General features: G+C 40.1%; 2 protein-coding genes, 1 long non-coding RNA gene and 1 other non-coding gene across 5 annotated transcripts; 2 read left to right on the plus strand and 2 right to left on the minus strand.

Moving 5' to 3' along the window:
* Positions 1-17,255: 17,255 nt before the first annotated feature.
* On the minus strand, positions 17,256-18,798 carry LOC141408163 (uncharacterized). The gene is made up of 2 exons (XM_074008788.1): positions 17,950-18,798; positions 17,256-17,373 (listed from the first exon to the last, which is right to left on the minus strand). The coding sequence occupies exon 1, from the start codon at positions 18,592-18,594 to the stop codon at positions 17,962-17,964; it is 633 nt and encodes a 210-aa protein (XP_073864889.1). The 5' UTR covers positions 18,595-18,798; the 3' UTR covers positions 17,256-17,373; positions 17,950-17,961.
* MAP3K2 (mitogen-activated protein kinase kinase kinase 2) lies at positions 18,260-105,505 on the plus strand. 2 transcript variants are annotated; one of them, XM_005572879.4, is made up of 17 exons: positions 18,260-18,784; positions 63,906-63,967; positions 67,455-67,573; positions 68,738-68,778; positions 70,535-70,634; positions 76,027-76,140; positions 76,522-76,609; positions 79,620-79,750; positions 80,658-80,737; positions 82,209-82,276; positions 82,455-82,547; positions 84,390-84,596; positions 88,305-88,453; positions 88,855-88,986; positions 91,740-91,869; positions 95,465-95,642; positions 96,426-105,505. In XM_005572879.4, exons 2-17 carry the CDS (start codon positions 63,961-63,963, stop codon positions 96,649-96,651), a joined length of 1,863 nt encoding a protein of 620 aa, XP_005572936.2. In that variant the 5' UTR covers positions 18,260-18,784; positions 63,906-63,960; the 3' UTR covers positions 96,652-105,505. The 2 variants fall into 2 exon arrangements, with proteins under 2 accessions (XP_005572936.2, XP_065381420.1); XM_065525348.2 differs by lacking the exons at positions 95,465-95,642; positions 96,426-105,505 and adding an exon at positions 92,991-93,171 and having other exon boundaries at positions 18,735-18,784.
* On the plus strand, positions 67,849-68,652 carry LOC135966506 (uncharacterized). The gene is made up of 2 exons (XR_010579831.2): positions 67,849-67,956; positions 68,467-68,652. It is a non-coding gene; the product is annotated as an uncharacterized lncRNA (long non-coding RNA).
* Positions 89,627-89,732, minus strand: LOC123568095 (U6 spliceosomal RNA). Its single transcript, XR_006691324.2, has one exon. It is a non-coding gene; the product is annotated as a U6 spliceosomal RNA (small nuclear RNA).
* Positions 105,506-108,660: the final 3,155 nt, after the last annotated feature.

Raw genomic sequence — 108,660 nt, forward strand, 5'->3', positions numbered from 1 at the left:
AAGAGTAATTAAGATGGGACTTGGACTCTGGCCTGGAGAAGATTCTAATGTAGTTGGAGAACAATACGAAGCAGCACAAATCAGCTTACTTACGTGTTGGGTGTAGGTGGTTAATGAAGTCGGCCTTTGGGACTATTTGGGCTTGGAAGGCCCTGGAGGAACCTCCTCTAGGACATGGGACCTGAAAAATCTCCTAGCTGGTGGTTGCCACTGTGAATCCCCCTCTCCAGGACAGAGAAACCTGACATTGCCTGAGCCCCCACATTTGGTCTGGCTTGTTCTAAATCAACTCTTGAGAGCCTGCTGTATAAAGGAGAAAGTGCCCTTTGGCTCACTGGGAGTAAGAAATACAGCCATCGGGAAAACCAGAAAGTCCGTGCCTGCTGCAGGCACACTCCTGGCTCCGCAGGAAACTCCATCAGGGAAGGCAATTATTACAGGAGAGAACACTGCTTGGAGTTGTGGACGCTGTTGCCCGCCCAGCTTCCATTCTCCCCTTCCTTCCTAACAGCACCCCAGTTTTGTTCAGGTATCTGCCTGTCCACACATGCTTCAGGGAAAGCCGGCCCTTGCTCAGCCCCTTGCCCGCAGCTCCTGAGTGGGGGCTGTGGACGCTGATTTTTCAGAGAGTGATCTCATTGTATTTGCCAACCTGCGCATAGCATTTCCTGGCCCAAGATTTACTTCAGGAATGGGCTCGTAATCAAATTCAGCCCAGTGGAATATGAAGGTAAGTTTGGAGACTTCTGGGGAAGAAACGTGCTCCTGTTCTTTAAGGAGAGAACTACCACAGGAGCCCCCAGTCTCCTCCAGAGTGGCAAGCAGGCATGGGATCTGAAACTTCTAGAACCATTTGGCCATCAGGAAGAAGGCAGCCTGATAACAAAGACAGCCCCAGAAGATGGTGTAGTTAAAGAAATCAGAGAGAAACAGAGCCAGGTTGCTGGATCATTCTGATCCTGAAGCCTCCATTGCATCTAATCACATACTGCTGTGGTTGGCAGAGGGGTGCATCTTGGATTGCCGCTGGGGATGAAAGCAGATTCCCGAAAGCAGATGTCCCAGCTGGGTCCTGCATCTCTCCCTGCCATTGCCCCTGGGTTCCACTGGTGTCGTTTCCAGTCCAGGATCTCATTCAGAATCCAACATGGCACTTGTCTCCTCCCATTTGGGGCAGTTCCCTCATCTTTCCTTGTCGCTGTGACACTGGCCAGCTATTTTACAGGACGTTTCTCGCTTTGGATTTGTCTGATGTTTTCTCAGTATTAGATTGAAGATATGCATTTTTTTGGCACAAATGCCATTGAAGTGATGCTGTGCGCCTCTCAGGACCCTCTGTCAGGGGAGGGGTGATGATACATCTCATGACTGGTCATGGTAGCTCTGATCACTTGGTTAAAGTGGCATCTCTCTGAAGTTTCTCCACTGGAAAGTTGCTATTTTCCCTTTGTAATTAATAAATATCCTGTGGGGGAGATGCTTTATGAGTATGTAAATATCCTGTTTCTCATCATATTTTTGCCTACTAATTTTAGCATCGGTTGATGATTGCTGGCTGCCACAGTTATTACCACAGTTTTTAGCAAATGGTGATTTTCTTTGTACATCGCTCTTTCTATATTTATTAATTGGAATTCTACTGTAAAAAACTCTTTCCCCCATGTGTATTTATTCCATTATTTTTGTATCTGTATGAACTCTTGGATATTTCTCTTATTCTATGGGTTATAATTCATTGCAATTATTTTTACTCAAATTGTACCAGATCTGGGATCTGTACCTGATATTGGGATCTCCTTAGTTGACTCCTATGTGCTCCTATGTCCTTGGACACGCCCCATCAGTCCTTGATCCCTTCCTTACATTCTGGCACAAGGTGCTCCAGGCTCATCTGGTACTCTCCCTGTCCCAGCCATGGAATCAACTGTTTCTCTAAGAGCCCTGACTTGTTTTGCTGGAGGATGGTATTGAGAAAGTGAGATCTGGGCACTAGTCAGATTTAACTTGATCAAATGAAAATGCAGAACTGTGCTGACAGGCGGGACAGTGTGGGAAGGAGCGGTCGGACTGCAGGGCCCAGGCGAGGGGCAGAGGGACAGACAGACTCTGAGAGGGAGGGCAGCTTGGCCGCTCAGTCCTTGGCTGGGAGCCCCTGTGGGGAGCACAGCCTGTGGATTCAGCACTGGCAGAGCTTGCCTCTAGGGTGTACACCTGGAGGCTGCAGTTGGGAGGGAGAGGAAAAATTTTTACTTTTAAAAAATCATGGGCATCTATTATTAATACTTTAAAAATTATAATAATAAAAGCAGAAAAGGTCTACTTTTCTATTTTTTTGACCATGTGTACAATTTTTGTTTCCTTTTCTCAAACTGAAGAACAGTGGAACAGATGCAGATGGACTGTCAAATAACATGGGCTCTCACTGCGCCACACTCACTGGTGTGGTGGGCCTGTGTGCAGGGATCCAGCTGCACTCCAAATCCCAATCATGACATCCTTAAGGCTCAGAGCCGGGGGGGGGGGGGGGGGAGGCTGCAGAGACCATCTTATGCTGGGGCTTTCAAACTCTCCTGATTGCCACCCGCAGCAAAGAAAAAGTCTATTTTATACCATGACCTACCATACAGACATACATTCAAAATTTTATGGCACAGTATTCACTCTTGTTATGTGCGACACATTCAATTGTCTATTTTATGCAGGTTACTTCCTGCTAGTTTGCCATACTCTTATTATGCAAATGGAAAAGTGAGGCCCTAAAAAGGGGAGTGAGTGCTCAAAGGCTGCAGCTTTTCAGGGTGCGTTTACTAAGGGCCTGCCAAACAGCGCCACATTTTTATAGCTATGGAGAGAAATGGGTCTGAATAAGAAGGGTAGACTTTCTATTTAAGTGTCAAGAGCTGGATGAAATTAGCCTACGGGTCTTAAACCAGAGATTTCCTGCCTTTATTCAAAAGCCCCAAATTCCTTATTATGGAGGCCTTAAGCTCTTTAAAATAAATGTTTTGTCCATAATCTGTTCATTCATCCACTTACTCAGCAAATGTCCTTAGATAGTAGTAGGTGGAGAGCAGGCATGCAAGGCGAAGGGGCATCAGTCTCCCAGAGAGAGAGACATACAAACAGCCACCGCCTGGGCAGGACCTGGCAGTAATGGAGATGTGCACAGGGTGGGCAGGGGAGGTGCTGAGGCAAGCGGGAACGTGACCTTTGGAAGGTTACCTTCCTGAGCTTCAGTTTCCTTCCCCATAAAATGGGGGTGGGACCTGCCTCCCCGAGTTGTAATAAGCTCTCAGAACCTGCTGGCACAGTGCTGTGCCACTGTTGGAGAAGGAAGGCTTATGCCAGCCTGGTAAGGCCAGGAGGGTCTTAGGAGAGCTTGGTATGGAGGCCTGCAGGATGGGAGGGTCCAAGGAGCTCCTGAGAATTTGGGGGCTGGAGAAGAGTGGCTGATGACAATGACAAGGAGGGCTGGAGATGCAGAGGCCATGATGGAGGCCCTTGTGTGCTTGCCACATACTGGAGTTTAAATTTAGCCCTGTGAGCAAGGGGGGCCATTGAAATGCTGTGAGTGGAGGAGTGACATGGCCAGATCTGGATCCACCACACTGACTCAAACAAGGGATTTCTGTAGCCATAAGAAAGCTGGTAGTCAAAATCGGACACTGTGCAGTGCTTGGAAGACACCCTATTAGGTGACTCAGGTATATAACGGGGTTAGCGTCTCAAGTGAATGGCTGAGGGCAAGGGGAGGCAGGCTGAGGTGGGCAGACAGCTGTACCTCATTCCTGAGACCATCCAGGGCAGGGCTTTTCTGACGAGACACACGACCCTGACACCAGACAGAATACTGTACTCCCCCATCCTTGGAGGGGCTGACTCTAGAGAATCCACTGGGTGAGCCCAGGAACCTACAAGTTCTGCACCCCTTGGATGGGTAGGCATTTTGTGGGCATGAGGTAGGCGTTACAGTGATAAGATACACAGGGCTCTAAACCACAGAGGCCCTGGTTCAAATCCTGCCTCCTCCGAATACAAATTAGTTGACTTTGGGAAATCAGTCAACTTTGCCCTGGGCTGCAGTTTCCTCACTGTCAAATGCATGGGAGAGGGTGTGTGAAGAGTTAAAATGCATTTAGATTTCACTGTACAGTCTCCTCCAACATGATCTCACACTCTCCTTTTACAGTATAAGCAGGCTGATGTCAGAGGCTGTGACTCGTCCAGGGCTACACAGTGTACAGGTGGCAGAGCCAGGAGCCAAGAGGTGGTCCACCTGCCTCTATGAACCCACACTCCTCCCGCTACCCCTTCTGGGGCCAGGTGAGAAGCAGGGAGCTGGCACTGCCCCAACCCAGATTCCTCAGCAGGGAGGGGCCCAGCGTGAAACCCGGGAGTCTGTTAACCTAGGCCCGGAGGCCAGAGTGCGCGGCGGATGAGTCACGCCAAGCCGCTGCACCAGGAGACCCCCTCCTCCCTGCCCACGCCCGGGCCGAGAGCTGGTTGCCGAGCAGTAAGACATAACATATATAAATAGATGCGACTCCTGCTGTAACAGGGAGGCCTGATTCTTGGGCTGCTGTCTTTTCCTTGCCTTTTCTCTGCGCCCCTCGGCCTTCCTCCCAGCGTCTCCTGGTGCAGTCAGCTCGATCCTCAGCTAAGGGCTCCCAGCCCTGCGTGCCAGGGCACTGCCTTCACGAGGACGGTCTTGGATGGACGGACGCGGGCTGGGCGTAGCTGCGCTGGGCAGGCCAGGGGTGTGGAAGGAAGCAGGGGCACGCTGCTGGACTGGACGTTTACCACCCGCGGGGGCTAGGCGAGGGCGGTGGAGCGGGCATGACGGCCGGACACTGGATCAGAAGGGGTGGGCGGACCCAGCTCCTGCGACTGGCGGGAGTGCGCCCGGTTCCCAGCAGCAGACGGGGCCTGCTGCCCTGCTCCCCATTCCCCTCATAAGTGACTCCTCCAAAGGGCACTTTTCTTATTCCACCTTGCGTCACCTGGTACTCACCTTAGCTGCAGAACGCCTTGCCAGCTTGCTCCCTGGCTGGGCCTGCTGTCTGCACAGTTGTCCTGCCCAGGTCACGATGTTCATGACACAGAGTATTCCCATCAACCCAGGAAGTTCTTGCCTCTTTGCAGACCATCCTCCACTCTTGGCCCCTGGCTATATGTTTTGCCTTTATTAGAATTTCGTATAAATGAAATTTATGTAAGATGTTAATTTTTGTCTGGCTTCTTTCACTGAGCACAATACTTCTGAAATTCGTTCATGTCATCAGTGGTTTGTTCCTTTCTTTGCTAACCAGTTGATGAATATTTAGGTTGTTTATGACTATCATGAATAAAGCATGTAGAAATATACATGTACAATTATTTGTGTGGACATGTTTTCATTTCTCCTGAGGAAATACCTAACACTGGAATTGCTGTTTCATTAATTAAGATATTGTTATCATTCCCATTTTATAGATAAAAGACTGAAGCTCAGAGAGGTGAAGCAGCTTGCCTGAGCTCACACAGCATGGCAAAAATTCAAAGCCATGTCTGAGCTGTACACCAGGTGGTCACTTGTACAAAAGAGGTAATTTTTGGAGTCAAAAGTCCTTGACTGGTAGATAAATTACCACATATGGGCTGAATTCCACTGCATTCAGGTTTGTAGCTTGCAGAAACAGACTGACACTGAGCCCAAGTTGTGAGCACCGCACGCTGAGAGGTCACTCTTTGAAGGCATTTCAGCAGCTGACTTCTGGGAACTTAAGCTGCAGGTCTGCAAGGATTTTGTTAGTTTTGTGAAGGTGGTGTTGGCCAGGTTTCTCCACTGGAAAGTCACGATTACTCCACTATAATTACTAAACTGAAAGGAGGGACATTGAGACTAAGAATCTGATTCATCAAGCTTTCACCCGCTAGTCTGAATACCCACCATGAATTCCTAACTCCATTCCTTTCCCATTTGCTAGTTGTATTATTCTGTTAGGGAGAGCTTTTCCTTCTTCCTCAGTTACGTTTACATCACTATATCCTCAAGGATTTTATTCTACGGAATCTAATCCATTACCATCATTGTTTTAATGTTTGATGTGTTCCAACTTTGGCCAAAAGCAGTCTCATTAAACTGACTTCTATGTCCTTTTAACATGCTCCTGTGATTCTCTGAGCACTTCCTTACTCTCATGTATAAGATATTCCAAGCTCCTGCTCTTCTCCTGTACCAGCCTTGGTACCTTTTAGTAGAGAATGACATTTAGAAACCAAGATCAGGGTGTGAGATGAACTTCTGGGTACTGGGATGTCACAGCTTCTAGGCCACCTCAGTCTGCAGGTTTTTAAGGCAGCAAGTGAGGTGAAAGGCGGGGCCATGAGATTGAACTTGTAAGCTACGGACTCAGCAAAATCAGGCTGCTGGTGGTAGGATGTCTATAACAAGCGCAGCGAACTCACTCATGGGCCCACAGGGTGGTGGAACTGGGCAGTCAGTCCAACCAGGCAGTGGTTTCTCTACTCAGAAACACCTTTGTAGGCTGGGCAGGGTGACTCATGCCTGTAATCCCAGCACTCTGGGAGGCCGAGGCAGGCAGATCACCTGAGGTCAGGAGTTCGAGACCAGCCTGGCCAACATGGCAAAACTCTGTCGCTACTAAAAATACAAAAATTAGCCGGGTGTGGTGGCAGGCACCTGTAATCCCAGCTACTTGGGAGACTGAGGCAGGAGAATCGCTTGAACCCGGGAGGTGGAGGTTGCAGTGAGCCAAAATTGTGCCACTGCACTCCACCTGGGCATCAGAGTGATACTCTGCCTCAAAAAAAAAAAAAAAAAAAAAGAAAGAAAGACTTTTGTAAATTTTACACATTTATAAATCTTTCAGCTCTTTTTGCCTTGCTGTGAGTTACTTCCATGACAGAGGACCTGGGAGGCTGGTTTTCCAGGATGGTGGGAACATCAGGGACAGTGTGGGGACACATGGAGAAGGGTGGCCTCAGGGCCTCCACAAGGTGGACTGCCACAGTGATGGGAAACTTCACAGATCTCTCCTGGCAGACACTCTGCTGTCCTGAAGGCTGATCAGCTGGCTGGCTTGGGAGACAGCCAATGCCTGGAGGGGACTTCAGGAATCAGAGGTGGTGACTCATAGTGGGAGGCCACAGTCTCAGAGTCCGGTTCTCTGAAAAGAACCACGCCTTCCAATGGTGTCTGGCGCCCTGCATTCTGAAGAGCCTGCTGGCTCTGGGGTCCACCGGGGCTGAGGCAGTCTTGGGCCTGTTGTGGGCAATGGGTGGGAACAAGTGCCGTATATCTCCAGTGGCTTTCGTGTGTGTCACCCTGCAAGCCTCCACCATAATCTTGGGAGCAGGATGCCTTTTTCTGTCTTCCAGACACTCAGGCTGAGAAACGCAGGCACAGGTCTCTGCCGACCCTCGCGTTCTTCACGGTGCAGCCCGGCCAGAGCTGCCTGGCCCAGCCGGCAGCCGGCATGTGAGGCCACAGGGAGCCTGCTTTCTCAAACTGAGCAGCCTTGGCAGTCTGGAGGGCCCGGGGACAGCGGCATTGCTGCTTCTCAGGACAGACTCTGCGCAGCTGAGCTTCGGCCAGGCTAGCCCATGGTGAAGAACCAAAGCCAACCTTTGTGACTTGACTTGCAGGAAGCAGTTGGGGAAGAACCTACATTGCACTGTCGAGGCGTATGCTGAGCTGTGAGGATGACGATAACTACCTCCTCACTCATTTCTGCAATGTGGACCCCCTGGATGGTGCACTGAGAGGGTTTAGCATCCTCCAAACCGCCCAGAGAGGGGCTCGGAGGGCTTGGATGAAGGCAGCCTGTGGTGTCAAGGATGGCAAGGCGGATCTTGGAGGCAGAGGCCCAGATGCTGGGAGGGGCAGCTGAAGTTGGCAAGACAGGGAGTGGTGCCCTGGTGCATTAGGCAATGGGGAGGGGCTCTGGGATGGGCATTTGGGAGGTACCATGGAACGGAGTGAGGGAGAGCCTGTCAGGTGGCTCTGAGGTCCTCTCTGGCTGCTCCATTTAGTGTCCTTGGGGTCTGGTGACAGCCACCTGACCTTTCTCTGCCGCTTTTTCCTTATATGTGAATTGAAAATTACAGGAAAACAATAAGATAATTAAACAGGAGGAGGGGAAGAAACAGACAATTCTCCTCTTGCTGTCAAGACAAAGACACTGGAAGTAAGGAGTAGACCATCAGACCGTCAGGGGGATGCTGCAGTGCTGAAGAACATAAGTAGGCTCCCAGCAAATAGCCAACTTCTGAAAAATGGGTTATCCTTGTTAGCAATGTGGTATATTTTTTAAACAAATTTATCAATAAATAGTAATTTTTTTTATTTTGAGAGTCTCACTTTGGCGCCCAGACTGGAGTACAGTGGCACAATCACAGCTCACTGCAACCTCTGCCTCCCAGGCCCAAGCTTTTTTTTTTTTTTTGTAGAGACAGGGTTTTACCATGTTGCCCAGGCTGGTCTCCAACTCTATAGCTTAAGCAATCCGCCCGCCTTGGCCTCCCAAAGTGCTGGAATTACAGGCACGAGCCACTGTGCCCAGAGGATACATAATAATTGTATATATTTATCAGGTACATGTGATATTTTGATACATGCATACAATGTGCAATGACTAAATCAGGGTATTTAGGATATCTACCGCTTTGAACATTTATCGTTTCTTTATGTTAGAAACTTTTCAAATCTTTTATTCTAACCATTCCAAAATATATATTATTGTTAATTATAGTCACCCTACTGTGCTATCAAACACCAGGACTTATTCCTTCTATTTAATTGTATGTTTGTACCCATTAACCAACCTCTCTTTCTTTCCTCCTCCTCCTCACCGCTCACCCTTCCCAGCCTCTGGTAACTATCATTCTACTCTCTACCTCCACGTGATCAAATGTTTTAGCTCCACATATGAGAACATATAATATTTTTCCTTCTGTGCCTCGAGTATTTCATGTAACATAATGATCATCTACGTTGCTACAAATAACAAGATTTCATTCTTTTCAGTGGCTTCATAGTATTGCATTGTGTATATATACCACATTTTCTTTACTCATTCAACTGTTGATGAACACTTGGGTGATCCCATATCTTGGCTATTGTGAATAGTGCTGCAATAAACATGGGAATGCAGCTATCCCTTTGATATACTGATTTCCTTTATTTTGGATAAATACCCAGTAGTGAGATTATAGTAGTGAGATTGCTGGATCATATGGTAGTCCTATTTTGAGTCTTTTGAGAAATCTCCATACTGTTTTCCATAGTGGCTGTACTAATTTACATTCCTACCAACAGTGTATAAGAGTTTCCTTTTCCGGCCGGACGCGGTGGCTCATGCCTGTAATCCCAGCACTTTGGGAGGCTGAGGTGGGTGGATCACGAGGTCAGGAGATTGAGACCATCCTGGCCAACATGGTGAAACCCCGTCTCTACTAAAATTACAAAAATTAGCTGGGCGTGGGATTACAGTGTGCCTGTAATCCCAGCTACTCGGGAGGCTGAGGCAGGAGAATCGCTTGAACTAGGGAGACAGAGGTTGCAGTGAGCCGAGATTGCCCCACTGCACTCCAGCCTGGCAACAGAGCGAGACTCCATCTGAAAAAAAAAAAAAAAGAAAAGAAATAAAGAGTTTCCTTTTCCCCACATCCTGGCCAGCATGTTATTTTTTGACTTTTAAACAAGAGACATGATAATAGGTAAGATGATATTTCACTGTATTTAAACATTTTTTTAAATGGACCTGTTTTGATACAGAACTTACTGTGGTTTTGATGCATTTTTCCGGATGATTAGTGATGCTGAGCATTTTTTTTCTATACCATTGGCCATTTATTTATATGTCTTCTTATGAGAAATGTCTATTTACGTTTCTTGCCCACTTTTTAATGGGATTATTCATTTTTTTGCTATTGAATTGTTCAAGTTCCTTGTATATTCTGGATATTAGCCCCTTGTTGGATGAATAGTTTGCAAATATTTTTTCCCATTCAACAGGTTGTCTGTTCATCCTGTTGTTTCCTTTGCTGTGCAAAAGCTTTTTAGTTTTACTAAGTTCCATTTGTCTATTTTTGTTTTTGTTGCCTGAGAAATCTGATGTTTTAAAAGCCTATCTTCTACTATAATCACTCAGAATGCACTAACTCAGATAGCTCACGTGATTGAAGGACCGTTGGGTCCTTTTCTTACATAGAAGCTCTCCCCCAACAGCAATCCATAACATTCCTTTGCATTGTATTGGTAAAGTGAGCAAAATTAGGTTCCAGCTGTGACAAGTGCTAAAGGAATAAGAAAGGGACAGCCATTCCGTGGCAAGTGTGTGAGTTTCACGTCTCAGAGTTGAAGTTAGCACAGGTACTCCGGTGGGCTCGCTCACTCTACCTCAAGCACTAAGGGCAAAAACCACTCTCTCGCCATTGCGTTTTCCAGCAGCCAAGAAGTTATCAAGAGCACTATGTCCATAGTTGCATGAACATCTTTCATTAAAAAAACTAGAATAAAGTTAAATTTTTAAATATACTTCCAGATACTGAAAATTATGTTTGTAAGTATAAGAGAAAATAAGTGAAACTACTTATGTTAGCTGGGTGCGGTGGCCCACGCCTGTAATCCCAGCACTCTGGGAGGCTGAGGTGGGTGGATCACTTGAGGTCAGGAGTTTGAGACCAGCCTGGCCAACATGGTGAAACCCCGTCTCTACTAAAATACAAAAAAAATCAGTCGGGTGTGCTGGCATGCACCTGTATCCCAGCTACTCAGGAGGCCGAGGCAGGAAAATTGCTTGAACCTGGGAGGTGGAGGTTGCAGTGAGCTGAGATCACACCATTGCACTCCAGCCTAGGTGACAGAGCGAGATTCCATCTCAAACAACAACAACAAAACCCACAAAAATTAGCCAGGCATGGTGGCACACACCTGTAATCCCAGCTACCTGGGAGGCTAAGGTGACAGAATCATTTGAACCTGTGAGGTGAAGGTTGCAGTGAGCTGAGATGATGCTATTGTACTCCAGGCTGGGTGACAAAGTGACACCCTGTCTCAAAAAAAAAAAAAAAAAAAAAAAAGAAGAAAGAAACTACTTATGCCATGTTAAGTGAAAAGAGTAAGATACAAAATTGCATGTATAGGACAGATCACAACTATTCATACCTAAGAACTATTTAAAAATGTATCTAAAAATAAAAAAATACCAGCACAAGAAAGATTTATGACTAGAGAAAAACTGAATAGAAAGAGAACTATAGAAGGAATGAGTTTTTTCTTTTTCTTGTGTTTTCCATATTTTCTATTATAAATATATATACCAATGGAAAATATATAACAAACATAATGTTAAAGTAAGAAGTTAATGTACTAGCAACTGATGGATAAAAGAATTAGAGCTGATCAAGATTACAGAGAATTCAAGACAACTGTCTGTTAGAAACCTTGTCACATTGCCTCTTTCCACACTTAGAAAATTTTGTGGGCATTCCATACGCAGAAATCCCAGAAATAACTTTTGTTTGGCTGTGGCAGCACTGTGAACTTTTAAAAATCAGATTTACTAATGTTCTGCTTCTTGTAACAGTGAAGTGGCCCTGGGGATAATCATAACAGATTTTTGGAAGATCATTTACATATGGGGTAGGCCCTACAATCCACTCTGGTCCCCCAAGTCTTGCCTCTCCACGAGCTTCTCAGGGCCAACACAGTTGGCTGCTAGGCAACAACCATCCATCTCTCAGCTCCCTTGTAACCTAACCCGGCTTCTGCTTAGATATAGCCAGGCAGTGTGCCCAGCCCCAGGTGGACCTCGGGTGGGCTGAACCCATCATGGTGATCCTGACTTCTATGTCATAGCCATGTGACCCAATTCTCAGCCAACAAAATACTATTAGCAGTCGGCTCAGCTACTGGGACAGTCATTTACACCTCCCATGAGAAAGTACACAGCCCTGTGGTCCAGATTAGGGAGGGGATTCTGCTCCCAGAGCCACCATTCCTGTGTATGGCCCCATGTCCTGACTCTCCAAGATGGCCTGCAAGTACTCCAGTGTGGGAGGAAGGGACAAGGAAAGACGTAAAAGCAGTAGTCTCTTAAGAAAGGGACTCTCAATGAAGGTCTCTGGATGGACACACTTCAGTTGACTTCCCTTTTGCCAGTACTTAGTCACCTGGTCACATTTAGTTGCAAGGGAGCTAGGGAATGAACTCTTTATTATAGGAGTCCTATATGCTCAGATAAAATTTGATTACAATGGGAAGAGGAGAATAAACTTGGGGGCACAGTTAGCAGACATTGCTGCAAAAACAAAATGAGTAGTCTGCTGGGAGGCTGATGGGAAATACTATCCATAATGAAAAGAGAATCCTTTGCACACCCAGCACCAGATATTGGTCTCTAACACCATTCTGCAACAAAAGAAACCAAGGTCCTTTGGAAAAATGGCTGATTTTAGACTGGGACAGGAAATATTCAAGATGATCTTGGAGTGCTGGCAGTGCCAGAAAGCAAAGAAGTGCTGAAAAGTAAAAAAACAAATGAACAAACAAACAAAAACACACACACAAAAAAAACATAATGAGGTGTATCAAAGGGACACAGGAGACAAATCAAAGTGCTCCCAATGGCCAAACCCAGAATAATTAGAGCAACAAAATAAGTAATGTTAGTATTAGATTATAACCCAGAGCATAAAATATATACCCACAAGTCTATATTAATATAAATAAAAGATTACATAATAAGTAAACAGGGGAGAAGAGACAAATCTCACATGCAGAAGAATTTCTAGTAATTTGTGCAGATACTTTGAACTCAAGGAGGTGGAGCATAGCTCCCCACTCCTTAGGTGTGGGCTGGGCATAGTGACTTCCTTGCAAAGAGTATAGTATGGAAAGAGGTGAATAGAGAGTAGCTTTACGGGGAAGAAACCTGACAAACACTATGTCAGGCAGGTGATCAAGCTCAACACCAAGTCATAAATCATACTGACAGTACATACCTGCTATGGTTTGAATATGTCCCCCAAAGGTCATGTTTTGGAAAGTTGATCCCCAATGCAACAGTGTTAGGAGGTGGGACCTTTAAGAGGTATTGAAGTTATGATTAAGTTACGAGGGCAGAGCCCTCATGAATGGATTAATGTCATTATCTAGGGAATGGGTACCTTATAACAGGATGAGTTTGACTCTTCTTCCTCTTTCTCTCATCTTTTCTTTGCCCTTCCCCCCCAGGATGACACAGCAAGAAGGTTCTTGCCAGACGTCAGTCCCTCGATCTTGGACTTCCCAGGCTTCAGAACTGTGAGAAATAAATTTCTGTTCATTACACATTACCCAGTCTGTGGTATTTTGTTATAGTGGCACAAAATGGACTAAGACAATGGACTCCCTTTGATAGGATGTGATAAAGATGGCACTTTACTTCAGTGGTCTCCTTCCCCAGAACTCATAACCTCAGTGTCATCATAAGAAAAACATTAGATGATTCACAATTGAAGACTATTCTACCAAACACCTAACCAGTACTCCTCAGCACTGTTAAGGCCATCAAAAACAAGGGGAACTCACAGCCAAGAGAAGCCTAAGAAGACATGATGACTAAGCATAGTGTGGTCTCCTGGATGAGATCCTGGAACAGAAAAAGGGCATTAGGAGAAAACTGAGGACATCTAAATAAAGTATGGACTTCAGTTAATGATAATGCATCAATATTGGTTCACTCGTTATGACAAATGTACTATACTAATACAAGTTCACAATAAGCGGTGTATTAGTCTGTTCTCACACTGCTATGAAGAACTACCTGAGACTGCATAATTTATGAAGAAAAGAGGTTTAATTGACTCACAGTTACACAGGCTGTACAGAAAGCAAGGCTGGGAGGCCTCAGGAAACTTAAATCATGGTAGAAAGTAAAGGGGAAGCAGGCACATCTTACCGTGGCAGAGTAGGAGAGAGAAACATCAAAGGGGGAAGGGCTACACACTTTTAAACAACCAGATCTTGTGAGAATTCACTTGCTATCACAAGAAGAGCAAGGGGGAAATCCACCCCATGAGGCAATCACCTCCACCAAGGCCCCTCCTCCAACACTGGGAATTACAATTTGACATGAGATTTGGGTGATGGTACAAAACCAAACCATATCAATAGGAGAATATGAACGCTGAATGTGGGTATAGAAGTCTCTGTACTATCGTCTCACTTTTTCTTTAAATCTAAAACTGTTCTTGTAAACAAAAAATAAAATTCTAAGGCCCCCCAACCACCTGAATAGATCCTTCCTCTTGGCCAAGGGCACTCCAATGTTAACCTGAAAAAACTACTTCAGGCTGTGATGGAAAGGGGTAGCCGGACATGCCTCATTCTACCCTCTTCCCTTTTGGAATTCCTGATAGAACAGACTCTTTAAGTCCGATAAGAAACACATACGATCTATTCTTTCTGAAGCCTGCTATCGGGAGGCTTCATCCACATGACAAAACCTCAGTCTCCACAACCCCTTACCATAACCCAGACATTATCTTCTATTGATAGTAACTCTTTCAACCAATTGCCAATCAGAAAATCTTTGAATCCCTCTATGACTTGGAAGTCCCCACTTCCAGTTGTCCTGACTTTCTGAACCAATGTACACCTTACATGTATTGCTTGGTGCTTTATATCTCCCTAAAATGTATAAAACCAAGCTGTAATCTGGCTATCTTGGGCACATGTTCTCAGGATCTCCTGAGGGCTGTATCACAGGCCATGGTCACTCATACTTGGCTCAGAACAAATCTCTTCAATTACAGAGTTTGACTCTTTCGTCAACATTCTAAAACAAAAAATTTATTTTAAAAAAGAGTGAGGGAAAGAAACAGAGGGACGGTTCCCCCTTCTTTTCTGTGTAGGAAGTCATGATGTTTGGAGCTGAGATGGCCATCTTTTGATTCTCAATATGCCTGTTCACAGCCCTAAGCAACCTTGGACCCCTCTACTGGATTTTTGTTATGTGATAAAATTAATCTCACGGTTTCAGCTGTTTTGGGCCAGGTGTCTTGTTCATTGCAGTTGAATGAATCCCAACGAACAGTACTCATATCATTTTCATGGCCACAGCTGTGGTTCAGACCTTTAGACCTTTATCTCTCTTCCTAGCAGTTTGGCCCGCTCCACTATCCTTCCTTCCCAATCTCCTGGCAGCTCTCTTCCTTCTCTAGCTTCACCCCTGCCTGCATTTCTCCCAAAACCCAGTGGCCAGCAACTCTTGCCATTCCTAGGCAGGGCATGTTCCCTCATAATTCCAAGCTTGGACACACAGGATTCCCTCTGCCTGGAATGCAGACTCCTCCATCCTTATTTCTTCCAGCAATTAACTACCCCCATTCAAGTTTCAGTTGCCAGCCATGGCACGATATGTGGCCAGCAAGATTCTAAGATGTCCCTGCAGATCCGTGACGGCTGGTGTACATAGCCTGCATAACCCTCAGTACTGTGAATATAACGAATTATACACCTATGATCAGGCTATGTTATGTGACAATGTTGATGTTAAGAACAGATTGTCAGTGTGCCTGATCTAATCACATGCACTCTTTCAAAGCTGGGCGTGGTGGCTCACGCCTGTAATCCCAGCACTTTGGGAGGCCAAGGTGGGTGGATCACGAGGTCAGGGGTTCGAGACCAGCCTGACCGACATGGTGAAAACTCATCTCTACTAAAAATACAAAACTTAGCCGGCGTGGTGGCGCACGCCTGTAATCCCAGCTACTCAGGAGGCTGAGGCAGGAGAATTTCTTGAACCTGGGAGATGGAGATTGCAGTGAGCCGAGATTGCACCACTGCACTCCAGCCTGGGCGACAGAGTGAGACCCTATCTCAAAAAAATAAAATAAATAAAATAAAATAAAAATAAAAGCAGAGAGTTTTCTCTGGCTGGGAGCAAAAGAGGAAGTTAGACAGAGATCTGATGTAGGAGGATGTTTGGCACGCAAGAAGGTCTCTGTCGCTGGCTTTCAGGATGGAAGGGGTCATGTGGAAGGATGGAAGGAATGCAGGTGACCTCCGGAACTGTAGGCAGGCTCAGGAAATGGGGATGTCAATCCTACAACCACAGAAAACTGAATTGTGCCTAAAAGAAGAACGAGCTTGGAAGATCTTTGCAAGAAGTCAGCCCAGCTGATACTTTGATTTCAGCCTTGCAATATACCCTGAGTAGAGAACTCAACCTTGCCCCTGTGCAAACTTCTGATCCATATAACTGGGAGCTAATAAACTGACACTGTTTTAAGTCACTAAGTCTGTGGCGGTTTGTTGTTATGCAGCAACAGGAAAGGAACACGCCACATCTCCTCTCTGAAGTCATCTCTCACTTCCCCAGGCACACCTGTGACATCTTCCTCTTGCCGCTGTGGCACCTGATACACATGCCTCCCATGATGCAGGTCACAGTGTGTTATCATTTTCCATTTACCTGTCTGCCTTCCTCACAGGATTCTGAGTTCCTGGGCAGTGGGGACTATATAATTTCATCACTGTAATCTCAGGTACAGAGTAGGAAGGTGAAAAAATATTCATTGAATGATGGTTTCATCAAGAAAAAAATCCCAAGATCACTAATTTGTAATCATATATACTAAAACAACCAAAGATGTCAGAGATTTAACATCTAAGCAAGAGGAAAAGTCACCAATATAAAAGAGAATGGCAAAAAAGAAAGAATAGCTATTATAACTATACGCATGGGATGTTTCTGAGGAACCCAGAGGTGAATGAAGTCCCCAGGGGTGGTAAATGAGGGAAGGAAGTGGAGAAATGAGCAGAACTATGAGGGGAAAAAATTTATCTCTGGATTACTTAGTAAACAAACACGTTTTTATTGAATGCTTGGTTTGTGGTGACCCTATAACTGTGGCGAACAATATCGATGTTTCAGATTTAAATACTATCCTCAGGCATTCTGAGACCCTCCTTTCTGTGGCATACAGATCTTTGAATGTTAGATTCAAGAAGGTCTTAGATTTATGCATAAAAGTCCTCCATTTTTTAAACAAATAGAAGCAAACTGATTTTCCACTGAGCTCTGTGTTTCTGAGGTGCACATCCTTGTTCCTGTGCCTTTGACACCTCTGTTAATGAATCTGTAATAAAGATTCCTGGAGGAAACCCAGAGATAGTTTGACACTGCACAACAGTTTCTCCCTCAGTCTCTGCCGCACAAGTGCCAGGTCCCTTGACCATCAACCCAAGTTGGGATAGCTCCTTACCTCTGGGTCGGTGAGTCCCATTCCCATCTCTCTCATCTCAAATGCTGCAGTGGAAACATGGTCTGGAATAGGCATGAAAGGGGTGGATCCAGCATGTACCAAGAAACCAAGTAGAAGCTAAACAGGGAGGAACGGTACAGGAAGTTGTAAGGGGTATTTAAGGAAGGGAGAAGAGAGGGGGCGGAAAGATGCTTTCTGGATCAAAGTAGGGTGAAAACCTCGGGATGCCGGTTAGGCACACCACGGAGGGCCTCACCGCTAGTCTGATTAATTTGCATTTTATCCTGTGGGCGATGAGGAGCGAAGGAAAGGGTTTTAGACTCTAGCTTTGGGGGTGGAGTGTCAACTCATGTCTCTGGGCTGAAGTTTCCACATCTGTTAAGCTGGAGAAGTAATACTTGCTGGGCCAACCAATGTACACAACCATTGTTACAACCAAGTATCGATGGTGATAAAAAACTAAACAGAAAACACAAATAACACTTAGCCGGTCTCCAAGGGGGTGGTTTAAGGTTAGGTGGCAAGCCTGAAGTAATTTCTAAAGTCCCTTGGGAATAAAATTCTGAAACTTGAGCCATAAATTAAGAGGCAGATGGCTTTTCTCTTTGCAAACGACCTGCCACAGACTCAGTCCGTCACTGCCTCTGCTAGCTCTGCTACCCTTGGGCCCCGTCCGCAACCCACGTGGGAGACCTTTCACGGGATCTACTCGGAGGTCTGGGATCGAGACAACCCAGGTGCGTAAGCGCCGCACACACGGAACAGCGCAGGCTGCCCGAGGCCATGGGGCGGGGCCGAGGCCGGGGCGGAGCCAGGACTGGGAATCCCCGCGCCGTCAGGCCGGTGGGGGCCGGGCGTGTGTGTGGGCGTGGCGGGCCTCTGCGCAGGCGCCGACCCACTCCCCAGAGCCGGGCGCGCGCCCGCGACGGGTTCCGCTACCGGCGGGCGGAGGGGTGCGCGCGCACGAGCGAGCGGCCGTGACGTGCGCCGCGCTACGCCCGACGTCACGAGTCCGTGTGTAGTGGCGGCCGGGCTGCCTGCCCTCAGCGGCGGCGCCTGACGAGGGTGCCGCGGCGGGTGGGCGCAGCGTTCGGGGATTGCACGGCCCGCGGCGGCGACGAAGACTACGACCAGGAAGCTCGGCTCCCCTGTCCGCGGAGTCGCCACTCCCGCCTCTTCTCCGGTCTCTGGCGACGCGGGCCCGCGGCTTCCCCCTTTCCTGCCCGACTCCCCGCGGGCCTCGGGGTTGCAGCGGCCAGAAGCACCGAGGAGCGCCAGGAGAACCCGGCCGGCCGCGAGGATTGACGCGCCCGCCACCCCGCCCGGCCCAGGCTTCATGTGAAAGAGGGACGGGCCTGGCCCCGAGGCCCGCGCCCGACTCCTCGCGCGCCCCTCCGGCCCCCGGGGGCCCCGCGGCCGCCCCCGACCGGGGGCCGCGGTGACAGGCCGCGCTGGGGCGGAGGGGCGGGCTCGGCGGGGGCGGCCCCTCCTTGGGCCTGCGGCTCTCTACGTCCCTGCGGAGCTGCCGGTACGTGCGTGTGTGCGTGCGTGCGCGTGTGCGCTTGTGTGTGTGTGTGTTTGTGTGTGTGTGTGTGCGCGCGCGCGCGCGTGTGTGGGGGGCCGCGGGCTGGGCGCCGGGAGGGGGCTGGCGGCGGCCTAAGCGCCGCTCCAGGGGCGGAGATTTCGCTGGGTGATTGCCTAACTGAGGGAGGGCGGACCTTGGGCCCCCTACATCCCGTCCTGAAGCCCAGGTCAGCGCGAAATAGGCTGCTGGGCTGTTAGCTGTCAGACACGTACCCTGCAGAGATTTTAGAAGGAAGGTTGCAGCTGGTCTTGCGATGAAGCAGAAATGGTACATGCAGTGAACGAAAAAGTGCTTGTCTTTGCACTGTCACAGTGTGGTAATCTTTTGATGTAATGTTGTTTCCCCCTTTTCACGGAATATTTAGGTAGCACTTACGGTGCCCTTAGTCTGCGCCCGGCAGTTGTTATGTCTTATTTCTCTTCATCTTCCCAGCCCAGTGAAGTGGGTATATCGCCCCATTTTACAGATGAAAACTTGAGGCCCAGAGAGATTAAGGCATTTGTCCAAGGTCATGAAGCTAGTAATCCAGGAAGGCTTGGTTCGAAGACAGTATTTCTTGCAAAAATAAATACGTTGAGAAAATGAGACTAACTGGGCAGTTTCTTTAATGGGACAAATTCTAAACACATAGACGCAGTTTAGTTTTCCTTAAGTAAGATCTTCGATGTCTTTTGCCAAACCATTTTCTTGGCTTAAAAAAAAAAATTTAAAGGATGGCTTCAGATACCTTTACTTTTTGCGTACTAGTACTGGACAGAAAAAATTACTCTCTTACAAAAAAGAAATACATTTGGTAAAACAGCATAGATCTTGAAAAGTTACAAATTTACTTTTGTAGTTTGACCTTGATGCCCAAAGGGAACTCACAGTTGGGTTATTTGCTTGAGATTTCCTTGTTGCAAAATTTGTTGCTGGATTATGTGGCAATTTAGTGATTTGTTAGTTGTCTTATGCAATGTTTTTTAGTTTGATGTCAAATTTTAATATCGTAGAAAGTTTGATGGTGTGATTCTTTTTTCATTTGTATGGAGTGCTACTAATCAGTGTTTATAAGCTAACTGAAAATTCTCATTTTAGCATGAGTTTTGTATTTTTTTAAACTATGGTGAGAGGAAAAAATACGGAGCCAGAGCTCTGTACTGAAAAAAAGTCGATACATTTCCTTGAGTAATTGAAGCTTTGTGCATAATTGCAAATGTTTAACAAATCTATTGATGCCCAATTATACTAGGCCGTAATTTTCCTAGTATATTATCAAGTTGAAGAAAATTTGTGATCTTGCAATCTCTGTGGAGAAAAGGTGAAATTACAAAGTTAACGTGGATGGTTTACAGATTGATTTGTTGTTTGGTTAAAATATAAACATGTTGAATCTTATTGAATTATGTTGTATCTGGTATCATTATAGAATGGTTATCCATGTGCCTGTTTTGAGAAACTAGCTGTTAAAGACTTATCTTAAATAATTGGATTGCATTAGAGATTGAATCTTTTAAGCAATGTTTTAGGTGGAGCTTTTGTTTCTCATTTACTTTATTGGTACCAAAGGGGTAAACTAATAGGTGCTGTATTAAAATAAAGTCATGTTTGATACTCTGCATTTCTTACAGCGTTGGTTTCAGGTTGATTTTCTCTTTCCCTATAGAATTGGAGCTGTTTCCCCCCACCTCCCACTTTTTATTATCAGACAATTTCGAGTATGCAGAAAATCTGGTAGTAGTAAACCACTTGTATCATGATCCTGTAGATAAAACGTTTGTTGGTATCTTGCCATATTTGCTTTATCTATAAATACATGTACAGACATACCTTAGAGATTGTGGCTTTGGTTCTAGACCACTACAATAAAGCGAAATAAGTGAGTCACATAAATTTTTTAGTTTCACAGTGCATATAAAGTTATGTTTGCAATATATTGTAGTCTATTGTGTGCAATGGCATTATGTCTAAAAATGTATATACCTTAATTTAAAAATTATTTATTGCTAAAAATTGCTAAAGAACATTTGAGCCTTTAGAGAGTTGTAATCTTTTTGCTGGTGGAGGGTCTTGCCTCCATGTTGATGGCTGCTGACGAGTAAGGGTGGTTGATAAGGGTTGGTTGGTGAAGTTTGGGATGGCTGAGGCAATTTCTTAAAATAAGACATTAGTGAAGTTTGCCGCATCGATGGACTCTTCCTTTCATGAAAGATTTCACTTTAGCATGTGATACTATTTGATAACATTTTGCTCACCATAGTACATTTTTCAAAATTGGAGTCAGTTGTTTCAAACCCTTTATCAACTAATTGCTTATCAACTATTATCTAAGTTGCTTATCATTGCTTTATCAACTAAGTTTTTGTAATATTCTGAGTCCTTTGTTGCCACTTCAATAATATTCACGTCATCTTCACTAGGAGTAGATTCCGTCTCAAGAAGCCACTTTCTGTCCAGGTGTAACGGGATCACGCTTATAATCCCAGCAGTTTGGGAGGCTGAAGCAGGAGGATTGCTTGCACCAAGGAATTCAAGAACAGCGTCGGCAACATGGCAAAATCTCATTAAAAAAAAATATAAAGGTTGGCCGGGCGTGGTGATTTGGGAAGCTGAAGCAGGAGGATTGCTGGAGTCGGGGAGGTCAGGGCTGCAGTGAGCTGTGACACTGCACACCAGCCTGTGCAACAGAGCAAGACCCTGTCTCAAAAAAAAAAAAAAAAAAAAAAAAAAAAAAAAAGCCACTTCGTTTCCTCATCCATAAGAAGCAGCTTTTCATCCATTCAAGTTTTAGCTCCACTTCTAATTGTAGTTCTCTTGCTGTTTCTATCACATCTGCAGTTAGTTCCTCCACTGAAGTCTTGAACCCCTCAAAATCATCCATGAGGGCTGGAATCAGCTTCTTCCACATTCCTGTTAATGTTGGTATTTTGACGTCCTCCCATGAATCATCAGTTTTCTTAATGGCATCTAGAATGATGCATCCTTTCCAGAAGGTTTTCAATTTACTTTGCTCAGATCTATCAGAAGAATCTGATCACTGTCTATGGTAGTTACAGCCTTACAAAATGTATTTCTTTTGTTTTTCTTTTTTTAGTTTCACAGTGCATATAGTTATGTTTACAATATACTGTAGTCGTTAAGTGTGCAATGACATTGTAAAAAAGCAATGTATACACCTTAATTAAAAATTATTCGTTGCCAAGAAATGCTGAAAGAACATCTGAGCCTGGCTCAGGCTAGCCTAATTTTTTATTTTTATTTTTAGAGTTAGCATCTCACTGTATTGCTCAGGCTGGTTGCAAAGTCTTGGCCTCAGATGGTCCTCCCACCTGGGCCTCCCAAAATGTTGAGATTACAGGCATGAGCCATTGTGCCTGGCTGTATTTCTTAAATTAATGAGACTTGATGGAAGCATCCAAATTGGAAAAGTCAAAATACCCTATTCCCTGATGACATGATCTCTCTTATTTTTAGAAAAACCTAAAGATGCCACCAAAAACCTCTTAAATTTGACAAATAATCCAGTAAAGTGTCAATACAAAATCAATGTACAAAAATGAGGAGCATTTCCATACACCAATAATGATCCAACTGAAAACCAAATCAAGAAAGCTATCTTCAAAAAAAGAAAAAATCCACCTAGAAATGTATTTAACCAAGGAGGTGACAGATCTCTATAAGAACTACAAAGCCCTGATGTGAGAAATTGTAGATGACACAGACAAATGGAAAAACATCCCATGCTCATTGATTGGAAGAATCGGTTTTGTCAAAATGACCATACAACCTGATATGGGTTGTTTGTCTCCTCCAAATCTCATATTGAAATGCAATCGCCAGTGTTGGAAGTGGGGCCTGGTGGGAGGGGACTGGATCATGGGGGTGGGTCCCTCCTGAATGGCTTAGCACCATCCCCTTGATGATGAGCAAGTTCATGTGAGATCTGGTTGTTTAAAAATGTGTGACATCTCTCCACTCTCTCTCTTGCTCCTGCTCTTGCCAAGTGATGTCCTTGCTCCTGCTTTGCCTTACGTCATGAGGCCTCGCCAGAGGCCAAGCAGGTGCCAGCATCATGCTTCCTGTACAGCCTGCAGAACTGTGAGCCAATTAAACCTCTGTTCTTTGTAAATTACCCAGCCTGAGGTATTTCTTTAGAGCAGTGCAAGAATAGCCTAATACACTACCCAAAGCAATCTACAGATTGAAGGCAATCCCTGTCAAAATACCAATGTCAGTTGGGTGGAGTGGCTCATGCCTGTAATGCCAGCACTTTGGGAGGCAAAGGCAGGTGGATCACCTGAGGTCAGGAGTTCGAGACCAGCCTGGCCAACATGGTGAAACCCTGTCTGTACTAAAAATACAAAAATTAGTGGGATGTGGTGGCAGTAGTCCCAGCTACTTGGGAGGCTGAGGCAGGAGAATCGCTTGAACCCAAGAGATGGAGGCTGCAGTAAGCCAAAGTCGTGCTGCTGCACTTCATCCTGGGCAATGGAGTGAGTCTCTGTCTCAAAAACAAAACAAAACAAAACAAACATTCTTCACAGAACTAGCAAAAACAATTCTAAAATTCATGTGAAACCAAAAAGCCCGAATACCCAAAGCAATCCTAAGCAAAAGGAACAAAGCTGTAGGCACCACATTACCTGACATCAACTTATACTGCAAGCCTGTAATAACCAAAACAGCATGGTACTGATAGAAAAACAGCCACATCCATCGGTGCAACGGAATGGAGAACCTAGAAATAAAGCCACATATTTACAGTTAACTGATCTTTGACAAAGTTGACAAGAACACAGACTGGGGAAAGGATGCCTTCCTTCAATTATGGTGCTGGGAAAATCGATCGCCACATGTAGAATAATGAAACAGAACCCTTTCGTCTCAAAAATCAACTCCAGATGGATTCAGGACTTAAATGTAAGATGTGAAGTTATCAAACTACTGAAAGAAAGCCTAGGGAAAACTTCTGGCCATTGGTCTAGGCAAAAAATTTGTGACTAAAACCTCAAAAGCACAGGCAACAAAAACAAAAATAGACAAACGGGACTTAGTTGAACTAAAAAGCTTCTGCACAGTGAAAGAAAGAACAGAGTAAGTAGACAGCCTGCAGAGTGGGAGAAAATATTTGCAGACTATACATCCAATGGGAACTAACGTCCAGAATTTACAAGGAACTCAGACAATTAAAAAAATAATGGTAAATAATCCCATTAAAACATGAGCAAAGGACATGAATAGACGTTTTTCAAAAGAAATACAAATGGCCAATAGGCACTTGAAAAAATGCTCAACATTATTAATCAGAGAAATGTGACTTAAAAATCACACGGAGATATCATCTTACTCCAATTGGAATGACTACTATTAAAAAGACAAAAAAAAAAAAAAAAAAAACCAAAACAGATGTTGGCAAGGATGCAGAGAAAAAGGAACTATAATACACTGGTGGTGGGAATGTAAATTAGTTTAGCCTCTAGGGAAAACAGTGTGGTGAGTTCTCAAAGAACTGAAGATAAAACTACCATTCCATCCAGCAATCCTAGTACTAGGTATCTGCTCAAAGCCAAAGAAATCATTATATCGAAAAGATACCTGCAGTTCTGTGTTTCTCACAGCACTATTCACAGTAGCAAAGATATGGAATCAACCTAATTGTCTATTGGCAGATGACTGGATAAAGTAAATGTGGTATATATACACAATGGAATACTATTCAGCCATGAAAAAGAATACAGTCATGTCTTTTGTACCAACACAGATGGAACTGGAGGACATTATCTTATGTGAAACAAATCAGACACAGGAAAATAAATACCTCATATTCTCACTTCTAAGTGGGAGCTAAATGATGTGTATGCATGGACATAGAGTGTGGAATGATAGATAATTGGGACTCAGAAAAGTTGTGGGGTGGGAGTGGGTGGATGATGAGAAATTACTTAATGGGTGTAATGTACTTTATTTGGCTGACGGATACCCTAAAAGCCCTAACTTCACCACTACACAATCTATGCATGTAACAAAATTATACTTGCACTCAATAAATGTATACAAATACAAATGGAAATAATTTTTCTTTTTTTCTTTTTTGAGACGAAGTTTCACTCTGTCACCCAGGCTGGAGTGCAATTGCACAATCTCAGCCCATTGCAACCTCCGCCTCCTGGGTTCTCCTCAGCCTCATGAGTAGCTGGAATTACAGGCATGCGCCACCACGCCCAGCTAATTTTGTATTTTTAGTAGAGATGGGGGTTTCACCATGTTGGTCAGGCTGGTCTTGAACTCCTGACCTCAGATGATCTGCCCACCTCGGCCTCCCAAAGTGCTGGGATTACAGGTGTGAGATACTGTACGCAGCCAGATATAATTTTTTAACAGAACAGTGGGTGTGCTGGGGTGGCTGTTGGAATGTCACTGTTCTTAGGACTTTAAGATACATGTTTGTACACAAAGACTTGAAAGTTGAAGTGACTCCTTCATCCATGGACTGCAGTATGAATGTTGTGTTAGAAGGCGTGGAGACAACATTAGTCTTGTACATCATCAGAGCTCTTGGGTGACTAGATGCACTGTCAGTAAGCAAAAGGAATCCTTATTTCTGAGCAGTAGGTCTCAACAGTGGGCTTAAAATATTCATTAAAGCATGCTATAAACAGATATACTGTCAGTCATCCAGGTTTTGTTTGATTGCCACAGTACAGGCAGAGTAGATTTGGCATAGTTTTTAAAGACCCTAAGACTTTCAGATTGGTAAATGAGCACTGAGTTCAGCTTAAAGTCATCAGCTGCATTACCCTTAAGACAATCAGGCCATCTTTTGAAGCTTTGAAGCCAGGCGTTGATTTCTCTCCTCTAGCTGTGAAAGTCCCACATGCCATCTTCTTCCAATAGAAGGCTGTTTCGTTGCCACTGAAAACCTGATGTTGAGTGTAGACACCTTCATCAGCTAGATCTTCTGGATAACTTGCTGCACCTTCCACATTAGCACTTGCTGCTTCACCATGCACTTTTATGTTATGGAGGTGGCTTTCTTTAACTTCCTGAGCTGTCCTCTGCTAGCATCCGACTTTTCTTCTGCAGTTTGCTCACTTCCCTCAGCTTTCATAGAATTGGAGAGAGTTAAGGCCTTGCTCTAGATTGGACTTTGGTATAAGGAAATGTGGTTAGTTTGATCTATCCAGACTAGTAAAACTGTGTGTGTCAGCTAATAAGGCTGTTTTGCTTTCCTGTCATTTGACGTGCCTTCCCTACTAATCTTAATCATTTCTCGCTTTTGATTTAAAGTGGGAGTTGTGTGAGTCTTCCTTTCACTTGAACACTTAGAGGCCACTGTAAGGTTATTAATTGGCCTAATTTCATTTAATAATGATTGTGTTTCAGGAAATACGGAGACCCAAGGAGAGGGAAAGAGAGGGGGATGAGGACTGGATGGTGGAGCAGTCAGAACACACCCAACATTTATTCAGTTCATTGTCTTACATTGACATGATTTGTGGCGCCCCAAAGCAATTACAATAGTAACATCACAAATCACTGATCACAGATCACTGTAGCAGATATAATAACAATGAAAAAGGCTGAAATATTGCAAGACTTACCAAAGTATGGTACAGATACACAAAGTGAGCACAGAGTGCTGTTTGAAAAATGGTACCAATAGACTTGGATGATGCAGGGTGTCACAGACTTTCAATTTGCAAGAAAGCACATTATTATCTGTGAAGCACAATGAAAAGTGAAATAAAACAAGGTATGCTTCTACTGAAAGAAAAAAACTATCAAACTAGAATTCTAGACCCTGGAACTATATATTTAAAAAATAAAGGAGAAATAAACATTTCCAGATATTTAAAAAAATAACTATGAAGCAGAATAAAATGAAGCTCAATAAAATGAGATATATTTGTATATTATTTCCAACTGAACTGTTTGAAACTAAGCTATGGACATTATGACATTTTACCCCTCAATATGTCACATGCCTCCCTTAAAGTTAAGGACATTTTTTTACATAGCCAAAATACCATTATTGTTACTTTTCTTAGGTGTTTAGGTGTGATAATTCTTTAATATACTCTAATATATATCCATATTTACATCTCATTCGTACTGAATTGTAATTTGTGGTTTGTGCACCCATCCCCACCAAATCAGGAGTCCATCAAAGTTTATTCATTGCATTTGTTGTTAAGTCTTTTTGATCTCTTCTAATCTAGAGTAGTCTCACCTCTTACCCCCTTTAAAAATGACAGTTTTTTTAAGAGATCAAGACAGTTGTCTTATAAAGTGACTCATATTCTCGATTTGTCAGATTTTTCCCCCCTTATAGCATTGTTTAGCTTGTTCCTGTATTCTCTCTATACTAGTTGTTAAGTGTAAACTAGGTTTAAAGGGTCAATTAGTTTTAATTTAAACATTTTGGGCAAGAATACCTAATAAGTGATTTAATATATTTTATATGCCTCCCATTAGGAGATGTACACTGTGCAGTCCCATTATTTGTGATACTAAGTTTGATTGCTTGGTTGAGAGGAGTAAGGTGAGGTATCACTGCAGTCAGCAAGTAATCTGTGGCATGATAAATTAGCACTGTATTGCTAGCCTGTTCTCTAGTTGTGGTATCTTTTGCAGATCCTTGTCAGGCTAACTTTTAAATTTCAGTGTTAATAAATGTTTGTTGGTCTATAGATGGAAACAAATCACAGGAACTAAAAAATATCCAGCTAGGTTAATCAGAATCTGATTTTGTGGATTTTAAAGATTTTAACAAAGAATTCAAAGTATCCTTTGTTACGAATTTTATAAGAAACCCGTCTTGAAAAAAATGGGAATAACTCAATGCTGGTCTTCCATACTCTTAAGAAGTGCATTTAAATTTTTCTTAGACAACATGTACTGCACAAGAATAGCCAGAAATACAATATAAAGGAAGGGTCGATCTACTAAAATATGTTTTGAGAAATTGTCTCTTTTCTGATGTAATGGGAGGAGCACTGGATTGAGAATCAGATTATTCTTACCATTATATGAAGTTCAAGAATTATAAATTTTTGAGCTGGGCTGTGTGGTGCATGCCTCAGCTACTCAGGAGGTTGAGGCAGGAGAATCCCTTGAGCCCAGGAGTTGGAGGGCATCCTGGGCAACATAGCAAGACCCTGTATCAAAAATCAGGAAAAAAAGAATGATAAATTTTTAAACTTTACTGCATGTTCTTATTTCATAGTGATTGCTTTAGTAATACAACTTTTGTTGTATGCACTTTAGTAAACATTTATAAGTAGACAATTTCTGTTAATGAGGTATGTTTGTTACATTTAGAAGTGAACCTCATTTTTATGAAGCCAGTTATAAGTAAATCAAATATATTGTAATACAAAATTGAACTTAAAAAATCCTTTCCTCTTATTCTCAAAGTGTTGTGTGAGATGTGTATATATATATATATCTATATCTACACACACTTAACAAATTTGAAATGTTAATTTTGTCTTTGTCTTGGATATTCCTGGGATTTATTTGGAACATTGGTTGACTATATTTCTCTTGGTAGTTAATCACATAGTTGCTTTGTAGTATCTTTTGTATTGCTGCCTTTATTATTACGTAACTCTTAGGTTAAAGAGTTAAGATTAGGTCCTAACTCTTAATTTGTTGTTGTTGTTTATGCCTTGCCTTCCCAACTGATAGGAGGATAGGGATAGCATCTTTAGATTCCCCCTGTCACTAGCATACTGCTTTTCTTACAAGTGCTCAACAGTTATTTGTTTGAGATTCCTAGTACCATAAACTTAAAAAGCACTATGAGGTTTATAAACTTTGGAATTTTTTCCATTTGTGTGGTTAGTGATTTAGTGCAGACTTTAATAGTTAATAATGACAAAAGAATAGTTGAATGTATTTTATCAGTATTCTTTGTATCATTCTCAAATTAGGTCCCTTTATTGTCACTGAGAATGTTCCTAGAGCACTCCGTGCACACTTGCCTCTACCATTGTACTTGCCACACTGCACTATAATAATCGCTGTGTCCTTCAGTAGTAAGTTAGTTCATCAAGAACAGAGGCAGCGTTTTATTGGTTGGTACTCTGGTGCCTAGCACAGTGCAGACAGCAGGGATCTCCTTTTGCAGTGCTGTAATATTACTTAAAAGGTGATGCCTCCCCAAATCGTTGATGATTTACAGAAGTTTTGTTTTGAATTTACTGGTTGAGTTTCCTTTGTTTCTTTTTTTCTCCCACATGATACTGGTTTTACTTTAGTTAAATGTAATTTTCTATGTTCTAGGCACTGATTTCAGTATACTTGTAAGATTTTAATTCATTTAATCCCTACAACAACCCAGTGAATTAGTTACTGTTATTATATCCGTAGTGCAGATGAGGAAACTGAAGCACAGGGACAATAAGCAACTTGCTTAGGTTCCCACATCTTGTCTGTGGTGGAGCTAGGACTTGAACTCAGGCAGCATGGCTCTAGAATATGTGCTGCTAACATGCTGCTTTTCTTGCTTTATCAGGGCAATGAGAAAATTGGATTTGTAATATATCTTTCATCAATCAGTATGAAAACATTCTTTGACATTTATATTATGCTATTTAATTCATTGAGTACCCGCTATGTACCAGAGTGAGGATGGTATTTCCAGAAGGCCTTGAAGAGTCGTCAACAGTTGAACTAAGTTAACAAACCTTATACGTTAACCGACTGTGCTTATAATGTGTATTGAAAAAACTTAAAAGTATAGAAAAGATAAAATAAAGGTAGTGAATAGCTGAGACTATGAGCTTGGGATTTAGACCTGAGTGTGAGTCTCAGTTCCACTCTCTCAGCCTCACTTCTCTGTAAAATTGGGAAATAGTGTCTAATTCATAGGGTTTTAAAATGAGGTTTAAATGAGGTAATATGTTTAGGACAATGCCTAGCATATAATAAGTGTTCCAAATACATTATCAGTTATTGTAAAAATCTCTCATAATCCACATGTATTATGTCTATTTTGGTGTACAAAGAAGCTCTCTTATTTAATGTGATTGGGAGGTAGTATTTATTAAATTTTAAAAAGTTATTAATGTAAGGGGAATAAAAATGATACATCCTACCTTAAATATTTATTTTGTTTTAAGAAAACATAGAGGCCAGGCACCATGGCTCATGCCTGTATTCCCAACCCTTTGGGAGGCCAAGGTGGGTGGGTCACTTGAGCCCAGGAGTTTGAGACCAGCCTAGGCAACATGAGGAAACCCTGTCTCTCCAAACAAACAAACAAACAAACAAAAAATTAGGCAGACATGATAGCAAACACACTGGTAGTTCCAGCTACTCAAAAGGCTGAGGTGGGAGGATTGCTTGAGCCCGGGAGGTCGAGGCTACAGTGAGAAGTGATCATGCCACTGCTTTCCAGTCTGGGTAACAGAGTGAGACCCCATCTCAAAAACAGAAAAACCCAGAAAACAAACAAACAAACAAACAAAACCATATAGATGTAAAGCAGTCTGAGTATATGATCCATCTAGAGACGTGTGATTTTTCCTCCTTTTACAGTTGATTCACCTATACCTGATTTAACAGTTTTTTTGTAATTAGCTGTTGAGTCTTTCTAAAATTCAGCTTCATTTTTAAAGAATCAACTCTTCATATTTACAATTTTACTGATTTATGTAGTATTTAAACTTAATGTTATTTTATCACGAACTATGTGTTATAAACTGTAAATTATGATAACAAATATAACTAATTCTTGGTAAGTTGATGGGAACATAAATGTACTGGTCTGATAAAAAGTAAGCTTAACTAGTGGTGAATGTTCAGTAATTTATTGGAGAGAATGGAGAGTGTTGGTTAATTTGCCAAATTAGTTTGTTAAGGATGTTGGATAAGAGAAAATATTGTTGCCTTGCCTTCTAGTATCTCTGAGTAATTGAGAAAGTATAATACAGATATTTTAAAAAGGATTCAGCACTACATAATAATAATATGTCAGTTTTGTTTCAGCTCTTTCAAGTTTTTAAAATTTGTGCCTTTGGTTTTTCTTTGTATTCTGGTACCTTGAGGATGTGTAGTTTTTTAAGATCTCCATTTTCCATGTTTGTCATCTTCTGTCAGTATCTTTGCATTCTAGTAAAGCTTCTTAGGTTTGACCTCTGTAGCCACATCAGTAGTTCTTTTCTTTATACCCTCCAGTATCTATTAAAAATATTTTTTGTCTCACAGTTTTTATGGTGGTTGTTTGTTTGTTTTGAGACAAGGTCTGTCTCTGTTGTCCAGGCTGGAAGGCAGTGGTGTGTTCTCAGCTCACTGCAGCCTCTGCCAGTTGAATCTGTATTATCTTGGCAGTCCTAGATCTCATCCGTTTCCTTTTTCATGTTGTCTTTGTTTTGCATCTCAGCCTAGTCTCCTGTTTGGCTTTCTCTTCCTGTTTTATAAAGACAAGTCTTCTGGCATTGAAGCTATCATACAATTTTCTACAAATTTCAAACTGTATCTTAGGAAGCAGAGGTAATATTTGATTGTCTACTACGTGCCAGAAAATTTACATTACATTTTTAAACTTCTTAATAATTATGGTATATTACATTTTCCTGATTTTACAGGTAAGACTCAGAGTCACATAGTGAGTGCAGTTGGGATTTTGTGTGGCTCTTCCAGTTACAGCAAAGATTCCTGATATTCCTGCTGCTTCCACATTGCTCATATTCTCATTATATTCATCATTCTCTATGGTAAATATATGCCCTGGAATATATATATTCTCTGTGATGAATGTGTGCACTGGAATCTTCTGGGGATAGAGCCAATGTAGTTTAAAAAAAAAAAAAACCACTCAAATTTAGATGCTATTCTAAATAGCTTTTATAATTGCCTACGTCTTTTATAATTGCTAAGTCAGAGTTCTGGTAAATTTTTGGGTAAACTGGAATTATTTCTTTATTTGTATTACATATGCTTTTCAGTGGGATGACAATAAACTCATCTATTTTAAATACATTTTATGGGAAGTAGGTTCATTTTTCTGATCTCTAGGAAAAGTAATATGGGAGAGTTTAATGTCCATAGTTAAAGGATTTATTTTAATTTCTTGAAATGAATAGAGTGAACATTGGGTATTTTCATACCATATTTCCATGGTATGTTTTGATTTCTTTCTTTCTTTTTTTTTTTTGAGACAGGATCTTGCTGTATCATTCAGGCTGGAGTGCAGTGTCAGGATCACTGCTCACTGCAGCCTCGACCTCCCAGGCTCAAGCAATCCTCGCACCTCAGCTTCCTGAATAGCTGGGACTACAGGCACACGATTATACCTGACTAATTTTTAAAGTTTTGTAGAGGCAGGATCTCTGTATTGCTCAGGCTGGTCTTGAACTCCTGGGCTCATGCAATCCTCCTGTCTGAGACTCCCAAAGTACTGGGATTATAGGCGGAAGCCACCGTGCACAGCATCAGCATGATTTTTAACTAGTTGTAGACTATTATTCTGAGTAGGCTATGAACAAAACCCCCAATATCTCAGTGGCTTAAAACAACAAAAGGTGTTTGTTTTGCTCATATCATGTATTCATTGAGGGTCAGCTGGCAGCTCAGCTCAACATTTTTGTCATGCTTACTTTGGGTCCCACTTTAGGACCTCACGTGGGAGCAGCCACTGTACGGAACTGCCGGGTCCAGCCTGCAGACCCTGGCTGAATGACAGATGCACAAATGCACTCAGACACAGGAATCCCGTGAAAGCGTGGGCTAGGGGACTGGGCGCCCGCAGACACCCAGGAGGGTGCTGTAAAGAGTCAGCAGCTGCGGCCCTGATAAGCCGGCCCTGCAGGCATTTATTCAGTATAGATTTAATGACAAAGGCCTTGAGTCAGCACACTTGTGGGCAGGTCACATGGTCACGCCCCACCCCCTCCCGCCCCAGCAGTCCTGCGCGCGGAGGACTAAAGGCCAGGTTCCAAGGTCTGAGTAAACTTATCCAGATCAGTTTCTTTACATTCCCTTGTTACCTAACCTAAACTTTCAGGCACCAGATAAGAGAATCTGGCTGCCTTCAGCCAAATCTTTTTCCAAAGCTTTTGTAAAACCTTCTGGCCTTCCAAGAAGGTTTTCATCTTTCTATAATTTTTCCCACCACCCTGACCAATCTCCTACATCTCTACCTTTTCTGTTTTTAGCATCAGATTTTGTTGATAGGAGAGTACAGATGTGTGCAGCAGGTTTGTCAGGCATGGTGGTAACTGCTCATATTCCGGCTTTGCATCCTAGAATTAGTAAATCACATAAAACAAACGAGTATAATTAGCAACATTTTTTTTTTTCCAATCAAGGAATGACCTGTAGTGTTACTTGGCGCTTAAGTTCATTGTGTGCTGTTACTAAGGAACCCCACTGGTGGTATGTTAATCTCTCTCAGCCAAGCAGGCCAGTTGTTAGAAGCTGGGAAGGGGGTGTGTTTGTCTACGTAAAAGGGCAGAAGAAAGGTGGATTTAGAAGATGAGCTCAATAGAGTATAGCAGGTACTGGTTGCAGTCAGAATGAGAAAATTAATCCCAGCACTTTGGGAGGCTGAGGTGGGTGGATCACAAGGTCAAGAGTTTGAGACCATCCTGGCTAACATGGTGAAACCCCGTCTCTACTAAAAGTACAAAAATTAGCTGGGTATGGTGGCACACGCCTGTGGTCCCAGCTACTTGGAAGGCTGAGGCAGGAGAATCACTTGAACCTGGGAGGCAGAGGTTGCAGTGAGCTGAGCCCAGATTGCACCACTGCACTCCAGCTTGGTGACAGAGTGAGACTCTGTCTCAAAAAAAAAAAAAAAAAAAAATTAATAAAGCATAGCAAGGAACAGATTATCCGGAGTGAATGGTGTCTGTGTCCAGAGTAGGATTCACTCAGTCTTCTGCCTTGTCTTCTTCAGCATCCTGTCTGGGGCCTGTGTTGTCCGAGGAAGCCTCATTGTCTGGGGCTATGGGTCCTGTAGGGTTGTTTTCTTTATTTCTGGTACCGTGTTGGGTCCTAGCCACGCCATGGTATGGTTTGATGCGTTGTGCTGGAATCCAAAGAGGACCTGAGGGGGTGTGAACACAAGCATATCCCCTCCCTGACGTTAACAATTCATTTGGAACACAGCATACATTACTGTTTATGTCTTTTCATAAAACCGCAGGTTTTATTTCTTGAGAGGTTTTAGCAAAGTGCTTTTAAACAGCTGATTGAAATTTATTTAAGTTTAAAAAATTAAGGGTAAATATGGCTTGTGCTAGTAGTGTTGCAGGGTCCTTACTCATATTCCCCCTTTTCTGTTTTCTGAGCATATTTTTAAGGGTGGATTGGGTACGTTCTACTATGGCCTATCCTTGGGGGTTATATGGCATGCCTGTGGACTGTTGGATGTTCCATGTGTGACAAAATTGTTGAAATGTGAGCTGGCATAAGCCAGACCGTTACCAGTTTTAATTTTTGTGGGCCGTCCCATAAATGCAAAAGTTAAAAGAAGATGTTTCATGACATATCAGGTGGACTCTCCAGGAAGAGCATGAGTGCTAATTAAATGAGAATTGGTATCAATGGATACATGTACATGTCTAAGTTTTCCAAATTCAGGGACGTGTGTAACATCTGTTTATCATAACTGATGAGGTTCTAGTCCTCTAGGGTTAACACCTGTTGAAGGAGGGGATGTGCCTGTGAACTGGCACTATGGGCATTGTAGGATAATTTGTTTAGCTAGTCTCTGGGTAAGTTGAAATTGTTTAGATTGGTGGAAAAATTGATTCAATTGGATGGCTTGGTCAAGCAGTGATGTCATAACCTGTAGGTCTGCTTGATCATTGCCATAAGCCAGCGGGCCAGGCAGTGAGCTGTGGACCCAAATGTGTGTAATAAAAATAAGATGTATACGTTGATCTATCAATTGCTGAAGTTGTAGAAAAAGTGCACACAGGGTGGGCTCCAGAGTGGACTTAATGAGGGCTGTCTCAAGGTTCCACAAAAAACAGTAAGCAGAGTCACTAACAATATCGATGGGCTGAGCGAAAAACGTTTCTAAGGCTAATATTAAAGCTCCAACCTCAGCTCTCTGAGTGCTAGTAAATCCAGAATGAGTGAAGGAATTACGTGGTCTCCTCCAGACAGCCCGTTTCCATGTTTACCAGAGCCATCAGTAAACAGTGTTAAAGCATTAGGTATGGGGGATTGAACTTTTTAGTAGGCAAAACCACAGAAGTAGGAGATAAGAACTGAAGGAGTTTGTCAGCAGGAAGGGTATGCCCTATATGGCCTGTGTAATCAGAGAGTGCTATTTGCAGGTCCATAGATAAGGGCAGTACTGCTTCAAATTGTGTTTTACTTAAAGGAGTCCTGATGATATCAGGGTCATAACCTAGCAACTGATTGCATCATCTGAGGCCTGAATAGATGACTTTACTGACTAACTGGATATAGGGAGAGAGTGTTTTTGTCCTGGTATGTGAGCAAAAAACCCATTCTATAAAGTATAGCTTTGGGCCCATCTGTCCTGTTAACCCTGTAGGGGAGTGTTTAGTGGGAAAAACAAACAGCTGAAGTGAATATCGTGGATCTATGCGATCTAACTGCCTTTGAGAGAGAGCTTGCGCTACTTCTTCAATTTCCCTTTGTGCTATAGGAATTAAATACCTAGGAGAGTCTAGGGCAGCATTGCCTTTTAAGATAGAAAATAAGTTTTGTAACTTATCAGTAGTTATGCCTAAGGTGGGGCAAAGCCAGTTAATATCACCTAGTGATTTCTGATAATCATTTAAGATGTGTAAGTTGGTAGTATCTAATTTAAGCTTTTGAGGTCTTACCGAGAAGTTAATGTGTATCCAAGGTATTTCCAAGAAGACATCTGTGCTTTTTCAGGTGCTATAATTAAACCTCTTAACTGTGTATTCTTTACTACAGAGGTATATAACCTTAAAAGCACTGGCTCTGTTGGGGCTGCTAGTAAAGTATCATCCATAAAATGAGTAATGTTGCAATTAGGAAATTCTTTTCTACTGGGGAGAAATCCTGATTTAGGTGATACTGACACATGGTAGGACTCTTCAGCAGTCTTTGGGGAAGCACTTTCCATTGAAATCAGTGAGCTGGCCTTTCATTATTGATTGCTAGTATTGTAAATGCAAATTTTCCACTGTCCTATTCTGCTAGGGGAATAATATAAAAGCAGTCTTTTAAGTAAGTACCGATTACAGGCCAATCTCGAATAGCCGTGGGGGAGGGGAGCCCCTGCTGAAGGGGCCCCATAGGTTGCAAATTAGCATTTATAGCACATAAGTCATGCAGAAGTCTCCATTTACCAGACCTTTTGGGAGTGAAGAAAATGGGCGAATTCCGAGGGCTGTTTGACGGTTCTATATGGCTGGTTTTTAATTGCTCCTCAAGTAATTCATGGGCTCTTTGTAATTTCTCTCCCTTTAAAAGTCACTGTTCTACATAAATAGGATTTTGAGAGAGCCACTTCAAGGGTAGGGGAGGAATAACTGTGGCCATTATTAGAAAGAGGTCTGCAGAGTGACACCCCCCATTGGGCTAATAGATCCTGTCCCCAAAGATTAACAGGGATGGGCATGAGTAAAGGTTGTATAACTGCCTTTCTTCCCTCTGAATCGCAACAGGTTCGGGGCACGTGCTCTGCTTGGCTGTGTGCGCTTCCCTGATGCCAACAATTTTTTGTTTCTGAGTGACTCAAGGCCAAGTTTCTGGCTAGTTTTGATCACTAATGATTGAAATATCCACCCCTGTGTCCAGTACAGTTCTTATTTCCAATTTTTAAGGTGATCATGGGTTTCTGGTTAGTGATTAATTGATGCTAGTATAAAACGTCCCTATCCCCCTTTCTTTCTGTGGGCATTGGGGACCCAGTATGGTAAAAGCAGTAACAGAGCTGTCTTTGATCCAGGGGGGAAGAATATGCAGACCTTTATATTCCATCGTAACTGATATCTCACCTTGATAATCACTATCAGTTACCCTGGTGAGCACATTAATTCCTTTACTGGATAGGCTGGATTGCCCTAGAACTAATCCCACAGTTCCCAGAGGCAGTGGGCCCCAGATCCCGGTTGCAAACCTTTTAGGGCCTTTTCCTTCTTTTAGCACTAATTCATCGGGGCAGAGTAAGTCCAGTCCCACTCCACCACTGACTGCTCCCAGTGGTGGCTGCTCTGAGAGAGAGGACTGTGGGCTTTCTCTCTGACCGAGGAAAGCCGCCGGCATTGCCCCAGTTTGCAGCGGGGCCTGGGGTCAGCCCCTTAGGAAGTTTCCCTCCTGGTTACTTACGGGTTGTCGTTTTCATCAAATTTGGACCTGCATTGATTCGCCCAGTGTTTCCCCTTTTTACATCAGGGGCATATAGAAAGAGGTTCTTTTCCTGAGTTACCCTGGTCTCTATTATTGGGGCATTCCCTCTTCATATGACCTGGCTCTCCGCATAGAAAACAATTTGGGTTTCCCTCCCTTTTCACTTCAGGAGGCCTTAATGCCATAGCCAATATTTTGGCTTTGTGTGTTTCAGTCCCCACCAGTTGACATGCTCATGTAAGTTCCCTGACTGTGGCTGCCTTTCCTGATTGCCTGCATTGCTTGTTGGCGATCCACATTAGTGTTTTCATAAGCCAGTTGTAACAATAAGTTATCAGAGGCCTGGGCGTGACTGATTTGTCTCTTAATTTGCCTGGGTTAAATGATTGATACAGTCAGTAAATGGCTCCTGAGGCCCTTGTCAAATATTTATAAAAGATCCCTGTTGAACTCTGCTTTTGGGAATTCTGTCCCAAGCCCCAAGAGCACACAAAGACATTTGTGCATAGGCTTGGGGATCAAAAGTTAGTTGTTGTTTGTACATTGACATGGGGATCCCTCCCCTGGAGCAGAGCAGCTATTATGTCTTGCCCGGCCACCTGATTCTGGTTGGCTTGTTGTTCACACAACTCATTGTATTCTGCCCTCCAGAGGAGGTACTGGCTGGGGTCCAAAATTGTTTTAGCTAACACTGACCAGTCCCGTGCGGCCATACGGAAGTTGTCTGCCAAGGCTTCAATCATTCCTTTTGTAAGGAAATGGGCTAGTGGCTCTGTTTTCTTTAATGCTTTTTCTTAGCTTTTTATAAGTGTTAAAAGAAATGGGTTCATGTACCTGATTGCCTTGTCGTTCTTGTATTACCGGGAAGGCTAAGAGCTCCCCTTCTAATGCTGCTTGCTTAAGACAGGGTCCCCTAGCTGTAGCATATCCCTTGTGTTTTTTTCCAGTTTATCGGAGGAGGGGGCTCAGGAAAACCTCCGTTTCCTCTTTGTTATTTTGGCCCGGTGGTAGCGGGGCTGAGGGATAAGGAGACAGTAAAGTAGGTGATGGTTCTTCCTCCCTCCCCTTTTTAGGCTCGTCTGTATATAACGGGGCCAGAGCTGCCCTAACTAAAGCCCATAGTGTTACTGGGACCTGTTGTCCTTGTGCATGATGTTCAGAAATTTCTCCCCACTTGTTCCTAGAACTCTACGGCTATCATACCTTCTTCCAGGAACCATGGGTTATGGGACACAACAGTTTGCATTAGGTCCCTTAATTGAGCCTGTGAAACCCAGGCTCCACTAGCCTTAAGCAGCTGTTTCACTACTTTTATATACTGTTTCTGTTGAGCTGGTAACTGTGGTCCCTTGATGAAACCCTAGCCTGAACAATTCCCTCGAACTTGGAAATTCCGAGCAGGCGACAATGACTTACTGACTGTGTAGTTTTTTCACCTCCCTTTACAAGGGTTCTGTTGTGATCTGTTGCAGCATTCCTCACACAGGGCGCCACCTGCCGGGTCCGACCCGCAGACCCTCGCTGAATGATGGATGAACAAATGCACTCAGACACAGGAATCCAGTGAAAGAGCGGGCTAAGGGACTGGGCCACCCACAGACACTGAGGAGGTGCTATAAAGAGTCAGCGACTGAGGCCCTGACAAGCCGGTGCTGTGGGCATTTATTCAGTGTAGATGTAATGACAAAGGTCTTGTGTCAACACACTTGTGGGGAATTCACATGGTCGGGCTGCCCCCCCACCCCTCCAGTAGTCTGCATGCAGATGATTAAAGGCCAGGTTCCTCAGTCTAAGTAAACTAACTTATCTAGATCGGTTTCTTTACATCCCCTTGTTATCTAACCTAAACTTTCAGGTAAGAGAATCTGGCTGCCTTCAGGCGAATCTTTTTGGAAGGTGCCTTCTAAGAAGGGTTGCATCTTTCTACAATTTTTCCCACCACCCTGACTGATCTCCTATACCGAACGTTACTGGTATTAAATTAGTTCCGAGGGCAAAGAGACCATATCAGACTACACTCTGGCTTTTAAAGCTTTTACCTAGAAACATTCACCACCTCCACCCACCAGCTCTGGCCAAAGGAAGACTCTTGACTGTACTTGGGATATAAACAGGATGGGGAAATTCAATCTTTCCATATGCCCAGAAGGATAAAAACAAGTATTTTTGAACAGCCCTCCCACGGAGACAGTGTTTTTTGTGGAAAAGTTTTTTGTTTTTTGTTTTTTTTTTTTTTGAGACAGTCTTGATCTGTCGCCCAGGCTGGAGTGCAGTGGCACGATCTTGGCTCACTGCAAGCACCGCCTCCCGGGTTCTCGCCATTCTCCTGCCTCAGCCTCCCGAGTAGCTGGGACTACAGGCGCCCACCACCACGCCCGGCTAATTTTTTGTATTTTTTTAGTAAAGACGGGGTTTCACCATGTTAGCCAGGATGGTCTCGATCTCCTGACCTCGTGATTCGCCCGCCTCGGCCTCCCAGAGTGCTGGGATTACAGGCGTGAGCCACCGCGCCTGGCTGAAAAAGTTTTTGAAAATTTATTTTGAAAATCATTAAGTGGAAGCCAGTGGGAAAAATGTGAGTCAGTACTATCTCTTGTTAGTTTTTCGGAAGAGATCTCCAATCTAAGATGAAGTCAGTTTTTACTTGTTTCTTTGCTATTTTGTAATAATACAGTCAGTCCTCTGTATCTGCAAGTGCTGCATGTGTGGATTCAACCAACCACAGATAGAAAATATTTGAGAATGGCTGGGTGTGGTGGCTCACACCTGTAGTCCCAGCACTTTGGGAGGCCAAGGTGGGTGGATCACAAGGTCAGGAGTTCAAGACCAGCCTGGCCAAGATGGTGAAACCCCGTCTCTACTAAAAATACAAAAAAATCAGCTGAGTGTGGTGGTGTGTGCCTGTAATCCCAGTTGCTCGGGAGGCTGAGGCAGGAGAATCGCATGAACCAGGGAGTTGGAGGTTGCAGTGAGCCGAGATCCCACCACTGCACTCCAACCTGGGTGACAGAGCGAGACTCTGTCCCCAAAAAATAAAAAAAAAAAATAAATAAAATATTTGAGAATAATAATACTAGTCATAATTCAACAAACCAGGTGCAGTGGCAAACGCCTGTAGTGCCAGCTACTTTGGAGGCTGCGGTGGGAGGTTTGTTTAAGCCCAGGAGGTCGAGGCCAACCTGGGCAACATCGCAAGACCCCGTCTCAAAAATTAAAAAAAAAAAAAAAAAATTTAAAAAATACCTTATAACAACTATTTACGTAGCAGTTATATTGTATTAGGTATTAAAAATAATCTAGAGATGATTTAAAGTATATGAGAGGATGTGCATAGTTTATATGTAAATACTTTGCCTTTTTATTTATATTTATTTATTCATTTATTTTTCTTTTTGAGATGGAGTCTCACTCTGTCGCCAGGCTGGAGTGTAGTGGTGCGATCTGGGCTCGCTGCAACCTCTGCCTCCTTGGTTCAAGTGATTCTCCTGCCTCAGCCTCCTGAGTATCTGGGGCTTACAGGCGCCCACCACTATGTCCAGCTAATTTTTTGTATTTTTACTAGAGACGGGGTTTCACCATGTTGGCCAGGATGCTCTCAAACTCCAGACCTCGTGATCCACCCGCTTCAGCCTCCCAAAGTGCTGGGATTACAGACGTGAGCCACCACGCCCGGCTGCCTTTTTATTTTTATTTTTTTGAGACAGGGTCTTGTTCTGTCACCCAGGCTGGAGTGCAGTGGTGTGATCTTGGCTCACTGCAGCCTCTGCCTCCTGGGTTCAAGTGATTCTTGTGCCTCAGCCTCCCAAGTACCTGGGACTACAGGTACACACTATCACACCAGGTTAATTTTCCTATTTGTAGTAGAGACAGGGCTTCACCATGTTGGCCAGGCTGGCCTCAAACTCCTGACCTCAAGGGATCCACTGGCCTTGGCCTCCCAAAGTGCTGGGATTACAGGCGTGAACCATCATGCCTGGCCAGTACTTGCCATTTTATATGAGGGACTTGAGCATTTGCAGATTTTGATATCTGTGGGGTCCTGGGACAAGTCCCCTGTGGATACTGAGGGATGACTGTAGTTGGATGCTCCTAAGTCATATTTTATTTTAGATTTGTGACTTAGACGTGTTTAGACGTGTTTCATTATCATTATTTGAGAGTTTCTAATCACTGTAAGTTTGACTGGCTTTGTTACATTTTAATGGTATCATGGAAGTTTTGTATTGTTTTGGGACAGAGTCTCACTCTGTCACCCAGCTGGAGTGCAGTGGTGTGATCTTGGCTCACCACAACCTCTGCCTCCTGTGTTCAAGCCATTCTCGTGCCTCAACCTCCCAAGTAGCTGGGATTACAGGCATGTGCCACCACGCCTGGCTAATTTTTGCATTTTTAGTGGAGATGGGGTTTCACCGTGTTGGCCAGGCTGGTCTCAAACTCCTGACCTCAGGTAATATGCCTGCTTCAGCCTCCCAGAGTGCTGGGATTATGGGTGTGAGCCCCAGTACTCCGCCTGGAGTTTTAATCCAAAGTATTTTGTTTTTCTTTTTTAATGTGATAAGGAAATGAGACCGAATGTTTCCTGATTCAGTTTAAGGAGAGATAGATCAATATTATGTTTCATATGATGGTTTTAATGTATATTCTGATTAGTTTAGGCATTTTAAAGTAACCTGTTAACTCCTTTGTAAAGTTAGTAATATCTTAAAAGTGATGCTACCCTCGGATTTGTTGCCTCTTAAGGACCTGTCTAGCCTGTGATTCTGTGAGGTTCACAACTTACCAGAAAATGGTAAAGAGGCAGAAGAGACTTAAACGTTTTCTTGCTTAGAAGGTTGTTAACATGGCAGTCTGGAGAACATTTGTTACAGGACAGCATTTGGAAGGAAGTTAATTAAGTAGCTCTGTTCAATGTGATTAGTTGATCCGAATGAGATCTCTTACTTAAAGGTATTTTATAGCCAGATGGTTTGCACTGACCTGTGCTTGATTTATAGTAGGCTCTCAGTAAATACTTGTTGAAAGAGTGAATAAGATAGAAATCAGAATCACCTGTGGGACAGTTTCGTCATGAACTCCAGAACAGTAAGCATTGAGCCCTAGAAAATAACAGAGAACAGAATTACTCTCATGTTACGAATGGAGAACCAAGACTAAGAAAATACATTTTTGGAAATACTTTAGCTACAAAGGTAGGGAGTGGGGTGAAGATCTTTTTGGAGAAGAAAAAGAAGTATTGGAAAAATTGTACGTACGGTCTTCCTTTATGCCCAGTAGCAACTGAAAAATAATTCAAGGAGACATTTGGATAAGCCCAAAATGATTACATAAAAAAGTGCAGCTTCCTTACTTCCAATGGGGGGAAAACACATTTGGGACGAACTATATTTTTCATCAGCAAATGTTTTTCTTCTCAGAATTTTTTATTTCTTTTTCCTCCTTTCTCCATCTTCACATCTCTAACTAAGGCATACACATATCCTGAGTATTCTTTTTGTTTTGTTTTGTTGGTTTTTTTTTCAGAGATGGGGTCTTTTTATGTTGCCCAGGCTGGACTCAAACTCCAGGGCTCAAGGGATCCTCCCACCTCAGCCTCCTGAGTAGCTGGGGCTGCAGGCATACACGACCACACCTGGCTAACCCTGGAGTGTTTTTAGCTAATCTTGTTCTTAGTTAAAAATTGGTATTGACGTTTGTTAATCTGATACCCACTCTAGTATTCTCTCCATTAAATCGCGCTCTTTCCAAATGTGAGGATCAAGTAGTGAGATACAGCTTTTTTGGAATGAGGGTTACTTGTTCCTTGGAAGCAAAGAAGAAGAGTGCAGAACTGATAAAAATAAGGTTTGTTTGGAAGCAATCAAATTGGAGACCAAGTGATGTAGATTTTGTTATGTATGCAGGAAGATCTCAGAGGGAAAGTTGCAGAGATTTCTTGGTCAGTAGATTGGGAGGAAGCTTGATTACTTGCATCATTTAAGGACTCAATCAAGAAAGCAGAGCTACTATGATATTATGGAATAAGGGATTTAGGAAAGGAATAGGACTTCATACAGCTGTGGGAGAAACTCCAGAAGTCAGAGTCTGTAGGGAAGGTCAGAGAATAGCTACTATTCAGCCTCTCTCAAGCAGTTGTGCAGTGGTCAACTCAGCGTTTACAGGTGACTCTGAGAAGCCAGGTATGCCCCGCTGCTGGAGTGGGACCACACAGTGGAGCTGGTGAAAAATCTGTGGAGAGTTGTCACCTCTGCATAGCTGCCTCTTTTGTGGTCCTCAGTCAAGCTTCTGGTGGTGAACCTGGGGGTTGCTGTTTGGTCAGCAGGGTTGGCACTCAAGAAGAGGAGCTGTATACAGAGCAGAGGATAGCTGAGACATGGCACAGTCAGCTGGCAACTGCAGCTCTAACCATACTCTTCAGAAAGTCTTTTGCTGTTTGGGCCACCTACCCTATGGAAAGAGGATTCTGGGAAACGTAGTTGGACGTAACCAGGTTGACACAGTATAAACTGTCACAGCAGTTAAGGATGAAAAAACCACAGGGGGGATGTTAAAGTTGTGAAAGTCCACAGTGATGTTTTATAGATCAAGGCTCATAGAAATGCGAGAGAGCAAGTTGCTTAAGCTCCCTAAGCCCGCTTCCTCCTCTGTGAAACAGGGAAATCATAGCTACCTTATGGGATTGTTGTAAGGATTAAATGAAATGTTTGTAAAACACTTAAAGTGTCTGCTCAGTGCAAGTCATTATAAATAGTAGCTTTTTTTTTTTTTTTTTTTTGAGGTGGAGTCTCACTCTGTCATCCAGGCTGGAGTGCAATGGCACGATCTCGGCTCACTGCAACCTCTGCCTCCTGGGCTCAAGCCTCAGCCTCCCAAGTAGCAGCGATTACAGACACGTGCCACCAAGCCTGGCTAATTTTTTTTATATTTTTAGTAGAGACAGGGTTTCGCCATGTTGGCCAGGCTGGTCTCAAACTCCTGACGTCAGGTGATCCACCCGCCTTGGCCTCCCAAAGTGCTGGGATTACAGGCCTGAGCCACTGTGCCTGGTCAATAGTAGCTTTTATTAGTAGTCATTGCAGTGGTAATGAGAAGAGATTGAGAAATATGAAGGGTATATTTTTAAAGATGAGGGAAAGATGGAGGGAAAAGAGAAGAGGAGAGCAGAATAAAGTAGAAGACATAGTTCCTGTATTTGAGGTTATTGTAGTCTAGTGGCAGAGAGCACATGTAAAAGTATGGAATAGTTAGGAAACTCTTCTGTGAGGTAATATCCTTTCAGAAAGGTGACTGTGTGATGAGTGGAGAGATGGCAAGTGCTGTCATTCCAGTGTAGCCAGGTGGTAATGTATATGAAATGCCTAGCACATCGACAGACGGTCCACGGATGATAATTCTTTTCCATTGTCATTTATACATGGAAAGATGACCAGGTGAAGAGGACAGGGAGGGCTTAAGCTGGGCCCTTAAAAGATGGTTTGGACAAGTAGAAAAGAAGGAAGCATTTCAGACAGCCCAGAGACAAAAAGTAGCTATCAATAAGGCCCATGGAACACTTCCTAGTATAGCTCAGAACCTATTGACTCCTACTCTTTGCTTTTTTTGATTGTCTATTTGCTGCTTTTGGTTATCCGAATGGTTTCCTGGGTAAATTGTTTTGAGATGCAAATTAGTAGTAAGATTTACTAAAGAGGAGGGGGAGATAGGTATTCAAGGGATGAGCAGAAATCGAGGACCAGGAAGGGGGTCTATTAATAGCAAGTCGTTTGAGAAAAGCAGGTAGGTTAGATTGACTGAAACATATGTGTGCTATGTTATGTTATGGTTGTAAGGATAGTCAAATTTGCGATTTATTTAAGATGTTTGGTAATAGGCTAGCTATGTGCAAAGTACTGTTAGGTGCTGTGGGAGATAGAAAGATACCTAAATAATGTTTCCGACTGGGCTCGGTGGCTCATGCATATAATCCCAGTACCTTGGAGACTGAGGCAGGAGGATCACTTGAGGCCAGGGGCTCAAGACCAGCCTGGGAAACAGCCAGACCCCATCTCTACTAAAAATTGAAAAATTAGCCAGGCATGGTGGCATGTGCCTGTGGTCCTAGCTACTCAGGAGGCTGAGGTAGGAGGATTGCTTGAGCCAGGTTAGGTGACAGAGTGAGACTCTGTCTCTAAAATAAGTAAGTAAATACATTTTTAAAAGGTAATGTTTCCTGTCCTTAAGGATCATCCTGTATAAGGAGACAGCCAGCTACACAAGTAATGTTTTTACAAAGCATAGAATGAAGGGGATTACAGGAATTGATTTGAAGAGAATTGGCTAGTCTTGGGTTTTTGTGTTGGAGTTTGAGGTTCGGGCAACATGTGCTGACTTCAGAATTCTGACTGAGGAGTACTATGTTTGATATCATTGGGGAATTTTGCAATAGAAAGTGTTAAACTCCCATCAGCAAAATATGAATATTTTGTTCAATATGAACTGATTTTGACTGAAGCCTTGGTCATGGTTTTATTATATTAATACAATATTAAGGTGCAAATTCTGCTTGCTTTGGAAGGGTTTCTAATTTTTAGAGGATGTTATTAGCATTTTGTCATTTTTAGAATCAAGATTGGTGAGGAGAGCATATTGGCACACAGTAAGCATGTGTTAAATGTTGATTGAAAAAAATAAACAAACAATGAGAGGCAGTGTAATACAGTTGTCCCTTGGTATCTGTGGGGGATTGGTTCCAGAACCTCGACTCCCACAGATACCAGAATCCCCAGATGCTCAACATCTCTCATATAAAATGGAGTAGTATTTGAATTCAGTCTACACACATCCTTCTGTATATTTTAAATTGTCTCTTGATTACTTGTAATACGTAACACAGTGTAAGTGCTGTGTAAATGATTGTTACACTGCACTTTTTGTTTTTTTATTGTTGCATTATTTTAAATTAAATTTGTTTTCGATCTCCAGTTGGTTGAATCCACACATGCGGAATGTACAGATACGAAGGGCCAACTATAGTGTGTAGAAGTGGATTCTGCCCAGAATTGGGCTTAACTCGTGAACTTAATGAATGTTAGCTGTTTTTTAAATGTTCACCCTGCTCTGGTATTGTTCTAATTGCTTTACAAATAATATTCAATGTTTGTAACAATCAGATAAAGTAGATACAGTTGTCTCAGTTTTTACAGCGGAAATGTGGTACTGAGAGCCTTATTGCTAATTACCGTCCATAAACAGTTGAGTGATGTTTTGGTAAACCAATTATGGGTTGTTGCTTTTTTTCTAGTGCCTGATAACAGTATCAGGGACAACAGTTAGGGTACAGATTTGAGAATTTTTTTTAAGTCTGAATTTGTTCTAAGAGCTACCTTCTTTCCTCTTTAAAATAATCTAATATAGAAAACATTAAGATGTGTGAACATTTGTAAGCATTTAAAACAAATTCCCCTGCATTCTCAGTATTGGGAACTAAGTGGGGTGGCGGAGACCCCTAAGTGTGTATCAACTCAATTTTGTTTAACAAACATTTGCATAATTACTACTATATGCCGGCCTCTTTCTAAGCACTTTACATTAACTTAAACGTTTAACTTCCATAGCAATCTTGAGATGCTATTATGCCATAAATCTCCGTATTACAAGTAAGGAAATCAAGGCAAAGAAAGATTAAGTCATTTGCCTGAGGTCACACACCTGGTAAGTGGCAAATGCTGATTTCAGTCCCAAGCAGTTTGGTTCCAACGTCTGAGCTCTCCTTGCTGTCTTTATTTTTGTAGGTAACGTGACCCACTGAGAGAGAAAGTATGGATGAGTAAGAAGGGATCTGTTAAAAATTACAAATATGTTGTCTGTGTAATACCTTAAAAAGGAGAAAAATCAGTCTGCTGCTTAGAGTTGAATATTGCCTTTAACACCGACTGTTTGGAGGAAGAGAAGAAAGCTGACATCTGTTAAATAAGATGTCAGGTGTTTGTGTTAGGTGTTAGATATTATCTTATTCAGCACTTAAAGCAAACCTGTCAGATAGTCTCTTCTATCTTCATTTCACAAACAAGGACATGGGTTTGTAATAGCTGAGAGTCACCTGTAACTACCACTCAGTTTTGAACCCAGGTCCCTGTGTGACTCTAAAACATTCTGCAACAATACTTTGTGTCCTAAGGAAATATTAAAAACTCAAATTTATTTGCCAGATAAACTACACAGTCTTTTGAAATATGCAAGAAATGATAAAACATTTTATCAACTAAAAAACCTTTTAAAACTTGATAAGAGAAAGGAAGCAAATACATCCCAAATGTGATAATTACTAGGACCACAGGGACCACTAGATGAAAATTAGATTTTTCTCTGCCTTTCTGAGGATGTGCAGGCCTGTTTACAAATGACTGCCACTTTATGTGGAGTGTGATCATTCAACCAATTTGAGATTACATATGTGGTATGGCTATTAAGTTATTAAAACTTAACCAAATTTATTGCATCTATGGAAGTATTATTTCCTTTATTCATTCTAGGAGGCTCTATATTGTGGCTCTTATATTACTTTAAAATGTTGGGAGAACACTTTTAAAATTCCCTTTAAATTTGATTTTTGGGTTTTTTTTGAGACGGAGTCTCGCTCTGTCTGTCGCCCAGGCTGGAGTGCAGTGGTGCAATCTCCACGCACTGTAACCTCTGCCTCCCGGGTTCAAGAGATTCTCCTGCCTCAGCCTCCTGAGTAGCTGGGACTACAGGTGCCTGCCACCTTGCCCAGCTAATTTTTTGTATTTTTAGTAGAGATGGGGTTTTACCATGTTAGCCAGGATGGTCTCGATCTCCTGACCTTGTGATCCGCCCACCTTGGCCTCCCAGAGTGCTGGGATTACAGGCTTGAGCCACTGCGCCCGGCCTAGATTTGAATTTTATAAGGTTTTGAGTAAATAATAAGGTACAAAGTTCAAAATGTTTGAAAAGATACACAGTGAAAGGTCTCAGAACCCTCTCCTCTCTTCCTTTTACCTGCAGCCACCCAGTGTTTCTCAGAGGTGACCAGTGTTATGTGGGAAATACTTCTTTGAAATTATCTTCAGAACTTTTGAATACTTGCAATTAGGATATATGTAACCAATGATGACAGATTTGACTTCATTTTTTTAAAAGTCAGTTCATTTACAGTCTGGAAAATAAAGGAATCACCAGTTTAAGTAATACTGTTTTTAAAAATCAAAAGCAAAGATGTCTGCAGGGTAATGAGATTTGTGGTATGATTCATAAATTGGCCTAAAATCAATGATCAGAGTTGCAGAGGTAGTAGCGTTAAAGAATCATTTTAAAAAATAACTTGATTGAGATAATGAACATACAATAAACTGCACATCTGAAGTATATAATTATAGTAAATTTTGACATGTGTATATAACTGTCAAACTGTCACCTCTAGTTTTGGTAGTTAAGATAGTGAACATATTCGTCATCTCTGAAAGTTTGTTCAGTCTGTTTTGTAATTAATCACTATGTTGCCTCTATCCATTGTTCCTAGATAACCAATGATCTATTGTTTTTTTTTTTTTTACATCAGTGGTCTGCTTTCTGTCACCATAAATTAGTTTGTCTTTTCTAGAATTGTATATAAATGGGGTCATGCAGTGTATATGTGTACTGTTTTTGAAGTGGGGAAGAGTCTGGCTTCTTTCAGCATAATTATTTTTGAGATTCATCCATATTATTGCGTGTATCAATAGTTTATTTCTGTTTATTACTGAATATTATTTATTCCACTGTATGGCTGTACCACAATTTCTTTAACCATTTACCTGGTGATGGACATTTGGCTTTCCACTTTTGTGCTATTACAAATAAATCTGCTAAGAATATTTGTGTACTAGTATATTCATGTGGACGTACGCTTTCATTTTTCTTGAGTAAATACCTAGGCATTAAATGGGTGAGTCATATGGTAGGTGTATCAGTCCATTTTCACACTGCTGTAAAGAAATACCTGCGACTGGATAATTTGTAAAGAAAAGAGGTTTAATTGGCTCACAGTTTCTGCAGGCTTTATAGGAAGCATGATTTTGGCATCTGCTCAGCTTCTGAGGAGGCCTCAGGAAACCAAAATCATGGTGGAAGGTGAAGGGGGAGCCAGCACGTCACATGGCCAGAGCGGGAGGAAGAGAGAGACGAGGTGGTGCCCCTTACTTACCCAGATCTCAAGAACACTCTCAGGAGAACAGCACTAGAAGGGATGGTGCTAAACCATTAGAAACCACCTCTCACCAGGCTGCAGCATATTGGGGCTTACATTTCAACATGAGATTTCGGTGGAGACACAGATTTAAACCATGTCAGTAGGTGTATGTTTACCTTTGTAAAAAAATTGCCAAACATTTCTAAAGTGATTGTACCACTTGACACTCACCAAGCAGTGTATGATGTTTTAGTTGTACAACATCCTTGCCAACACTTCAGATGACCAGTCTTTTCAAGTCTAGTTTTGTTTCTTTCTCTTTTTGAAAGTGAAAAGAAGGGAAGTTTATTTTTTTGAGCAGTTTTAGGTTTATAGAAAAATTGAGTGGAAAGTAGGGAGTTCCCATATATACTGTCATCCTTGTAACTCCCCTCCTAGTTTCCCCTGTTATTAACATCTTGCATGAGTGTCATACATTTGTTAATTGGTGATGAGCCAATAATGAGGCATTATTGTAAACTAAAGTCCATAGCTTACATTATAATTAACTCTGTTGTACCTTCTGTGGGTTTTGACAGATGAAGTATAATGATGTATATCTGCTATTACAGTATCATACAAAAGGATTTCACTGCCCTAAAAAATCCTCTGTGGTCCACCTGTTCATCCCTGCTCCCCTCCTCCTGAATGCCTGGCAGCCACTGATCTTTTTACTGTCTCCATAGTTTTGCCTTTTCTGAAGTGTTATATAGTTGGAATCAATGGTACGTAGACTTTGTTTTTTTTCTTTTTTTTTTTTTTTAAAGACAGGCTGGAGTGCAGTGGTGGAATCTTGGCTCACTGCAACCTCTGCTTCCCAGGTTCAGGTGATTCTCCTGCCTCAGCCACCCAAGTAGCTGGAACTACAAGCATGCACCACCATGCCCAACTAATTTTTGTATTTTTAGTAAAGACAGGTTTTGCCGTATTGGCCAGGCTGGTGATCTGCCTGCCTTGGCCTCCCAAAATGCTGGGATTACAGGTGTAAGCTACTGTGCCCAGCCTCAGATTGGATTCTTTCACTTAGTAATAAGCATTAAAGATTCCTTTATGTCTTTTCTGTGACTTGATAGTTCTTAATATTCTGTCATATGGATATACCACACTTTATCTGCTCACTTTCTTAAGGACATCTTGTTTCCAAGTTTTGGCAATTATGAATAAAGGTGCTAATAAAACTCATGCACAGGTTTTTGTGTACATACAAGTTTTTTACTCATTTTGGTAAATATCAAGCATGATTACTAGTTCATATGGTAAGAGTACGTTTAGTTTTGTAAGAAACTGCCAAACTGTTTTCCAAAGTGGTTGTACCATTTGACATTCTCAACAGTAGTGCCTGAGCATTTTAGTTGCACGGTATCCCTGCCAACACTTTGGATGGCTAGTCTTTTGTAATCTTGTGGTTTTGATTTGCATTTTCATGATGACTTATGATATTGAGCATCTTATCTTACTGAGCATGGCTTAATTTGCCATCCTTATGTCTTTTTGGTGAAGTGTGTGTCCTACTGTTATGTTTGTTTGTTTGTCTTTTTTTGTTGGGTTGTAAGAGTACTTTACACATTCTAGATACAAATATTTTGTCAGGTGTGTGTTTAGTACATATTTTCTCCTAGTCTGTGGCTTGTGTTTTTATTTTTTTAATGGTATTTTTTGAAGGGTAAACATTCTTAATTTTTGAAGTTCAATGCATTTTATTCTTTTAAGATAAGTACTGTACTTTTTGCTCTTCGAAAGACACCATTAAGGCCGGGCGCGGTGGCTCAAGCCTGTAATCCCAGCACTTTGGGAGGCCGAGACGGGCGGATCACGAGGTCAGGAGATCGAGAGACCATCCCGGCTAACACGGTGAAACCCCGTCTCTACTAAAAAAAAAATACAAAAAAACTAGCCGGGCGAGGTGGCGGGCGCCTGTAGTCCCAGCTACTTGGGAGGCTGAGGCAGGAGAATGGCGTAAACCTGGGAGGCGGAGCTTGCAGTGAGCTGAGATCCGGCCACTGCACTCCAGCCTGGGTGACAGAGCAAGACTCCGTCTCAAAAAAAAAAAAAAAAAAAAAAAGAAAGACACCATTAAAAAATGCAAAGAAATCTTTGCCAAAGTCAAGGTCATCATATTTTTTTCTACAAGTTTTATAGTTTTAGCCCTTATATGTAGGTTCATGATCTATTCTGAGTTAGTTTTTGTATGTGATGAGGTAAGAGCTGAGTTATTGAGCTGTTGTACCACAATGTATAGAAAAGATCCTTTCCGGCCGGGCGCGGTGGCTCACGCCTGTAATCCCAGCACTTTGGGAGGCCGAGACGGGCGGATCACGAGGTCAGGAGATCGAGACCATCCTGGCTAACACGGTGAAACCCCGTCTCTACTAAAAAGAAGTACATAAAACTAGCCGGGCGAGGTGGCGGGCGCCTGTAGTCCCAGCTACTCGGGAGGCTGAGGCGGGAGAATGGCGTAAACCCGGGAGGCGGAGCTTGCAGTGAGCGGAGATCCGGCCACTGCACTCCAGTCTGGGCGACAGAGCGAGACTCCGTCTCAAAAAAAAAAAAAAAAAAAGAAAAGAAAAGATCCTTTCCCCATTGAATAGCCTTAGTCCTTTAAAAAAATTAACTGGCCATGTATATATGGGTCTGTTTCTAGATAATCTGTTTCATTAACCATTTATCTACCTGTATGCCAATAACACACTGTCTTGATTATTATAGCTTTATAACAAGTCTTGAAGTTACATAATTTAAGTTATCTTTCTTCTTTTTCAAACTTGTTTTAGAATTTCTAGGTCCTTCACATTTCTTATTCTGTCCTGTTCTATTCTTCTATATTCAAGAGGGTCTCCCTCCCTCACCCACCCTGGAGTGCAGTGGCGCGATCTTTGCTCACTGCAGCCTCGAACTCCTGGGCTCAGGGATCCTCCTGCTTCAGCTTCCTGAGTAGTTGGGACTACAGGAACATGCCACTATGTTGTCATGTACAAAATATTGATTTCAATATCAGTATATTTTTTAATTTTAATTTTTTTGTCGATAGGGGTTCTTGCTATGTTGCCCAGACTGTCAATGTAAATTTTACAATCAGCTTTTCAGTTTTCACAGTATTGCCTGCCAGGATTATTTGAGATTTCATTGAATCTGTTTATCAATATGGAGTGAATTACCATTGTAACAACACTGAGTCTTCTGATCCATGAACATGGCATTTTGTTCAATTTATAGGTCTTTGATTTCTCTTAGCATTCTTTTCTAGTCTTTTAGTTAAAGATCTTGCCGTTCTTTTGTCAGACTTCTTTTGAAAAATGTCTGTTCATGTCCTTTGCCCATGTTTTAATGGGATTATTATTTGTGTGTGTGTGAAGTTTTCTGAATTCCTTGTGGATTCTGGATATTAGTCCCCATTGGATGTGTAGTTTGCAAATATTTTTCCCCACTCTGTACATTGTCTATTTACTATGTCGATTATTTCTTTTTTTTTTTTTTTTTTTTTTTTGAGACGGAGTCTGGCTCTGCCGCCCAGGCTGGAGTGCAGTGGCCGGATCTCAGCTCACTGCAAGCTCCGCCTCCCGGGTTTACGCCATTCTCCTGCCTCAGCCTCCCGAGTAGCTGGGACTACAGGCGCCCGCCACCTCGCCCGGCTAGTTTTTTGTATTTTTTAGTAGAGACGGGGTTTCACCGTGTTAGCCAGGATGGTCTCGATCTCCTGACCTCGTGATCCGCCCGTCTCGGCCTCCCAAAGTGCTGGGATTACAGGCTTGAGCCACTGCGCCCGGCCTATGTCGATTATTTCTTTTGTGTAGAAGCTTTTTAGTTCAACTGAGTCCCATTCGTCTATTTTTGTTTTTGTTGCCTGTGCTTTTGAGGTTTTAGTCACAAATTATTTGCCTAGACCAATGTCCAAAAGAATTTTCCCTAGGTTTTCTTTTAGTAATTTGATAATTTCACATCTTACATTTAGGTTCTTTTTTTTTTTCCCCCCCCCCGAGATGGAGTCTCGCTCTGTCGCCCAGGCTGGAGTGCGGTGGCGCGATCTCAGCTTACTGCAAGCTCCGCTGCCTCCCGTGTTCACGCCATTCTCCTGCCTCAGGCTCCTGAGAAACTGGGACTACAGGCGCCCGCCAGCATGCCCGGCAAATTTTTTTTGTATTTTTAGTAGAGACGGGGGTTTCACCGTGTTCACCAGGATGGTCTCGATCTCCTGACCTCATGATCCACCCGCCTCGGCCTCCCAGAGTGCTGGGATTACAGGCGTGAGCCACCGTGCCCGGCCACATTTAGGTTCTTAATCCATCTGGAGTTAAGTTTTGTATACGGTGAGACATAATGACTCAGTTTCATTCTTCTGCATGTGATAGTCCAATTTTCCCAACACCATGATTGAAAAATGACACGCCTGTAATCCCAACACTTTGAGAGGCCAAAGTGGGAGGATCACCTGAGGCCAAGAGTTTGCAACCAGCCTGAGCAACAGTGATATGCTGTCTTTAAAACTAAAAATAAAAAGTTAGACTAATAAAAAATTAGCCTCAGCCAGGCTCACATGTTCTGTAGCATTTTTTTTTAGCAATAAATAATTTTAAAATTAAGGTTTATACATTTTTTAGACATAATGCCATTGCACACTTAATAGACTACAGTATATTGTAAACATAACTTTATATGCACTGCGAAACTAAAAAAAGAAAAAGAAATGCATTTTGTAAGGCTATAGCCGCCCTAGACAGTGATCAGATTCTTCTGATCTATCGGGAAAAAGTAAACTGAAAACCTATCAGGAGAACCCGATCCCAATGGTTCTGTGGGTTCTTTCTATTTGCTAAGTGTCTCGGCTGGTTTGAGAAATAAAGGGAAAGAGCACAAGACAGAGAAATTTAAAGCTGGGTGTCGGGGGAGACATCACATGTCGGCAGGATCCGTGATGTTCCTCGAGCCGTAAAACCAGCAAGTTTTTATTAGCGATTTTCAAAAGGGTGTTGATCACAGAGATCACATACTTCACAAATCAATAAAATATCACAAACCAAATAAATGGAGGCAGGGTGAGATCACAGGACCACTGGATGAGGCGAAATTAAAATTGCTAATGAAGTTTCGGGCATGCATTGTTGTTGATAACATCTTATCAGGAAACAGGGTTTGAGAGCAGATAACCTGTCTGACCAAAATTTATTAGGTGGGAATTTCCTCATCCTAATAACGCCCTGGAGCCTACAGGAGACCAGGGCTTATTTCATACCTTTGGCTTGGACCATAAAAGATGCATGCTTCTAAAGGGGCCGTTTATAGGCCTACCCTCAGGGCTGATTTTCTTTCTCAGGGATGTTTCTTGCAGAGAAAAAGAATTCAGCGATATTTCTCCTATTTGCTTTTGAAAGAGGAGAAATATGGCTCTGTTCCGTCCGGCTCACCGGTGGCCAGAAGTCTTATCTCTGGTGTTCCCTGAACATTGCTGTTATCCTGTTTTTTCAAGATGTCCAGATTTCATATTGTTCAAACACACATGCTCTACAAATGATTTGTGCAGTTGACACAATCATCACAGGGTCCTGAGGCGACATATATCCTCCTCAGCTTACGAAGAAGATGACGGGGTTAAGAGATTAAAGTAAAGACAGGCATAGGAAATCACAAGGGTATTGATTGGGGAAGTGATAAGTGTCCATGAAATCTTCACAATTTATGTTCAGAGATTACGGTAAAGACAGGCGTAAGAAATTATATAAGTATTAATTTGGAGAACTAATAAATGTCCATGAAATCTTCACAATTTATGTTCTTCTGCCGCGACTTCAGCCGGTCCCTCTGTTCAGGACCGACTTCCTGCAACAGAAACCTTCTGGAAAGGATTCATCATTCTAGGTGCCATTAAGAACATTGGTGATTCATGGGAGGAGGTCAAAAAATTATCATTAACAGGAGTTTGAAAGAAGCTCATTTCAGCCCTCATGGACAACTTTGAAGGGGTTCAAGACCTCAGTGGAGGGAGGAGCTACAGATTTGGCAGAAACAGAAAAAGAGCTAGAGTTACAAGTGGAGCCTGAAGATGTGACTGAATTGCTGCAATCTCATAAAACTGGGGTGCATGCGAAGTTGCTACTTATGGGTAAGCAAACAAAGTGACTTCTTGAGGTGGAATCTACTCCTGGTGAAGATGCTGTGAACATTGTTGAAATGACAACAAAAGATTTAGAATGTTACATAAACTTAGTTGGTAAAGCAGCAATAAGCAACTCAGTTGATAAAGGGTTTGGGAGGATTGATTCCAATTTTGAAAAAAGTTCTGTGGTGGGTAAAATGTTGTCAAACAGCATCGAATGCTAGAACAAAATCTTTCATGAAAAGAAGAGTCAATTAACACAGCAAACTTCACTGTTGTCTTATTTTAAGAAATTGCCTTAGTCACCCCAACCTTCAGCAACCACCACTACCCTTATCAGTCAGGAGCCATCAACATGGAGGCCCTCCAGTGGCAGAAAGATTACAACTCTGAAGGCTCAGATGTTCTTTAGCATTCTTTTAGCAATAAGTAATTTTTAATTAAGGTATGTACATTGGTTTTTTTAGACATAATGCCATTGCACACTTAATAGACTGCACATTATTGTAAACATAACTTTTATACGCATTGGGAAACAAAAAAATTCACTTTATCATGATGTTTGCTTATTGCCATCATCTGTAACTGAACCTGCAGTATCTCTGAGGTATACCTTTACTGATGATGTTTTCTGTCTTCTGGCTTGCATTACTCCTGATGAGAAAGTCTGCTGTCATCCTGTTGCTATTGTCTTTTCAGCAGTTTGTGATGCACCTTGGTAAAGTGTTTTTCAAGTTTTTTGTGCCTTGGGTTCATAGAGAGTTTTGGATCTTTGGGTTTATAGTTTCTGTCAAATTTCAAACAGTTATGGCATTTCTTCAAGTATATATTCTATCTTACCCTGCTGTCATTTGGGGACTTCAGCTGATTGTATATTGGGCTCCTTTCAGCTTGTCTTAATGCCCACTTAGGCTCTGTTCATTTTTTTGTAGTTGTTTATTTGTTTGATTTTTTGTCATTTTTATTATTGTGTTTACTAATCTTTGTTCTCCAATATCTGATTTACTGTTGTTTATTTCATTCAGTGTAATTTTCATCTTAGGCATTGTATTTTTTTATCTGTAAAAATTTCATTTAAAAAACATCTTTCATGCCTGTACTTAACATCTTCTGTCTATCTGCCTGAACATATGGAATATAGCTGTGACAGTTGTACTGATTCTCTCATTTGTGTCTTATCTGGGTCTGTTATTATTAGTTGACTGGCTCACATTTTCCTGCCTCTCTTCATATGTGGTACTTTTTGATTCAATACCATGTATTATGAATTCTACCTTGTTGGGCACTGAACATTTTTGCATTCTTACATGTTTTGGGAGGCAGCTGAATTACTTGGAAACAGATCCTTTGCATCTTGCTCTTAAGTTTCATTAGGTAGAACCAGAGCAGCATTTAGTTTAGCATAAATTTTTTCTACTTTTGAGACCACACCTTTGTGAGTACACTACCCAGTGTCCTGTGAATTTTGAGGTTTTCCAGTCTGACAGTCTGACAATCATAATGAAATTTGTATGTGAAAGAGACAAAATCAGAGAGTCCTTGCCAGATCCTTACCTCAATTATCTCACTAAATCAGGAAGTATATTTGGCTATGTGTAATAAATCCAAGGGGTTACCAAATGAGGGATTTGCTTTTATCTTATAATCATTCTGAAGACTTGAGGTAGTCATCATGTACTCTATTTTAACTTACTGCTTTGCCATCCTAAGCATGTGGCCAAGGATTAAAATATCTAACAAATAGTTTTATGTAATTGGGAATTTGAAGCTTAACTCTGTCTAGATTGGAGATACAGATTTGAGGGTTAGTTTATAGGTGATGTTTCTTCAACAGACTCAATAGAATGAAAAGAGCAGTAGTGCAAGAATGAAACTTCAAATGGCCCAAGCATTTACTAGCCAGGCAAGGAAAAAGAGATTCTGAAGCCCACTCAGGTGAGATGTGGGAAGTGGGGTGGAGAATGGAGAATCGTGAGAGTGCATTGCCATGGAAGCTGTAATGGATATTTATGTTTTTAGCCTACCAGTATTTAAACAGCCGTCTTTTTTGCTGTTTTTGCAGTGGTGGGGATGGCATCATCCATTGTGTTAGTCTTGGTGGAAGCAGCAGTGTTCTGTAGTATAACCTTTACTGTAGTAGAATATAACATCAAGAAGTAGGGAAGTTGGCTGGGCATGGTGGCTCACGCCTGTAATCCCAGCAGTTTAGGAGGCCAAGGCAGGTGGATTGCTTGAGCCCAAAAGTTCAAGACCAGCCTGGGCAACATAGCAAAACCCTGTCTCTACAGAAAATACAAAAATGAGCTGTCTATGGTGGTGGGTAACTATAGTACCAGCACTTGGGAGGCTGAGGTGGGAGTATCACTTGAGCCCAGGAGGTCAAGGCTGCAGTGAGCCGTGATTGTGCCACTGCATTCCAGCCTGGGTGACAAAGCAAGACCCTGTCTCAAAAAAGAAAATAAAAAAACAAGAAGTAGGGAAGTCAAGATTATATGAAGTAAGCCATGGCAGCGACTTTGGAATTTATTCAAAGTGTTACAAGAAACTACCAGTACTTTCTGACACAGAGCATTAACATTCTCTTACTTTTTAAAAGGATAATCCTTATTGCTGTATGGAAAATGAGTTATATTAGAGTTTGGAGTAAAATCAAGTTGATCAGATATGAAACTATTTCAGTAATCCATGCAAGAGATGATTATGGCTTGGAGTAGTGATACATATTTTAAGGAAAAGCTAATGGGATTTGCTGGTGGATTGGAATATAAGGTGAGAGCATGGGAGGAATCCAAGCTATCCCAAAATTTTTGTTTTGAGCAATTGGAAAAATAGAGATGCTTCTTGATAGAGAAGACTAGAGAAGAATAGAATTTTTAAAAATATATTGTTTTTTAAATTTTTTTCTTCTGAAATAATTTTAAGTTCCAGAAGTTGCAAAACAAGTATAAAGAAATTTGTTTTGATTATTTCAGAGTAACTTGCTAACATGAGACTCCATCACCCCTGAACATTTTAGTTTGTAATTGCTATCAATAAGGACATTTTCCTACATATCCAGAATCCAACTGTCAAAATCAGGAGGTTAACCCTGATAGAATTGTATCATCTAATCCACAGAAACCATTCAAGTTTTGCCAGTAGTCCCAATAATGCTCATTTTAGGAAAATAATTCAATCAGGATTATAATTTGCATTTAGTTGTTGTGTCTTTTTGATGCATTTCAATCCAGAACAGCCGTAACGTTTCCTTGACGTTCATGATCTCGACAGTTTTGAGGTTTACAGAGCAGTTAATTCTTAGACTGTTCCTCAATTGGTATTTGTCTAATGCTTCCCTATGAATCAATTCAGGTTATCAGTTTTTGGCAGCAATATCACAGAGGTGATGTGGTATTCTCAGTGTATCTTACCAGGTGGCACTTTTTTTTAATTTTTAAAAATTGAGGAAGTCAGGCCAGTTAGGTACATGATTTTAATTTGCCTGTTACTGATGATCTTAACGTGGATCACTTGACTAAGCTTTTTTTTTTTCTTTTTTTGTCTGCTGGGTTTCTACACTAAAAAAGGTACTCTTTTTTTTTCCTTTGAAAAATGTGTGGAAATGATTATTTTTTGGAGGTATGTTAAAACTAAGTAACTCATTTCTCATCACACTTTTCATCCACTAGTTTTAGCATTCGTTGATTTTTCTTGGTTGAATTACTTGATTATTTCTATTGATGATTGCTGAATGGTGGTCTTTCTAATTTTATTACATTCATTAGTTGACATTCTACCATAAGAAAAAGCTTTCTCTTCCTCCCATTGTTGATTTATTTGTTTATCTTTGTTTTTATGGACTCACGGTTTTCTTTTTTTTTTTTTTTTTTTTGGTTGTTTCAGGAGATGGGATCTTGCTATGTTGTCCTGGTGGGCTACAAACTCCAGGGCTGAAGTGATCCTCTTGCCTCAGTCTCCTGAGTAGCTGAGATTACAGCTATTGTGCCCAACTTCACTGTTTCATTTTTTTTTAATTCAGTGGGCCCGTAATCCAACATTTTTATTTTGATGTTCAAATTGTCCCATATTTGGTTAGTGGAATCCCTTTCAAGCTGTGCCTGTGGCCTTTTGACATGTCCCCATAGTCTTTATGTACTTTCTTTCTGGTTCAGTGAGATGTTTTAGGCTCATTTTGCAATTACCTCCTCTAAATCAGCTATATCTCAGCCATATTCTGGTTCTTCTGCCATCCATTGGGGATTGGTACTTACAGACATCCGGGCAGCAAGGCAAAACTCCATCTCTACAGAAAATTAGCTGGGTATGGTAGCAAACACTATAGGCTGAGGTGGAAGAATTGCTTAAGCCCGGGAGGTTGAGGCTGCAGTGAGCCGTGATAGTACCACTGCACATCAGCCTGGGTGACAGTGCAAGACCGTGTCTCAAAAAACAAAACAAAATCACCTGAAAAATTTGGTTGAGAATTTAAATTTTTATTGAAAGAGAATATACTAGATAAAACTTCCGCAACCAGTTTGTGACTTTCTCTATGTGCATATGTATGGTCAGAGAATTTCCTATTCCAGCTCACTGTTTCCTCAAAAGGTAAATTGGAGTGATACGGTATTATGGAAAGTTTACCTGAGTAAGAAATAAGAAACAGGTATTCAAGTCTTAGCTTTGTCCAACTTTATAAGTTATATTATCTTTTTGGCCCTCAGATTTTAAAATAAGATATTTAGACTAGATGTTTTCTTCTCAGCTGTTTAAAATTTAGTCTTATATTTGTCTTGATTAAAAGTCCTAAAAACTGAGGTAATATAGTGCTTGCCCTTGAAATGGGACTGATTGGCATGAGGAATGGAGCACTTTCTCGAGGCCAGGCTGGGTGGCTCACACGTGTAATCCCAACACTTTGAGAGGCCGAGGCGGGAGGATTGCTTGAGCCCAGGAGTTTGAAACCAGCCTGGGCAAACACAGTGAGATGGATTTTAGATGCTGAACCAACCTTGATTTTGTTGGATATATCCCAAATGTGCATGTTATATAATTTGTTTTTTAATGTTCTCGGTTAGGTTTGCTAGTATTTTATTGAGATTTTTGCATCTATTTGTGAGATACTGATCTTTAGTTTTCTCATCTTGTGATAGCTTTGTCTGGTTTTGGTATTGTAGTAATACTGGCTTTACAATGAATTGGAAAGTGTTCCTTTTTTTTTTTTTTGGAACCGTTTTTGTAAATTCTGTAAATGTTTGAAGCGATCTGGTCCAGGGCTTTTATTTGTGAGAAATTTTTCATTTCTCATTTAGTCTTTTTATAGGTCTGTTCAAATTCTTAATTTCTTCTTGATGAGTCAGTTTTGGTAGTTTTAGAATTTGTCTGTGTCATCTAAGTCATCTAATTTGTTGATGTACAATTGTTAATAGTATTCCCTTATCCTTTTTATTTCTGAAAGGTTGGTGTAATGCTCCCTTTTTAATTCTTGAATTTGATTATTTGTGTTTTGCTGCTGCTGCTTTTGATTAGCTAAAAGTTTATTAGTTTTGTTGATCTTTCCAAAGGGCCAATTTTTGTTTTATTGATTTTTTAAAATTTCAATGGTGTTTTTATTTTCTACTCCCTATTCCTTTAGCTTGTTTCAGATTTAAATTGTTCATCATCTTCTAGTATTTTAAGGTCAAAGTTTAGGTTATTGATTTGACATCTTTCTGGTTTGTCAATATAAATATTTACAGTTATAAATTTTATCTTTTGATGCATCCAGTAAGTTTTGGTTTGTTGTGTTTTCATTTTCATTTATCTCAAAGTATTTTCTAATTTTCCTTATGCCTTCTGTTGACCCACTGATTATTTTTGAGTATATTTTTTAATTTTCACATATTTGTGAATTTTCCAGATTTCCTTATGTTACCAATTTCTGATTTCATTGCATTGTTGTCAGGAAACACACTTTGTGATTTCAGTCCATATAGTTACTGAGATTTGTTTTATTACCTATTATTTGGTCTGTCTTAGAAATGTTCGATATGTATTTGAGAAGAATGTATATTCTGCTGTTTTGAGGTTGATTTTTCTGTAGGTGTCTGTTAAGCCTAGTAGTTTTATAGTGTTGTACAAGTCTTGTATTTCCTCATTGATTTTCTGTCTACTTATTTTATCCGTTATTGAATAGCAGGGCTTTGAAATCTCCAACTTTTATTTTTGAATTGTGTGTTTCTTCCTTGAATTTTATACTTTTTTGTTTTGTGTATTTTGCGACTCTGTTGTTAGGTGCATATAAGTTTATAATTGCTATATCTTTTTGATGTATTGGCTATCTTTTATTATAAAATGCCCTTTGTCACAACAATTTTTGTGTCATAATCTGTTTTGCCTGATAGTGGTATAGCCACTGCAGGTCTGTTTTGACTACTGTTTGCATAGTATATCTTTTTCTATCCTTTTACTGTCAACCTATTTTGTCTTTGGATTTAAAGTGTGGACCAGGCATTGTGGTTCATAGTCCCAGCACTTAGGGAGGCCAAACTGGGAGGATCAGTTTAGCCCACGAGCTCGAGACCAGCCTAGGTAATCTGTACAAATCTTTTTTAAAAAATCAGCTGGGTGTGATAGTGTGCACCTGTGGTCCTATGTAATCGGGGGTGCTGAGGTGGGAGGATTGCTGGAACCTGGCAGATCAAGGCTGCAGTGAGCTGTGATCATGCCAGTGCACCTCAGCCTGGGAAAGAGAGCAAGACCCTGCCAAAAGAAGAAAGAGAGAAAGAGAGAGAAAGAAAGAGAGAGAGAGAGAGAGAGAAAAGCGTGTCTGTTGTTGGCAACATATTTGGGTCAAAATGTTTGGGACCAGAAGTTTTTTGGATTTTTTCTTATTTTGTAATATTTGCATATACATAGTGAGGTATCTTGGGAATGGGACCCAAGTCTAAACATGAAATTCTTGTGTTTCATATATATCTTACTCATATAGCTAAAGGTAATTTTATGTAATTTTTAAATTGTTTTTGAGACAGGGTCTCGCTGTGTCACACAGGCTGGAGTGCAGTGGTACAGTCATAGTTCACTGCAGCCTTGACCTCCCTGGCTCAAGCAGTCCTCCCACTTTTAGCCTTCCAATTACCTGGAACTATAGGCATGCACCACCACACCTGGCTTTTTTTTCTAATTCTTTTTTTTTTTTTTTTTTTTTTTTTTTTGTAGAAATGGGAGTCTCCCTGTGTTGCCCAAGCTGGTCTCAAACTCCTGGGCTCACGTGATCCTCCCACCTTGGCTCCCCCAAATTGCTAGTATTATAAGTGTGAGCCACTGCACTAGCCAACAATATCTTAAGTAATTTTGTGTCTGAAACAAAATTTCTATTTTATTACCCTTGTAGGCCTCTTGCATGGGGGAATTTGGGCATGCATGGAAAAGATAATATTGCAGTGGAAGGGGCTGGGAGGGTCTTTTTTCTCCTGGGGGATGCTGAATAAACTGTGAGTTGTGCGTCTGCCTTTTGACTATGACATACCACATGAGGTCAGGTTTGTGGAATTTTCCATTCATAGTATCATGTTGGCACTCATCGTATATTTTTCATCTTATTTTCTAGTTGACCTGGGAATTACAGTTAACATCTTGTAATAACATAGTTTGAGTTAATATCAACTTAATTGCAATGGTATACAAACAGTTTTTTTTTTTTAAGAATTTTTTTTTTTTTTTTTAGGCAGTCTGACTGTATTGCCCAGACTGGAGTGCCACAGCTCACTGCAACCTCAACCTCCCAGGCCCAAGTGATCCTCCCACCTCAGCCTCCCAAGTAGCTAGGACTGCAGGCATGCACTACTGCACCTGGCTAATTTTTTTATTTTTTGTAAAGGTGGGTTTTCGCCGTGTTGGACAGGCTGGTCTCGAACTCCTGGGCTCAAGCAGTCCGCCTGCCTAGGCCTCCCAAAGTGCTGGGGGTGTGAGCCACTGCGCCTGGCCATAAACACCTTTCTTTTATGTAACTCTATCCTTTCCCTTTCCTGTGTACTGTTAAGATTATATGAATTATATTATTATGTATTGTATACCCAGCAACACAGTTATAGTGATTGCTTTATGTAGGTTTTTTCTTTTTAAACCAATATATTAGTTTCCTATTGCTGCTTATATAGAAAAAGAGTTAATGTAGCGGGCCTGATTGCTTATTTTTAGAAGGCCTGCTTAGGAGTCAGTCTTTGGCTGACACCTGAGAACTTGGATTTCAGGAGGGTTCCTGCCTCTAACTGATAATGGTTTGTACAGACACTATGGTTTATGCTGAATACCTGCTTTTCTTCTGGGAGTCTGGAATTTTGCTATGTGTTAGGCAAGGGGGTGCCTACGTGATCAACCTTCAATATAAAACACCTCCCCCCAGCAAAATGTGTAAAGTATTCATATTGTATGTTTCTCATTAGTATTATTTATACTGTTTTTTTTTCTTTTCGTGGCTCATTTTCTGTTTCTTTTTATTAATATGTTAATCTGTTTTATCTTCTAAGGCAATGCTGATGGGAGAACCATTTTCCTGATTTTCAAATTGTTGAGCTGTTTGCCATGATGGGTGAGTTCAAACTAAAAGCATATTTCAGCTATAATTAAAGGATAGAATGGAAGTGAAAAAACTGTCTCTATTATGTGCTATTATAAACCTTTTTATAAATAAATTTTATGATATAGCAGATTTATGAAATGTTTTATATTTACTTAATAGACTTAATTAAAGTACTTTTTGTGTTGCTATAGTTTTAGAGTGATCATTTTATGCATAACACAGTAGGGACATTCAAAATAAACTGTTAAGATGTGTTGTGATTTGCTTAAAGTCTGATGGCAAGAGAGGAATCATAAGATTTTATTTTATGATTCATAGAGCAGCAAATCATTGGTGCTCAGGGATGATATGTTATACAACTCTTGGTCGTATATTGTGGTATAATATTAGTTTAAAGAGACTAAAGTATGGGAATGGATTGTGTATGTTCAGTTTACGTATCATTTTGTTTTCCTCTTTACCTCCTTTTTGTTTTTTCCTTTTCTCTTTTGTGTTAAGGGTTCCAGCATGAGGCAGGGATTAGACAGGAAGGCACTAGAAGGAGATGGAGTCATGAATGGCCTACCCTATCCTAAATCAAGAAAAATGGGACTGAGTAGTTGGATGCTGAATTTTGAAACTTAGACTGATCCTGGGATTTAATTCTGACATTTACTTGCCAGAGTTTGCCTTTATCACACATTTTCTACTTCTTGCTTAACAAAACAAATACACACACACACACACACACACACACACACACACACACACCCCCACCCATCCATTAAGAACTTATATTTGCCCATGTGATGAAAGTGGGGGCTAGGACACTTTCACTGTGTGTCATTGTAGCAAGTTTGTAAGCTTAGACTTCACCTTCCTACTTTAAAATTTTTCCTTCCACTTCCTCTTCTGTAGTCATGAGTATCAGCGCCCTCTTGGAGCCCAAATTCTCTACTCTAGTTAGCCTTACTTTCTGCTCCAAATCGGATGTACTTTTACTGAACTCCTTTCTCAACTTTTCATTTTGGCTGCTGTCACTTGTACTCTGTGTATCGATCAAATTTATTTTTGTCAGCCTCAAATAATACTGCTCTATAGAAGAGCAACAATCATTGCTTAAAAACATGTATAAAGGTAGTCACAGAACACCATGACAGATGTTTGAATTTTTGATTGAGGATGTTCTTCTGTTACTTATTTTTCAAATATCATGAATAAGCATATAAGGTATTTAATTCAACATTTCTGATAAAAGATTTTTGAAAAAATTATTTTCCAAATATTTTTTGGTTTTATGCTCAATTGAATGTCCTTCCAACATGTGTCAGAAACCCATTGTACTTACCCATAAGTACATAAGTGAAACCGCGTCTCTACTAAAAATACAAAAAATTAGCTGGGCATGGTGGTGGGCGCCTGGAGTCCCAGCTACTCGGGAGGCTGAGGCAGAAGAATGGCATGAACCTAGGAGGCGGAGCTTGCAGTGAGCCGAGATCACACCACTGCACCCCAGCCTGGGCGACAGAGTGAGACTCCGTCTCAAAAAAAAAAAAAAAAAAAAAGAAAAAAAAGAAATAAGTATATATAAATGTGATAATCAATTTTAGCCAAAGGCCCTCCCCAAGGCTTTTGACATTGTAATATTAAGCATATAAAATTGTTTAAATTCAAATGTTTAGGTTTCTTCTAATAAAAATTAGAACAACATAGATAAAGAATTAGAGTTACCACTTTGGGAGGCCAAGGTGGGAGGATCACTTGAGCCCAGGAGTTCAAGACCAGCCTGGGCAATATAGTGAGACTCCATCTCTACAAAAAAAAAATAAAAAAAGAATTAGAGTTCTTCTGTCCCTAGTGTAGAATTAAGGATTTACTTTTTTTTTTTTTTTTTTTTTTTGGGACGGATTCTCACTCTGTTGCCCAGGGTGGAGTGCAGTGGCATGATCTCAGCTCACTGCAACCTCCGCCTTCTGGGTTCAAGTGATTGAACTTGAACTTGAACACTACAGGTGCCCGCCACCATGCCCGGCTAATTTTTGTATTTTTAGTAGAGACTAAAAGTAGGGTTTCACCATATCGGCCAGGCTGGTCTTGAACTCCTGACCTTGTGATCTGCCCCCCTCGGCCTCCCAAAGTGCTGGGATTACAGGCGTGAGCCATTGCGCCTGGCCAAGGATTTAACCTTCTTAAAGAAGGTCACATCAAATGCTTTTATTCCAGTTGAGATCGTTCTGAGCTTATTGATGGGTGCATCTATTGTGATTATATTGTACCTGTCTGTGGCTTGGTTACCTATTTGGCTAAACTAACATTATGATAAAACTTTATTTTATAAAAAATACTTGGTGAAGAATTATAAAATTTTCTCTTAACCTGGAAATATTAATAAATTAAACCAATAATAAAACCTTATAACTATTACTTTTAAATTTTACTATGCAAATAATTTCACTACAAAATAGAATATATGAAATGTTACTAAAAATTAGTAAATTACAGAAGTCAGCTATTTGTGTGTTTGAGAGACTATTAGGGCTATTGAATTGTCAGAATATTTTTAGTGATTCCCTTTGTAGGATATGGCATTTTTTTTTACTACTCCAAGAACATAAGTTACTGCTCACCAAAATGGTTACATTTTAAAATATAAACTGTAAAGTCTCTTGATTCCTTTATTTACCATTTGTGATTATCGTTAGTAGAATTGATTTACTAGTGAAAATAAATTAAGTTGTCCCTGACGTCTTCCAGAGAGCTTATAATTGGCATTACTGGCAGGCACGTGCTTTTAGTCTCAGAAAGAAACAATTGGTATATTTAGAAGAGTCTAAAAGTTCATGTTCATGTTCATGATCCTTTCTCTCAGTTTTATGGACTTGGTACTTTTTCTAAAGAAAGGAATTTTCTTAACATTGTTACTGACCATGATCTTTAAATAGTCTGTTTTTAGTCTTGTCAAACCTTATGGTGAAGAAGTTTGAAAGAGCATTTCCAAATACAGTAGGCCAGTATTCACAGGTGAAGCTTTTCTTTGTTGCTGACTCTTAAGTATTGATGAAAGAAAGAAAAAAAAAAAAACACCTTCCAAAATTAAGTCTGTACTTTGAACATAAGTGCTAAGTAATGATATTTATACAAAGTTGTTTATTTTTTTTCCTCTACTTTTTAAAAGATTTTAGATATCTTGATGTTTTGTTTAGGAGACATAGAAAAGAATTCGTTTTAACAGAGCAGTTTTGACCTTATTCTAGGATATTAAATCAGTGGAAGAATCAGAATGACTTCATCTTGTCTATTAGTGTCACATGTGTGGACTAATGGTAGAGCTTGAGTCTATTGCAATTTTATTTTACCAAAAGGATAGGCATTAAAAATGTTTTAGATGAATTTTTGTATGAAATTAATACATTCTCTACTTTAAATTTTATTATAAATTTTGTGTGATGTCTATACATGTTGATATATATGTCACAATTACAATTCTATATATGTGTTTTATTTCAAAATTACCTAGATGATCAGCAAGCTTTGAACTCAATCATGCAAGATTTGGCTGTCCTTCATAAGGCCAGTCGACCAGCATTATCCTTGCAGGAAACCAGGAAAGCAAAATCTTCATCACCAAAAAAACAGGTGTTTATTTTAATAAGTATATTTTGTTTTTATATGAATTACTTTCCTTTAATACACTAATCTTATGGAGGACTTGTTTAATGTGTTTAGCTTTTACACTTTCGAATCAAGTATTTTGTTAGTGTTTGTTATACATTTTCCCATAAGAGTGTGTGTTCATCTGTTAACAATAGCAAAGACATGCAATCAATCTCAATGCCCATCAGTGGTAAACTGGATAGAGGAAATGTGGTACATATACACCATGGAATTCTATGTGGCCATAAAAAAGAACGAGATCATGTCCTTTCAGGAACATGGATGGAACTGGAGGCAATTATCCTTAGCAAACTAATGCAGGAACAGAAAACCAAATACCACATATTCTCACTTATAAGTGGAAGGTAAATAATGAGAACACATGGAGACATAGAGGGGAGCAGTAGACACTGGGTCCTACTGGAGGGTGGAGGGCGGGAGGAGGGGGAGGATCAGGAACAATAACTAATGGGTACTAGGCTTAATACCTGGGTGACTAATCTGTACAAACAACCCCCCATGACATGAGTTTACCTGTATAAGAAATGTGCTCATGTACCCCTGAACTTAAAAGTTAAAAAAAAATTTTGTAAAGTATGCGTTCATAAAGAATGGTAGCATTCTGCAGCCAAGGTTGACCCCTTCCCAGGAAAAATAAGGTAGCATTTCATTTAATGTGGTAACTGTTTTCCAAAGCTGACATTTCATCCATTTTTCAAACACTTAAGCAAATTGTTTTTTGTTTTGTTTTGTTCTTCAAATAGTCTACTCTGGATTTTTAGAAATGAGGATGATTTTGATTTTGATAAATCAGATTAGTTTGGGATACTCAGCATGACATACAAAAATATAATATTCTGTATTTCCCATAACAGGATCAGCAAATGTCTCATACTCCTGGTACCTTCACTAGTAGATCTTGGTGGTCTTTCCTGTTGAGCCCAGATTCAGCAACATAATTCTCAACTTTTTAGCAGACACTATCAATTGTTTGGAGCTGGTACAGAAATTCAAACTTCCTTCCTCGTCTGGTCTATTTTAAATGAATGGCTAAAAAACAATATGATTTAGAAATTGTAGGAGTTTTATCTAATCTCTGAATGATTTGTCTGATCTCTGAAAGACTCAATTGTCATTTCATTACAGAATGATGTCCGAGTCAAATTTGAACATAGGGGAGAAAAAAGGTAAGGAAAGAAACATTACATGTTAATTAATTGATTTAATCAAATGTGTATTCTAATTAAGCTGTTGAAAGGTTCTTTTCAGATTTGAATGAAGTTTCATGGTTTACAAATTGAGAATAGAGTAGTCCTTGGGAATGTGTAATGTGTTTAGACTTAAGATAGATAACATATGTCAAAATTCAGGCCAAACATTAGAAATGATTAATGTGTTTGCAATTTTCAGAGATAAGTAAGATCACTGCTTAATACAGACTTTAAATATTGTCATTTCCTTTTATTTTTACTTGAGGGAAATTAAGTATATTTTTCCTTGTAATTGTTTCATCCCGCAGATACTATATAGCATTTATATATGTGAGCTTAACACTCACAATTCTGATTATTCTCAAGAGACCTCGGTGCTATGACATGTATGTCATTAGCGATGTTGAGGAAAGTGAATTGGACTAGTGGCTGTAAATTATTTAGCAGAGATGTAAACCTAGCCTTCTACTTGGTATCCGTATCTCAGTGCACAAATTATAGGATGGTAGTTGGCAACAAAATTGCTGACAAGACCTAATAGGAGTTAAGGCTGATGGAATTTTTTTTTTTTTTTTGAGATGGGGTCTTACTCTGTTGCTCAGGCTGGAGCGCAATGGCGTGATTTTGGCTCACTGCAACCTCCACCTCCTGGGTTCAAGCGATTCTCCTGCCTCAGCCTCCCGAGTAACTGGGATTACAGGCGACTGCCACTATGCCCGACTAATTTTTGTATTTTTTAGTCGAGATGGGGTTTCACCATATTGGCCAGGCTGGTCTTGAACTCCCAACCTCAGATGATCCACCTGCCTCGGCGTCCCAAAGTGCTGGGATTACAGGCATGAGCCACTGTGCCTGGCCTGACGATGGAATTTCATATCTGCTAGTAGTGTCTCATGAAATAATGTAGTGAAAAGCCTAACAGTTTTAAGGATTTTAAAGTGGCTCACAAATCATATAAGCGTATTTTACATAGAAATGTTTAAAACTGGAATATATCAGATAAACCATGGAACTCTCCAATCTATTTTCCTATTTATGGATATTTTCCCAATTTTTTCATTCATTCAGCATTATTTGTTGAGTACTTAGTATATATATGCTAGGCCCTAGAGGAATAAAGGGAGCAAAGCAGACATAGCCTCTTTCCTTTGGGTCTTATCGTGTGGTATTGGTGGTCTTCAAGCTTTAGGTGCATGCTCTCAAGGGGAAGCACAGGCCAATCCTTTGGGAAATAGAAAACACTAGAATTTTAATCTTTTTAAAATATTTATTTTGGAAGTATGCCTACATGATACATGTACCCCAAAATAATGAGTTGATAAGGATACAGAAATCAAAATTTGAATCCCTGGAGAACAACTTTATTCTTTTTAACAGTTTCATTTCATTCTGTCATAAAGATGTCACATAGTTAAGTTTAATCACTTTCCTCAATAAACATTTTGCATTGCTGTTTAACATTCATATGGTAGTTTCAGTGCAAATTAAAAACTGCAGAAAATTTGAGAATTTCTTTTTTAAAATTTGTATTAGGATAAAACAGACTTCAGAGTTTTTGAATTTTGGGTTGAAAATTTGTGCCTGTGATAAAAAATGTGCTGTTGTAGTGTTTAAAGTGAATATTTACATAATTTTAAGTTAATTTTGTATCTCTCTAAAAGGAGATAACTGTTGCAAGTTTATTATTTAACTTTGCCTAAGAAAATAAAATCTTAAAATTGTGTTTATATAGAATCCTTCAGTTCCCCAGACCAGTTAAACTGGAAGATCTGAGATCTAAAGCTAAAATTGCCTTTGGACAGTCTATGGATCTACATTATACCAATAATGAGGTAAACACATACAGTTTAACTTTAGTAGATCTTATCTTGAAAAGTAATGTGTTCGTTTAAGAGACCGCTTTTAAGACTTGTGTTTTTATTTAGGGATTGATAAATATATGGTATGTCAGAAGAATAAAACCTAAGTAAATTTTAACTGACTAAAATGGATTTTTTTCATTGTGGAAAATAATAGAGGGTGCTACTATGCAAAATAATTGAATGAGGGCATATTATAGGGGAAAATACATGTATTGGAATTTTGCTGCTTATTTATGGTTTTGTTTTTATTCTATGTACTTTATTGATGAACTGTGTTTTCCTGTCATACTCTACTTGGCTACAGATGACAGAGCTTTGGTAGTTAAACAATTGAGTTAAAGGATTGTTTTAGTGTTGCTCAGGGCTCAATTAGATTATTATGTTTCGGAATCAGTACATATGATCTTAAGGGGCTTGCTTTAGCAATGAGGAGCTCTGTGTTGTGGAGATGCCCCTTTTTAATCCCCTTAGGATTGGATTCAATGATCTTTGAAGTTTCTTTTAGTTCTTAGGATTCTGTGAGATATCAGGATCTTGTGATCTTAAAATTTATAGGACAATTTAGTTAATAAATTGTATTATGGTTAGTAATTAGGTGAATTTGGTTTTTATATTCAGAAAGCATTTATTAATTTTTCAGGCATCATGCTATAATTTATAAGTTGCAGCGCCTGATGGAGTAGACCTTATAGACTTGTGGTACAAGCAAGCCATTAATAAATGAGCTATTTCAATATATGAAGTTCTTTGAAAGAAATGCATAAAGTAGGCCAGGCATGGTTGCTCACACCTGTAATCCCAGTACTTCGGGAGGCCGAGGCGGGCGGATCACGAGGTCAAGAGATCGAGACCATCCTGGCCAACATGGTAAAACCCCATCTCTACTAAAAATACAAAAATTAGCCAGGCATGGTGACGCACGCCTGTAATCCCAGCTCTTTGGGAGACTAAGGCAGGAGAATTGCTTGAACCCGGGAGGCAGAGGTTGCAGTGAGCTGAGATCGCGTCACTGCACTCCAGCCTGGTGACAGAGCAAGACTCTGTCTCAAAAAAAAAAAAAAAAAAGAAATGCATAAAGTATTGTGATGAAGAATAAAGGGCAGAGCACAGAGGTTCATGCCTATAATCCCAGCACTTGGGGAGGCCAAGGCAGGAGGATCACCTGAGGCCAGGAGTTCAAGACTAACCTGGGCAACATCGCAAGACCCCATCTCTACAAAATAGTAAAATTATCTGAGTGTGATGGCATACACCTGTAGTCCCAGCTGTTCGGGAGGCTGAGGCAGGGGGATCTGAGGTGGAAGGATAGCTTGGGCCCAGGAATTTGAGGGTACAGTGAGCTAGAGTTGCGCCACTGCACTCCAGCCTGTGTGACAGAGTTGTCTGAACAAAAAAGAATAATTTTTAAAAAAATGTCTTGAACTTGTGTCATTATCCCATAGGATGATTACAGGGGAACCTAGACATATCTTTTTTTCTTTTTTCTAAAATTGTATTATGGAAAACTTTCAAATGCCAAGATACATTAAGACTACAGTATTGTCTTTATCTACTAGCCTAGTAGGTCTATCAAGAACAATGAGGTTAGCATGACATGATTTGTCCATATTATACCTGTGCCAGCTTGTAAGAACTGCTGTTTTTGTTTTTGTTTTTTTTTTAATGACTTTTCCCAGTTTGCTATGTAATTTTTTTCTGGGGTTTTCTTGAGGATTGACATCAAGCTAACTTATTATTATTATTATTATTTTTTTTTTTTTGAGACAAGGTTTCACTCTGTCACCCAGGTTGGAGTGCAGTGGCCCGATATCACCTCACTGCAACCTTTGCCTCCCAGGGCTCAAGCGATACTCCTACCTCAGCCTCCTGAGTAGCTGGGACCACAGGCGGGCACCACTGCGCCCGGATAATTTTTGTATTTTGGTAGAGACAGGGTTTCACCACGTTGCCCAGGCTGGTCTCAAACTCCTGAGCTCAAGCGATCCACCTGCCTGGGCCTCCCAAAGTGCTGGGATTACAGGCGTGAGCCGCTGTGCCTGGCCTGATCTGTATTTTTAAGAACCCTTTCCCATTTTCTAAAAATTGGAAAATTGCTCCATTTTTAGTTTATTTTTCTCATGCTTTCTGAAGGATTTCTGTGAGTGGTTCTACCATTATATTTTGGTGGCCTCTTGGCAGGAATGTGGTAGAGGTGGCATTAGGATAAGATTACATTTAAGATTTTTTGCAACCCTGAGATTCTGTGAGTGAGCCGTGTCCTGTCTCATATCTTGACATATTGTCCCAAGCCAAATGCATCATCTTGGACACTGGGGGTAGGAAAATCTTACTAGTTTTGTGGACATTTGGACAAGCAAAAAATTCATTTATACTGCGTGTCATTCCACTTCTATAAATATTTTTTTCTAGTGTAATATTAATTTCTCTGTTCAGAATGAACTATTACTCTATAAACTTCCAGTTGGCTAGAATTGAAACTTGAAGGAAATTTAAGCAGAAATATAAGCTGGGGTTGTTTGGATTTGTTAGTTTGGCTTCTCTTTAATAAGGTGTGTGGGGGGGTGCGTGTGTGTGTGTGTGTTATGAGGGTTGGGTGTGGAGGTGTTCAGGGTGTGTGTGTGTGTGTGTGTGTCAGTGTCATGGGGGTTGAATGTGGAGGTGTTCTAGCCAAGTAAGGATTTTCTAAGATCACTTCCATTTTAGATGAGTAGAGCAGGAAAAAAAATTTTTTTTTTTTGTTTTTTGAGACAGCATCTCCCCGTCACCCAGGCTGGAGTACAGTGGCAGTCATGGCTCACTGCAGCCTTGACCTCCCCAGCTCAATCAGTCCTCCCCCCTCAGCCTCCTAAGTAGCTGAGATTACAGGCATGCACTACAATACCTTGTTAATTTTTGTATTTTTTGTTGAGATGTGGTTTCACCATGTTGCCCAGGCTGGTCTCAAACTCCTGGGCTCAAGCAATCCGCATACCTCAGCCTCCTAAAGTGCTGCGATTACAGGTGTGAGCCACTGCATCCAGCCTAGAGAACCTTTTAATGGCTATCTTGATACTTCACTGTGTAAAGTCAGGAAGATAATTCAGTTCTTTCAGATTTCAGTTCTATTTAATGGTTCTCAAACTCAATTTTAAGTTTCCTTTCTAGAAAGGATTTATGTCAACAAACAACTGATTTATCAAAAATAGGCCAGAGGGTGTTAGATTTCATGAATGAGACTGAAATGAATTCACCAAGCAAGAAAACATTCTCTGATTTATTTAGTATAGTGTAGATAACCTGGGACTTGTGTTCTTGACTCTTAATCCTCATTTTACAGTTTGTAATAGGTAACCTTAGAACACTGGCAGGATCACATTAGGTCTGTAGGCAGTGCCTAAGCTGCTGCACCAGGCACTCCTCCAGAATGTTCACATTTTACAGCAGCAGACTGAAGAAGAGCAGAATCATTTATGTTCATATTTTTTTTCCTGTCATTTGATTTAGTGTTTTTTTCCCCCAAAAGTAGCAGTATCTTGGAGAAGTAAACAATCCAGTTATAAATGTATAGTAAAAGTAAGTATTCAGATTTTCCCCTCAAATGAAAAATCGGCAGAACAGTCATTATTATTGCTTTAAAATGTTTTCCAGTGCTTAAAAAGTAATAGACTATTGAAGATAGAAGCAAGATATACCAATATGTTTCATAATTGGTGGGAAATAGAAATGTATTTAAGTAGATCAGTAGATCAAGCTTGTTCTATGATACCAAACAGTTGATAATTGTATTTTATTAGAAAAAAATTCTCATAGAGCAAAAAGAGCCCAGTTAGTTGGTCACTTACAGTAATACAAAATTAGCTACAAACAGAAATTGGGATTATATTTTAAGAACAGAGTAAGTAAGTGCAAGCAGATTGTCTGAGGGAATTCACATGAATCCTTCTTTATTTTTGTGTCTGGCAGCGTTTCTTATAACAAGGACTTTTTTGGCTGGGCACGGTGGCTCACGCCTGTAATCCCAGCACTTGAGAAGGCCCAGGTGGGCAGATCATTTGAGGTCAGGAGTTTGAGACCAGCCTGGCCAACATGGTGAAACCCTGTCTCCACTAAAAATACAAAAATTAGCCACACGTGGTGGTGCATGCCTGTAAACCCAGCTACTGGGGAGGCTGAGGCTGGAGAATCACTTGAACCCAGGAGTCAGGTTGCAGTGAGCTGAGATTGCCACTGTACTCCAGCCTGAGTGACAGTGAGACTCCATCTCAAAACAAAAAATCAAAAACCTCAAGGACTTTTTTCATAAAGAAGTCTGCAGAATGAACACACACCGTACCAGCTAGTGGGTTGGATTCAGATTGAGCTTTTACCACTGTGATATTTATTAAACAGCATTTACCAGGTTGTCTGCTCTTTGCTCACTGCTGGTATGGGGGTCCTTGTCCTCAAAGAATTTGTACTGTAGAGACTCCAAATTAACTCAGCCTTGCATTTGAATGGCTCGTGTATTGTGCTAAGTAGAGCAGGTTAACTAGTGCAGAGTATGTTCACTTGTTTTTATTCTTTTCCTCTTTCAATGAAATGGAGTATACTTTGACGTTCTTGACAGTCTTCTTAAGTTACTAAATTGACTTTTTTTTTTAAAAAAAAGAAGGTATTTTTATTTTCTTAAATTGTATGAATTATGCTTTTTCTCATAGACCTCTTAGGTGCTTTTGTCCTCTATAACATCTGCTGCATGAGAAGACTAATGAAAGCGGATTCCACATTGAGGGTTTACTATGGAATAGTTAACTCATTAGCTTATTTGTTTTAGTGCATAGTGGTCAGGTCACCAGGCTCAGAGAGAAGAACTCTAGGTGGGCCGTAGATTGCAGATATGTTACTAGCAGTACCCTTCCATGGCAGCTGTCCTCCATGGCAGGTACTCAGGATGTTGGTATGTTGAAGAGCACACCAGCTGAGAGTACAAATTTGTGGTTACTATTGAAAAAAGAACTGAGTTTCATCTATACAGAAGAAAAGTAGTACCTTTATTTCATATGGTCTTTGTCTGTACTCCTTCATGCTTTTTGGGGGCAAACATACTGTAACTTAAATTTAGCAACATTATGGAAATATTCTAGAAAATTAATCTTTAAAAGTTATTTTCTAAAATAATGTAATGATTAATAAAGACAAATTTAAAAACATCTATGTTCATTCTAAGATTTTAGTGGTGGTAGAATGAGGGCAAAACAATCTACACGTACACATTCAGACTTTCATCATAGGAACAAATCACAGAGCAAGGCATTTGGACATTTGTAATTCCTTAGTAGTGGAGATGCTCGTGGAAGACTTGACCTGGTGAGATAGCTGCATGATTCCTTATGTTTGTTTTTAGTTGGTAATTCCATTAACTACTCAAGATGACTTGGACAAAGCTGTGGAACTGCTGGATCGTAGTATTCATATGAAGAGCCTCAAGATATTACTTGTAATAAATGGAAGTACACAGGTATGACTTGGGATATTTTTTTCAGTAAGAATTATAGGACTTAGGCTTGTAAAAGTTAATATATGAAACAAAATTATATTCTATAATCATTGCAATATTTTCATTATGATCAAATGTAAACTTACATCCTTTAATTACTATACATTAATATCCTTGCTTCTCAAAACCAGTCATAGTTATACATAACTATAATATGTTGTACATATGAAGCTAATAGAAACTGACAACTTAGAAAGAATTATGTTAGAATTAAAATTTCAAAGAGAAGATTTGATTAAGGCTCACAAACTATATAAAATGGTTTGTACTTGGTAGGGGAGAGGATTCTGTTTAAAGCCCCAAGGAGGAAGAATAGCATTAACTGTCTTTTCTCCTTTGTAGGCTACTAATTTAGAACCATTGCCATCACTAGAAGATTTGGATAATACAGTATTTGGAGCAGAGAGGAAAAAACGGCTTTCTATAATAGGTAAGAAAGCTGGTGTCTGAATTACGAAATGAATGATTTCTCAATTTCTTCTCCATCCTTTAATGTAGTGCAGCACCTAAACATATTCCTGATAACTAATATCCTGTTTCTCTACTTCCTGTAATTTAAGTTAAATACATTATTTATTTGATGTCCCTTGGAAATTCAAGTTTACAGGATTAGTAATCTCCAATTTAAATTCTTTGTTTATATATTCAGGGTATTTTAATGTCAACAAATTCAAATAAAACTTTAAAGAGGTTTTAGGCTGGGTGCGGTAGCTCATGCCTGTAATCCCAGCACTTTGGGAGGCCAAGGCGGGCAGATCACAAGGTCAAGAGATCAAGACCATCCTGGCCAACATGGTGAAACCCCATCTCTACTAAAATTACAAAAATTAGCTGGGCATGGTGGCACATGCCTGTAGTCCCAGCTACTCAGGAGGCTGAGGCAAGAGGATTGCTTGAACCCAGGAGGTGGAGGTTGCAGTGAACCGAGATTGTGCCATTGCACTCCAGCGTGGTGACAAAGCGAGACGCCATCTCAAAAAAAAAAAAAGTTTTAATCATACAAATAGAATGGAGGAAAAAAATTAAAGGAAGTAATTATAATATATTAAAGTTAATAGACTGTAAATTCACAAGCCTTTCTCTAAGGTTTTAGTGATTGCCAAGAATGCTGTCAAAATAAAGATACTAAGAATTTTTATATTATGCTTTATTATTACTTTATTATTATTTGTTTTCATTTGCCATTTATTGTTAAGATTATGATATAAAGAAATAAAGATTTTGCATGCTGTGTTTTTAAGGCGGCTTTATTTTTGCAACATGAGTTGGACATAGATACTCTGAACTCCCCATTCTGTCTGTTCTTCAATTTGTATAAAACATTGATAATCTACATTTTTATTTGATAAAAGCATTACATTGTTTCAAAAAACCACTGGTATAAATGTTCTTACAGATAGGGCAGTGAGTATGGCCATTAAAGATGGCATGAAAACACGTATGAGGGGCGGATTTAAAAGAGAAAAGTTAAAGAGGAGGAAAAACAGATGAATAGGAGGACGCAGGAGAGTGGGTCAAAATAAATGTGGTTGGGAATCTGAAAGAGATTGGTAACAGAAGAGGATTGTTGATAATCAAAGAAAAAATTGAATTGGCCTGTGAACCACCGAAAAAATAGACATTATTCGTGTTCTCTTTTGGTCCCCAGAAGAAGCTATTTTATGACCATTTTCTTCTAAGTGTCTGTCTTACTTAAGTCCTACTTTGGGTTTCAGGAATGCAGAAATGCGAGCAGCAGAGGTGATACACAAGCAAAATACAAATGGCTTGTCCTTTTCGTTCAGATGTATTTTGATACAGTTTTAAAATTTGGTGAAAGAACATTTGAAATAGCCAAATTCAAATTCCAGCTCTGTGATGAACCTGAGACCAGTAAATGTGTCTTCTTCTTTAAGTCATGGGATTGTTGTAGCATTAAATTGAGAGAACACTTGTACATTTTACTTTTCAAACTAGAAAGCTCATTGTACATTTGTACATTGTACAAAGCTCAGATGTTCATTGTACATTTCTTTCTTTATCTCCATTTCTTATCACATTATGGTACTTGTCACTTTATTAAAAAATTGCTAATTCACTTTATAACTAAGATTACAGGCACCTGCCACCATGCCTGGCTCGTTTTTATATTTTTAGTAGAGATGGAGTTTCAGCATGTTGGCCAGGCTAGTCTCGAACTCCTGAGCTCATGTGATCTGTCCACCTCGGCCTCCCAAAGTGCTGGGATTACAGGCGTGAGCCACAGTGCCCAGCTCTAATTCACTTTAGTTGCATTAGACAGAGCAAGCTAAATGCACTAATTAAATTGACATTTTAAATATATTTTGAATTAAAATTACACTGAATACCTCAATCTTATTCTAATAAATATTCTTGACGTCAGTGCCAGCATAAGAAGAAACTGGAAATCGTGAAGTATAGAATTAGTGGTCTTTTATTGGCACTGCTTTAAACTTTGAATGGCTTTGCTAGATATGACCATTATTTTTCTTATATGTTGGCAGTTGTTTTCTTTAATTGTTTTTATAAAAGGGAGATAGAGGAAAAACTCCTTTAGGTTAGGAGTGTTTGCTGATAAACAGGTCTCAACCAAGAGTGCATTGGCATATGCATTACTGTGAAAAATGGGTTGTCAAATAGGGAGACAAAATTTTCATAGCCTTTTTTTTTAGTTCTGTCTCCTTTTGGTAATTGACTATATTGATCTTCTTTTGTAAGCACGGGGATATGGAAGGAATAAAAATATTAGGGACCAATATTATTGTGGCTACGGTGGTTATGACGCCTAAATCAATCCTGACTCAAATTGAGCTCCTAATCATTTTACAGACAAGTGTAGACAGTATTCTCTTTTATGCACATGTCTTGGTAATCATTTTGTTCTCTTCTTTCTCCCTGTCTCACTAACAAATGCTTGCATATACTCACAATGACTCCTTTACATAAAGCTGAAACCTTTTTTGCTTTAAATTGGACCAGAACTTAAATGCTCACATAACTTCCCCATATCTGTCTTATAGTTTAATTTCAAAAAACTATGAGGAAAGGTGAGACACTGTACTAATAAATATAGCATCATTTCCACAGAACCAAGTAAAATAAAGTGGGTTATTGTCTCATAAGAAATGTGATTACTTAAACTGTCTTAATGCCGGAAATCTATATTGTATTATCATTCCATTAGCAGTCAGAATACGATACTACCTAGTGAGTATAAATGTAATATTATGGTGAGGTTAATAATTATGATAGGGTGGGAATTTACAAAGGTTATAAAACCATTTAAAGTTTTACAAATGAATGTTCTGACAAGTTTTAATAAAAACTGAATTTTCTTTTGCTGAAAGTATTATTGATATAATTCAGAAATATAGCCTATTTAAAACAAAACTTGATTCCCTTGCCTATAATTATAAATTACATTATTTTTCTTCCTTGAGGTCCTACTAGTAGAGATAGAAGTTCTCCTCCCCCAGGATACATTCCAGATGAATTACACCAGGTTGCCCGAAATGGGTCATTCACTAGTATCAACAGTGAAGGAGAATTCATTCCAGAGAGCATGGACCAAGTAAGCAAAAGTTTGAGTTTTTAAATTTAATTTAAAGAGATGTTGTCAGGGTCAGTGTGATCTGGCAGGTAACTGGGGGTGTGTGTGTGTGTGTGTGTGTGTGTGTGTTATCTCTTCTCTAATTACATATCTTCTTAACTGAACAAAATAGAAAAAATATAGGAAAATGCCTGTTAATGTACTTGTGCCTGTGTAAAGAAAGCTGGAATACAGCTGGTTTTTTATTGCTCAGTAAGTGAATGAATGAGAGTGAGTGAATGATAATGCATTTGCTTTGTAATCCTGGAATTAATAGCCAGATTGTTTTTTTTTTAAACATTTGAAAGATCGAATGAAACTACAAATATTTAACTTCACGAAACTGAGGTTTGTAAACTTTCGGAAACATTTAAAAAATACTTCAGTTTTATAGTATTAAAATGTTTTCATGGAGTTGCTATTATTCCCTTAACATTGCATTGCATTATATGTTCACACTATTATAGTAGTTCACATTTTCTAATAATGTAACAGTCATAGTGTCATTAGTCTCAGTTTGGGTGGGGCCATTGTTCAGTTTTCAGTAAGCAAAATAGTGTGAAATGTTGTAGCTTTTAATTATTTAGTCAATAGTCTATAGAGAAAGAATATTTTTCTCTTAGGAAATTTTGAAGTCGTGGCTTGCTTACAAGGGACATTTGAAAATGAGTAACTCTGGAGAGTGACCACTATTGAGTATGGAATTATTCTAAAATTGTGGTGAGTGAGGGTTGCACAGCTCTCAGTATTCTAAAAGCCTTGACTTGTATACTTTAAATGGGTGAATTTTATGTTACATGAAGTATGTCTCATTAAGGAAGGTTTTTTTTAATAAGCAACTTTTGGTTATATCTAATTGAATCATGGTGGAACTGCTTTTTTTTCCTAGATGCTGGATCCGTTATCTTTAAGCAGCCCTGAAAATTCTGGCTCAGGAAGTTGTCCATCACTTGATAGTCCTTTGGATGGGTAATATTTATCGTAGTTTTGGGATGGTTTGTTTATTTGAGACAGAGTTTTGCTGTCACCCAGGCTGGAGTGCAGTGGCTTGAATGCAGCTTACTGCAGCCTTGACCTCCTGGGCTCTATCAGTCCTCCCACCTCCGACCCCTGAGGAGCTAGGACCAAAGGCATTTGCTATTAATACCACATCTGGCTAAGTTGTTTGTATTATTTGTAGAGATGGGGGTTTCACTTTGTTACCCAGGCTGATCTTGAACTCCTGGGCTCAAGCAAACCTCCTGCCTTGGCCTCCTAAAGCGCTGGGATTACACACATGAACCACCATGCTCAGTTTATAGTAGTTTTTCTTTTTTAATAGATATGGGTAAATATTCATAGCATGTTGAATTATCAGTAACTTTTTTGTGCTACATTCAGAGGAATATAATTGGTACTTGTATATACTGATGGCAGATTAATTTTTGCACAGTGTGTATAAATCCCTTTACCTCATAGAATTCAGTATCTTTGTTATTAAAAATGATACCTGATTATAATAGTTTGAATATTCCTGCATGTCAAAATTGTGTGTTTGAAGGCAAATCAAATTTAGAATTTATGTACATTTACTTTTAAAACTGTGTTTGTGAAAGTGCTATCAACTTTTACATTAATATGTTTGTTTTTGGAGATTTCCTAAGTTATTTCACCTGTTCAGGATTATGTTCATTCTGGCACCAGATTAGAAATAATTTAAATTATTGGTAATTGTAGCCCACTGTGCCATGTTGGTACGTGTAGGCAAACATTTAAGTACTTTTGTGAAAAAGCTGTTCAGGAATATGAGAAGGATGAAGTTGCAAAATGTTAATTTTTTGTTACAAGTGCTCCCCCTTCTGGTCTCAGTAGGACAGTATTCTTGGTAATCCTCTCTGGAATTGCTTTATGAAAGCAAATTCTGAAAAAATAACTAATATTGTATGGGAATGCACATTTAAGTTTCTTTTGTCCATGTATATGAAATTTCTGTATGTGTCAATGTCTACCTCAAGGTAGACATTTAAGAAATTCACGGAAGTAGTAATGAGAAAGCTATATATTTGAGTACTCATCATTTGCAAAAAACTATCCTGGACACCTTACTTGTATACACTTGATTAGTTGGAAATTATCTTTTTTGTTGATGCAGAAGGGTGATTTGCCAAGGTTACATAGTTAAGTGGCAGAGCTTGGATTGAAACACAGTGCTTAGAAACACCTATGATTCCAAAATACATCATTCTTCCACTGTACTATAAGGTTAATTTTTAAAGCCAGGCTCTTTGCCTACATGTACCAAGTTAGTGTAGTTTTTCTTTTTTAGTTACGGTAACCTTTCAAAGTGAGCTCCTTTACACACACCCATACAGAGAGGCACAGATATAGATATTGCTTAAAGATTTTTTTTAATGTCTTACGTACTTACTGTAAACTTAATGTGACATTTTTTTCTTTATAGAGAGAGCTATCCAAAATCACGAATGCCTAGGGCACAGAGCTACCCAGATAATCATCAGGAATTTTCAGGTTAGACTTTATAAATTCTAAATGTTTAAATGTTTATGTCATTGGATAATGTTTTGGCCGGGAAGGAGAGGGGAGATTTTTGAAAAGTCAAATAAAAATGTATAAATGTGCTTTTCATCATTAGAAATATTTAACTATTTTTTAAAATAAAAGATAACCATCTTATATGTCTTAACAGACTATGATAACCCTATCTTTGAGAAATTTGGAAAAGGAGGAACATATCCAAGAAGGTATCATGTTTCATATCATCATCAAGAGTATAATGATGGTAAGTTTCTGGCAATTAGACCACAAGAACAGTTAAAACTCTCAACAACGAAAATAAATAAAAAAAAATTTTTTTAAACCTCATATTTGTGTAATACCATTAGAAAAATATGAGGAAATTGTGTTATAACAAAAATATAATGGGCATTTTGGCTTTATGTCAACTTATAAGACTTGGCTGTACCTTAAAGAAAAGGAATACTTTTTTAAGAGCCAAAGTTTTGCTGCCCAGGCAGGAGTGCTGCGGCATGATCTTAGCTCACTGTAACTTCAAATTCCTGGGCTCAAGTGGTCTTCCTGCCTTGGCTTCCTGAGTTCAGATGTGTGCCATTACAGGCATTTGCCATCACACCCAGCTAATTAAAAATTTTTTTTTGTGCAGAGAGTGTCCCACCATGTTGCCCAGGCTGGTCTTAAAGTCTTGGGCTCAAGCAGTCCTCCTGCCTCAGCCTCCCAAAGTGCTGGGATTACAGGTGTGAGCCACTGCACCTGGCCAAAATGGAGTAATTTTCTTTCTTTTTTTTTCCCCCTAGACAGAGTCTCACTCTGTCACCCAGGCTGGAGTGCAGTGGCATGATCTCTGCTCACTGCACCCTCCACCTCCTGGGTTCGAGCGATTCTCCTGCCTCAGCCTCCCAAGTAGCTGGGATTATAGGTGCATGCCACCATGCCTGGCTAATTTTTTTTTTTTTTGAGGTGGAGTCTTGCTCTTTCTCCCAGGCCAGAGTGCAGTGGTACGATCTCAGCTTACTGCAGCCTCTGCCTCCCGGGTTGAAGGGATTCTCCTGCCTCAGCCTCCCAAGTAGCTGGGATTACAGGTGCCCGCCACCACACCTGGCTAATTTTTGTATTTTTAATCTAGACGGGGTTTTGCCATGTTGGCCAGGCTGGTCTCAAAACTCCTGATCTTCAGTGATTCACCCGCCTCGGCCTCCCAGAGTGCTAGGATTACAGGCGTGAGCCACTGTGCCCAGCCTAATTTTTATATTTTTAGTAGAGATGGGGTTTCGCCATGTTGCCCAGACTGGTCTCAAACTCCTGGGCTCAGGTGATCTGCCTGCCTTTGCCTCCCAAATTGCTGGAATTACAGGCATGAGCCACTGCACCCATCCAAAAGAAGTAATTTTTAAATGATATTAGAAAATTACTCCTTGATGATGAGATTGATACTTACATCATCCCTTTAAGAAAAAAAATTACTTGCCAGGTGCGGTGGCTCATGCCTGTAATCCCAGCACTTTGGGAGGCCGAGGTGGGTGGATCACCTGAGGTCAGGAGTTCGAGACTAGCCTGGCCAACATGATGAAACCCTGTCTCTACTGAAAATATGAAAAATTAGCTGGGCATGGTGGTGGGCGCCTGTAATCCCAGCTACTTGGGAGGCTGAGACAGGAGAATCACTTGAACCTGGGAGGTGGAGGTTGCAGTGAGCCAAGATTGTACCACTGCACTCCAGCCTGGGCAACAAGAGTGAAACTCCGTCTCAAAAAGAAAAGAAAGAAATTACTACCTATGAACTTTTGAATCTTTGTTTTAGATTTTAAAATCATTATTGGAAATGAGAGTAAATTTTTTTTCTCCTTTTTCTCCAGAAGCGAGGAGGTTCCTTTTTATGATTTGTGTGTGTATGTGTGTGTGAGCACACTCATACATGTTTTATCATAAGAGATTATTTGAATTCATATTCAGGTTCTGTTTATTTTTTCCCACCCAATCATTGCTATTTCAGTTTCTTAGCCTAGTCACAGGACAAATTTCTATTCTCTACGTTACAAATTTTAAATACTTTAAAAGTACAACATATTAATAAAAGGTATAAGGTCATTCTCTTTTCATTTTGTAGGTCGTAAAACTTTTCCAAGAGCTAGAAGGACCCAGGGGACCAGCTTCCGGTCTCCTGTGAGTTTCAGTCCTACTGATCACTCCTTAAGCACCAGTAGTGGAAGCAGTATCTTTACCCCAGAGTATGATGATAGTCGAATAAGAAGAAGGGGAAGTGACATAGACAATCCTACTTTGACCGTAATGGACATCAGCCCACCCAGCCGTTGTAAGTAATAGAACTTGGCATAGTGAAATGTAGAGCAGAACCTTTGCAGAATTTTATAGTATTAAAAGGAATAAATCCTAAGTGAGTTTTTGGGGTCAGATGAACTACTCAAAAAAGGTAATAATGGTGTTTCTAAAGGTAGTTGGAATGTCAGGTATAAGCATGGTATCACTGTTAATTACCTTAGATAATTCTGTTCTTCACTTGTATTAGGAAAACTATTACCAACTAGTCATTTTTTATCCATTCATTTCACATATCCTTGTTGAATGCCTGCCACTGAGGTTGAATGCCTACCACTGAGATTTCAAACATAATCTCTTAAGACATAATCTAATGGGGTAGATGATATATGGAGAAATAATTGTATAGCATTTAAATGTGAGTAGAAATCACCAGCTGAGGAGATAATGTGCAAGAGGCCATAACATCATCTAAAAATGGTGAATAGTTCAATTTTTGGCTGATGTGGGGGTATCTTACTTGAAATAGTGGGAATAGGCCTACAGTGGTAACTCAGGCCGGATTGCAAAGCATTTAGACCTTATTATGTAATCAGTGTATACAAAGATTCATGCTCGAAGATGTTTGTTACAGCACTATTTACATACTCTGAATTCCTTTTTTGTGCTAGTGTGTCATAGTTTACTTTTCTATCCATATTGACCCCATGCTATATTGCTGTTATTTTTGCCTTAGACAGCTATCTTTTGAAGTGATTAAAAATAAGAGAAAAATGTCTTTTATATATATTTTCAGTATATTCATTTTTATAGATCTTTGTATAGATCCAAAATCTATATAAACAAAGACAGATCCAAGATCTGTTGGGTATCAAATTCCTTCTGCCTGAAAAACTGCATTTTAACCTTTCTTGTAAAATAGACTTGCTGGTAGTAAGTTCATTCAGCTTTTGTTTGTTTGAAAAAAGTCTGTATTTCTCCTTCATTTTTGTGACAGGATCTCACTCTGTCACTCAGGCCGTGGTGTAATCTCAACTCATTGCAACCTCTGCCTCCTGGGCTCAAGCAATTCTCCCACCTCAGACTCTCAAGTATCTGGCATTACAGGCATGCACCACCATGCCCAGATAATTTTTGTATTTTTTGTGGAGACAGGGTTTTGCTGTGTTGCCCAGGCTGGTCTTGAACTCTTGGGCTTAAGCTGATCCACCTGCCACAACCTCCCAAAGTGCTGGAATTACAGTGTGAGCCACTGCACCTGGCCTTTCTAGCACTTTAAAGCTATTGTCCCATTGTCTTCTGGCGTATATACTTCCTGAAGAGAAATCTGCTATAATTCTTATCTTTGTTCCTCCATATGTAATATGCTTTCTTCCTCCGCAGCTGTCCCAGCTGCTTTCAAGATTTTGTCTTTGATTTTCTACAGTGTGAATAAGATGTGTCTAGGTATATTTGTGTAGGGTTCCCAGCTGGTGTTCTTTCAGTTTATTATATTTATAGTTTGTGAAAAGTTCTCAGTTGTTACCTCTCCAAGTATTTTTTCTGTCTCATTCTTCCTTTTTCTTTTGGGATTCCTATTACCTGTACACTAGACTATTTGATACTGTCTCATACCTCTGTTTTTTCTCCCTCTCCCACACACACACACTCTCTATCTCTCCCTCCCCGCCCCCTCTCTCTGGCCCCATTGATCTATTTTCAGGTTCACTGATTCTTTCCTCAGCCTTGTTGCATCTATTTATGATCCTGTTGAAGGAATTCTTAATTTCTGTCATTGTTCTTTATTTCATGCATTTTCATGTGACTCATTCCTGTAGTTTCCATTGCTCTGTTCACCATCTGTTCATGCATGTTGTCTACCTTTTCCATTAGAACCTTTAACATGTTAGTCAAGTTATTTTAAATTTCCCGTCTGAACCTTCTGAGTCTGGTTGTATTAATTGCTTTCTCTCTTGATTTTCTTTGGAAGGGTTGCTTTTTTGTGCCATCATTTTACAGTGAATGCCAGATATCATGTATAGGATAAAGGAGGAGGTGAATAGAATGTATGCCTGGAAATAGGCACAGCTCTTCTTCTGCTAGGCCGTAACTATGAGAAGCTGAGTCAATCTAGTCAGGAGTTGAGCTGGGTTTGGATTTTGTTGTTGCCGTGGTCCCTGTGCACCACTGACTTTAAATTCTTTGAATTACTTTGTACTGGTTTCCTAAAGGGATTTTCTCAGCCGTCCTGCTCCATCAGCGTTGTTTTTTTTGTTTTGTTTTGTTTTTTTTTTTTTGAGATGGAGTTGCCCAGGTTGGAGTGCAGGGGCGCGATACTGGCTCACTGCAACCTCCCCCTCCCGGGTTCAAGCGATTCTCCTGCATCAGCCTCCCAAGTAGCTGCAATTACAGGTGTCCGCCACCACACCTGGCTTTTTTTTCTTTTTTTTTTTTTTAGTAGAAATGGGGTTTTGCCACATTGGCCAGGCTGGTCTTGAACTCCTGACCTCAGGTAATCCACCTGCCTTGGCCTCCCAAAGTGCTGGGATTACAGGTGTGGGTCACTGTACCCGGCCTTGACCTTCCTTTTGTGCCTACTTCTCAGAGAGGGAGGATCTCTCTATGGCCTTGTGCTCTCAGTAGTGGATTGCTGCTACTTGCAAGCCTAGGATGGGGAGGCAGAATAGAAGGTTCTGTGTTGTCCTATCCAGCTTCAGTCTTAGGCAGGCTTTATCTCCTCCGTTCTCAGAGATGGGCTTACCCATCTTCCAGGAGTAGGAGTGCTCTAATGGTCAGGGTCACAGAAGGTTTCCAGCTTCTCTGTCAGGGGTAGAGTTTGTTTGTTTGTTTTCTTTCTTTCTCATTCCCCTAGTCTCAGTAGGTCTTTACCTGTAATGCAGGGGTGACAGGGTTTTCTGCTTTCTCCAGCAGCTGAAGGCTCTTGTTTCTTAGGGGAGAGGGGTGTGGAAGGGCTTTCTGCATTTCCCACAACAGTGGGCCATTCCCCTTCTCCGGGCCTTGACTACCAAGGGAGGCTTTCCCTGGTGTCTCCTGCCCCTGTGAGTGCATGGTAGAGGTCCACAGAAAAGACTTCGAGCAAGTGTGAGCTCACCTGTGTCTGGATCTCCCAAGGGTTCAATATTCTCATGCCAGCCCACATTTGTTTAAAATGGAGGTGAATTATTCCCTGCTGGTGTGGGTCTTTCTCTGTGCTTTGCCATAAGTGAGTCACTGCTTCTGTTCTGTCTCTCCTTGGAAATGCCACTTTTTCCTTCGATTTCAGGTTAGTTGGTTGCCCTGCAATCTTAGCTTTTTGATATGTGTTCAATAAAAGTTAAATTTTGTAGATTACCCAGATTTCTCTTGTTTGTATGGGATTGATACTTTTTCCAGCTTTCTACATTGTAGGTGGAGGCTGAAAAACTAAGTACAAATATTACTGCAGTGAAGATTAGAAATGGTGCATCTTACAGTCTTTGGCATCTTAGATTGAGTGAAAGAAAGATGCTGTCACGTGTAATTAGGAAAACAATTTCAGAAAAAAATGACTCTTGGGATATGAATCTTTTTTTGGTTTAGGATTTGTAGAAAACGGATGAAAGAGAAAATTTTGAAAGGCGGTACCTATGTGAATTTGGATAATCATAATTTTCCCTTATATCCAAGCACATTCAATGGAGGATGTCACTAATGCAGTATGTTCATTTAGTTATTAACCATTTGTGTGCTGTTTGATATTTCACTTTAAGAACGTGTTCTTTTTCAGCACCTCGGGCTCCAACCAACTGGAGATTGGGCAAACTGCTTGGCCAAGGAGCCTTTGGAAGGGTCTACCTCTGTTATGATGTTGATACAGGAAGAGAATTGGCTGTTAAGCAAGTTCAGTTTGATCCTGATAGTCCTGAGACCAGCAAGGTAAAAATCACTGCACACATTTACTTTGTCACATTATAAGAAACTTTATTTATTATTATTCTTTTAACATTAAGCCCCTTCCATTCTAAATAAGAAGCATTTTTACTAAAAAGTACAGTTTTCTTTAGTATAAATTATTTGTAAAACAGATTAGATATATTTATCTACTTTTCAATATGTATTTTTCTTTTTTAGTACTTCAGTTATAATATTAATCTGATTCAGTGTTGCTTTAGCATATCATCAAGGACTGTTTAAAAAGTTATTGGTTAGAGACTTTCAGATATTTGTTACTGGGAACTAAAATTTTCAGAATGAAATCACCTTGATGGTCCATGAAGTTAGAATTTTTTGCTTTTACTGACATTGTTGAAGACTTAACAATGAATTCTCTCTTTCAGGAAGTAAACGCACTTGAATGTGAAATTCAGTTGCTGAAAAACTTGCTGCATGAGCGAATTGTTCAGTATTATGGCTGTTTGAGGGATCCCCAGGAAAAAACACTTTCCATATTTATGGAATATATGCCAGGGGTAAGTTAGTACATCTTTTTGAAAATGCACATTCCATTTAAAATTACAGTTAATAAAAGAAAGACAAAAAAAACGTAGATTATAAAATGTTAACCCTAGTTAAAGACATTTTGAAAGAGTTTTAAATTAGAGCTGGGTTATATTTTCTGTCCTCTTCATCTGTCTTTGTATTTTTTAACTCATTAATGCTAAAGTATTCTAAAGTAGGTTACAGACATCTTAGCAGTCTATCTTGAGATTTCCTTAAATGCCCTAAAATGCCCATTATAGCTGATATATTCACACCAAGTTCCAGTCTAGGATGATACATTACATTTAATTGTTATGCTCCTTAATTATCTCTTTTTAAACAATTTTTTATGATTCTTAGAAAGAGAGGCAAGGTCTCACTCTGCTACCTAGGCTGGTTTCAAACTCAGTGATTCTTCTGCCTTGGCCTCCCAAAGTGCTAGGATTACTATCTAGAGCAGTCAGTTTGTACATGATACAGATTTGACAAAGAGAGGAAGATAGCCTGTTAAGAGTCTTCACTCTCAGGATCTGGAAGAATTTGCAAAAAAAAACCCAAAAAACTCTCATGGATTTCTCTAATTGCATTCTTGTGGATTTTGTTTTTTTGTTTTAAATTTTTTATATTTTTAGTTATATGGAATGCTTCACAAATTTCCATGTCGTCCTTGCGCAGGGGCTGTGCTAATCTTCTCTGTATCATTCTAATTTTAGTGTATGTGCTGCCGAAATCAGCATGTGGATTTTAATTTGTTCTTTTATCCCTTTATTTATTATCAAGTTAGATCTAAGGTCTAAATTAGATTCACATTCAAATTTGATACATCATAGATGAAGCTATGCATCCTATCAGGAGCCAGTTTCTGGTTATTCTGGTTATTCCACTGTAGCAATGCAAAGACCAATCATTAGATGAGGGTGATTGACATATTGATTCCTGCACTGTAAAGTTTTGTTTTTTCCTGCAGACCAGAAAGTAATAAGAGATATAGCAGTGGCACATATGAATAGCCCGTTCCTTTTCAACTATCCACCTACTGTTTTTAGCACTGATAGTCATCACTAGAGTCTATAATTTCATTAGGAGTTATAAAATGTGATTTGTGACATCTGTCATTATGTATATTTTATTTTTTAATAGAGTACATCTAGTATTAATGATTTTCAAGGTGGTGATTGATATGTTTACTCATTTAAAAATACATGTATTTCCATAATTTTTGTTTTATTTATTTATTTTTGAGATGGAGTTTCGCTCTTGTTGCCCAGGCTGGGCAATGGCATGCTCTCAGCTCACTGCAACCTCTGCCTCCCGGTTCAAGTAATTCTCCTGCCTCAGCCTCCCGTGTAGCTGGGATTACAGGTGCACACCAGCACACCCAGCTAATTTTTGTATTTTTAGTAGAGACGGGGTTTCACCGTGTTGGCCAGGCTGGTCTCAAACTGCTGACCTCAGGTGATGCACCCGCTTCAGCCTCCCAAAGTGCTGGGATTACAGGCATGAGCCACTGCTCCCGGCCATAATTTTTATTTTTTGAGATGGAGTCTCGCTTTGTTGCCTAGGCTGGAGTGTAGTGGTGCGATCTCGGCTCACTTTAACCTCTGCCTCCCGAATTAAATCATTTCTCCTGCCTCAGCCTCCTGAGTAGCTGGGTTACAGGCATCCACCACCACGCCCAGCTAATTTTTTGTATTTTTAGTAGAGACGGGGTTTCACCGTGTTGGCCAGGCTGGTCTTGAACTCCTGACCTCAGGTGATCCACCCGCCTCAGCCTCCCAAAGTGATGGGATTACAAGCATGAGTCACCATGCCCGGCTGATACCTGTGTAATTTTTGTATTTTTAATAGACATGGGGTTTCACCCTGTTGGCCAGGCTGGTCTTGAACTCCTGACCTCAGGTGATCTGCCTTCCTCAGCCTCCCAAAGTGCTGGGATTACAGGCATAAACTACTGTGCCTGGCCTCTTCTGTATAATCCTACAGGTAGAGACACAGTAGACTGAACAAACAAGCCGTGCGGAACTGTAGGTGTCAGTAGTTGACTGGGCACCCTTGCTCCTTTCCATATGTGTGATTTACAAGTTTGGGTCCACAGAATTGCAAAATGCTCTCCCTCCAAGGATGGCTCATAAACAGTGGAAAGGACAAATGGTTAAATCTGTAAAATCCAAGGATTTACTTTCATGTGACAGAGTACACCGTTTACCAAAATTCAAGGAAAGGCAGAAACATTCGGATGTATTTTCCTGTCAAAAAAGGGATTTGTCCCTCAGGAAGCATTTTATTTCTGTCTTTTAAAGGGATGATTACTCAAACTTGTACATTGGAATCACTAGGGAAGCTTTTTCAAAATTCAAATACCTATGCCTCACTTCAGACTGATTCAGCTTTCTCAGAGATGGCACCTTATCCTGCCCTAAAAAACACTTGAGAAAATCTGAAGTTCTCCTTTTGTGTATGTTCTCATGTTTCGAACTTGAGTGTTGAGTTTTTTCTTATATAAAGAAAAAACTTTAAAATGTCATATATGTTCTTTCTAGTTATACCCATTCCTTTTCCTGAGAAAATCAGCAGATGTCAATAAAATACTTTAAAAACAGAATAAGAACAAAATAAATAAAATTCAAGTAGGACATGCTTAGACAAGTGAGATGAGAATTCCTGGCCTCTTTACCAATAAAGATTTAATAGCAGTTTTCATTTCAAACCATATACAGTAGTTGTTGTTGTTGTTTTCTCCTAGGGTTCAATTAAGGACCAATTAAAAGCATATGGCGCTCTTACTGAGAATGTGACTAGGAAATACACCCGTCAGATTCTGGAGGGTGTCCATTATTTGCATAGTAATATGATTGTCCATAGAGATATCAAAGGTAAGTAATGAGGTATTTTCTATTTTAAATAGACAGTTCTTTGTGAATGTGAATGAAACAAGTGATGTGGATAAGACATTTAACATTAATTCATCTATCTCTGAAACAGGGAAACAGTTCTCTTGCTTTCTTGTGAACTGCATCAGTGTTTTATCACACCAGTCCTGTCTCCCCAAATGGGTAGCTCTACTGTGGGGGCTCACAGAATCAGTAAAGTTTAAGAGACCATACAAGTGAGATCATGTTTCATACATATTACATAGGCATTAGGACAGGCTGGCCAAGAGTAGGAGCCCTGCTGCCAGGTGGCCTGATTCAGATTCGGGCTTTATCCACACTGTGTGACCTTGGACAAGTTACTCAGTCTCTCAGTTCCTCTTTCTTAAATGATGGAGATAACAGTATCCAGCTCATAGGATTCTCTAAAGGAGTAAATGAGTTAATGCATGCAATATGCTTAAAGTAGTGCCTGATACCTAAAAAGCTCTTAAAAGTTAGCTATGATGACATACTTTATCTTGAGATCAAATTTGAGCTAGGAGGAATGGATGTCACTAGCTTGGGAAAGAAGGAAGGGGGGGAGAAAAGAACCCCAAACTGAGCTCTGATGAACTCCAACTATGTCAAACTGACATCTTGAATGTGCTTCAAATCCTAGAGAGGGGAGGAGGAGTGGTTGGCAGTATGGCTGGGGCAGGGTCATCCAGATGGATGTTGAGGCTGGGTGGTGGCTGAGCATGCTGCTCTACCTTTGTGTATGTCTGAAAAGTCTCCTTAATAACTTACTTTTGACACATCCAAAATAAGTTTTTAGAAACTTATGCTGGAGCCTGGCTACCCATTTTCTCTTTAGCCCTTCTTCTGGGTAAGCATTGGTTCAACATTGGTGATTCCTCCCCAGAGACAGCTTCCCCTGTCTGTGACCTGCCTTGGACTGTTCCTTCCCCAATCAGAGCCCTGCTTGTAGCCAGTAAAAAATGGGCTTTGTTGTCCTTCCACTGGTTAAGTATTCTAGAGATGGTGGCTTTTTTGACAGTCTTTCTTAAAGTATTGGATGGTAGGAAATGTTAGACAGTGCTTTTTTAGAAGATCACTAATGTCATGGCATGTTTACACTTAAGGTGTGCAGAGAATGAACTCTGGACTATCCTCTGGAGAGAGGCTTTAGGGAACCATCATTGACTAGACTGGGGAATTTGCTGGGAGAACAGAAAGACAGGTACGGAAGCCCCATGATAGGGGTGGGGTCTCTTTATCCTCTCCAGTCTGTAAAGTAGCTTTTCTCCACTATTCACTCTCCTCCTTAGAGATCATTTTTTCAGAAAAGGGTAAGAGAACCAAGAAAATGAATATCTTTGTAATATAAAATATGATTAAGGTTATGGAAGACTTAAAAATAAGAAATGAAGTAAAATTTTAAAATTAAAATAATTAAAATTAGATAATAAAATAAATGGCTTATTTAAGAATAGGTAAAGAAAAAGTTAAAAATGAGAAGGTCCAAAGTAATGAAGGTTATGTGGAGAAAAATGAGAAGCGAAATGATTTATAAAAGACAGAAACTAGATTTATAATCCCAGAAAAAATAGAGTTTTTAAAATGGTAAGAGTGAAAATAGAGAATAAAAAACAAATTAGCCTAGTGCCCATAGCTTGGTTTTTTGTTTTGTTTTGTTCTGGTTTTTTGTTTTTGTTTTTTTTGAGACAGAGTCTCACTTTATCACCCAGGCGGGAGTGCAGTGGCATGAACTCAGTTCACTGCAGCCTCAGCTCTCTGGGCTCAAGTGATCCTTCAGCCTCAGCCCCCAAGTAGCTGGGACTACAGGCTCACACTACCATGCCCAGCTGATTTTTTTGTATTTTTTGTAGAGATGGGGTTTCACCACGTTGCTTAGGCTGACCTCGAATTCCTGAGCTCATGCGATCCACCCGCCTTTGCCTCCCAAAGTGCTAGGATTACATGTGTGTGCCACTGCACCTGGCCGATGATCTTGTTTTTTAATACTATTCTCCACTGAAAGGAACTAGGCCTCCTTGAGAAATGGCTGATTTTAGGACTGGTGCAGGAAATATACAAGATGAGCCTGGAGCATCTTCCAGTGCCAGAAAGCAAGAAAGTGCTCAAAAACAAAAGCAAGAATACAATGATGGGGGTATGGCAAAGGGACACAGAGCCAGTGGAAAGAAGCTCCAGTGGCTGAAACTGATAAATAGCAGGAGAATAAAGCATTACTGGATTATAACCCAGTGTATAAAACAAATATCCATGTTCATAGTGATGTAAATGAATGATTTAATAAATATGTGGGAGAGGGGAGACAAATCTCTTCTGCAGCATAACTCCAAATTTATGTAGCTACTCAGCCTGGAGCATAACTCTTTACTCCTTAACTGTGGGCTGTGTGTGGCAAATTTCTTCCAAAGTATGGAAAGGGTGGGGGACAATGACTTCACAGTGGAGAACCTGACAAACACTATCTCAAGCCAGGTGATCAAGGTCAGCATCAACAATGGTGTTGACAGTATGTGCCTTTAATATCGTATGATGAGAATGGCAGTTTACCTGTGGTCTTCCCCCAAAAAACTTACAGCCCCCATTATGAGAACATGGGACAAATCCTAATTGAGGGACATTCTACTGGTCCCTCAATTAGGGAAAACCTGACCCCAGTACACCTCAGAAAAACACGTGTCATCAAAAACAAGGAAAATTTGAGAAAGTATCCCCCCTAAGAGGAGCCTGAGGGGACATGATGACTAAGTATGGCGTGGGATCCTGGTTAGGATCCTGGATCCAGAAAAAGGGTATTAGGGAAAAACTGAGGAAATCTAAGCAAAGTATGAACTTGGTTAATAATATTTCAGTATTGGTTTATTAATTGTGGCAAATGTACCATACTATTAGTAATAGAGAAACTGGGTGTGGGGTTATATGGGAACTCTCTATACTATCTTTGTAATAATTCTGTAAATCTGAAGCTATCTAAAAAGTTTATTATAAAAGCTAATGAAATTTTAAATGAAAAGCTCAAAGCTTGCCTATCAGACATTTAAAATATTAAAAATTGAGATGTAAAATTAATATAAAGCAAGATTCAATATTAAGAACACTCTAAAATACAAGGTAACTAAATTTAAGTAATAGAGGGGGAAAATGCTTTTGATTATGAAGCACCCTAAGGAAGTTTCTGAGAAAAGGCTGGCTTCTCAGGGAAATAAGTTTCAGCCATGGGCTTCCTGCTTTATGACAGAGAAACTGGGGGCGTTCTTGGTCCTTCACTGAGCTTCATTCTTAGCCCTTTTCGCCTTTCTCCTCCTCATCACCCTCACCTCCAACCTGCACCAGTCCTTTTCAGTAGAAATGTCCTAGGTCCTAAACACACAGCTGACCTAAAAATGTAGTGTTCTTGCAGCAAATCCTTAATGAGCACCACCTATGTGACTAGCATTATGCCAGCTACTGCCAGAAGATGAAAAGCAGCCTAACTTTGGAGACAAATAGAAGAGTCTATGAAGTAATTCTGTGCCATTGTTCTTTTATACTGTATTCCAGATGGCCAATAAATTAATGAAATGAGGCAATTTCTTGTTTTTAGGGGCAAATATCCTGAGAGATTCAACAGGCAATGTCAAACTAGGAGATTTTGGGGCCAGCAAACGGCTTCAGACCATCTGTCTCTCAGGGACAGGAATGAAGTCTGTCACGGGCACACCATACTGGATGAGCCCTGAAGTCATCAGTGGAGAAGGCTATGGAAGAAAAGCGGACATCTGGTAGGTTTTGATATGAAGTTTGCTTGAAAACCATCCGCCGCCTTATGTATTTCCACCTGGGATTGAATTACTGAGGCAGATGTAAATGATCTTTTGTACTTCCAAAATAGGATTTAAGAATTGCAAAGATTAACACTGTATTAATTATGCCTTATTGAGGCTTATAATTGATTAAATATTTAGAATCCTTGAACCTGTCCTCCATTCTTTAGGAAGGATTTTGTCGTGAGCAAACCTCAGCATTAAAAAGCTTTTTGCTATTACAGAAGTAAATAAATAGTTACTTTGTTTGTCTAAAGACCTTTAAAAGTACTTCATCTTTGTTGTCAGTGTCTTATAATTCATTTAATCTTTAATTCTTTTATAATTTTAAGTCAGACCATGAAATGACCATTTTCTGCTTCCCACCCAGAAAAGACTTTAACAGACGTTCATTTTAGGCACCGGAAGGCCATTGATTTCCAATGCTTATATTCTTTGTAAGATAAAGACAAAAATTATTTTTAATGTCAGGTTAGAAATTATGTAAAACAAAAATAAGATGAATAATGTTCTTTGCCCAACCATTTGAATTAAGTGATAGTCATTAAATTGTTGTTTTAAATTGATTTTTATGTTTAAATTACAGTTTTACAAAATTAGAACTTTTTAATGAAGCTTTGAATTTGAAGTTAAGTCATATTTAAATATACATGGACTTAATGCCTGTTTCTCATTTTCTAGCTAACTGGCTTTCTTTCATGTTATTGTTTGTGTAATGTATTTCTTTTTGTTTCTTTTCAGGAGCGTTGCATGTACTGTGGTAGAAATGCTAACTGAAAAGCCGCCTTGGGCTGAATTTGAAGCAATGGCTGCCATCTTTAAAATTGCCACTCAGCCAACAAACCCAAAGCTGCCACCTCATGTCTCAGACTATACTCGAGATTTCCTCAAACGGATTTTTGTAGAGGCCAAACTGAGACCTTCAGCTGATGAACTCTTAAGGCACATGTTTGTGCATTATCACTAGCAGCCAGTAACCTCTCCTGTGCCTCTACCTAGCTCCCATCTATTCATTCACCTTCTCTCTGACTGCACTTTTCTTTTTTATAAAAAAAGAGAGATGGGGGAGAAAAAAAGACAAGAGGGAAAGTATTTCTCTTGATTCTTGGTTAAATTTGTTTAATAATAATAATAACCTAAATTTTTTATATTTAATCTTTTTTTCCCTTACAAGAACTTGAAACTTTTTTTTTTAATTTTTATAATGTACTGATGTGGTTCAGAGAGATAAAGCACTTTAGTACATAGTCACTCTTTTTAGTACAAACAAATCATTTGGAATACCTAAAGATTGTAGAGTCATTCCCTCTATCACTGACATATCAGTGGCGATGGGAAGACATGGAAAACAAGGAGAAGAAAATAATGTATAATTTGTAGTTTTTAGTGATAGTATTTAAAATATATCCTCATTTGTGGGGTTGAGCCCTAAACTTTAGGGTAGGTACTCAACTTAAAGAATATAGGTTTCTTCTTATATCTGTATTCTTTAGATCCTAACCTCTGTCTACCAACCTTTTTGCTCAGTAGGAGTCTTGATAGAAGATACGCATCTCTGAGAGGTATGTTTATTTGTTAATCCTAACCAGTATAATAAGCAAATACACTATAATAGATCCATGTTACTGGAATCTGTAAACTTGAGGGATAGCTTTCTGCTTAAACACACAGACACACACACACACACACACGGAAAACCTTTTATTTTAAAGTCAAGTCGTGAGCAAATCGAAATAAAAGACAAAAGGAGATCGCTCTTATCAAATGTGTGAGCAGTAGAAGAGACCACATTTGCCAGTCAGTAGAAATAATGAAAAAAATTTGGTGTTTAGTGTATTTTAAACTTGTTTTACTTGAGGGGGACGTCCCAAAATTAAAGGAATGGAGAAATAATCAAAATCATGTATACCATCTTCTGTTTCTAGCTCCTGATTCCCCATAGATAACATTCCTTAGGAACGAAGAGTTCAATTAGTAATATTTATGTGTTATGTCGGGAGATGAAACCTTTGTTCTTAGGATCACAGAATACTAAAGCACCTCCAAAAAAACAGGTATCATGTGAAACAGTGGTTGCCAAAAGTGGAGCGAGGATAATTTCACTAGGCATTTGGCAATTCTTAGAGACATTTTTGGTTGTCACAACTGGAAGGATACTAGTGGCATGAATTGGGAGAGGCCAGGGATGCTGCTAAATAGACTGTAATACACAAGGAAAGCAACCTCACCCCTCAAAGAATTACCCTGCCCAAAATGTCAGAAGTGCTGAGGTTGAGAAACCCTGATGTAAAGATCAGTCCCAGTTACAAACTGAAAACAGCTATTTACAAAGCAGTAAATGCAAGAAAGGAAAGGAAATTTCAAAGAGAAAGTGATGTAATGCAAATTGAGGATTTTACAAGATCAGCTACTGCTGCTTAAGTCAAGGGCGAATGATCTCAACAAGCAGCAAATAGCAATCACTTTACCAGCTGCATATTGCACCCACCTAGGTAACTCTTCCTTTTAGGAACAAACTGAATTGGAACACCGAGCCTTTTGAACTTAGCCATCTCTATATATACTTTCCTTAAAATTCATAATTTTGGGCAAAAAAAAAAACAACTTATCAAAACAAAGTTTTAACTACTAATGGGAAGGTTAAAAAGCTGCCAGGTATTTCTGGTACAATGTATGTACTAAGAGCAAGGACATTATTAAATGGAACAAGACAGCTGGGAAAGGCCCCACTATCTCTTAATAGAATTGTGCTACTATAAAACATGAAGATATCAGTAATTTGGCCACTTGCAGTTTTTTTCAGCATGTTAAAGCAAGTGCTAAGTACTTTATTTTTAAAGGTCTAGAAAACAATAGTCTTCCTGGAGGCCCCAAAATCCCTTTCATGGGATTCATAAGGGACTCAGGTATTCTTATTTTCTGCCAAAAGGTGTGCTTATTTAGGGACTCTTTTAAGATACTTTGTTTCTGAAGTTAGGTAGGTCTTGGTTTACTGTGCCAAGGTCCTACCTAGCATTCCCTGTAGGAATATTTGAAATTCCACTAGCTAGTCTAAGAAGTCAAAGCACAAAATTAGTTGTCAATGCTTCTCTCATACTCTTAAAATTGAAGCAGTTTGCAGGGAAGAACAAGAATGAGGTGCCCCTGCCTTGGTAAAGCAACTGCCAAATCTTGTTCTAGAAACAATCCCCAAGTGTGTGGATCTATTATAATTTCTTTATCTTTTATGAATGAGGGCATCTTTTCTACTTGAGCAAGATCATGGTCTCTGGACCAGTGGGCTTTTCCTTCATATCTGTCTTGTGTAGTTGTGCTTTTCCTTTGGCTCATTTTTGGTCTGTCAGGGTAACCAGCAGTGCAGAATATAAGACATGCTCTTTAGCGAGAAATCCGGTGAGACTGTAGAACCCAGAGCAAAACTGTTTTTTCTCAGTCTCTGTTTTCTTTTCTAAATGCTATAGAAAATAAAGGCACCTGAAAAGAAACTACTACTTTAACACTGCTGCGGAAGGCCTTTGCTGTATAAAACAAATATTATTAGCTATGGGAAAGTAATGTTCTTTATGTAAAGACTTAAAAATAGACAAGTAGTTTACAGAGTTATTATATAAAATATGATGTGAATTTATTTCAGACAAGTTGTGAAGGTACCAAAAACCACAATAAAAGTTAATATATATAAAAACTACTAGAACAAAAAAGCTTGAAGGTGTGGGGGCGGAGGGTATGGAAGACCAAAAGTAAATTTAAGAAAGAAAGTTTTGAAAGGAAACAGCTTCATTGGGGAAGTTAAATATAACACTCCGTTTTTTTTTTTTCCTTCTTTCTAATAATGGTATGGATCAACAAATGCAATTTGAACTTTTTAAGATAACTCTACATGTGTTTTGTTTCTTAAATGCACAATTGATTCTTCTATACTGTAATGCTTCTTTGCTGACGCTGGAAAATGGTCAGACTGCTGACTTTGTGCCTTTAAAATGCATTCTGCTTTGACAGTGGCAGACTTTTTGGTGCTGGAGAAGATTCACTAGCAGTCTTATATGTGCTTTTCAGGAAATATCTTTCTACTTAAGGCCTTGAGAGATTCAAAGTGGCATAACTTAGGCTTGGACCAAATATAAGATCTTTTACATTGCAAAGTGTTGTATTGAATAAAAGGGTTAAAAACTATTATAATGACTAGGAAATTTTGATGGGTTGGTAATTATTTAAAATGTATTTAAAATTATACAGACTGAAAATTTCAGTATGAATATCTTGAAAATTTTCAGCACTTTTCCTTGTTTACAAAACATCTTTCTAACTTAAAAAAATTACTATTGCCTTAGAAAGTTTTAAAAGGCACAGTTACCCTTACATAATATATATAAGGAATTAAAATATTAATGCATTTGCTGAACTATAAAAGAAAATTTTAAACCTTAATTTCAGAGTAAATTGAATTGGCTTTCACTTGAGAGTCTTTACCTTATTCCCAATAGAAACTGCATTAAAAAGATGAAACTATTTCTTTCCATTAAGTTTCTGCTACTCCAGTTCTTATATATGTCAGATCTGCTCTGTAGTATTTCTGATGGAGCTGTTACAAGATATGTGAAATCACTTAGAAAATAAAATCAGATGTGAATAGTTTAGCAGGATGACCAAGCTAGATGTAGACTCCTTGGTCTATGGCAAGGTTCTGTGCCAGTGATTTTATTTGGAGTCTGGGAACTGATAGCTTGATATAAAATCACCTGGTGTCAATTAAATATACAAATCTGTCTTTTTTAATAGAACGAATCTTCTTCATTTGTTTATTCAATAATTGTAACTTACTATGTCAGGTACTAAATTAACATCCTTATTAAGGAGGTCACAGTCTAGGAGGAACATGGGCAAGCAGTTACTTACTTTATGGCATACGCTAACTCTGAAAGTTCAGCAGTGATGTTTTAAAATGTTATTTTTTATTAAGTAAGGGAAAAGCAATTTTAGGTAATCATTGGCTGTTATAAACTGAAATGTCATTGACAACAGGGATTAGAGTAAAAGTGTCCCCAAACTGGGGGGATCACCTCCCCAACCAGGTCACATAGCATCTCTCTCAGGACCCCCTCTTACTGCAAAACCCAGCCTCTACTCAACAGTTCCGGTGATGGGGAGCATTTATTCCATAATAGTGTTTTTTTGTTCGTTTTTTTCTCCCAGTGTCTCTTTTAAAGAAAACATACTTTATTTTGGTCTAAATTGTGAAAATACCCAAAACATTTGATAGAAATCGAACTCTGTCAACAGTGTTATTTATACTAAGATCAGGACAGTTTCTTGAGATCATATTGTTTTATTACTAAGTTTGGCCTTTGTTTTACAAATGTAATGTTCATATTTATTTGAATTTTAAGATTGGTTAAATGTTAATGAAAAGCAATCCAATTGTTAATTTTTAGTAGTGCCTTTTCTCTGTATGCCTTAATTTTATTTTATATTAATAATTCAAGTTACCCACCAAAATGAAGATTTTTTCCAAAATCAGTAGGCTTCACAAGTTCATTTGGCCTTAGACTGTGTATTGGTCCTTAAATGTTTCTTAATGCCTGCCTCCTCCTACCCTTTTCTACCTCCTTTTTTTTAAATAAATAATAAATGTTAGGAGAGAAACATTAGGATTTGTCTGTGATAGACACGGTGCAGCTTCCACTAGACATGAATTCCCAATAAGCGTAGAAAGAGGTATTCTCGTTCTAAAGAGACATGTAAATGTTTTCTGGGTTGAATACTTGATTTTCAGTCACATTGGCACTGTCCAAGTTCTTGGTGTATTATTATTGTTCAGTTATGATTTTCATGGTAGAGTTACAGTACTTGTTTTTGCCCTAAGGAAGTCATTCACATGGTTTACAAATGTTAAGGCAATGAGACAGGACAGTGAGTAGGAAACCCAGGGATAGCAGATTCTAGTCCTTAATGCTCAGCTAACATTTTCGCTAATAGTCTAAGTTACTTTTCTGTGAAGTGTGTGCATGTGCGCCTGTGTGTGTGTGTGTGTGTGTGTGTGTGTGTGTGTGTGTGTGTGTGTGTGTATGGTGGTGAGTTGGAGGCAGGGGTAGGAAGGAAGAAGGGGAAAGGTATGAGTGTTTGATTTAGCTCAGTTTCTGGTTTTGGAAGAACAACTCAAATGTATGACCTACTGATGACATACAGTGAGTGTAGTCATCCTTGGGTAGGAACACCAGTACATTTTCCACAAGTAGCTAGTATAAATGATTGTATAATAATGATATTGATTATAAATTGCCATACTCTTGGTTGCTAAAAGTAGATTAAAACTCAATTTGTGTATATGTATAATAATCTTATATATAATTCTTAAATAGAAAGTAATTGATTTTACATAGTTCTTCCTGAACTTTTTGGAGCTGAAATTCTGCCAAATATTATCAAAATAAGCTTCCTTAGCTTACCAAGTATTCACAAGGAAATTCTCTTATACCTCTTTTTGGTTGGCTAGGGGAAGCATGCTATGAAGCAGTTGTTCCTGCTTCATAGTTGTCTTTGGCTTGGCTTTGACTTCTGCCATGGTTTGGACGGGATCCCATGGTAGGTGTGGGAAGTACTGGCCTCCCATCTCCCCATACTCACCTTCCAGAGCTGTTGATGGACATGAGCTCTTGGGGGAGCCTAGAGATTCTTTTTTCAATGGTCATGTAAGCATTCAAGGTTGAGCTTCAGAAAGATGAGGGAGGAGTCATAGCTACAGTAAAGAAAAGAACACATTTTATCTGTTGCCTGTATACAGTCTCATAGAATTCTTCATATTTTTTATAATTGTGCATTTTAATTGACAGTCATATGGTATTTTTGTTAATAACAGCAAAGGCATTAAATCGGTACCATTGTTCCTTCTGCCTGATGACTTCTTGTTTGTAACACAATCTGTATTATCAGAATCACTTTAAACCAAAGCTTTTATATTCCCTGTACACATAGCCAAAATAATTAGCACTGTTACTTCTGTCCACTTGTAAGCTAATAGTGTAAAAATTATAAAGCAGATACTAGTGGAGTTTGTATTCTGGTATATCCTTCAAGGAAAAGGACAGGTGATCAGTGTTTGCATTTAGACATGCAGAAGTTACTTCCACTTTTGAGGAACTATGTAGACATGAATTTAAGCTTGTACATGTGCCAGTCTTGTTAATGTCACTTGACCACCAATGCACATAGACAGACATTAACGTCTGATGCCTCAGGTTGGTGGCGTACTTTCTTCCTAGAGTCTTGACATTTATGAACTTGCGTTTGACTTGAGGGGCATTTCAGCAAAGCTGTGAGGAAAAGTAAGTTCCGGACTGATGTCTGCTTTGTGCCATAGACATTTTGGAACAGAAGGAAGTGTCTGCTTCTACTATATGTGCAGGACTTGTCCCCAAATAATTTCTGAATCCCTTAATGCAGTTGAGAACAGTAAAATTCATGACCATACCAAAAAGCACTTTTAAGTTCACTTATTTTTAAATATTCTTTTAGAATTTATTTTTTGAAAGCATATGTAACTAGTGATGATTTTAGCATTAGCTTTACTTGGAGGAGAGAAGTAACAAAATTACATCTGAAACTCTATTAGATAGATACAAAATGGATTTGATGTATTCTTACTTTTCCAAAGAATTTTTTCCATCTGGAATAAGAAGAGAGGATTAGTTGAAACATCTGAGCTGGAGAGGCTTATGGGCAAAAGGAAGTGTGCCAAACTCTTGCAATACACGCTATTCAATTGAAAGTACAGTGTCTAAGGATAAAAATACTTCTTTAAAAACCAACAGTTGTTTTAATGCAATCTTAATTAGTAAATGGTTTACATTTTTTCTATTGTTATTGGTTTTAAAATTTTGCTACCCTGAATTCTGAAATATTATAAGAGTTAATACCAAAAATACTTTTAATGTCTGACATCTCTTACATTTCACATGGTTCTTTTTATTCATTGTAAATAAAAGTAAACTTGGATAAATTTGAGAATAAACTTTGAGTTGTTGCAAACTATGATTATCAATTTGTAAATTTACCCTTTGACATAATAATGTACATTTTTAAATGTAGCCATTAAAATCTCTATATTTAACCTATTGGTTTCTCTCTGTAAATGTTTCTAATCTCAGTTGAATGCTGGGCAGTTTATAATTATGTACAAAGGGTTTTTTTCCTATTAAGATTGACATTTTTGCACATTTTTGGAAATGTTTAATTTATACACTGATTTACTACTCTGACCAATAATTGTTGATGAGTGTATGAGCATCATGAATGCGTGCATTGAACTACTGTCTGTGTCTTTATGTTTTAACTTCTTTCAAGATGTAGCCATCAGTTACTGCACTGCTATTACTGACTTAAATGGACCTTTTTGCTTTTACAGACTATACTTATCTATGGTTCTTTGTTGAAGAACTCAGGAGTTCAACATTAATAGAAATTAGAAAATTTTATAATGTATTATAATCCATTACTAAGTTGAAAGTATGCTCTGTGTAGCAGGGGATGTATGTTTGTGTGGAGATTTTTTTTCTGTCTGTAGGCACATGTATATATCCCAGTAAGTTCTTACTTTCATTTCATTTCTACATTTTTATGAACTTGTTTTATAAGGGTACTATTTAGTTGTGATAATTAAATATATATAAAAGCTTTCTGAGAGATTATTTACTATATGAATATATTTTCAGCTGGCTGATCAAAAGTATTTTTAAAATTTTGTTTTTAACCATTCAAAATGTATTTGTATTTTCAGAATTGAATGCAAATCATACTTAGAGCCCAATTAAAATACTCTTGCAAGAAAAAGCATTAAATTCTCTTTAAGAGAATTCTGTGAAATGCAAATTAAGGGGAAAATAGGTTTTAAGCAGTAGCAAAAACACACCGCTAAAAATGGCCTTTGAATTCTCAGAGCTATGGAAAAATGTGAGAAACTAAATTGTCTCGAGATGTCAAGATTTTTCTATCTCCAGTTGCTGTTGGCCTGTCCTACTGTTGTCTTTGAATATTTCCTGTATTCTACCCCAAAATATTTCAACTTTTAGTTTTTCTATCACTGGGCAAGGTCAGACTGGGTTTATAAAACAGTATATTGGCATATTGTGATTCTTTGTAATTGACTATAAATTGGTTTTGAAATGTCCAAACATTCGTTGTGTCTTTATATTGTACTGTGTGTTTTAAGTAACCGGCAGAAAAAGAATTGGAAATGAAATTTCCAATCAGACAATGTTGTATTAAAGAAAACTTTGTTTTAAATATGCGGTACCATGTAAAATTACTCATGTTAGGAATAAAGTCCACTGTTGAAGTCGAATGTCACTAAGTTTATGATGTTAAAAGGAACCGGTGTGATTAGGAAAACCTAGCAGAAGCCAGATATAGTGTGGTACGTGCCACATTTCATGCACATTTTGATTTTGTGTTGTCATTCAAAATTGTGCTTGTAAAAATGTATACTATTTCTGAGTTTTATAATTTCTAGGTACTTGTTTTTTCTTGCTGGTAAATAGCTTTTTTTAAAAATCTAATATAAAAGAAACCATGTTTATATTTTGTTAGTGATCAATGACTTTGTTTATATGGAAATTTGTATATCGTTGGCACACATTTTGTTTAGGTTTACATGCATGAAGGCCTGCAATAATTAGCACAATGAAAATTGCTTTTTCTTACATGTTCATTTTTTTGAAAGATTGTGGTGCAAAGGCTTACTCTAAGTAACCTTCTGGACTTACGGAATGAATATAAATGAATGGCACTTTGAGTGTTAATAAAGCTAATATTTATTTCCACTGTGATTGGTTTTTCCAGATCTATTCTTGGACACATTTTATTTACAGTTATTCCCTCCTTGCTTGAGTTGAGCACCCTCTAGGAGACCAAGCACAGACAAATCTAAAAACAATGAAACTAAACTAAATCTTTCCAGTATCTAAGTCTATAATGTTCTACCCAACTTGTAGTATATCTTTGGCTGGACATCTTGATTTCCTAAATCAGAACTAATGATGATTAAAAACAAACACAAACCCTACTATCAAACCTACTGAGTTTAAGGAACGGTCTCTCACATGGTGTTGGAGATTATTTATTTATTTATTTATTTGAGACAGAGTATTGCTCTGTCGCCCAGGCTGGAGTGCAGTCGCGCCATCTCAGCTCACTGCAAGCTCTGCCTCCCAGGTTCCCGCCATTCTCCTGCCTCAGCCTCCCGAGTAGCTGGGACTACAGGTGCCTGCCACCACGTCCAGCTAAGTTTTTGTATGTTTAGTAGGCACGGGGTTTCACCATATTAGCTAGGATGGTCTCCATCTCCTGACCTCGTGATCCGTCTGCCTGGGCCTCCCAAAGTGCTGGGATTACAGGCGTGAGCCACCGCGCCCGGTGGAGATAATTTAACACTTTGCTATAGAGGGCAACTTAACACAACCTCAGAATTGAAATCTCAAAATCAGAATCAGAAACCTCAGAATAGACTGGGTATGGTGATCCCAGCACTTTGGGAGGCCGAGGTAGGCGGACCGCTTGAGCTCAGGAATTTGAGACCAGCCCGGGCAACATGGTAAAACCCCGTTTCTACAAATACTACAAAGATCATCCAGGTGTGGTGGTGCATGCCTGTGGTCCCAGCTACCCAGGAGGCTGAGGTGGGCAGATCGCTTCAGCCTGGGGGAGAGGTTGCAGTGAGCTGAGATCGCACCACTGTGCTGCAGTCTTCATGACAGAACCAGACCCTGTCTTAAACTTCAGAATCTTGTATATCCTCTGATCCAGCAATTTATATCTAGGAATTAACCTGTGGAAATAGACTGTGAAGGTTGTAAGTTGCATCTATAAATTCCAAACTTGAAACTCTAAATGTCCAACAATAGGGGCTATTGTAACAAAGTACCACAAATTGGGTGGCTTGTAATAAAACATTTATTGTCTCACAGTTATGGAGGCTAGAAGTCTGAAATCAAGGTGTGAGTAGGACCATGCTCCTGAAACCCATAAAGGAGTCCTTCCTTGCCTCTTCCAACTTATTTTTTATAGTTTAGAAATTGGGTCTCACTATGTTGCGCAGGCTGGCTTCAAACTTCTGGGCTCCCACCTCAGCCTCCCGAGTAGCTTGGACTACATGTGCTCCACGGCGTTGTGTCCAGCTGCCTCTTCCGACTTCTGATAGCATCCCTTGGTCTGTGGCAGCATAACTCCAATCTCTGCTTCCATCAGCACGTGGTGCTCTTTGTGTGTCTATCGACACAAATGTGTGTGCTCCCCTTTTTATAAGGGGACCAGTTACTGGATTAAGGCCCACCCTAATGACGTGATTTTTAACTTGATTACCTCTATAAAGACCCTGTTTCCAAATAAGGCCATATTAAGAGGTAGTAGGGGTTAGGACTTCAAAATACCTTTTTGGGTCAGGTGCAGTGGCTCACGCCTCTAATATCAGCACTTGGGGGGCCAAGGCAATGGACAGCTTAAGTCCAGCAGTTCAAGACCAGCCTGGGCAACATGGCGAAACCCCATCTGTACAAAAAAAAAATACAAAGAGCCAGGCATGGTGGCATGCCTGTAGTCCCAGCTACTTGGGAGGCTAGGAGGGAGGATCACTTGAGCCCAGGAGGTCGAGGCTGCAGTGAGCCCAGATTGCACCACTGCACTCCAGTCTGGGCAACAGCAAGACCTTGTCTCAAAAACAAAAAATAACTTTTTGAGGGGTGGGGGACACAATTCAACCCATAGTCTGTCCTCTGGCCCCTAAAACTTCATATCCTTCCCACATGCAAAGTATATTCACCCCATCTCGACGTCAACAAGAGTCAGCCATTCCAGCATCAACTCCAAGTCCAATATCATCTAAATACCAGTTCAAATCTTATCACTGAAATCATCCAAATCAATTGAGGCTGGGTAAGGTTTCCTGGTGGGGCAAATTTCCTTTCTATCTATGAACCCATGACAGCAGTAAGTTATAGGATTTTAAGGCTTGAGAATAATCCTCAATGGCTTGATGCTCTGTTCCTCAGGACCCACTGGGGCTGCAGTCCTACACCCTCAGAACTGAGGAGGTGGTGGCAGTGGGTTCAAACCCAAGCCTGTCCCCTTCAGTCGCATGGTGGCGGAAGCAGGCTCACTGGCCTCTGAACTGCCCCTGCCAATCCTTTTCCTACCTGTGGAATCCTGGAAGTCCAACAGCCTTCCTTCATTTCATCCCATCTATGTACCCCAGTCAAAACTGTCCAGGTTTCTGTGGAGATGGGTGATTGGGTCTATAAGCCACGCACCTAATCTCTTGCAAATAAATGGTTGTCCACATCCTTAGTGTTTCTCCAGAACATACTTTCTCTCTCTCTCTTTTTTTTAAACAATGTGAGTACGCTAAGAATGATCCAAATCTTCAAGTTCTGGTTTCTTTTGTTGAACAATTCCACCTTCAGTGTATCTCTTCTCACATTTCATTATAAGCAGTAAAGAGAAAGCAGGCCTTTTTTTTTTTTTTTTTTTTTTTTTTTTTTTTGAGATGGAGTCTTACTCTGTTGCCCAGGCTGGAGTGCAGTGGCATGATCTCTGCTCAGTGCAACCTCTGCCTCCTGGGTTCAAGAGATTCTCCTGCCTTGGCTCCCTGAGCAGCTGAGACTACAGGCGCGCGCGACATCATGCCCAGCTAATTTTTGTATTTTTAGTAGAGACGGGGATTCATCATATTGGCCAGGCTGGTATTGAACTCCTGACCTCATGATCCTCCACCTCGGACTCCCAAAGTGCTGGGATTACAGGAATGAGCCACCGCGCCCGGCCCAGGCCTCACTTTTAACCATTACGTAGAAAATGGTTAAAATGTCCTAGCTTATCACTTACAAGCTCTACTTTCCACCCAACAGAATACAATTCAGGCAAGTTCTCTATCACTTGCTTCCAGTTTCAATAACGTATTTCTCCTTTCCATGGAGCCATCACCAGAATC

The sequence above is a fragment of the Macaca fascicularis genome, chromosome 12, assembly GCF_037993035.2.
Source record: "Macaca fascicularis isolate 582-1 chromosome 12, T2T-MFA8v1.1".
Lineage (NCBI taxonomy): Eukaryota > Metazoa > Chordata > Mammalia > Primates > Cercopithecidae > Macaca > Macaca fascicularis.

Coding starts and splice junctions, on each gene's coding strand:
- LOC141408163 (XM_074008788.1), bottom strand. CDS start 18,594: ATGAAGCCTGGGCCGGGCGGGGTGGCGGGCGCGTCAATCCTCGCGGCC.
- MAP3K2 (XM_005572879.4), top strand. Junction 84,597..88,304: donor CATCAGCCCACCCAGCCGTT/GTAAGTAATAGA, acceptor GTTCTTTTTCAG/CACCTCGGGCTCCAACCAAC. Junction 95,643..96,425: donor GGAAGAAAAGCGGACATCTG/GTAGGTTTTGAT, acceptor GTTTCTTTTCAG/GAGCGTTGCATGTACTGTGG.